Source organism: Pelodiscus sinensis, chromosome 31, assembly GCF_049634645.1.
Source record: "Pelodiscus sinensis isolate JC-2024 chromosome 31, ASM4963464v1, whole genome shotgun sequence".
In the NCBI taxonomy this organism is placed as follows: domain Eukaryota; kingdom Metazoa; phylum Chordata; order Testudines; family Trionychidae; genus Pelodiscus; species Pelodiscus sinensis.
The window spans coordinates 2,735,927-2,860,870 of record NC_134741.1 but is presented as its reverse complement, the minus strand read 5'-3'; the positions used below and the strand labels follow the sequence as shown (position 1 = coordinate 2,860,870).

Below are 124,944 nucleotides of genomic sequence, written 5' to 3'. Positions count from 1 at the left end.
ATCTGGACGTGGAGAAACAAAATTGGAACATTTTGTTAAAAAATGGAAAATTTATTGAGCTAGCAAACAAGAATCAAACTGTAAGGAATGTGGACGAATCACCCATAACAATTGTGGACATATTAAATGATTTGGATGGAACAATTAATAAGGGTATAGAAAGTTCAATAGGATGGGGAGCAAGTGTTTGGAACTTTTTATCCATGTTGATATCAGGAAAATGGTTTTGGATTGTTTGTGCAATAATAATATTAATAATTGTGATAAGAATAATATATATGTGTGGAATATTCTCCCAAAAACAAACTATAAAATATATGAAAATAAAACAAATAGAAAATGAGCAAATAACAGATGCACAAGCACAGAGGGAAATAGAGTTATTGTAATTAAAGTGTCTCATTTGACACGGGGGGATGTGAAAGGAAGGTATTGAGGCCTACCCAGAATATGTCAAATGAGCACCAGTTTAATTGTTAAGTGGAAAGGAAAGGCAGCACTCTCAGATACAGGAGATAAAAATAAAAACAAAATTTGATTGGTTGATCAACAATAACCCCGCTTTTAGGGAAGTAAGTAACTCAGACAGCAGTATGCAACAAAGTGCTGATTACCCCAAATGGAGCAGACGAAAGTTTTTTGTAAGGGCAGAATGAGACAACAAAAATCTAACGTCAGCAATTGTCAGGCGAGTGGAGGAGTACCAAAATACCGAAACAGGGTATATAAGGTGGGCTGAAACAGACCACGAGCAGATGGGTTGCGAATCCGAAAAGCCAGGTCTGATCAACCAGGGCTCCCTCCCCGGCGCTGAATCTCGCTGCCGTACATAAGCTCCGAAAGGGGAACAAATAAGCTCCGAAAGGGGAACGAATACCGGTCGTAAGTTGCAACGAAAAATCCAAAGAAAGGAAAAACATAAAGAAAAGAATATCTCCTGAATCTAAGCAATGCTTCTATCTTTCTTAATGTGAGTATTATATAACTGTTAACTCCATAGATTTTTTAAAGGTAACTCAGGAGGGTATATCAGTAGGAGAAGTTATTATTTCTTGTTATTTTTAACTGTACTGTTTTTCTACTTTTTCTTTGTATATTATATTGTCTTAAAAGAATCAAAAATAATGAATTGATTTAAATGGAAAATTGATTATAAAGTAAATAGAAAAAATAAATAATCTTTGTTTGACCCTAAAAAGAAGTATTCCTCTCTCTGTGGTTTCAAATCCTTTAAAGAACCAAACCCGGTTACCGAAACAGTGGTGGCGTGGATAGTGGTGGTGCAGTCTGTGTATAGATCCCGGAGGATGTGGAGGAAGGCGTCCGGGGCCCCAAAGTCTGTCAGGGTGTCTGCTATGTGTTGGTGGGGGACGGAGTCGAAGGCGTTTGCAAGGTCCAACCAGGCGATGGCGCATTGTCCCCCGGATTTCCTTGTCTCTCTGAGGGCTGCCTGGAGCACGAAGTTATGCTCGTAGCAGCTCTCGCAGGTCATGAAGCCTTTTTGGGTGGAGCTGATGGCGCCACCGTGAACAGCCCAGTCAGTGATCCTGGCTGCCAGGCAGCTGGCGTAAAGTTTGTATAAAGTGTTGCCCAGCGAGATGGGTCTCCAGTTTTCTGGATCGATACGGTCGCCCTTCTTGTACAGCAAGACGGTCATCGAACTTTTCCAGGTGTCAGGAATGCGCCGTAACCTCTTGCAGGCGGTGAAGAGGGCGGCTAGCACCAAGCAACCAGGGTCACGTCTCTTTAGCTGGAGGTACCAGATGCCATCTCTCCCGGGGGCGGTGTTGGTGGTCCTGGACAATCGTACCTGGTCCTCCTCCGGGGTAAAGTCCCTGTCCAGGTCGTCAGTGGCTTCTAGTCTCGGTAACTGAGGGATACAGTCCGGGCGGGGCCCCTCTCGGGGACGTTCCTTTGCGAACACAGAGGTGAAGTAGGAGTGAAGTGCGTCTGGGGGGATCGTGCAGTGAGACGGGGCACCTTCCAGGATCTCCCTCACGGCCTTTGGGCGGTTGGTGTGGTAGAGCGTTTGGAGGCGGGTTGCGGCGACCGGGTCATCTCGGCGGCCAGCGTCCCCTCGTCTCCCCACCCTGGAGCTGGCGGTCATTTCAGGTGACGGGGGTCAGCGTGGGGGTCGTGATTTGCCGCGGCGATCTGGCCCGTCGCTTGCTGCCAGGTCGGCTGTCAGGCGCTCCATCACGGTCACCAGGCCATCGAAGGAGTCAATCGATGTCAGCTCTCTTAACCACAGCTGCTGCCAAGCCGTGGCGGTGCGTTCGTGGCGGGAGCCCCGTCCGTGCTGGGAACTCATCTCTCCTGCAGGAGGGACAGGCATGGAGGCCGCTGGAGCACGGGGTCTCTGTGCAGAGGAGACGGCAGCGGGGCGGGATGCTGATGGCCGGGCAGGTGCGCCAGAGGAGTCAGCTCCGGATCGGAGAGAGTCAGCATCCCCGGGGGCGCTAGTGGAGGTGCATGGTTGTCGTCTGGGACCGGCAGGCTGGCAGTGATCTCGGGGCACGGGAGGCCCGGTGCGGTCCCTGGCCGGTTCGGGGTTCTCTGTGGCGGCCACCGGGGTCCTTGGGAGGGAGGGATCAGCGGAGGCAGGTGCCGGACGCCGCTCGGTGGACCGGAGAGGAGGGCTGGTGCTGCTGACAGGTGACCGGGGTGAGCTGATCTGTGGAGGAGCACCGATCCGGTGACCACCGGTGGCATTCCTGACGGTGGACAGGAACTGGTCTAGTCGTACGGACAAGTTCCTGACAATCAGAGGCGGTGAGGTCCGAGGACCGGCAGGGTCGGGGGTGCGGGGCCCCGGAGATGGGCTGTTGCTTGGCCTGACGGCACGGGGTGCCGGGCTGGATCCCTGTTCAGGGCTGGCAGACGCAGGGCCGGCCCTTAGTGACAGACTGTCAGGCGCAGGGCTGGTTCGTGGTGAGGGGGTGGGCTCTGTGGCGGGGGTGCTCCTGACCGGAGCGAGGTTCTCGTGGTACGGCATTGGTTGTTTTCTGCTATACGGCGTAGTGGGCACCAGCCAGATCGGGGTCGAGGGGACGACCCGGGCATGGGGGCCTTTGCAGGTGGTGCTTTGGTGTCGTTTACACCGTTTCTGTGACTCAAAGAGGCCGTGGCATCGGTCACAGTGGAAGGCGATCTGTTTCCGGTGCACCGACTTTACGTGCTTGCTGAGGGCCCCCAGAGTCCTCACTCCTCGGAAGGGGAAGCAGTCCGGGCACAGGAGGGTGTGGTCGGGAATGGGAAAGTCCAAGTAGATCAGATCGGTCGGGCAGCTGGCAGGGTCTGGTCCTGGCGTGGGGGACCGTCTGGTAGCAGGGCGGAGGAAGAAGCCCAGGTCAGGGTCTGGCATTGGAGAGACCGTGGAGAGACAAGCAGGGACCAGGTCTGGCACGAGGTCTTGCGCTGGGGCGGCAGCAGGACAGCAAGGAGCGTCGGGGTCCGGTGCGGGGATCACCAGCGGGGAGGTAGTAGGGCGCGAGGCAGGGTCTGGCTTCAGCAGGAGTTCTGGGGCCATGGGGGTGTCAAGATGGTGAGCAAAGTCCGGAGTCAACGGTGGGTTCGGCGCCGCAGGGGCAGGAGGGCAGCAGTCAGAGGCTGGGGATAGCATGGCATCCAGCGTCAGGGGGGCACCACGGAGCTGGGTCTCGTCCGCCAGCGGGGGGTCCGGTGTCCAGGAGGCAGCAGGACAGCGGGCCTGGTCCGGGGACATCGGGGGGTGCAGTTTCGGGGAGGCAGCAGGGAGATAGGGAGCGCCCAGGTCCAGCAACAGGCCCAGTTCTGAAGCAGAATCAGTACTCCAGGCAGAATCCGGGGCAAGCAGGGGGTCCCGTAACGGGGGGACACTGGAGCGCGGGATTCCCCCCATCAGTGAGATGTCTGGTGTTGCGGAGGCAGCAGGGCGGCATGCAGAGGCCGGGTCTGGAGTCGGGGGGGCATCGTTGCAGCAAGCAGCGACTTGGACCCTGGTCAGGGGGCCAGGAGGGTGGCCGGGGGAGATCTGGCCTGGCATGGAAGGTCCTGTGGCAGGCGTCCCCGATAGGACTTCAGGGTGGGGAGCAGTTCCCAGATCCGGAGAGGCGGTACGGGGAGGAGCAGATCCCAGGTCAGGTGACAGTGAAGCCTCATCAGCCTCCCGGAGAACAGCAGGCGAGCGGCGAGAGCGCAGTGCCGACCCTGAAGCAATTGTAGCGGCAGCAGGCTTCAGCCAGGCGCTGATTTTCCTCTCACGGCTGCTGGCTCTGGTAATCCTTGTGCTGCTGCAGCGGGGAGCACTGGAGACCTTTGGTGGTGCCCTCCTGGAAGCCATCTTGGGGCAGAAGGGAGTGCAGCTCACGGTAGAAGAGCCCAGTGAATGCTGTTACCGCAGAGAGCGGGAGCAAGTTCGGAGCAGGACCCAGGAACCAGGAGCAGGTCCGGAGCAGGACCCAGGAACCAGGAGCAGGTCCGAAGCGGGACCCAGGAGGTGGGGGCAGGTCCAGAGCAGGACCCAGGAACAGGTCCAGAGCAGGAACCAGGAACCAGGAGCAGGTCCGGAGCAGGACTCAGGAGCAGGTCCGGAGCAAGACCCAGGAGGTGGGGGCAGGTCTGGAGCAGGACCCAGGAGCAGGTCCGGAGCAGGAACCAGGAACCAGGAGCAGGTCCAGAGCAAGACCCAGGAACCAGGGACAGGTCCGGAGCAGGAATCAGGAACCAGGAGCAGGTCCGGAGCAGGACCCAGGAACCAGGAGCAGGTCCGAAGCGGGACCCAGGAGGTGGGAGCAGGTCCGGAGCAGGATCCAGAAGCAGGTCCGGAGCAGGAACCAGGAACCAGGAGCAGGTCCAGAGCAAGACCCAGGAACCAGGAACAGGTCCGGAGCAGGACCCAGGAACCGGGAGCAGGTCCGGAGCGGGACCCAGGAGGTGGGGGCAGGTCCGGAGGGACCCAGGAGCAGGTCCGGAGCAGGACCCAGGAGCAGGTCCGGAGCGGGACCCAGGATCCAGGAGCAGGTCCGGAGCGGGACCCAGGAGGTGGGGGCAGGTCCGGAGCCAGGAACCAGGAGCAGGTCCGGGGCAGGACCCAGGCACCAGGAGCAGGTCCGGAGCAGGACCCAGGAGCAGGTCCGGAGCAGGACCCAGGAACCAGGAGCAGGTCCGAAGCAGGACCCAGGAACCAGGAGCAGGTCCGGAGGGGGACCCAAGAGTTGGGGGCAGGTCCTGAGCAGGATCCAGGAGCAGGTCCAGAGCAGGAGCCAGGAACAGGTCCGGAGCAGGAATCAGGAACAGGTCCGGAGCAGGACCCAGGAGCAGGTCCAGCGCAGGTCCCAGGACCCAGGAAGCAGGAGCAGCTGTCCCTTTAAGACAGCAGGGAAGCCCCAGCCAATAGGCAGTCTCAAAAAGACGTGCCTGGGCGGGGCCTGAACAGCTGATTTAGAATCAGCTGTAAGGCGGCCGGCAAAAAAGAAAAAAAAGCCGCTGCAGGGGTTTAAACCCCCGCAAAAAAGCGGAGGCTTGGTGGCTCCTCAGTGGCTTCTGGTCTTCCTCGGCAAAAGGCTGCTGACAGGATCCTGCAGGCAAAAGCCCTTAAAAGGGCTGGATCCATGTCCCCGTAGCAGCAATCAGGTCCCACGGCGGGTTTTCATCAGATCTTCAATCAGCAACCCGGTCCGGTCCCGTCCGATACTACACTTGATCTTAGCCAAAAGCGGGGACAATACTACACTTGATCTTAGCCAAAAGGCAGAGAAAGGAGCGAGCCCAAGCCAGCCCGCATAGCCAGAAGCCTGCCCTGAAGCGGGGACGGACAGACAAACACCTACTATATGCTACACCCATCCCAGCCAAAAGACTGAGAAGAGCAGACAGCCTCTGTGCTATTGAGGAGGGTGAAAGTCTCAGGGAACTGGAGCAAAGGGAAATGATCCTATAATTAGGACCCTCCTTTCAGATGATGTCATGATATTCTCTTGAACTGAGGATATCTCTCCTGGGGAAAGAACTGTGGTTATTAGGAAGAGACAGGTATTAGTGATGAGGATTTGATCATTAGAAACAAGGAAAGCTGGGCCTGTGTGACCAGGGACCTGGCTCTGAAGGCAGCGTCCAGTCACAGGCAGCATAGAAATAAGGGCTGCAACTTCCCCCCACAATAAGCAATATGACCACACAGCTTAAAGGGAACTTAGGTTATAGGGTTTTGCTCCTGTGTGGATTCTCCTATGTCTAACAAGTTCTGAGTTCTGAATGAATCTTTTCCTGCAGTCAGAGAAGTTATAGAGTTGCATTAACAGGAATGGTGTGAGTAGCACATGAGAAGTAATTCTTCTGCTCAACTCTGCACTGATTAGGCTTAATTGAAGTATTGTATTGAATTCTGGGCAGCACATTTCAAGAAAGATGTAGAGAAAAAAGGGTATGTCTACACTACAAAGTTAGTTCGAACTAACGGACGTTAGTTCAAACTAACTTTAATAGGTGCTACACTAGCGCTCCGCTAGTTCGAATTTGAATCGAACTAGCGGAGCGCTTAGTTCGAACTAGGTAAACCTCATTTTACGAGGACTAACGCCTAGTTCGAACTAGCTAGTTCGAACTAAGGGCTGTGTAGCCCTTTAGTTCGAACTAGTGGGAGGCTAGCCCTCCCCAGGTTTCCCTGGTGGCCACTCTGGCCAACACCAGGGAAACTCTATGCCCCCCTCCCGGCCCCGGACCCCTTAAAGGGGCACGGGCTGGCTACGGTGCCCGTGCCAGGTGCAAGCCTGCCAGCACCCAGCTAGCAGACCCTGCACCTGGCACGGCACAGAGCCACCCACCCGATGCCCCCCAGCCCTCCCCCTCTTGCCGGGACCAGGCTGGCGGCTCCCGGGAGCTTGCCCTGGACCGCAAGAGGCGGGCACCTTCCTGGGCTAGTGCGGACATCGTGGACCTCGTCCACGATCTCCGCACTAGGCACAGGAAAGTGGCTGTCTAGGGCAGGAGAGCTGCCAGCCTGGCCACCCAGGACCAGGTGTGCATGAAAATCAAGGGGGTCCACTGAGACCCCCGACACTGAGCCCTGAGCTTACAATGGCCGTCCTGGGTCAGACCAAAGGTCCATCTAGCCCAGTAGCCTGTCTGCCGACAGCGGCCAACCCTAGGAACCCTGGAGGGGATGGACCGAAGACAGTGACCAAGCCATTTGTCTCGTGCCATCCCTCTCCAGCCTTCCACAAACTTTGGGCAGGGACACCACTCCTACCCTCTGGCTAATAGGACTCCATGGACCCAACCTCCATCACTTTATCTCACTTCCCTTTAAACTCTGTTCTAGTTGTAGCCTTCACAGCATCCTGCAGCAAGGAGTTCCACAGGTTAACTATTTGCTTTGTCAAGAAGAACAACTTTCTCTTACTAGTTTGAAGCCTGCTACCCATTCCTTTCCTTTGGTGTCCTCTAGTCCTTCTTTATGGGAACTCAGGAAGAACTTTTCTGAATGCACCCTCTCCACCCAACCCCTGCTTTTAGAGACCTCTATCCTGTCCCCCCTCCGTCTCCTCTTTTCTAAGCTGAACAGTCCCAGTCTCTGTAGCCTTTCTTCATCTGGGACCTGTTCCCAACCCCTGATCATGTTAGTTGCCCTCCCCTCTCCCAGCCTTTCTCTTCCCCTCTCCCACCTCCTTTTCCCAGTCTCCCCCAGTTTTGTTCAATAAAGACAGAGTCAATGTTGGAAGAAACGTTATCTTTATTTTGTACATCAATAAGAAGGGGGGCTAGGGAAGGGTAAGTGGAAGGAGGTGAGGGAGGAATGGGGTACGAGCCCCCGATGGAGAGGACTGGGCTGGCTCTGCGGGCTTCTGGGGGTGGAAGCTCTCCTGCAGCCCTCCAATTACTCCCTCTCCCCAGATGGCAGCCTGTGGCAAGTGCAGCCGGGCTGATGGCCGAGTGGTGTGATGTGCCCAGTGTGAGCACTCAGGGCACTCCAAGCCAGAACTTCTTTGCAAGCGGGGCACCCCTTAGAACTGTGTGTCCGGGGTGGGGGTCGGGACCCTTTAAGCGCAGCCCTCGGCTAGCCTGAGACAGCATCTCCACGCTCTAAGTCCTCCTCTGATGCCCTGCCGGCACTGCTTCCGGCCATCCTTAAGCCCTGTTCAGAGTCCACTCAATGTGGACTTGCTAGTTCGAACTAGCAAAACGCTAGTTCGAACTAGTTTTTAGTTCTAGATGCGTTAGTTCGAACTAGCTTAGTTCGAATTTACTAATTTGAACTAAGTTAGTTCGAACTAGCGCTGTAGTGTAGACGTACCCTAAGAGTGTCCAGAGAAGTGCATCATCAATTATTACAGTTCTAGAAAACATGGCCAAAAAGGGAAGACTGAAAGAATTGGGTTTGTTTAGCTCAGAAAAGAGGAGACTGAGAAGGGACACAATAGCAGTTTTCAAGTACCTAAAAGGATGTTACAAGGAGGAGGGAAAAAATTGTTTTCCTTGACCTCTGATGATAGAAGCAGCAATGGGCTTAAATTGCAGCAAGGGAGGTTTAGGATGGACATTAGGAAAAACTTCTTAACTGTAAGGGTCACTAAATACTGGAATAAATTGCCTAGGGAGGTTGTGCAATTTCCATCATTGGAGATATCTAAATGCAAGTTAAATAGACATCTGTCAGAAATAAGATGGTGTTTGGACCTCCTGTGAATGCAGGGGACTGGAGTTGATGACCTCTCAAGATCCCTTCCAGTTCTAGTGTTCTGTAACAGAGGTGCGCAATCCGCGGCTCCCAACGGAAAAAAACTGCGGCTCCTGATGGAACCTGAACAGAAACCGGAACTGCTTAGGTCAGCCACTCTCACAGCTGGGCCGCTGTGAGCCGCATGCATGCTCATGGCCCATGCCGTTCCACTCACAGCCGCCAGTGTACTGCTTCATATCCTGCATGTGCAGACTGGGTCGCACACAGCATCCCAGCCTGCACATGTTGGCAGCCAGCTGCTGAGCACAGGCAGCGGCAGGGACTCGGGCTGCAGCAGTGGCAGTGCGAGTGGCGGCTCCGGGACCTGGACATAAGTTTAGTGGGGGAGGGGACATGTCTGGTTCTGGAGAAGGGAAGGGAGATTAGGTTGGGGGTGGCGCATGGCATGCTGACTGCTCAGCGCACCGGCCACTCAGCACACACGCCCCAGCGCCTGGAGGGAGACGCGTGGCTGTAGCAGTGGCGGTTGCTTCGGGACCCGAGAATTAGATAGCGTAAATCCTGATCCTCAGCTTGTTATGGCTTCATTGCAGCCTCCTCTGCACTTTTTAAAATATTCAACCTCCCAGGACACTAAGATGACATATTTCCAGAAAGGCAGCCTAAAGGCTTTACAAGTAAAAACAACACTAAGTCAGATCTTGCATCAAGTTCTGCTAAGCTCTCTGCACCTCTCTGCTCTGGATTTGTCTCCCTCCCATCAAACTAACCTCTCCTGCCAGATGTCCACCAGTCAACTGAAACACACCTTGGTCTCACGCTTCCTCTGTCCCTGCTGATAGGAGGTGCCACACCCGCTGGCCTAGAACTGCAAAGAAATCAGAGCTTGGGGTTTGTTCTATAATTCTAACAATGGAAAATAGTGGGGGCAGTGCATTCCTCCTCCCCATCACATAAGAAGAAAGTCTGAGATATGCCAGGAATAACACTGACAATCAGAAGGAAATTAATACCAGCTCCTCACCAAAGCCTCAGAGTTGCCTCAACAAGAAAAAAAGGGAAGCTGAGCATGGATTGACCTTGCTCTTGGCACCCCACCTCCTGTGCATCCTGCTCCCCCCTGCCTAGTCTGGGCCTGGGAAAGAGAGTCCAGGCTCTAGCAAACACCAGCAGCAGTGCAGGGATGCTCCAAACAGCCCACCCCCACCTCATCCCACTGACCCTGCCACCCTTCCCCCTATTCTCCCAATCTTCCCCACCCACTCCTTATTTCCCCATCTTCCACAGGGTCCAGGAGGCACCTCATTAGTGGAACCCCAGCTGTGCAGCTCCACTCTTGGCCATTCACTTCTTTGTGTACAGCCACACAAGCAGGCACTTTAGAGCAGAGGTTCCCAACTGCTGGTCCATGGACCCGTGGTGGGCCGTGAACTGCTGGCTGCTGGGCCACAACACACTGACCGAGCACATGGGTGGGAGTTGTGCTAGGACTCAGCAGCAGCCAGCAGGAGTCTGGGAGCCCGTTGCTCAATTGGACCCAGCAGCAGGATCAGGAGGAAGCGATCCCTGGCTCTGGATGGGGAGCAAGAAGTGAGACAGCCTCTGCTTGCTGAAACTCTGGGGCCAGACAAAGCTCATGTCCCTGAGCCCTGGGGGGAAGAAGGGGTGGTGGGGCTGCTGGGCCCCACAGCTCAGGCTGCAGCTGGAAAGGGGAATCTCCCGCAGAGCCAATGGTATTTAGAAAGCTGTGCCCGGGTAGCCACTCCCAGGGCACCACCCTCAGCCCAGCCAGCCCCTGCCCAGCCCAGCCCAGCCGCTGCCCCAGGGCAGGCAGCACTTGGGGATAGGTCAGAGACACCCCCCTCTTCCTGTCCCTCCAGGAACAGGGTCCCAGATGCGCAATAAACCTTCCTGTTTCATGCTTGCTGAGAGTCCTACTTGAAAGTAGGAATAAGGGATCTTCCAGAAAAGGGTTTATTTTCCACAAGATCCCGTCTAGACTGGCGCTTTTCTCCGGCAAAACCCAGAGCCAGAAAAAGGCGGCAGCCATGTTCATGCAAATGCCGCGGGGGATATTTAAATCCCCTGTGGCATTTGCAATTCCGGAGTGTCTCATTAGCATCCCTTTTCCGGGTGCCAATGTAGATACAGCTATTCTGTTTTATCTCAGCTTCAGCCCCCCCCTTCCTCTGGGGTAGGTTGGCCTTCCCTGTCCCCTTCAAAAGAAAGTCTTGTGTGGCCATGGGCAGAGGACCCAACAGGGGATTGACCTTGATTGCCTGGCACCTTGTGAGGCTGCTCTGGGAGTGGATTGAGGGAACATTTGGGGGTCGGGAGCAGACCGGCTGGGCTCTGTGTGGGGGTCCTCAGGCCACATGGAGGCAGGGTCTCCCCTCCTCTTTCCCTGCCTGCGGTTGCTCTGGGGCCTTTGAGCCTTGCCACAGAGCTCTCAGTCCCAGCTGCAGTTGCTCCACGTGCCCAAAGGAGGAAAGGTTGGTTGAGGGCCAGTCTGTAACTCTGCCTTGACTATTGAGCCTGGCCCTGCTACTCCTTCCTTGAAGTGCCCTGGGGGCAAGGGGAACAGCCTGGCAGCTGCCGATACAGAGACCAAATGTGTGGGCATCAGGTAAAGCAGCACAATATACAACCTCAGACCCCCTCAATCTCTAGCCAGTCTGTTAAGTTCTAGGGCCCCAACATGCAGCAGCCACCCCACTGAACCAGACAGGTAAAACACCTAACTCTAATGGGCACCAGTCACCCAAGAAGGGGGAAAGACTCTGGGGCATTTTAGGACAGGGAAGCCAAAACCTTTCATTACTAAGGATTTGCAGCAAATGAACATTTCACCAGCAGGTCCCACTGAGATATGAGCTCAGGTAGCAGGATCCAGAGTCCTGAGGGCTGCCCCTTACACCATGGGACCTGCCAGCAGTGCTCTCTCTGGGCCCCTCTGATTGACATGCTGCATTCCTTGCTTCCCTTCAGTTCAGGGGTAGGAAACCTCTTTTGAGTTGGGGGCTTCTGGTTACCTGCCTGCTCCACAGTGCCCTCACTTCTGACCCACAGGACCCAAGAGGCTCTTGTGGGAAATAATCATTGGAGCTAAAATTGTTGGTAGGGTAGAAACCAAGCCCTTGTTCTAAATTAGAGAGTTATTTTGAAATAACAAGCTGAGTGTTCACTCTATCAAGCCTGTCATTTCAAAATAATGGGGTGGTTATTTTGAAATCTGCTCTCCTGCTTTCCTTGGGAAATAACACATTTTGAAATAGTTAATTTGAAATAGCGGCTATGTGGGCACTCCAGTGCCGCTATTTCAAAATTACCACTCCCCAGAGGCAGTCAAAGTAATGATACTCCAGTGCTTCCTGGGGCTGGAAGTTGAGGTAGAACATCCGTTTTAAGGGAGCCGGCCTCTGGCTAATTTTGAGGCTCCCACATGGTGGGAACATTGCTGTGTCATACAAGAGGCTGCTGATACTAAGTGTGGTGAGGGGTGAGGAAGGGGAACAGATTAGATGAACTCTGTTCTGGCCTTAAGTCTCTAGATTGCATGTGGCACCCTGAGCAGCCTCTGATGTTCCCTGCTTGAACCCCAGAACCAGCCCCGAGTGAATGGGGTGAAACAGGGAGCAGCTCAAACATGCCAAGGGGCAGGACATGAGCCCCTGCTAGGCAGCAGTGACAACACAAGGGTGTTTTGCAGCACTACAGATCATTGGTTGTGCGGCAATGGCCTCACAGAGGGTCCATGATGACAGGCTTCAGGGCTCAGAGACTCCCATGGCCTGGAATCTCCTTTGTGAGGTTTCCCCTTGAGGGCAGAAGGGATTGAGGGTCACATATGGGAGTGTCTCTGTGGAGATTTCCCCTTTCTCCAGGGGGCTGGGGCAGGCAGTTTTACAGGAGGGTCTGGCACTGAACTGAAGAGAGCTCTAAGAAAAGCAAGAGGGAGGGTTACTTACACCCCATGAGGATGGGATTGGAACCCATGCATGCAGAACCCAATGGATTAACAGTCCAGCACCTTAGTCACTCAGTCACCTCATCTGAGCTAGAGTGGTTTGTTTCAAACAACCCAAAGCTGGTGCTACTGGGAACCTTTGTGCATGGACACCCAGGGCGGGAAGGTTCTGGCTGTTCACAATGTTCCCTGGGCTACTGTGCAAAGCTCAGTGCTGGTAACAAACCCAAACATCCCCTGGGTGCCCAGAGATGGGCTGCCTACTCATAGTCTGGCTCACAGTGCTCTCTGCAATGGGAATATGCAAGTGGAGCAGTCACACAGCAGTGACACATACCTCTGATGGGGCAGAGGGGAAGCCCAGCATCCAGAGGGTTTCTGAGAGGACCCATTTACTGTCAGTGTCTGTGTCTGTTCTGATTTCACCGTGTTGAGACACTGGCACCTACAGCCACGTGGTTGGGGGGGGGGGGCAGATTGGGAGCCAAGTGGGACAGTTTGGAACCTGGGTATTGAAGATGCTCAACCCTTCAGTTAACACCTCTGGGGGGGCTCCCTCCAGTTCACAGCCTGGGGTTTCTTGGTCCTGCAGACAGTCCCTTAGGGGATATTGTTAGAGGGCTGGTGCCTCCCACCCCCTGGTTCTTTTCACCTCAACTGAGAGTCCCAAGAGCCAAAGGCTGAAAGTTGAGTATCAACCCAGCCACCTCCTGTGGGCCTGTAACTGTTGCTGTCCCTGCTACAAAGTCAGGACCCAGGTGCAGGGAGTCGGGTCATATTCTCCTTCCTGACAATATCAGTCCTGGCTTAGGCCTGGCTACAGAGAGAAGAGGCCAATGCAACTGCCTCCTGCTACGGGACAAGCCCAAGAAAGAAACCAACAGAACACCACTGGCCATCACCTACAGTCCCCAGCTAAAACCTCTCCAACACATCATTAGTGATCTACAACCCATCCTGGACAATGATCCCTCGCTTTCACAGGCCTTGGGAGGTAGGCCGGTCCTTGCCCACAGACAACCCGCCAACCTGAAGCATATTCTCACCAGCAACTACACACCGCACCATAACAACTCGAACTCAGGAACCAATCCTTGCAACAAACCTCGGTGCCAACTCTGCCCACATATGTACACCAGCAACACCATCACAGGACCTAACCAGATCAGCCATACTGTCACTGGTACATTCTCCTGCACATCCACCAACGTAATATATGCCATCATGTGCCAACAATGCCCCACTGCTATATACATCGGCCAAACAGGACAGTCCCTACGTAAAAGAATCAATGGACACAAATCTGATATTAGGAATGGCAACATACAAAAACCTGTAGGGGAACACTTCAATCTTCCTGGACACACAATTGCAGATCTAAAAGTAGCCATCCTGCAGCAAAAAAACTTCAGGACCAGACTTCAAAGAGAAACTGCTGAGCTACAGTTCATCTTTAAGTTTGACACAATCAACTCTGGATTAAACAAAGACTGTGAATGGCTTGCTAACTACAAAAGCAGCTTCTGCTCTCTTGGAATTCACACCTCCAGATCAGCTGCTAGAAGTGGGCCTCATCCTCCTTGATTGGATCCACCTCGTCATCTCCAGCCTGATCCTGGCCTGCGTATTTATTCCTGCCTCTGGAAATTTCCACTACATGCATCTGACGAAGTGGGTCTTTGCCCACGAAAGCTTATGCTCCTACACTTCAGTTAGTCTATAAGGTGCCACAGGACTCCTCGTCGCTTTTGCAGATTCAGACTAACACGGCTACCCCTCTGATACAGTCCCTTATTTGTTCACTCAGACACTTCTCTAATTAGTTACTTTAAATATCTAATGAGTAATTGGCTAATCCAGTGTCCCAAGCCACAGCCTGCCCCCTTCACCCAAACTCCCTCCCAGACCCCTCTCTCTCCCTTCTGCATCCGAATCCCTTACCTCAACCTCCCTTCTTTTCCCAACGACCATCCTAGACCCTGCATTTCCTCCATTAATGTCATGGAAGAGTGCAATGCTCAGCCACTTTCCAAAATCTTGGAGTGACCCCCCCCCATCAAAATGTATTGCCTGCTACTCGTCTAGTCGATACTGGTCAGTGAGAGCAAATAACTGAAAGCCAAGAGGCACAAATGTTTGATAGGGAAGCGGAGTAGTTGCAGAAACAAATGAGCAAGGAACTGGTGGATTCTCCATCTCTTGGGCTGTGTCTACATTGGCAAGATTTTGCGCAAAATTGGCCGCTTTTCGCAAAAACTTTCCACCTGTCTACACTGGCCGCGAGTTCTTGCGCAAGAACACTGACATTCTAATGTAAGAAATCAGTGCTTCTTGCACAAGACCTATGATGCTCCTGCTCAGGGATAAGCCCTGTTGCGCAAGTGTTCTTGTGCAAGAGACCAGTGTAGACACGAATCATGAATTTCTTGTGCAAGAAAGCCCGATGGCTAAAATAGCCATCGGAGCTTTCTTGTGCAAGAGAGCATCTACACTGGCATGGATGCTTTTGCGCAAAAGCACATCTTTTGCGCAAAAGCACATCTCTTACGTAAAAGTACATGCCAGTGTAGACATTCTCTTGCGCAAATACTTTAACACAAAAACTCTTGCGTTAAAAGTATTTGTGCAAAATCTTGCCAATGTAGACGTAGCCTTGGTGTCTTCAAATCAACACTGGGTGACTTTCTAGAAAACACGCTTTAGGGAAACAGAGCTTTGTGGCTGGGTAACTGGGCTAAGTGTAATGGCTTGTGTCAGAGAGGAGGTCAGACTGCATGATTAAGGGTATCTTTTGCTCCCATGAATTTTAAGAGCTCATCCTACAAACACTCAGTACACGGCTGAATTTCCGGAACTGCTTAAAATGGAATACTATTCCGTTTTCAGTTTTTCCGGAAAAGGAGCGTCTACATTGGCAGGCTGCTTTTCCAGAAAAGCCCTTTTTCCGGAAAAGCATCTGTGGCCAATGTAGACGCGCTTTTCCGGAAAAGAGCCCCGACACAAGAGGGCAGTGTAGACAGGCAACATGAATTTCTTGCACGAGAAGCCCCTATGGCTAAAATGGTCATTAGAGCTTTCTCGCAAAAGAGATCATCCACAGTGCCATGGATGCTCTAGCGCAAAAGCACATCTCTTATGCAAAAGCACATGCCAGTGTAGACTCGCTCTTGCAGAAGACTTTTTGCACAAGAACTTTTCCACAAAACAGTTCTTGTGCAAGACGCTAACAGTGTAGACGTAGCAAAGTATCTGTGTGCTGGCCCCACACCTGAGCCTCCTGCTCTTATTTTAGTCATGTCCCCACCTGCCTTCTCCTTGCTGTGTTTGTGCCAGTAACACCTGCGCCGGGGTCCCCAGAGGCTGCAGAAGGAAAATAAATTCCCATGCACAACATCGAAGAAAGACCCGGTGGCCACATTCACCAGCCCTGAGGTGCTGAGACCAGTCGCCAGGCACCTCACTGACCAGCACCTGCACAGTCACAGGAAGCATACCAGTACACACCCAGCCTGAGGTGGGCCCTTGCGCTCCCTGGGCAAGGAAAGGGAAGAGATGTGCCCCTCAGAATGGGCCACACACACACCAGCAAGCAAACAGGGAGCCGCTGGAGCTAGCCAATGGGAGCTCCCACCAGAGCATGTGACCTAAGCCCTGGCTCTCACGGAGCTTGATACCTAATTCCCCGCTGCAGGCAGGTGCTGTGCTTGGCCATGCCGCCCCCTGGGCCAAGGAGCTAGGCCGGGGCCTCACTTGCCTGGAGTGGGCATAGGATGCGGTAGGCCAACCTGGGAGTTTTCAGCTTAGCCCCTGGGATCCTCATCCACGCCTGTCTTTGCCTGGTGAGGGGAAGAAGTTATGAGGGCAAGGGAAGGGAGCTGTGAGAGGATTGGGGGCAGGGCAATGGGGGGAGGGATAAGGGAGGCAGGTGCCTGGTTCGTGACTGGAAACTCCTAGCCTTAGGGAATCCAGGAGGTGCTAGGCGGCACTGCTGGCCAGGCTGTGGAATGTCTGGTGTGTGGCTCTGCAAACTCCCTACCAGTCCCTGCACAGCCCTCGGGAAGCCCCTGAGTCAGCATGTCTGGCTCTTAGCATTAGGGCAGCTGGAGGAGACCATGTGCTGCCCACTCCCTGCCCGCAGGCAGGGCAGGAACCACTCCTGGGAAGTGCAGCAAAGAGGGCAGGCCACTAACCGAGCACCCCAGCAAGGTACTCCTCTTGTCCCTGAGGCAGGGAAGCTCCTCTGGTGTGGGGAAATGGGGGGGCTGGAATGCAGAGGGGTTGGCACAGTTTCCCCCAGGCTTCTCTACCTGCCCCCTGCCCCCACTTCTGTTCCCAGCAGAGGGTAAGAGCCCAGGCAGCAGCTTTGAGGAATTGTGAGGAACTTGCCTGAGAAGGGGTGGGGCTCCTCAGAGCCCATTTCCAGGGCAGATGAAGGGCCCACTGTGTCCCACAGCTGCCCACCTTACTCTTGCAATGACCACTGCGGCTCTCAGCCACCCCTATGTAGAAATATTGCCTCCTCTTGGGCTATTCCCAGATGAGGAGTAACAAGGGGGAAACCTAATCAAGGGCAGTCTATTATTTATCACTCATGGTGAAGCAAGCAGAATTAGGTGGTGCAAATGAGATGCTTCAAGAACGGTTGTAGTTATACCAGCAAAAAGGAGGGTACAACCTCACCCCACCCAAGCTGGGTGCAACCAGTGGATAACATCCCACCTGACTAGCCCCCACCGAGGGGGATACATGTTACACGAGTTGGAGCCCATCGATTCGGCATATTGGGGTAACATGCACGTCAGACTTCTGCCTCAACCAAATTAACCAAAATTACCTGGGGTTTGGCCAGCCGCAGAGGGTGAGTGGTACATGTGTATGAGAGTGTATGTTTTAAATAGGATTAAGAATTTGGCTGCTAAATTGTGTTAAGGATTACATTTAGACTGTTAACTATTCAATGTAAATCGTGCTTTTAACACATCTTTTAATTGCTTGCTACTAATATATATATATATATATATATATTGCTTCTGAATTGCTTGCAATACAACTTGTTAAAGGTATATTGGAGCTACTGTGGATCTTTTGTTCTGTGACGCTGATCAATACCCTGTCATGCAGCCTGATCAATCATACAACAGCTCTCTTTTGTGACAATATCATGGTTATTAAAATCCAGGTTTTCCCACTGTCAAAGGGTTTTTCCCATGTGAATTCTCCCATGTTTAACAAGGCCTCCTCTCTCCCTGAAGTTTTTCCCACACAAGGGCAATCAGGGTTTCACCCCAGTGTGGATTTTCTGATGTCTAAAAAGATTTGAGCTCCTACTGAAGCTTCTCCCGCAGTCAGAGCAGTTGAAAGGTTTTTCTCCAGTGTGGATTCTCATATGACTAATAAGATGTGAGTGCCCACGGAAGCTTTTCCCGCAGTCAGAACAGCTGAAGGGTTTTTCTCCTGTGTGCATTATCCTATGTATATTAAGATGTGATTTCCAACTGAAGCTTTTCCCACAGTCAGAGCAGCTAAAGTATTTCTCCCCTGTGTGCATTCTCCTATGTAGATTAAGATGTGATTTCCAACTGAAGCTTTCCCCACAGTCAGAGCAGATGAAGGATTTCTCCCCTGTGCGGATTCTCCTGTGTCTAACAAGGTCTGATCTCTCTCTGAAGCTTTCCCCACAGTCAGAGTTGAAATATGGCTTTTCTTTGTGAGTTCTCTGATGTTGAAAAAGATGTGAGCTCCTACTAAAGCTTTTCCCACAGTCAAAGCAAGAAAAGGGTTTCTCCCCTGTGTGGATTCTGTTATGTCTTTCAAGGTCTGACCTCTTACTGAAGCTCCTCCCACACTCAGAGCAGCTGAAGGATTTCTCTCTTCTGTGGATTCTCTGATGTTCAATAAGAGTGGCACAGTTATTGTACATGGAGGGTGCCTGTTCATGGAGGATTTTCTGTTGACTGGTTTCTACGTTTTTCACCCCTCTGCTCCTGTGACTGGATTTACCCTGTCCCTTCTCTGGATGGTTTCCCTGCTGCCTTTCTGGGCTATGCCGACTCTTATAGGCCTCTCCTTGCTCACGTATCAGAGAAACATGTCCTTCAGATCTTCCCAATAACACCCTATGTGGAGCCTTTTGCTCCAATGCTTCCTGCTGAAGACTCTCCTCATTGTTATCACTCAGCATCCCATCACCTGCAAGGAGAGAGAGAGAATTTAGACAGGCGTCATTCCCTGTGCTGAGCTGAAAAGAAAACTCTGAATAGGGAACAGAAAAGGAGAACACGCCCAAATAATCCTAGAAAGTTAAATAATCATGAGCCCATCCTCCTCCCCCCTTCCCCAGACTGGAGTTGAAGACAGGCTGAAAGGTCAGTGACACTTGATGAAAATGCACAAATGACAGCTGCACGAGAACACAGAAATTAGTTTCTCAGGTCATTTTAGCAGATTACTCACCGGTGTGGATATGACTGATGATGTCCTCTTTCTCACAGCCCTGGAGATACGGGATCCACAGCTCCTCCCCTTGCTTTGCCCAGGAGATCACATGAGCTTTGGAGACTGCAAATCCTGCTTGGAGAGCAATTAGTCAAGTGCTGATCTTGTTCATTAAGGTCTGTGCCATTACTGCTTCCAGAGCCAGGATCAGAGAGGCTCTTTCCCCCACTGCAGAGACTGGGCTCTGGCTGGTACAAGACCCCAGGACACACTCACCTGCGGTAAAGGTGCATCCCCGCTGCCTTGGGAATGGTCCAGCTCATTCCCCAAGGGAGCTGAGCCCTCTGCTGCATTCTCTAGGATACAACTCAGTCTCCCGCCAGGCCGGTTCCATCCCCACCCCATCCCAGGGCAGGACAGGAATGCTCTTTGGCTCGGATGCTCTACTTGGACCAGAAGGAGGCAGAGGAAGTTGTCTGGGCACAAAATGAACCCTTGGTTTGTTGCTTCAGGCCCTGCCTATGCTCCAGATCCCGACCGCTTATGCCTGGGTGGGCCCTGCCATCTGCCCACAACAGCTGTTGCTCCTGTGGCCAGTCAGGGTGGAGATGGGCTGTGCTGCTGCTCTGCTGCTTGTAGGTTTTGCTGCAGCTCAGCTCCCCCTCTGCAGCCTTGGTTCTACTCTGCCAGAAGCTGCACCCTTAGTGTGGTTTCCCAGCCTCCCTCTTGTGGCCAGTCTAGCTCGCCATTTGGTGCCTCCCCTTCCTCTCGGGCTGCACAGAATCTACCAGAGGCAGGAAAGAACTCTGAGATGGCACCCCCTTCCAGCAGTCCAGCCCACTGGCACAAGGGTAGCCTGCAGGCACTAACAACAGCTGTACTCATCCCCACAATGCTGGTACCTGCTGTTACTACCTGGGCACTTCCATTGAGTACGTATGTAACAGTGTAGTCAATTAACCAATTAATCGATAAGCAAAAGCTTATAGGTTAATGCCAGAGACTACAAACATTCCCCTCGTCCCCACTGCCAGTAAATTTTTAGCAAGCTGGCTAGCAGCCTGGCTCAGACCTAGCTTGCGCCTACCCCTGCTCTAGCTCTGCAGTTAAATTTTATTAGGAGAGGGATGGGAAAGCAGCCTGGCTCAGTTACAAGCTTGCACCAGATCTGGAAGCTCTGATCCCCTGCTAGGGGCTGCTGCCACCTTGTACTGCTGCTTCTGATAGAAGGCAGCTGGTCTGCATGGGAAGCTGGTTTTCAAACTGGCTCCCCTTGCGGACCTGCTCCTGCCCGGCACCCTGTGCTGCTGCCTCTGTAACAGAGGAAGCAAGGTACTCTGGAAGGGGACGCCTTGGGACTGAGATCAGAGTGCACTGGCTGCAAGCCTTGCCTTCTGGGCTCTATAGAATAGTCAACTAACCAATAAGAATTAATTAGGTTACTCAACTATTCAATTAACCGATATTTAACATCGTGACCACTGACACCTCCAACCAATGGGCAAGATGGTGGGAAAGTAAACGGAGACCTTGGCTTTGGGAAGAGCAGCACCACTGTTATATCCCTGAACCTGCTCCACATGGGAGGGAGTGTGGAAGGGCCAGTCTTTCACATAGGAGCCAGCATTATTGGGGTTGATACTCCTGACATTGGGGGTGGGGCTAATGAAGAACCCTGAACCAAACCCAACCCAGCTGCTCCAGAGCTCATCCAGCTTGTATTACTTAAAGGGATAGGAATCCCTACCCAGCCAGCTCACAGCCTTATAGTTCTCCTGCATCACATTCCTGTAGAGGGCTCTCTGGCCCGGGTCCAGCAGGGCCCATTCCTCCTCAGAGAAATACACAGCCACCTCCTCGAAGGTCACGAGCTCCGGCACAGCCATTTCCTGTCCCGGGCACTGTAGGCCATGGGCTGGACTGGAGACAGACATGGGAGTTGTGCAGCCTGTCAGGGGAGAAAGACAATTGGAGACATTTCAAAAGTGGCTTTAATCCTTTTCCACAACCCCATTCTGCCCAGACTCTGTCCCTGGTGACCCATATGCTAGACTTTGCCACTGCGGGCAAATGCTGAGTCTCAATATTCCATAACCACCACACACAAGTTAGATCCCAAATCCACATTCATTTCTCCTAATACCTGGCTTGAGTTTCAACATTACTGTGCCTGTAACAATGGGATTTCATTCTGAACATGCAGTGTTTAAGATACAAGCCACTAACTACGCTTCCTGAACATGGATGGAGGTGTCTAAATTTAGGTTCCGGCAGCTAAAGTGCCTTGGTTTTCCTCCATTTATTAGTAGCACAGACTCACAGAGATGCAGTGAAGTTAATGTGAGTCAAATGTTTATTAGTAAGCATGTGTGGTGAGTGTTGCAGGGTGAGATGCTAAAATTTGTAGACTCACAATATCCAAGGGGAACGTTAGCCCTGAAGTCTAACCCTCTCTGTGGCACAAGCCACTACACTTAGCCCAGCTACCCAGGCACAAAGCTGATTCCCCACATTTTCTAGAAAGTTGCCTAGTGTTGAGTTGAATCCACCACTTCCTTCCTGTGGCCATTGGTTTCTGTGGCTCGTCATTATCCTTCACAAACATTTGTGCCTTTTTTCTGGCCTGAAATTGTCTGGTTTCAGCTTTCAGTTATTGTTTCTCACTGAGCTGCATCCACTTAGACAAGTGGTTCCCAAACTTTTTTATACCACAGACCAGCAAACCCATTCATGAACTTTTGGCTGATTGGCAACATTTGCATATTTATTATGGAAATAATCAATATGCAAATGAAATGTTGCCAGTCCATAATGATCAGAGTTCGCCGCTATCTACAACACTTAAAAAAAAATCAGAGAAAGAATTTCCCTCTCTCTGCTGAGTAGGGTTCAGGAAGGGGCACCCTCAAACCCAGGGGGTATTTGGGGCACCCTATTTAGCACCTGAAATTTTGTCAAGAGCACAGGAGCTGGTGCCCCCTATTGCTACCACGTCACCTCTGCCCTCTCCCCTCCTGCCCCACAAGGTGGGGGAGCTGCCATTCTATCTCTTGCATATCCTTCTGTGCAACCTGTGTCTCTTTCTTCCCCACCCAGGCTGCTCTTGCTTCAATACTTTCCCCTTGCCACATCCCCCCTCTCCCTCCCAGCCACCCCCCGAGTTTCCCTCCAATGCAGTCCTGCTCCCATCTGCCTCATATCTCTCCTGAATCCCCCCCCCCCCATCTCCCTTCAGCATCTCCTGTATGCCTCTCTTGCCCCTACCTCACATATCCCTGTTCCCCTCTTCAGCCCCCTCCCAGGGCTGGCTCCTTCACCCCACACATGCTGGGAGCTGTTTCCCTGGGTTCTGGGCAGGGATCACAACCAGCTCTGCTGGGAGTAGCCTGGGGCCAACCTCCCCCAGCAGCTCTGGGCTCTGGGCACTGTGGCACAGGATGGTGAAAGAACGTGTCCTCTTTTTCGGAAATTGGTCTGAAAAAGCAGATGTGTTCCTTAGACGCAGCATAGCTAGACATTGCCTAAATTTAATTTCTTGCTGACTTCATTTTAAAAGGGGTTAAAAAAGGAACTTTTTGGGGATACAGGTCAGTGCAGGCTCCCCAATACCGGGGGTTCCCTGAGCTTCAGGGGCCAGATTCAGGTAAGTCAGGGGCCATGTCTGGCCCTCAGGCCATCGGCTCCCTGCTCCTGCTTTACAGCGTGAGCAAGTCAGCTTTAAGTAGACAGAAACCAAACAGGGTTTCTATAGACCCTAAAGCAGATCTGAGCATAAGACAGCCTGCGGAGGCATTAGGAAGCCCCTGGTAGGCTCCCTAGCTTGTCCTGCAGGCTAGGCAGAAAAGCAGCTGTGGGGCTCAATTTCTGTTTTAAAACTGGAGGGGGGGAAGTTTTAGGAGCTGTCCCACCCCAATGTGAGCTGCTTGTTGGAGTAACAGGCAGCCAAGAAGAACCATGCCTCTTCCCCTGGGATGTTATTCATCAAGCATATGGCCAGGCAAGAAGGCTGGCTGGGAAACATTTTACACTCTGCAAGCAGGCAGGCTAGTTTGGCAGCCAGCAAGTAAGTCTCTTGGCCACAGCCTGCATCTGGCACCCCAATCTCCTGCTCCAGATCACAATCCCTTCCTACCCTATGTTACATCCCAAACCCCTGCACCCCAGTCCCTTACCCCAAGCTCACTTCTGTACTCAACCTCCATCCCAGAGCCTGCACCTGCTCCATTAATACCATGGAAGAATGCGGCACTCGAACACTTTCCAAAATCTTAGAGTACCCGCCCCCATAAAAAAGTATTGCCTGCCATAGCCTAAGACAGAAAGCACAGCAGAATATTAGTTCAGAAGACTGAGATACTGGTTTCTGCATCCACATCCCATCTAAATACTCCCAAGGAAGGAAAAAAAGGGAAGAAACTCCTGACAACTAAGGATGTCTGGGGAGCTGAGACAGGTATTTGTCAGGATGATACCTGCAACCCTACCTGGGGAACATGGGGCAGAAGTGAGGGCTCTTGCTCACTGCTCATTTTCAGGAGTCCCAGCTTTTTCTTGCACTTGCCAAAATATTTCTGTACCTCAGTTTCCTTGACTCCTCACCTGTCTGAGTGCCTCTCATGATCTCCATTTCTTTGGTGGGCTGGAGATCTAGGACCCACGGTTCTTCCCCTCGTTCTAGCTGGGTGATCAGGTCAGATTTGGGAATGGAGAATCCTGCAAGAGGTAAAATCAGGCAAGGTGAAGGCACATGGAGTCTGGGCAGTGTCACAAGGAACATTCCCTGAGCTCAATCTCATCCTACATGGAACTGGAGTAACTCAAGACATCTTGAAAGCAGCAGATTTTTGGGGCAGAATGGGGTGGGGAATGTGACAAAGTCAGAATTGTATTCACTCTGTTCTGTTGCATGTGATTTCTACTGTCCTGTAGTAACTCTCTGTGTTTGCCTCAGTTTCCCTAGACACTGCACAACTATCTGGAGGTGAATATGTGGGTGACTCACTGAAGGAGAATGCCCAGGCCAGCACATTTATGATAACTGAGGCTCATGATAATCTGAGCCTGGGAGGGGTGTGTGACCAGATGACACCTTTCACCTGGGAAGCTGGACAAAATTTCACACAGGGCTGGCTGCAGCCAGGAATTAACTGTGGAGAGTGGAAGTGAGTGTCGCTGGCTTGGGGCCAGAGATCTGGGCTCTCTTCTACCCAAGATGGATTGTACTGACTGTTCCTGGGCTAAGAATTCTGTTCTATGCTGTATCCCTGTGAACTAATAAACCTTCTGTTCTACCTGCCAGATGAATCATAGAGCTGGAAGAAACCTCAGGAGGTCATCAAGTCCAGCCCCCTGCTCTAGGCAGGACAAATTCCAACTAAATCAACCCAGCCAGGGCTTTGTCAAGCTGAGACTTAAACACCTCTAGGGATGGAGACTCCACTACTTCCCTAGATAACCCATTCCAGTGCTTCACCACTCTCCTATGCTACGTCTACACTGGCATGATTTTGCGCAAATACTTTAACGCAAAAACTCTTGCATTAAAAGTATTTGCTCAAGAGAGCGTCTACACTGGCATGTGCCTTTGAGTAAGAGATGTGCTTTTGTGCAAAAGCATCCATGCCAGTGTAGACGTTCTCATGCGCAAGAAAGCTCTGATGGCCATTTTAGCCATAGGGCTTTCTTGTGCAAGGGGCTTTCTTGTGCAAGAAATTAATATTGACTGTCTACACTGGCCTCTTGCACAAGAACAGTTGTGCAAGAGGGCTTATCCCTGAGCGGGAGCATCACAATATTTGCGCAAGAAGCACTGATTTCCTACATTAGAACGTCAGTGTTCTTGAGCAAGTACTTGCAGCCAGTGTAGACAGGCCACTTTTGTGCAAAATCTTGCCAATGTAGACAAAGCCCTAGTGAAATAGTTTTTCCTAATATCCAACCTGGACCTCTCCCACCACAGCTTGAGACCATTGCACCTTGCTCTGCCATCTGTCACTACTGAGAACAGCCTTTCTCCATCTTCTTTGGAACCTCCCTTCAGGAAGTTGAAGGCTGCTATCAAATCCCCCCTCACTCTTCGCTTCTGCAGAGTAAACAGACCCAACTCCCTCAGCCTCTCCTCATAGGTCATATGCTCCAGCCCCTTAATGATTTTGGTTGCCCTCCACTTGACCCTCTCCAGTGCGTCCACATCCTTTTTGTAGTGGGGGGCCCAAAACTGGACACAATACTAGAGAGCCAAATAAAGGGGAATAATGACATCTCTCGATCTGCTGGCAATGCTCCTCTTAATGCATCTAATATGCCATTAGCCTTCTGGCTACAAAGGCACACTATTGACTCATATCCAGCTTCTCATCCACTGTAACCCTCAGGTCCTTTTCTGCAGAACTATAACTTAGCTGGTTGGCCCTCAGCCTGTAACAATGCTTGGGATTCTTCCATCCCAAGTACAGGACTCTGCACTTGTCCTTCTTGAACCTCATCAGATTTCTTGTGGCCCAATCCTCCAATTTGTCTAAGTCACTCTGGACCCTCTCTCTGCCTTCCAGCGTATCTACCTCTCCCCCTAGCTTAGTGTCATCTGCAAACTTGCTGAGGGTGCAATCCATCCCCTCATCCAGGTCATTAATAAAGATATTGAACAAAACGGGTCCTAGAACCGAACCTTGGGGCACTCCGCTAGAAACCAACCACCATTCCTGATATTGAGCCATTGATCACTACCCACTGGGCCTGGCCTTCTATCCATTTTACCGTCCATTTATCCAATCCACATTCCCTTAGCTTGCTGGCAAGAATATTGTGGGAGACCATATCAAAAGCCTTGCTAAAGTCAAGGTATATCACATCCACTGACTTTCCTATGTCCACCAAGCCAGTTATCTCATTATAGAAGCTAATCAGATTGGTCAGGCACAACTTGCCCTTTGTGAATCCATGCTGACTATTCCTGATCACTTTCCTCTCTTCCAAGTGCCTCAAAATGGATTCCTTAAGGATCCCTTTCATGATTTTTCCAGAAACCGAGGTAAGACTGACCGGCCTATAGTTCCCTGGATTGTCCATCTTCCCTTTTTTGAAGATGGGCACTACACATTTGTCTTTTTCCAGTCATCTGGGATCTCTTCCGATCTCCACGACTTTTCAAAGGTAATGGCCAAAGGCTCCTCAATGACATTTGCCAACTCCCTCAGTACCCTCGGATGCATTAAGTCTGGACCCATGGATTTGTGTACGTTTAGCTTTTCTAAATAGATCCTTGCCTGTTCTTTACCCACCAAGGACTGTCCATCTTCATCCCATTTTGCGTCACTTAGCGCATTAGTCCGGGAGCTGACCTTGTCCGTGAATACAGAGGCAAAGAAAGCTTTGAGTACTTCAGCTTTCCCCACATCATCTGTCACTAGGTTACCTCCTTCATCCAGTAGGGGCCCCACATCCTCTCTGATCACCTTCTTCTTGTTAATATGCCTATAAAAACCTTTCTTCTTATCCTTCACATCCTTTGCCAGTCGCAATTCCACTTGCGCTTTTGCCTTCCTGATAACCCCCCGGCATTCTCGAGCTATACATTTAAACCCCTCCCTGGTCATTTGTCCAAGTTTTCACTTTTTGTAAGCTCCCTTTTTGTGCTTAAGTTCACCAAGGATTTCCCCTGTAAGCCAATCCGATCTCCTATCTGTGAAAGGAAGGTATTGAGGCCTACCCAGAATATGTCAAATGAGCACCAGTTTAATTGTAAGTGGAAAGGAAAGGCAGCACTCTCAGATACAGGAGATAAAAATAAAAACAAAATTTGATTGGTTGACCAACAATAACCCCGCTTTTAGGGAAGTAAGTAACTCAGACAGCAGTATGCAACAAAGTGCTGATTACCCCAAATGGAGCAGACGAAAGTTTTTTGTAAGGGCAGAATGAGACAACAAAAATCTAACGTCAGCAATTGTCAGGCGAGTGGAAGAGTACCAAAATACCGAAACAGGTATATAAGGTGGGCTGAAACAGACCACGAGCGGACGGGTTGCGAATCCGAAAAGCCAGGTCTGATCAACCAGGGCTCCCTCCCCGGCGCTGAATCTCGCTGCCGCATATAAGCTCCGAAAGGGGAACAAATAAGCTCCGAAAGGGGAACGAATACCGGTCGTAAGTTGCAACGAAAAATCCAAAGAAAGGAAAAACATAAAGAAAAGAATATCTCCTGAATCTAAGCAATGCTTCTATCTTTCTTAACGTGAGTATTATATAACTGTTAACTCCATAGATTTTTTGAAGGTAACTCAGGAGGGTACATCAGTAGGAGAAGTTGTTATTTTTTGTTATTTTTAACTGTACTGTTTTTCTACTTTTTCTTTGTATATTATATTATCTTAAAAGAATCAAAAATAATGAATTGATTTAAATGGAAAATTGATTATAAAGTAAATAGAAAAAATAAATAATCTTTGTTTAACCCTAAAAAGAAGTATTCCTCTCTCTGTGGTTTCAAATCCTTTAAAGAACCAAACCCGGTTACCGAAACTATCATGTTTGCTTCTCTTGCTACGTATCGGGATGGTTTCTTTCTGTGCCTTCAATAAGGCTTCTTTAAAATACTGAGTGTCATGTCTGGCTGTATATGGGAATGCAGGGCCTAGTGACTCCCCACCTCTTGGTGACAGAGTGCTGTCATGCCACAAGTTGTAATGATCTGAGGGCTCTGAGGGGCTCTCTCACTCGCAAACCCGCCCCCTCCCCCCCGGGGTTAGACTCCTGCCTAGTTCCTTCCCCTCAGATGGAGCCAGTCCCAAGAAGGCAAGTGAATGGAGAAATAATGTAGGCAGGATAGTACCATGATTCTGAAAGCTAGGGAGATGGAGATGAATTAGCATGTCTCCTAAGTGTCTGACTCCCCTGTTCCTCAGAAGGAAGCACGGTGATTCAAATGTCTTTTACATGGGGACTGTAGAGCTTACTCCCCTCTAATTGAACTGATCAGATGCAGAAATGCTGGCCCCCAGGCTTTGCTGGCTGCAGGCACAGGAATCCTTACCCAGCGAGGCCACCATCTCATAGTTCTCCTGCATGACGTCCCTGTAGAAGGCTCTTTGAGCAGCATCCAGCAGTGCCCCCTGCCCCGCAGTGAAATACACAGCCACCTCCTCAAAGGTCACCGGCATCTGAAACAACAGAGACCCCCCTCTCAGCGCCTGCCACTCCAGCTCTAGCCCCACAAGTCACAGTGGAGGAAGTCCAAGGAGAAGAATCTCCCCTCGAACCTGCCCAGAGAGGCCAGAAGGCTCCAAAGGAGAAAGAGGGGAGAATTCCTTGTGCCTCCCAGCAGGGTCTTTCCAGTCGCCCACCTGCCTGCCACAGGCTACTAGGGAAGCAGAACTCTGCACAGGCAACAGGGACAGGAATCCCAGCACCTTCCTAGCTCATGGCAGCAGGAGAAAACAACAATAGGAATGGCCAGGCTGGGTCAGAGAAAAGGCCCATTTAGCCCCGTGTCCTGCCTGCCCACAGTGGCCAATGCAGGCACCCTGGAGGGAATGAACAGAACAATGAATCACCAAGTCTTGTCGACCATTCCCAGCTTTTGGCAAACAGAGGCTCGGGACACCTTCTCTGCCCATCCTGTCTAGTAGCCATTGATGGACCAATGGAGACTCTGGTCAGTTTTCCCAGCCCTGACCATGGGGTTTTTCCTCTTTCAGAAATGGGAGAACGTTCACCACTCTCCTAATGGGCCTGTTCAGACCATCAGACCCTAGGCTGAGCACGTCCCAGCAGGTATATCTCACCCTGCCCATTTCCTGCCTCATCCTCTGTATTTTCTGCACTTCCCATCTACTAACCCCCCTATACACACACAGCTCCCACAAAACTCCCTACCCGAGCTGGCTTCACCACAGTCACTTCCCTGTCCTGCATCTGACAAGATGGGATGATCTGGAGCAAAGTGTGGACGTGATTCTTCAGTCTGTCAGGGTAAGAGGGGCAATTGAGGAGGTTTCCAAAGGGGGTTTGGTTCATTTCACACTCTCCTCCAAGAAGGGTGACTCTGGGACCCCAGCCTCTCCATTCCCAACCTTCTGACCCCCCACCCCATGTAATCCAAACATTGTGTACCCTTGCTCCAGCCGTGCTCAGACCTTGCACCCAAATTCACTATCCCTGGTCACAGTGCAAATCCACCCCTCACTCCCCCACACTCCTGCCCTGTCATAATCCTCTATTTAAGTGTTTCTCAACCAGTGGTACACATACCCACAGGGTAGTCAAGAGAAGTCTGGAGGTACGGCAACACAACTGAAATTTGTAGAAAACTGAATTTTTGTTTTAAGTTTTATATTGCTTTATTATTTTTGTACTTTTTACACCCAAAAATTTAATTGACCACCTGGCTGATTAAACAAACATGTTCCAATGGTAGGAAAAAAATGTGTGTCTGAAAACTGTAGGTACTTTATTTTTAAAAAAGGTTGAGAAAACCTGCCCTATTTTACCCAAACTCTCTTCCAGATCCCACACCCCAAACTCCCCAATCTCTCTCTTGGATGCCTACCAGATCCTCCATTAATAGCATGGAAGAGTGTAGCCCTTGACCATTTACCAAATTCTTGGAACAGACCACATCAAAAATGAAAGATTCTTTTAACAGATTTTTTTTGGAATGTTGCAGATATCTAGAACTCTGATCCTAATGATTTTTTTAAAACCAGTGTTACTAATTAAAATATATGATGGCAAATATCTGACCTTAATACAATATAATTTATCAGGCAGAGTTCTGGCTCTTATGAGTTAGAAGTAGATAATGCAAGGTGTGATGCTTATTTGCAAGAACTTTGACATATATGCATCCATTAGAAAGGAAGATGATACATGCACTGCAAGGTCTCAGGGGGTAGCTGTGTTAGTCTGTAACTAAACTTAAAAAACAAAAATCGTCTTGTAGTGCCTGAGAATAATAAAAATATACAAATAGTATCATGAGCTTTCGTGGGCACAACCCAGTTTTTCATCCAAGGACAGTGTTAAATTTTCTTTTTATTTGATTTCATATTAAAACATCATAAGCATAGCTCCTTGTAAATTATCCCTTTCTTTAATGTATTTTCTTCCATAACTATGGACTATTCAGATACATTTATAGCTGTAGTTTTTGTTTGTAATGGTTAGTAATCCACACACTACCTCAATATTGGCATTGTTCAAAAGAAAGTTCAATCCACCCAAAACTAAATTTAACCTAGCCAAAAATGGAAAATCTTAGGGGGAATCCCACTGCTGGCCAGCCCACTAAAATATTGATGGTCAGAGGGGTGGGGCAAAATGCTATAGCAGTAAACTATAGCAACAACCAATAAGCTTTTGCTTACTGAATAATCAACTGCACTATTACATCCCTACAGGTCACAACCCATCTCTCCCTCCTGCACTCCTCCCCTCCCCTCCTCCTCCTCCGAACCCTGCCCACAACCCATCTCCATACCCACTGCTGGACCCTGCACCCCCTTCTATACCTCCCCTAACTCTCCCTGAGCTCCCTTCTGCATCTGCCCCCCTCCCAGCTCCTGCCCCAGGCTCCCTTTTCCACCTGCCTCCCTCCCAGCCACCACACCCACATCCACACCCACACCCATACCCATACCTTGGGGGAATTGGGTCTTTGGGAGCCGCCGCCGCGTCAGGGACGGGTCTGACCCGCAGTCGGGGTAGGGCGGGGCCCGACATAGAGAAATACCCTCCCCCGCCTCTGGCAGCAACCCCGCCCCCGCATCCCCAGACTGATGCCAGTGTCACGTGATCTCTGACACACACACCCCCGGTGTATGACAAGGAGCCCTCCCCCCCAAGCAGCCCATCCCAGGGCAAAACCTCCCCCCGGAGCCCTCCCAGCGATTGATCTGCCCCGGCCTCAGCTCCCCTCCATATCTCACACGTCAGCCGCCCCCACTCACATTGACCCAGACCCCCCTCGCCTCGGCTCTCCCGCGTCCTCCGGGCCCCGGCGCTTCCCCGAATCAGCCCGCAGCGAGTAATGCCACCAACGGCTCCCTCAGAATTCGCGCCGCGCACTACGCGGCGCATGCGCAGTGACCGCGGCGACGGATAGGCTAGGTCCCTCTGCTCGCGCGCGGAGTCTGACGCTACTTCGGGATCCGTCCAGCAGCCAATTGCAGAAGCGTGGGCGGGGCCTGAGCAGGGACGGAGCGGGACACACTGAAACCCCCCCCCCCCCCCGCAGTCGGACAGAACCTGGGCGGCAGCGCGCGGACCCAGCTGCCCCCAGCGTTCCAAGACCTGTCCGCCTGCGCACAGAGTGAGGGCAGCAGCCTCAGCCGCGGCTACGGCGCATGCTCCGATCTGGGGCGCCTGCGTAGCGTGTCCTAAAGCTCGAACTTTGAGAGCAGCTGCTCGTACCGCTGCAGCCCGGTGCGTGCGGGGTTAGGGACTTAGACCTAGAGGGGTCTGTTCGAGGCCCAAACCGCGCGTGTGCGGGGTAGCGCGGGGCAGGGGGGACCCCGGGCTGGGAGGGGCAAAGGAGACCCAGCTGCAGGGTTTGCAAACTGGCCCGTGGGGCAGATGCGGGTGTTTCCCGGGGCCGGGGTATCTCAGGACCCTTCTAAGGGCTGGGATCTGACGGGCATAAGTTGCTCAGGGACTGGCCAGGGTGGCCTTTCCCTGCCTGGTGAGGGGCACACGCCCGCAAGCGGGGCTGGACGCAGGGAAATGTTTTAGCTTCAGCTACTGCAAACCCGCGTGGGCTTTAGGGCCCAGAGAATTCCAGTTTGGCTTACGCCAGGGACCCCTACCACACGGCGCTGGGTGTGACCAGGCATCTCCAGGTTTGAAGTAAGCTCTGGCGGTACAGCAGAACCAGAGTAACTGACCTGTTGCACAAGCATGGTCTAATCTCCCCCACGTTGGGTTTTCAGTGTGTCCCGCCCCCGCCAGTCACTCTCCGCTCCTGTTCAGGCCCCGCCTACCCTGCTGCAATTGGAGGAACCCGCAGCAGCGTCTGACTTCATGGGTGAGCAGAGGGAGGGTGCGTCAATGCGCATGTGCAGCGCCCACGGACGTGCAAATTCTGAAGGAAATCTTAGTGGCAGGGCCGGATTCAGATCTTTAGAGGCCCTAAGCACTCAAAAGATTATGGTGCCCCCCATATGTAATTCAAAATAAAAACAATACTAGAATGTAAAATCTCATTTTTGGGGTGCCCCTGCTTTGCTGGTGCCCTAAGCATGTGCTTAGTCTGCCTAGTGGGTAATCCAGCCCTGCTTAGTGTCATTATTCACTGCCCTGCTGCTTCTGCCTCTGGGTGGGGCAGGTGACATGTCAGCGGGCAGATAAATTGCTGGGCAAGGGCAGCGGGGGGAGGTTTTGCCTTGCGACCCAGATCACTGTCTGTGCAGAAGAGGTGTCAGATCAGGTGACAGTGACACCCATGGTATGTAGAGTGCTGTCCGTCCCGTCCCCCCATAAAACTGGGGTGGGAGTTGGTGACTTGTTCCCTCTGCTGCTCCCATCGGCATTTCCCTCCCTCTTGCTGCCCCCTCCCTGCCCCTTCATGCCCCCCCCTTTCATCTCCCTTTGCAGAGCAGCCCGGCCCATACGCTGCCTGAAGGAACAGAAGTTTGACCCCTTGTGGATCCAAGCAGGGGGGTTTGTTATGCTCAGTGCTGGGGAGGGTCACTTGGCTTGTCCTGCTCAGTGAGGCGCTGCCCAACAATGGATTCCAGTAGATTACAGAGGGCGTCAGTGGGTGGAAAGAAGCAATGGGATGGGAGTTCCTGAGCCCCTGGATTGGTCCTAGTGTCAAGGCATAATGGGCACAATAAGCCAATAATCTAAAAGGTTACATGAGTGTTCCACCCATGGGTCAGGGTTACATGTTTGCTACTACGCAGGTGTTATTCCTCAAAATCTTCCTCTTGCAGTGTGTAAGTTAAGTCCAGATTTCAGGTCTATGGGAATGGTGGGTGGCACTTTGCGGACAGGTTTGCCCACAGGTATATTCCTAGATGCTCTTAAAGTACAGAGAACAGTAAATAGAACACAACAATGACAACTGTGTGTAGTTCATCAATGCGTCCCCTTGAGCTCAGATTGGCATCTGTGAGGGATGGTTGTCACAACTCATGCTGACTTGTTAGCCTTCTCCCTGAACCCTGGCTGGCATTTGGGGAGGATGTACTGTCATGGTCAGCAACTAGTTGATCGCAATCGACCAGTAGATCGCGAGGCATTCAGGCATCCCCACTCCCAAGAAGCTCCTCTACCTACTTCTAGTGTAGTGCCGGCTTTCCGCGGGGTGGACGGAAGTCCTGTCTGAAGCCCAGAAGTGTGTGTGTGGGCTGCTCCCCTCCCACAGCTCTGTTGCGTGCTGGGGGAGGGGGCATCAGCCCTGGAGGAGGAGTGCGGTGGCTTCTGTGCGCCACTGGTGCCGGAGGGGTGAGTCGAGCATGGGTTTCTCTGTGCCGCGGGAGCGGGGGTTGGCCCTGGGGTTTGGCCGTGCTGCGGGAGGAGAGGGGGTTGGCCGGGCTGCACGGCAGGAGGGGGGTTTGGCCTCAGGGCAGGCGCCCGTGGGAGTTTGGCCCTGCTGCAGGAGGGAGGAGGTTGGCCCCGGGGCAGGCACGCACAGGGTTTCCCTGCGCCATGGGTGGGGCGGGGAGGAGTCGGGCCTGAAGGAGGCACGCTCTGGCATCCTGATTTTGGCAAGATCCCGCCAGTGTAGGCACAGCCTCAGGGTAATGTCTACACAGCAAAGTTATTTCGAAATAACAGCCATTATTTTGAAATACCTTTACCAGCATCTACACAGCGAAACCGCTATTTCGAAATTAAATCAAAATAGCAGAGGGTTTATTTTGAAATTAGTAAACCTCATTCCACGAGGAATAACACCAATTTTGAAATTGCTATTTCGAAATAAGCGTTGTGTAGATGCTTATTTTGAAATAGGGGGCCTCCAGCCCTTCCCAGGGTGCCCTGGTGGCCACTCTGGGCACAACCAAGAAAATTCCTCTCCCTCCCCCAGTTCCCAGAGCCCTTAAAGGGGTAGACTCTGGCCACAGTACCTGTGCCAGCTCCAAGCCTGCCAGCTCAGAGCCAGCAGTTACTGAAAATAAAGGAGCTGTGGCAGGCATATGCCAGGGCCACAGGGGGCAGCTCCCAACCAGGGGCAGACCCAGACCCCTGCCCCTATTTTGATGCTGTGGACCACATCCTGGGGGACAGGACAGTCCGTGCCCCCCATCTGGTCATCGACCCTGGGGCAGAGCTTGCTGCCTTCTGTTGCTCCAGCCCCTGCTGCCTTCCCTGCTACCACTCCTCCTCCCTTCCGCTTCTTCCTCCGCATACCCCCAGGGATGCCAAGGCCCCTGCACCCGTGATGCTGGGAGGCAGTTGGGCCAGCGAGACCCCCAACCCTGAGCTCTGAGCTTCTCCTCCCCTTGCCTCCCCCTGCCAGCCCCCTCCTCCCAGGTTTTCCCCTCCTCTTTCCCACCCTCCCTCCTCCCCTCTTTCACCTTCTTTCCCCAGTCTCACCTCAGTTTCATTCCCCCTCACCCCAGTTTTGTTCAATAAAGAGGCTTTGTTGTAATGAACACATTTTATTGTACAGCAGGAAGGGGGTTAGGGAGGGGTAAGTGGAAGGGCGTGAGGGAGGAATGAGGCAAATGCCCCCAGTGGGGCACACCAGGGAGACTGTTACTGCCTGCAGAACGTGCTGCCAGATTCACAGCAACACATCCAGGAGAAGCACCAGAGTGCCCAGGGGTGTCTCTGGCTTCCATGCTGCAGAGTGCTGTGGTGTCCTGAGTGAGGGCAACTGGAGCACACACAGAAAAAAATGCTTTGCTGTCCCTCAGCAAGGTAGGCAAGCAAGCAGGGAAACCTTAGAGTCGACTGTCCGGGGGAGTCCCTGTCACATTACTGGATTTTGAGGAGAGCAGCTATATCACTGCTGTACCCATGGGAGGGTGATGTTTGCCCCAAATGTTGGTACAAAGTGGACCATGTGAGGTGTCAAACAAAAGCTTACTTTCTACTGATTCTGTATATCCTCTTCATATATCTGTATACTGTCTGTGTGTGGAGTTATGAATAGGTACTCTGTATGGAGACTGGAAGTTTCTCTGTATGGGGTTGAGTAATGGGCCAGGAATGTTTGTCCATGGACATGCTAATGAGCAAAGCTCTGGAACAATAGCCCTCTATAGGCCAAGGACACACCTCAAGAATGGTGACTGATACCTAAGGGCTACCAGCAGGGGACACAGCGCTAGGCCACGGGCCAGGTGACCTGCTGCAGCCAAGAAGAGACCAGGAAGTAGGTATAAATATGCCATGTGGCTGACTCCATCTTGGTCTCCAGATCTGCTCCTGACCCTAGATGTGGCCTCGCAGGGATTCACGAGCCAGGAAGAACTGTAGACACATCCTGGCATAGGATGTGCACCAAGGACTTTTAAGCCAGCAGCTATAACATCTATGCTGCAAGCTTGCATCAAGGAACTGGGGTTATGTCTACACTACCCCGCTAGTTCGAACTAGCGGGGGTAATGTAGTCATCCGCAATTGCAAATGAAGCCCGGGATTTGAATTTCCCGGGCCTCATTTGCATGAAGCCGGCCGGCGCCATTTTTAAATGCCGGCTAGTTCGAACCCCGTGCCACGCGGCTACACGCGGCATGGAGTAGCTAGTTCGGATTAGGCTTCCTAATCCGAACTAGCGAGGAGTACAGATAGTTCGGATTAGAAGCCTAATCCGAACTAGCTACTCCATGCCGCGTGTAGCCGCGCGGCACGGGGTTCGAACTAGCCAGCATTTGAAAATGGCGCCGGCCAGCTTCATGCAAATGAAGCCCGGGAAATTCAAATCCCGGGCTTCATTTGCAATTGCGGATGACTACATTACCCCCGCTAGTTCGAACTAGCGGGGTAGTGTAGACATACCCTGGGAGATTCGATGCATGTAACGTATGATACTTTAGCACAGGGGACTCCAAACTACGGCCCGCGGGCCGGATGCGGCCCGCGAGGCCCTCTCATCCGGCCCGTGGAGACCTTTTTGGCTTGTTGGTGGCCGTTGCGCTTTATTGCTTGTGAACATCCGGGCTCTGCGCGTCCCTCACAGCGAGAGGGGTTGGGACTTGGCGTGGACAATTGCTCCCTATTGGCCAGTGCGTTCTTATCCTATTGGCTAGCTCTCTCATGAGGTCACTAGTGGGCTGGGCTCTCGATTGGTTGAGCGCACGAGCCTAAATCTGCGTTCGATTGGCTCGTGGCCCAGCTTGACCTTGGATTGGTACAGGGCTATGACGTAGTCTCCTTTATGCCACCCAATCAGCGAAGGGGCTAGTAGCTGGTTTATGGGGCTCTTGGCACGAGAGGGGGCTGAAGTGGGTACTTCGCACGCGCGCGCGGGGGGGGGATACCTGAGGAGCTGGTGCCCATTGCAGGAGGCGGTCTGGTTGCTGTGGCACAGCCTCTGGGTGATGCTGTGCCGTGCCTAGCGCGCTGCCCTGGTGCCTGCAGTGCGCCCTGAAGAAACATCCCTCTCCCTTCCACGTCTGGTCTCTCTCATCCACAACCCAGAGCAGCACCGCTCTGCCGGGTATCAGTCTGTGGGAGCGTTGGGCACTGCTTTCCAACTTCCTTTACCAAGTGATAACGTGTCTGCTTTCAAACCAGCTTTTCCCATTAAAATGCATGCCCCTTGTTCCATGGGGCTATGTTACAAATTGTCACCTCATTCCCTGCATGATAGGAGAGCGATCACATCTCTTCAAGTGTGAGCGTCTTAGGCTGAACATACTGCCAGGATTATGTTGCTTACAATTTTCATCACATTGCGCAGGTGGAAATGAGTTCTCAGCAGTTTCCCCGTTCTGGAGCCCCTCCTGCAGGACTAGGACAAGCACCACCCCCAATTTCAAACAGTGGATCTACAGGGCTGATAAATCAATGTGTTATTAAATAATAACTGAATAAAATAATATTAAATAAATAATTAAAAACAACATCCATGTTTTGATTGTTTTTTATTTGGACCTCAAGTGTGTAGTCGGCCCCCGAACTGCTGTTTGATAGTTAATGCGGCCCTCGGGCAGAAAAGTTTGGAGACCCCTGCTTTAGCATATCCTGTTTTTCTTACTCTCATATTTTTCTTTCTTGTAGTAATAAATCTTTAGATTGTAGATTCTAAAGGATTGGCTCAGTGGGATTTGTGGGTAAGGTCTAGAGGGTAAATTGTTCTAGGATCTGTGGCTGGTTTCTTGGAACCGGACAGAACTTGTTTGGGGAAGTTGAGATTGGGTTCTAAGACCCCTCACCTGTGTATGAGGCCTGGGGCCATCCGGGGCACGGATATTGCTGGGGTGTCGGAGGGGTTTTGCTTGTGAGGCTTCAGGCAGGCAGCTGAAGCACTCGATGGGACTGGTTTATGGCCTGTTTGGGAAGGTCTCCAGACTGGGGGCTAGAGAGAGCCCCTAATTTGAGCAATTTGCCCTGAGCAGACGCCCGCAGCTGTGCCCAGACCCAGCCCGGTCTATCACAGTCCCTTTAAGCACAGGTCTGAGATACCTTTTGTGGCTGCTGCCTGAGGCTAACTCCTGACCTGATGCCCTGCCAGACCCTGTTCCGGACGGCCTTAAGTGTGGATGAGCTATTTCAAAATAGCAAAACACTATTTCGAAATGCATTTTGTGTCTAGATGCATTATTTCAAAATAAACTATTTCAAAATAATACTGTAGTGTAGACATACCCTCAGAGTCCTCAAATGAGACTGGAGGATTTCCTGACAAAACAGAAGTGATTTGGTATCTTTGAGTGATGACTGTTTGTAGAGGGTGTTTCCCCAAGAAAACTTCAAAAGGCAATATCTTCTCATGGCCCAATCCCTGCGGCGAGACAGCTGAGCTTTTGGACTTTCACAGAGCTCAGCTCTGAGGAACAGACTCTTTCCTGGACCTGAAGAGAGGGTCTGTGTAAGCTGCAAAGCTTGTCACTCATCCACAGCAGTTGGGACAGTAGCAGATACAGCTTCCCTTACCTTGTCTCTCTAACCTCCCACGACCAGCATGGTTACAATGTTGTTCAGCACAATGAGTCTGTCTAAATGTAGGACATCAGAGACAAAAGGAAATGAAACCCTGTTTATGGAAACTGGGTTTATTTTAGATTCAGATGATTTGGAGTTCTTACATTCACTTTCTCTGTTGAGCTGAACCAGCAGAAAACTGGTGTCACATGATGGTGAATATGCAAAGGTATCTTTCAGGAGGTTTAACAACTGAAGTGATACCAATCCCAGAAGCCACTGGAGGCAGCCAGATAGACTGGCATGATCAAAGGAGCCCAATTCCATTAATTTTCAGCACAGAACTCCAAGGGATTGGACTGGTTGGGCAGCAGTGATCTGAGCCTTAGGGCAAGCCCCCTTAGATATGTTGGATTGTGTTAAGAACTCCTGAGGTTTGCCATTGTGCTGTCCTAAACTACACAGTCCCCAGCAAAGGCCCCAGAAGCAGTGGATTCTAATGGGGCTAATGGTATCAGTTTGACTGGTCCATGCCCATGCTCCCACTAGCACAGGTCAGACTGGCACTGGGTAGCTCCTGCCTGGGGTTAGTTTTGCTCCAGTCCAGTCGGATCCCAGTAGTAGCTTGCACAGACCTGTGCTGTCTGGAGTCCTGTTGTGGGTGGACTCAAGGGCTGTGTCTAGACTGGCAAGTTTTTCCGCAAAATCATCTGCTTTTGCAGAAAAACTTGCCAGCTGTCTACACTGGCCTCTTGAATTTCTGCAAAAGCACTGATGATCTCATGTAAGATCGTCAGTGCTTTTGCAGAAATACTATGCTGCTCCCGTTCAGGCAAAAGTCTTTTTCCGAAAAACTTTTGCGCAAAAGGGCCAGTGTAGACAGCAGAGATTTCTTTTCTGCAAAAAAGCCCCGATCGCAAAAATGGCGATTGGGGCCTTTTTGCGGAAAAGCTTGTCTAGATTGGCAAAAGTGCTTTTGCAGAAAAGTATCCTGCCAATCTGGACACGCTTTTCCGAAAATGCTTTTAACGGAAAACTTTTCCGTTAAAAGCATTTCCGGAAAATCATGCCAGTGTTGACGTAGCCAAAGGTGTTCAGGGTCCAGGGAGTATTTAGCACAGTCCAGGCCAGTGACTCAGTTTAGCCTGTCACGGAGCAGCCCAGGAGTTCAATATCATGGGTTGGATCACAGGGATCTCCTTGAGATTGTCATCTGGAATACTGATCAAGCAACCTGCCCTATGAGACACCCTACATCCCTGTACTGCTGGGCCAGAAGCTCTGGTTTCCCTAAGCCAAGGCACAGAGTTAAGGTAACAGCCCCCCCCCCCAGCACAGTAACACAGATACCTATGCAGCTGAGTTGTAAGGCTGCTGATGGAACCCCAAAAACACAGCCTTAAAGGAGACCCAAACCCCCAAAGAAATCCATCTTACTCTGTATAAAAGTTTTACACAGAGAAAGTTTATTTGTTCACCCTGTTTATAAATTAAAGAGAGCTGCACAGTGGTTGCTTTCCCTCTCCCCCAGTAACAATTATTTACACTGGGATTGATAATAAAATGTTTTTATTAAGTATAGAAAGTAAGATTGAAGTGATTGCAAGTAAAGCAAACAAATCAAAGTAAATTGATATGACAAAACAAACAAAAGATGCCAGCTAAACCTAATCCACTTAGAAACTTCTTACATGCACATTTTTACCCTAACAGTTATTCGAATCATCTCTCCCACAAGCTTGGCAGCCTCCTGGCATGGTTCCAATCTTTCCTCCTGTTCATTATTAGATGTTTCCAGCAGATACCTTGGATGTTAAAAGGGGGTTACCTGGCTTCTGCCACTCTCCTAGGGCTTATCTAGACTAAGCAGAACTTTTGAAAGTGAAAGTAATTGGGACGTGGCTTTTTCAGCAACCCTTCCCCTTTTCGAAAAGCCACTCTTCCTCAAAAAATGAGGTTTACGCAGCTTTTCGAAAAAGAGGGCGGAGGTGCCAAAAAAAGCCGCATCCCGACTACTTTTGAATCTCCTCTTTTGAATCGTCCACGTAGTCTAGACATAGCACTATTGTTTGGTTTTTCCATTTTATATCTCTTTTGCCCAAGGCAGGAATTCCTTGTGTTCAGTTCTCATTTTTCTCATCTTGAGTTGAAAGTACCAGACTCAAAATGAGTTTTAGCATCAAGTGGTTTGGCCACATGTCTTTCTAAGACCAACCAGAGTTTGGGCTTGTGGGAAAAACAAAGCCATTCTCAGGTAACTGATGACTTCATCATCAAATTACTACGGAACAGCACAGGTGTTCAGAACCATAGTGGGAAACCTCCTCTCCCTGCCGGGCCTGGAGATTTTATCAAGGCATCTTTTCCACCTAAAGGCTAAACTTCATCACTGCTCAGTGCTGCAGGGGGCAGCATGACCTAATGGTTAGAACACTGGCCTGGACCTTGAAAAAAACAGGATTTTATACCCAGCTGTGCCACTGACCTACTAAGTGGCTTTAAGGAAGTCACTTTCCCTCTCTAAGCCTCAGTTTCCCCTCCCACTCTTTGTCTCTCTTTTCTAGTTAGACTGTAAATTGCTCAAGTCAGGGATTGTCCCACCCTGGGTTTTATGCAGGAACCGCCCCCCCCCCCCCCCCGCCACCTCCATCTGAGGTCATCTACAGTTTGTAGGGGCTGTTGGGATGCAAATAAAATAAATAATAACTAACACTGTGTTACAATCGGTAATAACAGTCACAGCTTACAAGCTTACAAGTCACCCTTCACTGGGGTGACCATATTTCCCTATGCCAAATATGGGACACATGAGGCTGGGGCTCACCATCTTGTTGGCCACTGCATCAGGTAAGTGGCTCCATTCCCCTAAACCCCTACTCCCTGGCCCTCAGTCCTTGGACCACACCCAGGGCTGTACCATGCTGCCCCAGCCCCCCTTCCACCAGGAGATAATGAGAGACAAAAATTGATCTGGCACTGCCTCCCCCAGGAGGAGATGCCAAGGGAACAGGGAACTGCAACTTGGCCCCAGCTCCCTCCCCACAGAGGCACCAATGGCACTGAAAACTGTGGCTTGGCCCTGCTCCCATGAAGGAGAGACCAGGAAGGCTGGGAACCGTGGCCTGGCCTGCATGCCCTCAGGAGACACCATGGGGCTCAGAAGCCACAGTCCTGTCTTGCCCCCCACAAGAGGAGGAGAGAGATCAAGGAACTGCATCCCACCAGCCCTGTGGGTAGAGGCTGCGGGGCTGAGTAGTCTACCCCCAGTCCTGATTCCCCCATGACTAGAGGATGGGGGGCAGATAGCCACCCCTCCAAAAATCACCGGCTGAGGTGTGGGCTTGGCCTCCAGCTTCATGGGGCAGCTAATGACTCCTCCTGCTCACACTAGAGGATCCACCAGGGCAGCACAATTCCAGCCCCATGGGAAGAGCCATAGCTGGAGCAGTGCCACCCTTGCCATGATGCATGGTGTGATGGACTGGGCTGTGTCTGGGCACAGCTGAGGGCGTCTGCTTAGGGCGAATTGCTCAAATCCAGGGCTCCTTACAGCCCCCAGACTGGTGACCTTTCCAAACAGGCCACAAACCAGTCACACAGAGCGCTTCAGCAATCTGCCTGAAGCCTCCCGAGCAAAACCTCTCCGACACCCCAGCAATATCCGTGCCCCAGATGGCCCCGAGCCTCATACACAGGTGGGGGGTCTTAGAACCCAATCCCACCTACCCCGAACAAGTTCTGTCCGGTTCCAAGAAACAAGCCACAGATCCCTGGTCAATTTACCCTCCAGACCTTACCCACAAATCACGCTGAGCCAATCCTTTAGCATCTAACATCTAAAGGTTTATTACTGCCATAAAGAAAAGCACAAGAGTAAGGTTGTTAAAGGATAGTACATTACATGCATCGAATCTCCCAATTCTCGATGCAGGCTCTAGCAGAGATGTTACAGCTGCTGGCTTAAAAGTCCTTGTTGCACATCCTAGGATCATGATGGGTCCACAGTTCTTCCTGGCTCTTCAATACCTGCATTGCTACCTCTGGGATGAAGTGCTGAGCTCAGAACTAAGATGGAGTTGACCACATGGCCTATTTATCCCTCCTTCCTGGTCTCTTCTTGGCTACAACACGTCACCTGGCCCATGGCCTATCCCTGTGTTCCCTGCTGGTAGCCCTTAGGTATGAGTCACCACTCTTGAGGTGTGTCCTTGGCCTATAGAGGGCTATTGTTCCAGAGCTTTTCTCCTTAGCATGTCCATAGGCTGAACTGCTTTGCCCATAGTTTAACCACATACAGAGAAACATTTGGTATTCACACAAAATACATGCTTATAACGTCACATACCGACATTATATCTGGCTGGTGAGTCTTGCCCACGTGCTCAGGGTTTAGCTGATCACCATATTTGGGGTCGGGAAGGAATTTTCCTCCAGGGTAGATTGGCAGAGGCCCTGGAGGTTTTTCGCCTTCCTCTGCAGCATGGGGTAGAGATCACAGCTGGAGGATTCTCTGCATCTCGGGGTCTTCAAAGTATTTGAAGGCTTCAATATCTTAGATATAGATATAGGTGAGAGGATTATTCTAGGAGGGGTGGGTGAGATTCTGTGGCCTGCACTGTGCAGGGGGTCAGACTAGATGATCATAATGGTCCCTTCTGACCTTAAAGTCTATGAGTCTATGAGTCTATTATACAATCACATGAATAGCATATATGGAATCAGAAGAAAGCAGGCTTCTATTGGACACCTCACATGGCCCCCTTTGTGCCACTTTTGGGGCCAACACCCCCCCATGGGTGCAGCAGTGAGCTGGCTGCTTCCCTCAAAATCCAGTAACGTGACGCATGGCCCCAGCAAGCCCCCAGTAAATCCCCCACCTCCAAGCTGCCTATCCTGAGCCCCATGTCAATTCCTCCACACACCCTTGCCCTGAATCCCAGACCTCCTTCCCCACTGCCCGGAACCCCCACCACCTGCCCTCAGTCCCCCTCACACTACCACCCCCTGCATTGACTCCTACACCTATCAGCCCCCTGTCCTGAGCCCCTCGACACCTTCCAGCTCCCTCTACTGACTGATCCACCTCCTCCACCCCCTAACCGGAGCCCCAACAAGGACTGTGTAAATTCTCTAGCAACTAGAGAATAGGTCACTGTTCTTTAGGGCTATGTCTACACTGTACTCTTAAATCGAAATAAGATACGCAATTTGTGCTATGCAAATTATGTAGCTAATTTTGAGTTTATTTTGAAATAGGGTATTTCAAAATTTTGGTGCTGTCTACACAGCACCAAATTTCAAAATAAAGTGCCATTTTGTGACATCCCTTAAACCCTCGTGGAACGAGGCTTACTGGGATACCAAAATAGCATGCCCATTATTTCAAAAAATATTTTGCAATAATGAGTAGTTTGTGAGGATGTTAGGTAGTTATTTCAGGATACGTCTGGTATCCCAAAATAACTTTTATTTGTAGACATAGCCTCAAAGTGCTGGCTTGTTCTCATCTTGCTTCCTCCACAGAGTGATACTTCTTGTGGACTGTAGTTGTCACATGAAGACATTTTTCATAGGATCCTCATGCTTTTCAGCAACTTGTTATAAAATGCAGCACAGTCTAGGGCAAAATTTACTGGCACAAACAAAACAGATGTGATTTTTGTTCAGGTGACCAAACTGCATTCATTCCTGAAACAACATATTCAGCAGAGACTGTGCTGCCAGGCAAACATAAAATGAATTCAATGGCCTTTGCCAGATCCAATTGTTCTGCTGCCTTGTTGTCCATCTTTTGAAAAATGTTCCACCCCCTTTTAGAAGTGGGGATTTTCTGAGCGTCCCTGTCAGACATATGACAGGATATTATTGGGTTTGCATTTGTCCATTCATCAAAAACTCTGTTCTCATCTCATCTGAGGTGGGAATACTTGTGTGGCAAAAGCAAGATTGTTTTGTACATTATCCCACATCAGCATCCTTCTCAACAAGAACCACTCAAGTTGTCTGACTTAGACAGGTTTCCAGTGTTCAAAGTACTTCTGAGAACTTGAATACAAATTCTTGACTTGTAAAATTTCTGTTCCTTAATTTCTCCACCCTCAACCAAAGACTGCAGCAGGGTCCTTGTGTGTGATGTGACAAATCTTTGGCTATGTCTAGCCTGCCATTTTATTTCCGGCAGAAGATATGCAAATTGCATATCTTCTGCTGATCCTTTTTGCGGAAGAGGTTTTTTCCAGTATTTGGCCCCGTGTAGACAGGGCTATATGTCGGGAAACCCCCCTTTTTTGCAAGACACCTTATTCCTCATAAATCAAGGTTTACAGGGTCTTGTGAAAAAGGGTTTTTTCTGACATCTGGTCCCGTCTACATGGGGACCAAATATCAGAAAAACCTCTTCCACAAAAAGGATCGGCAGAAGATATGCAAATGAAAGTGCAATTTGCGTATCTTCTGCCAAAAAAACCACCTAGACATAACCACCGTCTAGACATAACCACCGTCTCAGCCTCATGCTAAATTATGTTGAAGGGTACGAATGTGCAGTGCAACTTTTATCACTGTTGAATTTTTCTCAATTGCCTCTACTTGTTTTGGAAGCTGTCTGTTTGATCACTAGCCTAAACAAGCCCCAGTTTTGTGCAAGGGTCACTGAAGACTTTCTTGAACAGTATTGGGCATATGTCTGGAGAGAAAAATATGCCTTGTGCCCATCAAAAAAAAAATCAACAAAATTTGTTCTAGCGCTGGCCCAAGAGAAAGTAATTGTGCACTGCCTTGCTGTAGAACTGTGGTCCCCAAACTTTTGGGGCTGCTGGGCGCCCGGGGGCGGGCCGTACACACACCCGGGGGGTCCGTGCACACGTTGCATGCCCAGTGCCGGCGCCACCCATGCACCGCACTCCCAGGGTGGAGCTGCCCATATGCCACGTGCCCGGGACTGGCACCGCTCCTGTGCTGTGTGCCCAGGGGTGGGCCCACCTGGGGCTGGAACAGTCCATACGCTACATGCCCGGGACCACCGCCGCTCCTGTGCCGTGTGCCCAGGAACCAGCAGTGCCCATGCACTGTGTGCCTGGGGCCAGTGCTGCTCCTATGCTGAGTGCCCAGGGTCGGGGACGCCCATACACCATGCTCCCAGGGCTGGCACAGCCCATGCACCGCGTGCCCAGGGGCAGGACTGCCCATGTGCTGCAAGCTCGGGGCTGGCGCTGCCCCTGTGCCATGTGCCCGGGGGCAGGGCCGGCCCTGATCAGTTGGCGGGTGCACAGAAATGGCCCAGTGAGTGCCATGGTGCCCATGGGCACTGCGTTGGGGACCACTGTTCTAGCAATTCAAAATACTCATCATCAACACATTGGCAGAAGTCTTTCAATTCTTCAACATAATGTAAATATGAAACTTTCACTGCAAAGAACTCCATAAAAATTGGAAGACATTCAGCTACTGTTTTCATGAATGATAAACAATGTGGTTCATATGCACCCCAACCAAAATCAAAGATCTCTTCCCCTAGTTTGACTTGCAGGCTTTGCCACATGTTGTTTTTCCCAGCACATTCAGCACCACCCAGATTTCTACTGGTGCTGTCTGCGCACTGCCCAACAAGCTTTTTACTAAGGCTATGTCTAGACTGTCCCTACTAGAAGCCGGATTTGAGTTCAGCTGCTCAGAGAAAACGTTCCACATCAGACACAGTCATAATCTTCCACTGTCACTTTTCTTATAAGGCTGGAGTGTCACTGATTTGTGCAGCTGTTTTTGTGCAGTGACAGCAGCACAGAGCTGAATGACTCAGTCACACCTGTGACAGGCAGCTTATGATGCCGATAACCAGTTATTAAAATCCAAAGTTATTGCCAATTAAATGAAAACAGTAACTCGGTACCTTGTGCTCCTGGACTGCTTCTTCTATGGCAGGGCTGGGGAACCCTTTTTGGGCTGGGGGCCACTGAGCCAGAAAAAAATCAGTTGGGAGCCACACGGAAGTGAAAAGCAAAAAAGAAAAAAGAAAACCTCACTGACGTGGCTCCTGACCGAGAAAGAGAAAGACACTCCCTACTTTTTCTTCACACACCAGGGGGGAGAGGAGCAGGCTAATATATTTTGTATTCTCCAACCCATGGGAAAATGGCAGGGGGGTGGTGTACCAGTTCAGGCTTCCCAGTGCTGGGCGGCAACCCCAAGCCTTCGGGGCTGGATCCAGGCAAGGTGGGGGAAGGTTCCCCGCCCTTGCTCCATGGGATCCACCATGTGAACTCTGTGAATATAAGCTTAGATGGCAAGCCAGGTAGGAAGAAGTTTGATCATTTTCACAGAAAGGTTTCAGAGCCTCCTGGTGTTCCCCACACCCTCTCAGAAAGGTCTTGTGAGTTTGCATGATCACACTGTTGCTCTTAGGAGTAATTAGAATATAGATTGTGTTCTAAAGAAAATATGATGAATGATTAAAAGTTTGTACTAATAGAAGCTTTATGTTAGGAATTCGATTGATCCCTTTTGTATGGACAATTGTGTCTTTTTCCCATATGTGAAATGATTGTGTAGTTCTCGGGATTAGTAGTGAATAAACTATTAATGTTTGGAGAGATAACTTGGAGGCCCAAAAGTTTCAGACTCCAGACTGTGAAAGAGGGGAGGAGGCTGGAAGACTCAGACTATGTCTAATCACAGAGTTTTTGCAGAAAACAGCCATTTTTTCTGCAAAAACTTGCAGAGCAATCACACTGCAAGCACGTTCTTTTGACAGAAAATTGACAGTAAATTGAAAGAATAGAAGAGTTTTTGTGCAATTGGTATTCTTTCTGTGGGGAAGAAGCCTTTTTGTGCAAGAGCTCTTTTGCAAAAAAGCTTGTGTGGACAGGCAGGAGGGGGGTTTTGCACAAGAAATGGCCTCCAGGAAAAAGCACAGGTGGTCTCATCGCAGCTCTATAGTTCCTGTCTCCTGGCCACTCTTAGGCTATGTCTAGACTGCAGGCTTCTTTCGAAAGAGGCTCTTTCGAAAGCATCTTTCGAAAGAGCCTCTTTCGAAAGAGCGCGTCTAGACTGCAATGCGCGGATCGAAAAATACTCATCAGACTGCTGGACGCTCTTTCGAAATTGAAAGCCACCCGGAACTGCTTCTGCCAGGGCATGGGGGCAGCATTTCCTTCCGGGTGCTGCCTGCCTGCCCTTTGCAGAGACTCGTGGTGAGAGGGACACTCCTGAACACCCGTTGCTCTGCTCCTGCAGCTGCCTTTGCTGTCCCTCAAGGAAGTAAGCAAGGCATTGCAGTGCTGGTTTGGAGTGCTCAGCTTCCTGGGACACCCCAGCAGCTTTTTTCTTTTGAGGTTTTTTGCTTTGAGACCCTTTTTTTTGGCATGGAGCCAGAGCTGCCCCTGGGCAGGCGATGGCCCCACACCACCATACTGCAGCTGTTGCTGCATCTGCATGACACTGTCATGAGGCTACTTCCCAAGCTGGACCCAGACCAGAGGTACGAGGGGCTCCTCCGTCAAGCAGCCGCACTGCCCTTGCCTCCAAACTTTTTCGTGGACAGGCGTGTTTGGAGGTTTGACACCAGCTCTGACTGGTGGGACCGGCTCGTGATGGAGATCTGGGATGACCAAGACTGGCTACGCAACTTCAGGATGAGAAAGACCACTTTCCAGGAGCTGTGTACCTGGCTCGCCCCTGCTCTGCAACGGCAAGACACCCACCTGCGGCCCGCCATCCCCCTGGAAAAGAGGATCGCCATTGCCCTCTGGAAGCTGGCAACCCCCGACAGCTACCGCTCCATGGGACACCAATTTGGCGTGGGCAGGTCTACCGTAGGATCCATCCTGATGGAGGTAAGTCATTGTCTGGGGACAGTCACAGTTTGGGGTGGGGGGAAGGGAGACTATCAGGAAGGGCCAAGTGGAGTGGGAGTGGGAGGGAGCTCCTCCACTCACCCTGAATTGTTGGGGGGGGGGTTCTGAGGAGGGGATTCCCGGGGTGTTTGAGAGGGAAGGTGGGCGGTGGGTTCTCCTCCTAAGAGATAAGGCACCCCTTCTAACATTTTGTTGTCTGTCTCGTTCTGCAGGTGGTGAGGGCCATCAATTCGGAGCTGCTCAACAGGCTCATCTGTCTACCAGATCTGGACAGCGTCATGGCCGGCTTTGCTGCCCTCGGCTTCCCGAATTGCGGAGGAGCGCTCGATGGGACACACATTGCAATCCGTGCACCGCCCCATCGAGCAGCCCAATTCATCAACAGAAAGGGCTACTTTTTTATGGTCCTCCAGGCCCTGGTCGACCATCGTGGACAGTTTTCGGACATTTGTGTTGGGTGGTCAGGACGGGCACACGATGCCCGGATCTTCAGAAACTTGTACCTCTACCGGAGGCTTCAGGCAGGAACATTTTTCCCCCATCGCGAGTTTGCGGTTGGGGATGTGCACATGCCGGTGTGCATAGTGGCTGATGCCGCCTATCCCCTGATGCCGTGGCTGATGAAGCCCTACACCGGCCACCTGGATGCGAGCAAGGAGCAGTTTAATGCTCACCTTAACCGGGTTCGCAACCAGGTGGAATGTGCGTTTGGACGTTTAAAAGGCAGATTCCGGTGCTTGCTCACACGCCTCGACATGGGGGAGAGCAACATCCTTGAGGTGGTGGCCACGTGTTGTGTCCTCCATAACCTCGTGGAGAGGAAAGGGGATGCCTTCCTACCAGGGTGGGGTAGAGGTGCTGATGGCCAGGAGAGGCTCTTTGCCCAGCCCCGGACAGCTGCCATCTGCCAGGCTCACCGGTCTGCTGTTGGCATCCGGGAGGCCCTCCGGGAGCAATTCTCCAGTGGAGGCCACTGACTCTACTGAGGGGCTTCTGCCTGGGGACTGGGCCCTGGCCCAATAGAAGCTTCCCTCCACAACCCATCTCCTGACCCTGTTTGGACACATCAGTAACACCAGGGTGTGTTGCAAAATAAAATGTTCTGTTTAATTTTTGTACATATTCTCAAACAATAGTATAAATGTAGCAAACATAACAAATTTTTTTTTCATTTTTGTTGTTGAAAACACTATTTACAATAAAGAAACATTTTGTTGAACCCTTTGTTTGAGCTTTAACTGGAGTGATGGGGGTGCTTGAAACCTGGAGGGGGGAAGGGGACTGGAAACCTGGAGGGGGGAAGGGGACTGGAAACCTGGAGGGGGGAAGGGGATCAGGTTGCATGGGGCTTGCCAGATTTCCCTCTCCTGCCTGGGCCTCGTGTTTGGGGTGCTCCACGGCTACGGGATCGGGTGGTGCACCTGTCGGTTGGCTGGCTGGGGTGCTCTTGGGACGTGGAAGCCTGGGGGAGAGGAGGGCCAGGGGGAGAGAGGGGCTGGGGAACTGGGGGGGGCTGGGGGAGAGGGAGGTCCAAGGGGGGAAAGGGATGCTGTTGTGGAAGGGGGGTTTGGTGGGGTGGGGTCATGGGGTGCTGGAGGAGCAGGAACAGGCACAGGAGCAGGCAAGCCGCAGACCTCCCTGAGAGTGGTGCACAGGGACGTGCGCTGCAGGACCAGCTCGTCCATGAGCTGGTCACGCCAGCGATCCTCTGCCTCCGCCCTCTCTCGCAGGATGGATTTGAGCTCCTGCACAGCCTCCACGTGCTGCCTCAGGATGTCCGCATAGACACGCCTGTGTCTGCGGCTCCCATGTCCCCGAGATGGAGATGGAGGTGGGGCTTGGGTGCTGCGGCTCTCTTCCATGGCTGGTCCGGCTGTGGAGGAAAAGAAGAAGAAACAATCAGTCCTAAAAACTGGACTCTGTAGCACTTAAAATACTAACAGGATGGTTTATTAGGGGATGAGCTTTCCTGGGCCAGACCCACTTCCTCAGATCAGAGTAACACGGCTACATTTCTATCACAATCAGTCATGTGTGCAACAGCTGTCCAAAAGGGCATGCCCTCTCCCTTGAGACAGGGGAATCAGACATTCTGAAGGTTACACTGTGTGTGTGTGACCTGGGCATCAGCCTGAGCATGACAGGTTTCCCTTGTGCATCACCCACTGTGCACCCACCTACCTCCCCCCCCCCGGGTGTGACACAACCTCACTGTACTCACCTGCTGCTTCCTCTCCTGCACCAGATGACGCCTGGGAGGCCTCTGGGGTCTGGGTGACTGGCTCCAGGGTGAGGGTCGCCGTCTCCTCACTGTCCTCCTCCTCTGGGACCATGTCCCCGTCTCCAGACTGCTCTGGGTCCTGCTCGGGAGCGTCCACCACGGGGTCTGCCAATCCAGACTGGATGAACCGCCGGGGTGTGCGTGCTTCTCCACTGCCACCCAGGATCTGGTCCAGCTCGGAGTAGTAGGGGCAGTAGTGGGGGGCTGCCCCAGAACGGGAGCTCTCCTCCCTGGCCTTGACGTACCCCTGGCACAGCTCTTTGACTTTGGACCGCACCTGGTCTTGGGTGCGGGGGTAGTGGCCCTTCTGGGCCAGGGCTTCAGCCAAGCAGCCATAAATATCAGCGTTTCGCCGCCGGCTTTTGAGGGCCTGTAAGGCCTCCTCCTCTCCCCAGAGCTCCAGCAGGCTCTTGTTCTCTGCGCCAGACCAGGATGGTGCCCAGCGTTTGGAGCCCTTGGCTGGGTCCCCAGAAGGCTCAGTGGAAGGGCCAGGACGGTCTTGGGGCTGGGACATGCTGCAGCAAAGTAGCCGTGTGCTCTGGCTCCTTCTCTGCAACAAGTGTCTGTGAGGGTGCCTGTCCCTTTAAGGAATGGCTGCAGCCAGGAACCACAGACGTGCAACCCATGCCCCAGATTGTCCACCAGGGCTTCTTCCTGGAGGCCAATACTTTCGAAAGAAAGGGCTCCCCCCGTCCACACTCACTTACTTTCGACGGATCTCCCTCGAAAAAGGCGTTCTTCCTCGTAAAATTAGGTGTACAGCCGTTCAAAGAAAAGCCGCGTTCTTTCGATTTAATTTCGAAAGAACGCAGCTTGAGTCTGGACGCAGGGGAAGTTCTTTCGAAAAAAGGTTACTTTTTTCGAAAGAATCCCTGAGTCTGGACACAGCCTTAAAGCTGGAGGGGAGAGGCTGCAAAGGGTGCCATTTAGGGAAGGCACAGGGGGCTGAAGCTGTCAGGGAGTGAGAGGAAACCACACACACTCCTCTGCCCCCTGCCCTCAGCAACCAGAAGGGAGAGAAATGAAAGGACTCTGCACTTTCCTCTCGCTCTCAGACAGTGAGCGGGGGAACAACAAGCAGCCTCAACAGGAATGGGGTACTTTAGCCCTGTCCTCCTTAATGGTGCCCTATGGGAGAGGAGGGCACTGCCAGCCAGACCCTTTGCCTCCCTGGTGCTTAGGGCACCAGACTGCCGCAGAGCCCCAGGAGCCTGCTTCCTCTTGAAACGGAGTGCCCAAGCCAGCAGAGTGCACCAGCTCACTTTCACCTCTGTGCCCACCTCTCCCTAATGACAGGCTGGGGCAGTATCAGTGCCTGGGGGTATGTCTACACTACCCTCCTAGTTCGAACTAGGAGGGTAATGTATGCATACCGCACTTGCTAATGAAGCCCGGGATTTGAATTTCCCGGGCTTCATTAGCATAAGCGGGGAGCCGCCATTTTTAAATCCCCGCTGCTTCGAACCCCGTGTAGCGCGGCTACACGGGGCTCGAACTAGGTAGTTCGGACTAGGGTGCCTATTCCGAACTACCGGTACACCTCGTTTCACGAGGAGTAACGGTAGTTCGGAATAGGACCCTAGTCCGAACTACCTAGTTCGAGCCCCGTGTAGCCGCGCTACACGGGGTTCGAAGCAGCGGGGATTTAAAAATGGCGGCTCCCCGCTTATGCTAATGAAGCCCGGGAAATTCAAATCCCGGGCTTCATTAGCAAGTGCGGTATGCATACATTACCCCGCTAGTTCGAACTAGCGGGGTAGTGTAGACATACCCTGGGTTCCCTGCACCTGCCCAGAGGAAGGAGACTGCAAGGCAGAGATTTAGGTGGAGTCAGAGATCAGGGGAGAAAATCTGGGAAAATAGGTTGATTCTGGAACTCAGAGAGACTGAGTCTGAAAACAGAAGGTTGGACTTAACCTGGATCCTGAGTGTGTCCTACCATGTGTGTCTGGGCAACCTCATCCAGGAGCAGCACTTGGTGAAATCTGTGCTTGGGGGATCTCCAGCAAACCACACACATGGCTTCCCCATCCTCTTTGCAGAACAGATCCAGGGCTTTGCCATATCTCTTACAGACATCCTCATCGCCAGGTTGGAAACCCACTTGTTTGAGTTTTTCCATGATATTTGCCAACTGGTAATTATTCCAGAGAGTCCCTTTCCAGATCAGGGCTCTGCAGCTGGTCATAGTCCCCTTCTGCCCACGTCTCACAGTGCTGCGTGAACAAAATACAGGACGATGTAGCACTTTAAAGACTAACAAGATGGTTTATTAGATGATGAGCTTTTGTGGGCCAGACCCACTTCCTCAGATCAAATAGTGGAAGAAAATAGTCACAACCATATATACCAAAGGATACAATTAAAAAAATGAACACATATGAAAAGGACAAATCACATTTCAGAGTGGAAGGAGGATGCGGGGGGGGGGGGGAGGAAGGTGAATGCCTGTGAGTTAATGATATTAGAGGTGGGGAAGGGTAGATGTCTGTGAGTTAATAGTATTAGAGGTGATAATTAGGGAAGCTATCTTTGTAATGGGTAAGATAGCTGGGGTCTTTTTTCAGCCCCCCGCGGAAAGTGTCGAATTTTAGCATTAATGCCAGTTCAGAGGATTCCCTTTCAAGTGCAGATTTGAATGTCTTCTGAAGTAGGATGCCGGTGAGTAGGTCATTGAGACAGTGTCCTTTCTGGTTGAAATGGCAAGAAACTGTTTTTTCTTTGTGATCCTGTCTAATGTCTGTTTTGTGGGCATTGATTCTTTGGCGAAGTGTCTGAGACGTTTGTCCAATGTACATAGCAGATGGACACTTTCGGCACATGATAGCATAGATTATATTTCTGGAGGCTCAGGAATATGTATTCTTGATCTTATAACTTGATCTTATAACTCACTTGGTTAGGCACAATAATGGTGTCAGCAGAGTGAATATGTGGACAAAGCTGGCAACGGGGTTTATTGCAAGGGAAAGTACCAGGGTTGGTATTAGTGTGGTATGTCCTGTGGTCGTTGGTAAGAAGGCTGCGTGATGCAGCCTTGGCAGAAGTTGTGCCCACAGTGTAGGGTCACTGGGTCTGTCAGACATTCCAGGCAGATGGGACATTTGGTTTCCTCTTGGATTTCCCAAATAGGAAACACTGAGGCCATGGCTGCTGGGAGCTCACTAGCCTCCTGTTCTCTCTGTACCAGAAATGGCAATGCTGATAAGGGATCCTATATCAGCTGCCCAGGTGCAGGAAAGAAAGGAAAGGCCGGGAGGAGAAGCTGGAGACAGATAAGAAAGGAGGAAGCAGGAGTTACATAAGCAAGGGATAGGGAGCAGGGAGGTGTAAGGAGCAGGGAGGAAATGAAGGGAAAAGGGGGAAACAGACAACAACACTAAAGCTTAAACACAGGATCTGTCCACACACAAGGCTTGGGTCCAGTTGGATTATATCCCAGCAGCTAGTGCAGCCACTCCCTGGCTACTGCTGCCTCATGGCAACTGGCTGGGTGCTCACTCCAGCTGTTCACAGAGTCAGGGTGTGCACATGTCTGGAGCTGGAACCCTCCCCTCCTCAGGCTGTGTATACAAGCCTGCAATTCAACTAGCACACACTCTAGCAGTGAAACAAGGGATAGGAACTAGTCCCATTGAGTTACTGCAGTGACACTGGGTGTGCAGAGGAGCCTTGACCTAGCTGTGACTTGAACATCTCACCTCCTGCCTGGCAACAGCCGGACTCCAGGGGCTCCCTGCATTAAGGTGTGCTAGAGACAAGGCATGAAATGTCAGCAACATATGAATTAATCAGCAGCAGCCTTTGAGCTGAAGGAGGATTTTATGGTTAACATTCTCAGCTTTATAACTTTTCAATCTTAAAATAAGAGACCAGCCCCTTCAATATAGCAGCTAGCAAGTGGAAGGAAGGATACACACTGTGAAACTTTGTAAAATTCCATAGACAAGAGGGAAAGTAACAACCCTACTCATCCTCCACCCCATTCCAGCTGTCCCAGTTTCTTCCAGTTGTTTTTTCTCCTAGAGCCAATCCTGAGCCCATAACTATGGGGGAGGAGAGGGGGGAAATACAAGCCAGGGTCTATGCTGGGTGTGTTTGATTCTGGAGAGAGAGGTGTCGGTTTGGAGAGCAGGGACATCGGGGGCAGCTCAGCACACAGAGCTGCACATGCTGAAATCCCCAGGGAGCAGCAACCTGCTTCTCTGCACAGGCTCTGTGCCACTGGGCTGCCTGCAAATGTTCCCACCTGCACATTTGCTGCTCTAGAGCGAGATCCTGATGCAGGTTGTACCCTGGCACCTTTGGCCTCAGCTTCCAGCCAGTGTCTGGGGCCTCGCTCGGTTCTGCCATTGGCTGACGATGCTGAGTGTAGGAGTTGGGTGTTTCTCTGGTGCAAACTTTATTATTTATCAGTACGTTCTTGTGCCTTGAGCAGGGTAGAAACAAACAGCAACTGGCAGCTCCCTGACTCCCAGCCCCACATCTGTGTTTCCAGGGACCCCTGGGCCTGAAGCCAGCTGTGTGTGTCTGTGTCCTACCAGGCTCTCACACATGCCTGCTTCTCTTGGCCTCTGCCTCACACACACTTAAGCTGCCAGCCAGTCCCCAGCCCCTGTGTCCCCACCCAGCTCCCGGGAAACCCTCTGAGGCTTGCTCCACACTTATACTTAGATCAACCTAGCAATATCACTCAGGGTGTGTCAAGACTACACAGTTTTTTTGAAAAAAGTTGCCTTTTTCACAAAAATGTTACCTGCGTCTACACTACTGCTGGATTCTTTCGAAAGAACATGGCAGTTTTGTCGACAGCGGTAAACCTCATTTTACAAGGAATAATGCCTTTTTTGACAATGATCTGTTGAAAAAAGGCGTGTGTGGATGCAGGGTTATTGGGTTTTTTTGTTTTGAAAAAACAGACCTCCAGGGAAAAGCCCTGGTGGACAGTCCATCTACAGGAAAAACCTCTATTGTTCCTGTCTGTACCCATGTTTTAAAGGCATGGGCACCCTGGGTAGCCATCATGGCAGGAAGGCAGCCAGAGGAAACCTCTGACCACATGACTCTCCCTGTCTCTCTGAGAATTCATCATGGCACAAGCCCAAGTCCCCCGAAACCCCCGAGGACGTTCCTGGGAGCCATTCCAGCAGCCTTCCAGGGGTAAGAGGCAAGCTCCAGCTTGGTCAGGGCCAGACCCTTTTAGAACTATGGGGAGAGGAGGAATCACTCCAGGCTCTGCATCCCCATCGCTGAAATGCAGACATTTACAGGCACATAGCCCGGGGCTGGCCAAAAAAGGACACCACCCCAGAACCTTGGACCAAGGTTAAAGAACCTGTGGGCCAAGGTTAAAGAACTAAGGCAGGGCTATGCCAGAGCCTGCAAGTGCAGCTCCACCTCAGGGGAAGCGCCATACTACTGCTCATACTTCCAGGAGCTGGACAGAATTCTGGGTGGTGGAGAACCCCTCTCTGCCCCCGTTCTGGTCCAGACCAGTTGCAGACACTGGTGCAGAAATGCCAGGAGGGGGCTGAGAACAACCCAGAGGAGCAGCTGCAGGATGAAGAGGAGGAGGAGGAGGAGGAGGAGGAGGACCCCAACCACAATGTGGTTACCCTGACCCTGGAGCTGGTCCCCAAGACCCAGGAGGCCTCGCAGGCATCCTCTGATGCTGGTGAAGGAATAACGGGTGAGTGCAGTCAGGGTCACACACACCAGAAGGGGGCAGGTGGGAGCACAAGGGATGCGGGGCAATCTGCACATGCCATGCCCTTCCTGGACAGCTTGCACCTCTCTGTGCATGTGCAAGCATATTTATTCCCAGGACACACGTGGGCAGCTGGGGGAGAGCCCCACACATGTCTGACTGCAGGGAGGGCTGCCCTCCCCCATCAGGAACTATGGGAGGCAGGCTGGTCACAAGAGTGCATGCTCGACACCACACAGACCACCGCAAGTGTCACACCTAGCACTTGAGCATGTATGCACAAGTGACACAACAATCAGTCCCGCAGACAGTGCTGCCACAGGCAGGCAGTGGGTGTGTGCCCTGGGAGACTCAAGCTGCTCCAGGCCCCTGGCCTGCGTCTTGTGATCCACTGTGGCTGCACACTACCCTGAGCTGTATGGCCATGGTGGGTGTGGGTGGGTGGGTCTGGGTGGGGACATTGCTCTAGTCACCTTGGGGCCCCTGTGAGGCCAAGCCAGACGTAGGCTTGCATTGAGAACATTCCCATCCCTTGTTCTAAGGACTTACTCACTGATCATAAGCAGGGTCAGTGTGTGCATTCATAAAACTGATCACTTCTCCCTCTTCTCCTCCACAGCCGGATCTGCTGGATCAGAGTGCTGTGCGACACCCATGCCACCACCCACCCGGTCCCATGGAAGCCGCAGGAACTGGTAGGTCTACAATGACCTCATGTGTTGGCATGCAGAGGCCCTCAAAAGGATGGAGAAGTCCATGGAAGAAAGGGCACAGGAAGAGGCTCGGTGGCACAACCAATTGCTGAAGTATTCCCTCCCGCAGTGGACGGCAATGTGAGGCCCTGGCTGTCCCAGGTCCTGTCCCCATTGCCGCTTCTCCCGCTCAACCTGCTCCAGCCCCCACTTCAGCCCCTGCCATCCCTCACCCCGTGCTAGCTCACCACTCTTCCCCCCCCCCCCCCCCGCCATGGTCCCAGGCCCCACTCAACCACAAAGACATTTAGGGCCATGGACCCAAGGCAGCAGAGTTTTGTAGGCCAGGCAACACCCTGAGACCTAAACTGCTCATCTGCCCTCCCTCCTCCAGGTTTACATCCCCCCTCCTCCCCAATTTTAAAAAGACTTTGCTAGTTGCACAAGAAAATTTATTTTTGAAAACATTTTGCACAGTTTTATTTTGTTGCAAAAAGTTATTTATTTGCACAGTTTGTTAATAAACATAACATTTTTTATATTAAACCTGGTGTGTTTGTTCTCACTGTCCAGAGATTGGTGCAGGGATGGGTTGTGGGAGGAAAGGTTTTGGGGTGGGGGGCCCAGGCCAACAGGCCCCATTGGGGCAACCCTGGGGTTGAGCCATTACACTCACCGGCCCTGAGGCCTAGTCCAACACAAACGCAAGCCCTGAGGCCTAGTCCAGGTTCAGGGTGGATGGGGTGATCTGGGCCCTCCCTTTCCACCAGACTCCAACCCAGGGCCCTATTAGTGGTGGGTGGTTCCCACCCCTGGCTCGGCAGGGGGTTCTCCCCGAAATGCACCAAGCCCACTGGGGGGTTCCCTGCCCCGGGTTGCTTCCTATCCCAGCCCTGTGGCTGACAAAGACCCCACCTGCAGGCGCTGGGTTGGCTGCAGCCATGGCATTGGCAGGTCCGGCATCTGGGGCAGCAGCGACGGGGTTGTCCCCCGCGGCAGGGTGAGCTGCCCACTGGGGTCAGCATTGTGGTCAGGCTCAGCCCAGGGATTGTAGTGGCAGCGGCGGCAGACCCAGCAGCTTTTGCTCCGGTGGCAGGTCTGGTTGCAGTTCTGGAGGTTGGGCAGGAGTTCCTCCCTCCCCGGAGGCCAGCCCCAACTGAGCTGTCTCCCTGGCTTTTATATCTGGCCTGCAGTTGGAGCATGCCCAGCACTGCTGCAGGGGCAGGGCCTGCACAGCCCAGCTGGCTACCCCCTTGGCCAGTACAAGGCTGGACCACACCATCACATCGACATTAGGGAATCCTGCCTCAGACTCATTTTGAGGCATCTCTGCAGTGTAGATGTGCTATTTCAAAATAAGCTATTTCAGAATAACTATAAAACCAATATGCTGAGGGGCTGCAAAAGGCCCTTGTGATGCCACTGCCACACACACTCCTACCCTATAAGTCTAATGTCCTACCCCAGCAGCCCCTTTACATGGCTAATCTGCCCCCTTCACTCAGGGTTAGTTCTGGAGATTAAGCAGGCTGCACATGGAAACACCAGAGGCTGCTCAGTGCCACCCACAGTTCGCAGAAATTTGCAGACTTCCTCCTGCAGATCACAGGCCTTGTGTATCATGGAAGTGAGTGTTGGACCAAAGTGCACTCCAGAAAGAAATCTGGTTAGCACTGGAAGACACCCAGGACTGGAGAAAGCATCAGTTCCCTCAGCAGAGTGGAGGAAATTGATGCACTGAAGGAAAGGGATTGAGGTGGGGAAGAGAGTCAGGCTACCGGGAAAGGGGGAAGTGAGGTTGTCTGCTTTGGCCTCCGCTTGGCCCTGGAAACTCATGTTCATCTGATCAGTCACTGTCCCTTCCTATTCTGCCTCAGAGTCTCTTCTTCCTTGGCTAATGCCCCACAGTGCTGGCCCTAGATATGGGCACAAGGGCTGTGGCTCATGTACTGATGGGGGCACATTAGGATAGTCTTGTGATCTTACTTGAGGCCAAACATCTAAGCAGGAGGGGAAACAGCAGCCAGATAAGGGAAAACAGAGGCCCTCACTTGCCTGATGGACACCACGAGCACCAAGAATTTGGGTCATCAGGTGAGTGGATTAATGACAATGGGGAGAAGACACGAGCATCTTCTCCTGCCACTCGGGAAGGGTCCAAGTCCCTTTCAGCTCCCAGGAGAAGGAGGGAGCTGAAAGTGGGGAGGAAAAGAGATGACCAGAGCCCCCTCTCAGCAGACTGGGGCTGTGGCTATGTCTACATCTACACTAGAGGCTTCTTGCACAGGAAGCTTTTTCCAAAAGAGATCTTCCGCAAAAAACTTCTTGCTCAGGCACATGTCCACACTGCAAATGCGCATCAGAAAAGCGATATGCTTTTGTGCAAGAGAGCATCCAGACTGCATGGACACTCTCTTAAAAGGAAACTCTGATTGCTATTTACAGAACGACCACCAGGCACCTGTGCTTTTTTCTACTGGCTCTTTTGACACAAAGAATGCCTGTTCCCTGTCCACACACACCTTTTTGCGCAAGAGCTCTTGTAAAAAAAGGAGTTATTCCTCATAGAAAGAGGACTACCTACACCACAAAATCCCCCCAGGTGTGGACTTTTTTTCCCCCCACAAAAGCCCTGTAGCGTAGACATAGCCTGTGTCTGCTGCTTCCTCCTCCCACCAGGACTCCTGCTTGCTCCTTGCAAGCTGCTCACCCTGTTTCTTGTTCTGGCCTCCCTGCCCAGAGCAGGCAGCTAAAGAAGAGCAGGCCACCATGCTGGAAGCCTGCAGTGCCCAGCAAGGGACTTGAAGCCAGCACCTTGGCATGATCAGCCCCAAACACAAACCAGCTGGGCTAGCCAGCCCACAGCAAAGTGCCTCACAAATGGCCCTTTCAGAGAGCTGCAGGGACACTGTGGGCTCTAGAATGAGATGGGTGGGCAGGAAACCATCCTTGCAGCAGGGGAATTAGCTCAAGTGGCTTTGCGTGAGAGAGGCAGAGGGATCGATGCCCACATTCTCTAGTGGGAGGAGTGTCCTCCCTCCCATCTTCTCACATACAGAGTCAGCCAGGGGACTAAGGGCTTCCAGTGGCTCCTCCCTCCTCCTACTTGCTCCCCCAAGACAGACAGACAGACAGACCTGGCTCCTCTCCCTTTTCCCCCAGCAATTGCACCATGAGACCTGTTGGGATACTGCTCTCTGGGCAGCTGTGATGCTCATCTGGCAGCTGAGACTCTGTGCTCCTGCCTTCCCTTCAGCTCAGGGCCAGGAACCTTTTCTTGGCTGGGCGGCTTCATACCCACCGAGAAATCAATAGGTGCCTGCACACAAGTGAGAAGCAAAAAGAGCCATACCCTCACAGGCTTGGCCCAGTTAGCCTATGCTCTGGCTCAGCTCTTCAGAGCAGATGAAGGGTTTCTCTCCTGTGTGGGTTCTACAATGGGTAATGAGGAGTGACTTCTGATGGAAACTTTCCTCACACTCAGAGCAGGTGAATTCCCTTCCTGTGTTTCACAAAGTTTGAGCCCTCCCTGAAGCTTTTCCCACAGTCAGAGCAGGTGAAGGGTTTCTCCCCTGTGTGGGTTCTCCTATGGATAACAAGTTGTGATCTCTGACGGAAACTTTTCCCACAGTCACAGCAGCTGAAGGGTTTCTCTCCTGGGTGGGCTCTTTTGTATTTAGTAACAGTTGCACAGTCACTGCAAGTGCAGAGTGACTGTTGATGGGGGATTTTCTGTTGAACCGTTTCTATGTTTCTTTTCTCCCCTCTGCTCCTGTGACTAGATTTACCCTGTCCCTTCTCTGGATAGTTTCTCTGCTGCCTTTCTGAGTTACACTGACTCTCACAGGTGTCTCCCTGCTCAGGACTCTGTGAAACATATCCTTCAGATCTTCCCAATAACATCCCACATGGAGCCACTTGCTCGAGTCCTTCCTGCTGAAGGCTTTTCTCATGGTTTTCAGTCAGCATTCCAACTCCTGCTGGGATAGAGAAAGAATCCAGACACAAGTTAGTGTCTATGATAAGCTGAAAGGAAAATCTGAAAGAGGACTAGAAAAGAGGACACACACTCAGAGGGTATATCTACACTACAAAGTTAATTCGAACTAACAGACGTTAGTTCGAATTAACTTTGATAGGCGCTACACATACAAACCGCTACTTCGAACTTAATTTGAACTAGCGGAGTGCTTAATTCGAACTAGGTAAACCTCACTCTACGAGGACTAACGCCTAGTTCGAATTAAGTAGTTCGAATTAAGGGCTGTGTAGCCACTTAATTCGAACTAGTGGGAGGCTAGTCCTCCCCAGCTTGCCCTGGTGGCCACTCTGGGCACAACAAGGAAAACTTGTCTGCCCCCCTCCTGGCCCCGGACACCTTAAAGGTGCACGGTCTGGCTACAGTGCCCGTGCCAGGTGCAAGTCTGCCAGCACCCAGCCAGCAGACCCTGCACCTGGCACGACATAAGCCAGCCCTCCGCCTTCTTCCCCTGGCTTCCCCCTTCCAGCTCCCTCCTCCCAGGTTTCCTCCTCCCACCCTCTCTCTTCCCCTCTCCCACCTCCTTTTCCCAGTCTCCCCCAGTTTTGTTCAATGAAGAGAGTTTCTATTTTTGAACACACTTGTCCTTTATTTTGTACATCAGGAAGGGGGGCTAGGGAGGGGTAAGTAGAAGGAGGTGAGGGAGGAATGGGGTACGAGCCCCCGATGGGGAGGACTGGGGTGGCTCTGCGGGCTCGTCAGGGTGGAAGCTCTCCTGCAGCCCCCCGATTGACTCCCCCCCGGATGGCACAAGGACTGCTGACAGGTGGGGATACCCAGCAGCTGCAGACTGACATTACCTGCTGGGGCAAGTGAGCACTGATGGGGGCAGTGGAAAGTTTAAGCAGTTACTGCACCAAAAAGCATTAACTCATCAGTTAACCAGTTTGAACTCTTTCTACAACCCAGTTGAATCCCAGTGGTATCTAACATGGACCTGCACTGCCTGAAGCCCTGCTGTGGATGGACTCAAGGTACCTGGGGCCCCACACAACATCCAGCCCAATGACCTCTTCTAGTGCTGGCTGCAGGATTGGCATTTAACCCCTCAAGGAGCAGCCGAGGAGTTCAGAATCCCAGTGGGAAACCTCTTCTCCCTGCTGGGCCTGGGGCTTTATCAAGGCATCTTTCCCTCCTGAGGACCACACTTCATCACTGTTCAGTGATACTGAGGGAAAGGGAGCAGTGTAGCCTAGCGGTTAGAACCTTGGACTGGGGTTCGGGCTAAACTCTATTACTGACGTGCTTGGTGACCATGAGCAACTTGCTGCCCCACTTTCCCTGCCCACCATTTGTCTAACTAGACCAGATGTTGCCAAACTTTTTGGCATCATGCTCCCTTTTTGATTTTTGAGAAAGTCTCACGCCCCCCTCCGCCCCCCCCCCAAAAATAGCAGCATAACTTGGGGGGAATTGACGGGGGGGGGGCGGGAGACCTGGGTCGCTGTAGCCAGACAGGAACCCCCTTGTAACATCCATTTTTTGCTTGCCTGGAGCATGCAGGGCACACAGAACAGAAGGCCCAGGCTGCAGTGACCATGAATGGCTGTAAACAGAGATATGCCAATTGCTGACCATGAGGATGCCGAGGAGTGCCCTTGACTTAACCCATATTGATATGAACACACAGCCGTCCGCGGGGGGAGGAATCTCTCGCCCAGTAAAAAAATGCCTAGTACTCACAATTTAGTTATCTCTCTTGCAAGTGTAAATTAACTTGAAACTTGCTTGTAAGAAATGGCGCCACAAAACGGACCAGTACAATTTGGCATCTTAAGATAAGAAAGAGGATACGGGCCCCCAGGGGTATAAAGATGGGTCCAGCAGCACATTTATTCTGAGTGTCAATCTACCATCTATCTGCTGGTCGAGTTAGGTGTTTGACCTCCCGAGGTTCAACGGGGACGCCCACCTCATATTCGTCTTTCCTAGGAATTGAGGGACTGGCCCTGGCCCTGGCCTGACACGCTGGAGTCGAGAGGCACAGAAAGGGGTAAAAATTGTACCTGGATGTGGTCCTTTGTCTTAAGTGTACACATAGACTTAGAGGTATTTAAAGATTAAGCTGTCACTTGGTACCATTATTTCTATTTTCTATCTTTATTTTCTTTGTAACCATTTTTAAGATCTGTATTTGTTAACAGTTAAGAAAGAGAGCAATAGCCATTGTAACCATATGCTTTTATAAGATTTTTTCTTAATAAACCTGTAACTGTTTAAGTTTTAACCTGACTCCTTCAGTTGCTGTAACAGAACCAAGCACAATTTAAAAGAACTTCAGCCAGTCATAAGGGACAGGTATAGAAAGAGCTTGGGCGTTTGGATCGTGCCACTTCCAGGTGACAGATCTGTTGAGGCATCTCTCAGTCTTTCCCAGACTGCCCGCTGTGAAGGGATTTTGTATCCTAGCAGCTAAAATCTGAGGTGTAATAAGCTCTTCCTATAAACAGGGGCGTCTGTTGGCTGCCCTCTGCGAAGGGACCCTGGTCCTAGCAGTAAAGACACAGACGTTAAACCTTTTCTCAGCACACACACACACACACACACACACACACACACACACACTGCCCTGACCGTCAGCTGACAGAATTGGTGTAGTCAGCAGGATTGTGTTATTGGTTCGCATACAGCAGGCATGTCCAAAGTCCGGCCCGTGGGCCAATTGCGGCCCGTGTTCCGGTTTAATACGGCCCCACAGGTAATTTGGCAATATCTATCTTTTATGGCCCCCAACGAATCCATATTTATTGAGATGAATACATTGTAAAATCTCAGTTAATGTCAGTTGGTCTAAATCAGTTATAAATATATTTGGACAACATGTATACTTGGCGTTATGTTCCTGTTCATATTTTTTGAACTTAAAAGTTGACAGACAACCTTTATTACCAATAATATGTAATGTACTTTACAATGTTCCTGACATATTTCAGCTTCCTGGATTTTTTTTTCATCTGGCCTTCAGATATGAAAGGCAGAGTGATTTAACACCTGTTTAGATTTGTCATCCATGTGATGAAATGAAAAGTATGCCGTTTGCAATAAACTTTGCATAAAATAGTTAATTTGCATTTAATTTTAATGGTTCAAAGAATGTCAGGCAAAATGGTTGGCCCTCACGCATGTTCACTTCATCAAATCTGGCCCTCTTTGAAAAAAGTTTGGACACCCCTGGCATACAGCAACATGAAGCCTGTCACGCTGGACATGGATTTTAGCTGTAAGGAGAAAGAGTTTGCCCAAAAGGGATGGGGCAACCCTAAAGGGGATAAAGAGATGTTAGGGAAAGGCGCTTGCATCTGGCTGTTAAAGGGTGTGTGGCCAGCAGCCTGCTCTAGCTACTGGAACTTAAAAAATAGAGCTGATAAGAGTGCAGAGAGAGAGAGATACAAACTCTGGGAACAATGCCAGAACCTAGATACCCGGATGCAAACCCTTAAATAAGGACATGGAGCACCTACAGGAATGGCTCCTCCCAAGGCTAGAGAGGAAAAGGAGAAAGTAATTAATGGAAAAAAATGAGCTTTTGAAGCTGGCTTTAAAACTTTGCTGGCTCAAGCCCCTGATCTCCCGCCTTCCATTGTAACCCAGATAAAACAGTACAGCGTTCCAGCCGAAGCTATGGCTGTGAACTAATTAAATATCTGGAAAAACGGGGAATCTTAATTTGTACCTTCTCCCCGTATAATTTGCTCAGGAAGCGTGCTCGCTAGGAATGAGCCCCCACCCACGAGGAAGCTCTGAGACAGCTAATAACAAGATACACACTTATCAATCTATGGGTCCGATTTACCCTAATGCACCATTTCATTTGTACGTCACTGTGGGAAACACAGGGATGTCCTATGCCTTATGGCAAGAAAGAGAAGCGGTACACTCCGCCGTCCCATACAGTTTGGCTCGAAGTTATGGCAGGGGTCACAGTCAAATTACTTGCCTTATGAAAAAGAGCTTCTGACAGCCTACACAGCACTAAGGGAAACAGAAGAGCTAACCCAAGCTCAAGCCATAACACTTCACACTCCTCTCCCAATCATTAAGTCCACATTGGAGGGAAAGGAGTTGCCACTGGGAATAGCCCAAAAGAAAATGACTGTCCAAAGATGAGCACTCTATTTACACCACAGACTTTGCTGCAGCTAAAGTTTAAAAGTTTAAAATTAGTAATAGCTGACTGCAATACACATTTGGATTTACCTACTGAAAAGGAATCAGGAGGTATGGGAGGCTAATTGGAAAGCCCACCCTTCTTACCAAATTGATACTGAACAAACCTGTGTCATTGGGAAAAGTCATTTACCAGGAATTAGGATGAATCATTGAAAAAAAAGCATGTGGAAGGAATTAAGTGATTGTTATAATATGTGAAGGGAAATCTGCTTTAAAAATGACACCTCGTTTCTTTGCAGTCTCTTTCTTAAGCACTGTGCAAACCATCTAGGCAAAGAAACAATCAAATGTAAACATTTGTCTACAGACACTTTTGTTAAATCTGCAAAAGAAAAATTAGGAATCCTACTGAAACTTAATTGGTTAACTGCATAAAAGAATGAGCTCTAAATATTGTAATTCTATTTTGTGGGTTTCAAATGAACTAGTTTTATTGTGTTTTGAATAATGTCCTCTTGCTTAAAATTGCAAACAGAAAAAGCACAAATTGGTTAGTGCTTGTGTTGGGCATTCAACTTTTAAGGTTAAATTTAACTCTCTAGAAAACAAGTTATTGTTTTAAGAATCCAAACTCTGAAACTTCACTGTGTCTCTGTTCAAGGCTGAGTTGATGATACTTTTGGCTTGCTCTCAGATCCAAGGTTGTAAGTGGGTGCAGACTGCCTGTCTTTCTGAAGAGGTGTGAAACCAACTGTCCCTTATAAGTAAGCCTGTAACATTGTACATATGATTCTTTTCAGGAAAATAAAAGCTTTTTGCTTGCAGGAATAGTAACTGGCCAACCAACACCTTGTACTAAGGAAAAGCATTATAGCCTCACACATTCAGCCTGATCTGTGGTACAAGAGGGAAACTGAGGCATGCCACTGTTGGGAGGGCTAGCAACTCTGAGGTAATTCGAGGGAGTGGAAGGTCACGAGTACCGATAAAGTGCCCTTGTTCTCAGAAAATTGCAGCTCACTCGCCCATGGAAGTGGTAAGAAACTAGCTGTGACCAGTTCCCCTAGCAGATCTTAGGCAGTATTTTAAGTTATAATGGGTCACCCCGATGGGGGTAGAAATGTTTTCTTGTCTTTCAGATCATCAGAAAGTGCTGGTGCCAGCTGAAGTAAAACAACAAACAACAACAACAACAAAACCATGGTTCTGTGTCATGACATAAGTTTGTATTCTGTCCAAGTTTGTCTTGTGTGTCTTAATTGTAATACGTATTGCAAATATTGTTGTGTGTAGGATATTGTTTTAATGAAAGGATAATAGTTTGGTAATTGTTTAGGTTAGGAGAATGTTAACTATCTCCACAGATGAACAAAAAGGGAACTGGAAGGAAGGAAGGAGTACATCACGTGAACAGAAGGACTGGGAGTCGGGTACCAGCCCTCTCCCCCACCGGATTGGTTTTGCTTTAATGGCTACACAAATGAAATATTTAGCTTCTGCAAATTTGCACACCAACCATAAAAGTGGTTTGGCCAGAGTAAGAAACAACACGGGCAAGTGGGACATCAGCATATTTAAGTAAAGATGCCCACAACAATGAGGAAACTAGTAACCTCACAATTGCAATAACAGCTACTTGTCCTGCTACTTAAAAGGCCTCAAGAATTATGGAATTGCATGGTTTATCAATTAAACATCTGTGAACCATGCTTAGTCCTAAAAGAAAAATAGTGACTCTAGTCAACATAACCTCCTTCAAGTCACATACATAGAACAAATACACGCTAATAGCAATGAGGAATACACGGCCTTGGGCCACCCCTCATTCACACATAATTATTTTGTTTATTGTAACAACATGAACACTACAAGGACAAAGAATACACAGTCCTCTGAGTTAAAGTTTGTATGGAATAATGTGGGAAAGAAGCTAAATACTAAAATTAGGCCACTGAAGTTGGACCTCTGACTCCCACTGGGGCTTACCACTTAAAGCCCAGACAAAGGTAACCCCTGAGGCATGGCTGTCATTTGTTAAACAATGGCCATTGCTAACTTGCCCTCATTTAGATATTATTAACCAAGTCCTTAAGGACAAAATAGAGCCTCCCAATTGTGCATCATGCCCTGAACAGACCCATGTCCCAGAACCAGGACAACTGTCACTGGTCCTTACCTTGGTGATGTTCCACACTGGTATAGACCAGCTGTGTGCTAGACTGGCTAATCAAATTGGCAAGTGCCTAATTAGGCAACAACGGGGCTTAGCAGATACCATCACAAATTAGCTTAGGCCTGGAAACTCTGTCAGCAACACTTACGTCATAGCCCAGAAATAGTATAGAATCCAGGCTGGTAGATGCAATAATATCCAGTGCCCATAAAGGCCTAGACACCAGCTAAGCTAATCAAGTGATCCTGGATAGTTTGAAGGATCTGTCCAGCTCTGTGTCCACTTCACTAGACCTAACCAGATATTTGAACCATAAACTAACAGAACTAAATTAAAGGAATTAGAAGGCCAGTATTGAAGAATAGTATAGTTTTGACCACCCAGCCCTAATAGTGGTGAGTCCCCAACTTCCCCATGCCTACCCATGGGAGTGGGGAAGTAAAGAATCCATGAGGACCCAAAGGCCCACAGATAGCAAATAGGAAAACAGATTAAATACTGTAGTGCAAAGATTAAACAATCGGCAGACCCCTACGGGCAGTCATCAGTAAGGCTGTGTCCAGACTCAGGGTTTTTTTCGAAAAAAGTAGCCTTTTTTCGAAAAAACTTCACCTGCGTCTAGACTGCAGCCGCATTCATTTGAAATTAAATCGAAAGAACGCGGCTTTTCTTTCGACGGCGGTAAACCTCATTGCACGAGGAAGAACGCCTTCTTTCGAAAGTGCCTCTTTCGAAAGAAGGCGTTCTTGAATGTAAATAGGGCTTCTTCGAAAGAGAGCATCCAGACTCAGGCTATGTCTAGACTGCAAGCCTCTTTCGAAAGAGGCTCTTTCGAAAGAGAGCGTCTAGACTGCACGCGGAACTTTCAAAAAAGCGGCTTGCTTTTTTGAAAGAAAGCACCAGTGAGTCTGGATACTCTCTTTCGAAGAAGCCCTATTTACATTCAAGAACAACTTCTTTCGAAAGAGGCAGGTTTACCGCCGTCGAAAGAAAAGCCGCGTTCTTTCGATTTAATTTCGAAAGAACGCAGCTGCAGTCTAGACGCAGGTGAAGTTTTTTCGAAAAAAGGCTACTTTTTTCGAAAAAACCCCTGAGTCTGGACACAGCCTCACTGGGTGCTTTCTTTCGAAAAAGCAAGCCGCTTTTTCGAAAGTTCCACGTGCAGTCTAGATGCTCTCTTTCGAAAGAGCCTCTTTCGAAAGAGGCTTGCAGTCTAGACATAGCCTAAGGGATTTTTTCCCTACAGGGAGAACACCTCCTAGCCCCACTGTACCACTCAAAGATTCTAAATATGCACCTGGAGACACTGTGGTAATGAAACACCCCAGTTTAAGAATGCAAACCCACGTACTGCACTCCTACAAGGGAAAAGGAGTCTGGACCACTGCAGACACCGGGCTAACACCAATAACCATTACTGAGGCTTGGATTGTATCCAAGACCGGCAAACCTTATGTTTTATTACAGAAAACTGAGGCAATGGCCCTGAACAGTGCTCCAGTGGGATGGATCCCTCACAACGCTGGTGTGGATCCAGGAAACCACCATGAACTTTTTGTATATATACCGCTTGCTGTTATAGCCCTTGCAATCGCTGTTGCTGGTTAAAGACTGAATTATGGGAAAAACCTAAGCTGAAGCAAGACATGGTACTCCAACTTGCCACGGTCTTCTTCCTCATCCCAACTGCTACTGCTGTACCAGAACACCTTACTTGACTCCTCTACTGGACTAGAAATCGAGTTTGTCCCTCTCAGCCCAAAACAACTGGTGGAACAAGAGCAACATCTTCCAATGGGGACAGGTGTGGTTCGATGACAGCGACCACCGCAATCCTCAAAATAACTTTGGGGGAAGGCAAGGGAAGTGGCAACGGACTGTATGGGATAAGACATGCTGTAACTAATAATGTAAACATCTCATAGCTAAATTGGTTAGTCCAACAACTGAGATTTTCCCTAACTCCTTTTCTACACTCTATTATAACCACTGCTCTAACCACTGTAATTTTTGTAATCATTTTCTGCATAACTCTATGTATTGTGCAATGCCTAGTTAATGCAGCTACCTTTTTTGTGCATATTTGATATACTGCACTAGGAATAGACCTTAGCCAATTCCTAGATCCTGAACCCTCTATTCCGGCCATTGGGCACTTTAAATTCCCCCAAGGTGGGCAAGAGGTGCTGGTATCACCGCTATCTTGTATCCTGGGATGTGGTGTGTCGTATCAGGGGGTGGAATGTAGCCAGACAGGAACCCCCCTTGTAACATCCATTTTTTTGCTTGCCTGGAGCATGCAGGGCACACAGAACCTTTTCTCAGCATACACACACACACTGCCCTGACCATTGGCTGACAGTCGCCCCGCGCCCCCCCAAAATTTCTTCACACCCCCCAGTTTGGGAACCCATGAGGCAGTTCACTCAGGTGCCTGTAGCTCCTGTGATCTAAACCTCTCTGATTGTTAACACCTTCCCTTGTGCAAACACCCCTCCTGTCACCAGTGAGGGCTGGGTTTCAGGACTCAGAGAAACATTTCCCACATCAGATATCTATAAAGACTTGATTTAAGTTGCCACAAAGCCAGAGCATTTACTGTTTTACTGCATCTCTTGTACCATGAAGGCTTTACAGAGCTGTGTCACACCTGTGCTAGGTAACTGTCAGTGTAATTAGCCTGTAATGAAAACCCAGTGACATTTCTCATTACACTGGATAGCAACTCTGTACCTTGTACTCCTGGGCAGCACCGTGTGAGACCAGGATCTGTCACACACCACACAGATGGGAGTTTGAGCCTCTTAAGAGAACAGCTTCAGAGCCTCCTGATGCTCCCCACACACCCTGTCTCATCTTGCTCTCTTTGCTGACTAGAAACTCACCTGCTTGGCTAGTTTTACCATGTTGGCCAGCTGCCGACTGGGCCAGAGTGGTTCCTGCTGCTCAGTGTCTCTGCACTGAGGGCTGAAATGTGCCTCGCACAAACTGTGCCCACACTCCAGAGTGACAGGGGCTGTGAAATCCTGGAGACAGACAGGATGAGTCGCTTTCTCCAGGAGACTTTCCACAGGGCTCTCTTCAGCCATGGCTGCCTCTGGGCTGGGGAACAGAGGTAGTTTCACTTTCCTGAGCTCAGCAATGGAGGGGCAGGTCCAGAAGGCATGTACGTGGTGTACCAGCACTGATGATAAAAAAAAAATCAAAATTAAAAACCAAAAAAGCCTCAAAAGCTTTGCTCACCCACTGCCCAGCCAGGGCCTCCGTTGGGCTCCAGCCAGAACCGCCCCACACTGCATCTCTGTGTCCTTCATGCCAGGGCCCCTCCTTATCCTGTGTTCAAATCCCCGCCCCCCCAGACACTCCGCAGCCCCCTCTCACAGACACTCTGTACGCCCCAGCTTGGCGTGAGCATCAGGAAGTACCAACAGCTCGGCTGTGTCTAGACTGGCCAGTTTTTCCGGAAAATCAGCCACTTTTCCGGAAAAACTTGCCAGCTGTCTATACTGGCCACTTGAATTAACACAAAAGCACTGACGATCTCATGTAAGATCATCAGTGTTCTTGTGGAAATACTATGCTGCTCCCGTTCAGGCAAAAGTCCTGTTGCGCAAAACTTTTGTGCAAAAGGGCCAGTATAGACAGCTCAGATTTGTTTTCCACAAAAAAGCCCTGATCGCGAAAATGCTTTTGCGGAAAAGCATCCGTGCCAATCTAGATGCTCTTTTTCAAAAATGCTTTTAATGGAAAACTTTTCCATTAAAAGCATTTCCGGAAAATCAGGCCAGTCTAGACGTAGCCTCCAAGAGCAAGGCTAAATGTTTGTAACGTGACCACAGAATCGGGGGCCGGCAGCGCTGGACTGTCCCGAAGCGAGGCCATTGCCCAGCCGGAGCCACCCCCCCTTCCAGCATGCGCGCCCAATACCCAATGGCAGACCCACAGGCAACACAGGACGGTGGACACAGCCCCTCCTCCCATACTAGCCACGCCAATTCCCCATCCAGCTCCCTTACGCTGGGCTCCCCAGCTCTGCCGCCCGCTGCGCCAGCCCCCTAGCGAGTAATGGCACCAACAGCTCCCTCAGAACTCCCACCTCAGTGCGTGCAGCACGTGGGAGTAACAGCGGCGAGAAGTCCGCTGAGTCCCTGTGCTCGCGCGCAGAGACAGAAGTTGCTGCAGGCCACAGCGGAGTGGGCAGGACTTGAGCAAAGGCGAGGAGTGACTGGCGGGGACGCACTGATAACCCGGCCGCGGAACCGGAAGACGTGGTCAGACCGCGTATGCGCAGCGCGTCAGTGACTCCACTGGGAGTCCTGTGCCAGGATTTAGCTCAGACTGTCTGGTAGTAGCGCGTGTTGCGGGGCAGCGCGGGAGAGAAGGTGGTTGGGGGTGTGAGCGGCTGGTCCTCCTGGCACCCGCATAGGAAACCGCCTAGTTCCCCTCCCCCCATCCGAGAGCAGCACAAGGGGGGGCACGAGGAGGATCCTTCTTAAAAGCGCCCCTCCCCGCGCACTGTCTGCACAAGGGGCCGGGCAAGCAGGGGGTGGTGGATAGAGGGCGTGACTGGGGAGTGAAACAGCGCCCCCGCAAGCTTGTGGCCGGGCCGGGGAGACCAACCGCGCTGGGCTGCGGCATGGCCAGGCAGCTCCCGCTCTGAGCTATGTCCTGATGCTGCTCCCGGACCGGAGCCACTGACCCGCAGCGCACGCGCGGTACGATCCCTCCCCCCATGCCGCTCCACCCCGGCCGGGTTTTCAATGCGTTCCCTCTCCCCCTCCCCCTCCGCCTGCAGAAAGCGCAGTCGCGTCTGACTCTGCGTACAAACAGGCATGCGAGCTGAGGGAGCCGTTGTTGCTGTTACTCGCCGCGTGACTGCTTCAGTTTCCGGTTAGCGCAGTGCTAGGGTCGGGCAGGAGGAGCCGTGGTGAGGCGAGAAGATGCGGTGCGGGGAGACATGGAGGGGAGGGGGCGGAACAGGTGACGTTTCAGATAGGGGCTGGGCATTGCAGACATATCGCTGGGACGAGGTTTTGCCCTGTGACCCAAATCACGGATGGGGGAGGCTCATTGCATGGGGTGGCAGAGTTCACGTGATACCGACACCGGTGGTACGTGGAGAGCTGCTCCTAGGATAAAACTGACATGGGCGCGGGAGCCAGTGACTTGTTCCCTGGGCTCTGGTGTTTGTAAAAATACAGATAGGGTGTGTATAAATTAACAAGTAGGGGGGAAAGTGCAGCGTGTGGGGAGCACGGACCCTAAACTGCCGCTTGCCGCCACTTGCTCCCCCGCTGGGGCCCAGATGAGCACTGCTCAGCCCAGCTGAGAGGCACAGCACGCCAGGGAGGGAGGAGAAGGAGGGCAGGGCACCATGCAGGGAGGAGGAGGAGGAGGAGGGCGGAGCTGGCTGGAAGGGAAGCAGAGTTGGGGGGATCTGGGGCTGTGGGGCTGGAGGGGAGGATGGGGGGCCTGGAGGAAGGGAAGCAGTGCTGGTGGGGGGGAGGAGGGAGGTGTCCAGGGGGCCGTGGGGCTGGCCAGCAGGAAGAGGGGGTGGGATGTAGAGCTGGGGGAGGGGAATTGGGGGGCCATGGGGCTGGATGGGAGGAGGGGAGCGGGAAGCAGACCTGGTGGGGGGGGGGTGCAGCCACTGGCTGTAGCCGGACCCCAAACAGCCACTTGCTGCCGCTTGCTCGCTTGTGGCACTGGTGCTGCACCGCTCAGCTGAGCCCCAGTGGGACAGCAAGGGGGGCGGGGAGGTGATGTACACAGCCAGGGGGCAGGGCTATGTACATCACTGCCCCCCCCCTTCCTCCTCCCGCTGTGGCGCTGAGTGGTGCGCCCCTCAGCCGGGCCGCCATGGGAGAGGAGATTCTGGAGGAACTGAAAGAGGGGCTGTAACCTGGCGCACTCAAGGTAGATGTGCGCCAGGGTCTCCTTCATGCCACAAAAGAGGCAAGTGTTGGGAATGGGCGTGAACCACACCAAGTACATGCCTGTGCTCACCACACCGTGCAGGATTCTCCAACTGATGTCCCCGGTGAGCAGTGGAACCAAGGTCAAATAGAGGCTGGCCCACTGGGGCTCCCCACCCTCTTGCAAAACTCTTAGGCTACATCTAGACTGGCATGATTTTCGGAAAAGCACATCTAGATTGGCATGGACGCTTTTCTGCAAAAGCACTTTTTGCGGAGAAGAATCCGTGACCAATCTAGATGCGCTTTTGCGCAAAAAAGCCCCGATTGCCATTTTCACGATTGGGGCTTTTTTGCAGAAAACAAATCTCAGCTGTCTACACTGGACCTTTTGCACAAAACTTTTGCCCGAACAGGAGCAGCATAGTATTGCCGCAAAAAGCACTGATTTCTTACAGTAGGAAGTCAGTGCTTTTGCGGAAATTCAAGCAGCCAGTGTAGATAGCTGGCAAGTTTTTCCGGAAAAGCGGCTGATTTTCCAGAAAAACTGGCCAGTCTAGACACAGCCTTATAGAAGGTAGCCATATTGGGAAGTGGGTTAATGCTTTCTTGTTTCCCAATTAGCCTCACCTGAACACAGCCCAGCAGCCAGGGTAGAAAACAGAAGCCTAATTAGGAGTCAGCTTGCAGCTGGGGTTAATTAAGTACCTGCTGCCAATTAAGGCCTCCTGGTTCTTATAAAAGGATTCCTCCCATGCAGCAGGGAGGAGTTTTTGGAAGGTGCACAGAGCAGAGCAAGGAAATGCTGAACACCAAGGACTGGCCTGTGATGAGAATGACTTGGTTAGTGGGGACCCTTGCCCCTAGGGAAATCCCAGGGCAACAAAGGGGGCTCTGTGAGTCTCTGAGGTGCTCAAGTAACTGCCAAGAAGCACAGAACCCCCAGGAAGCTACCAAGGGACTTTGTCACAGTGGCTGTGTCTAGAATGACCAGTTTTTCTGGAAAATCAGTCGCTTTTCCGGAAAAACTTGCCAGCTGTCTACACTGGCTGCTTGAATTTCCACAAAAGCACTGACTTCCTACTGTAAGAAATCAGTGCTTTTTGCGGAAATACTATGCTGCTCCCGTTCGGGCAAAAGGGCCAGTGTAGACAGCTGAGATTTGTTTTGCGCAAAAAAGCCCCGATTGCGAAAATGGCGATCGGGGCTTTTTTGCGCAAAAGCGCGTCTAGATTGGCACGGATGCTTTTCCGCAAAAAGTGCCAAAAACTTTTCCATTAAAAGCATTTCCGGAAAATCATGCCAGTCTACACGTAGCTAACATGTACAGGACAATAGGCTCCTGCAAGAGTTTCTGTAGCGTAGGGGTTATCATATTTGCCTAACACTCCAAAGGCATTTGGTTCAAAACCAGTCAGAAAAACTGTCATCTCTTACTATGGCTCCCTTTAGGGCCCAGGTAAGCACAGCTCCTACAACCTGGCCTGAGCCTGTGATAATCCCATGTGACAGAGGGTGATGACATCAGCTGAGAATGCACCTTGGTGTCAGCCTGGGGAATGGAGATGAGTCAGGCCAGTCCCTTTTCGGTTCCCCTTTCCTCTCCTGTTTCTTCTTAGCAAGGGGATGAAAAAGAAGCTTCCTGGGATGGGATCCCCAGGGGCACAGCCTGGGGCAGCTCTGCCCCCTGGAACCTCTTCCACCTGCACTGTCTCTCCCAGCGCCTCCTAGTGCCCACAAGCAATAGCCCCCCCTTACCTGGGACTACTGTCTCCCCGCTCACATGCAACCTCCTGCACCAGCTAGATTGTATGGACCCTCCCAGAGCCACTTGTGAATCACGGAGAGGCACCAGACAGCTTCCCCGAGCTCCCAGCACCACCCCTCAGCAATGGGACCTCTCAGTGATCCTCCACATTGTTACTGGGCAGTGGGGACAGACCAGCCTCTGCAACCCTGAGCCAGCCCCTCCCAGATGCTTCAGGCAGACGTGCTGTGAGAGAGAAACTGCCCAACAAGTGCACTGGCTTGAGAAGGTGGATGGCCAGAGTATTATGGGATCGGCAGAAGAGTGACCAAAAGAAAGTAGCAGAGAAGCAGTGGTCTCAGTTCTGAGCCCTGTTGCACGGGGCAGCAACTAGACTGCGAGGTTTTTCCTAATCATCATCTCTGCTGCACCTCAGCCCCATTAAAGCTCCTCCCTTCACAACTGGCCTGGTCACCCCAATCCCGCTGCTTCATCCCCCTGATGGACTCATTCCTACTCTTCCCCCAGCCCCATCTTTAAGTGGATACCTGGCAATGTTTTCATGATGATCTAATGATCTTTTAATGATGGGAATGCCTGACCTTTTCTTATTCTTAGTCACCCTGCCTGCCTCTTTCTAGTACAAACTCCCTGTCCCAAAGGCAAAGCTACAAGCAGCTCAAACTCTGTTGCATTTAAGAGCTGCCTCTGGAGTCAGGAATGTAGCTTTCAGCAGAGCTCAAGCATGAAATCCAAGGAGTTCAAACTCAGGAGGGGGGCTAATGCCCCCATAACTCTTCCCTTGCCTTGCCAGTGCCAGGCACAGAAGCTTCTTTATCAGCTCCAGGCTTGTGGTTGCCTTCTTTCCAAAGCTCCTCTCCAATCAGCCTTTTCCTGAACAAGCAGTTCCACAAGTGGCCAGGGGAGTCCCAGAAGGACATAGGAAAATGTGTACAGCAAGGCACCACTGGGAGTTGAACCGATGATCTCCTGTTTACAAGAAACAGTGTTGTCGTCTTTTTTTTTTTTCATGGTCCCAGACAACAGCTTTGACTACCGAAGTGCAGCCATTCCCCATTTCCTTCCAGCCCTGGTGGTGTCTGGCTCTTTGGGCACAGAAAGCTACAGCTCAGTGGGCAGAGGCTCTAACGTACATCTCTCCCAGTCACTGGGACTGTAGAGTGGTTCGTGCTCTGTGTGCAGCTACCTTGGCTCAACGTCCATGTGACACTGGAGTGAAAGCTTTGCTGGCTGGAAGGTTTGGCTGTGTTCTATCTCCTTGTGAGAAGGGCCAATTAGAAAAGCTTTAGCAGCATTTGTGGTGATTGTCTGAGTTAATAAAAATGCTTGGTGCCCTTTGGTTTCCTCTTCTTCAGCAGGGCTATGTCTACAGTACAGGATAAGGTCAAATTAATATCATGATCAGGAGTGCTGACCAGCACCCGGTGACTAAGGGTACCTAACAAAGGTGTTGGCTAAGGAGGGTCAGGCAATCAACCAATAACAATGCAGGCAGGAATTTCAAATTGGAAAAGAGAGGTTTTCTTTGTTTGAGATGAGAGCAGTTTATCCCCGGTACCTAGGGAGATGGGAGACACTTTCCTTCTCCAAGAACAGACTTCTCAAAATGTGTAAGTAGGGAAAAGTTTAGATAGTCCATCAGGGTTTATTGTTTTCTTTGTTTGGGGATTTGGAAATCATGTCTGAGGTGGCTAATTGTTTTTTTTTTTCTTTTGTGACTAAGGATCACAGCCCAGGGACTTTCCTTTAGTGTAGATATATCAAATTGTAGCTATTTTCCACCTAGCCAATTTACTATGCTTGCAACAGTAGTTTTGGTTTGATAATAAAAGAGTTTTCTTTTTATTCTAATTAACCGGTATAGGTTGATTGTTGTGTCCTTAGGACTCAGTGCCTAGTTACAGTAAAACTCCATTGGTCCAGCACTGATCTTCCCCCGGCTTCCCCAATTCAGCCGCTGCTGAAACTGACCAGCGGCTGAATCGGGGAAGCCGGGGGCAGAGCAACTGGAGTGCTGCCAGTAGGTCCCGTAGCGCTGCCCCTCGGTGCTACTGGACCAACCTGGCTGCACCCCAGCTGCTCTGCCCCAGGTGTCCCCAAGTCAGCCGCTGCTGAAACTGACCAGTGGCTGACTCTAGGAAGCCCGGAACAGAGCAGCTCTGACTTGGGGACAGCTGGGGTGCTGCTGGGTTGGTCCAGTAGCGCCGCCCCTTGGTGCTGTGGGACCAACCCGGCAGCACCCCAGCTGCTCTGCCCCAGGCATCCCCAAGAGCAACTGAGGTGCTGCTGGGTTGATCTTGCAGCGCCAAGGGGCGGCGCTACCGGACCAACCCAGCAGCACCTAAAGGTGCTGGATTATTAGAAGTTTACTCTACAAGGGCAGAGTCCATTGTTGTCTGTGGATTCCCCGTTTGTTTTCCCAACTCCAAGCAAGGTGGAGGTTTGGGCAGGGGGAAGAGCTTTACCTTAGGGAGGAGATTTTCCAAGTGATATCTTCCCTGGAAAATGGTTTATTTTTATATTTTCTTGGAATCATTTGGGTGGTGGCAGCAAAGAACCAGGGGGGTGGGTTTGTTGTTCTTTTGGGGGGGTTTTTGGAGGGGGTTGAATTTCAGAGGGACTGAGATGAAATAATTTTGTCTATGGGAATCACAGACAGGTCTTGCAGAGGTTATTCTGCTAGCTGCCCCTCCAACTCTGCATGCATCTTAAGTGTGGCTTTGGGGTCACTTCCCTTCCTGTTACTGTATCAATCCCTCCCCACTCTCAAGGGGTGTGGTGCTTCCTCCACCTGTGCAGGGCTGGCAATGAAGATCAGATGCCTTTCTGGAATTTGTTTGGGTCCAAAACTCTCTGCTGTGCCATGCAGGAGGCTGCCAATACATGTGGGTGGGGAAGGTGTCAGAGGAGATGATCTAACTGTCTCTTCTGACCTTTAAATCTGCAGGTTGCAGGCTAAGCACATTTGGGCTGCATCTAGACTGGCATGATTTTCCGCAAATGCTTTTAATGGAAAAGTTTTTCCATTAGAAGCATTTGCGGAAAGGAGCGTCTAGATTGGCACGGACGCTTTTCCGCAAAAGCACTTTTTGCGGAAAAGTGTCCGTGCCAATCTAGACGTAGTTCTGTGCAAGAAAGCCCCGATCGCCATTTTTGCCATCGGGGCTTTTTTGCGCAAAATGGTTCTCAGTTGTCTACACTGGCCCTCTTGTGCAAAAACATTTCTAGAAAAGGGCTTTTGCCTGAATGGGAACGTCAAAGCATTTGCACAAGAAGCACTGATTTCGGACAGTAGAATGTCAGTGCTTTTGCGCAAAATCAAGTGGCCAGTGTAGACAGCTGGCAAGTTTTTGCACAAAAGCAACAACTTTCCAGTCTAGACGCAGCCCTGCAGTTTTGTGGGAGGAGTATCAGGGAGAGGGCAAAGGGCCAGGGCTCTCACATTAGGTCACCCAGGAAGCAGCCAATGCCTCACCGCCAGGGAGCTGGCTGGGAATCATGTGGAGCAAGCTGCTGCCCCTCACCTGTGTAGAAGACATTTCCCCAACTAAGCAACTCTGCCCCCCTGGGGCCTGTCTCCATGGCTCCTGCCCTCTGCAGCAGTAGCAAATGTCCCACAGAAACCAGTTGATGGGAGACTTGTTTAGTCCTTTGCCAATTGACACCATTGAAAGGCCAGGCCTGGGCACACGTAGGGCAGCCAGTGTCTCCTGAATTGTGATGGGAAAATCCCTCCACCCCCTACTGCCTGACATTCCCTCCTCCCTCATGGCAAAGCAACTGGGGGAGGGGAGCTGGGAGTTTGCTCCTCACACTGGGAGGCTGTCACATGACTGGTGCCTCCTTCCCCAAGCAGAACCCAGAGGGCATAAAAGTTCTCTTTGAGAACAGTGGTGAGGAGCCTGCTGTCGCATATGGTTCATTAGGGCAATCTGAGTGCAGCTGCCAGGCCTTGTGCTGGTGTTGTCCGACGGCAGGCATCTCACCTGCAGCTCCCAGTGGCCATGGTTCCCTGTTCCCGGCCAGGGGAGCTGTGGGAAGTGGCAGCCAGCATGGCCCTGTGGCCCCTTTGTTTCCTGTAGTTACATTGATCTATGGCTGTAAAGCTTTGTGACTGACAGCATCACTGTCATTCATTGCTCCCCATTGGCTGACAGTCCCCCTCCCCCACACTAATTCCTTACAACTGTGAACATCCGAACAGAGAATATTTTTAAATTAAACCTTCAAAACCACCACTTGAGGGAACTGTTTAAATCCATCGATGTTTACAAAATGCTTCTCAACAAACATCTCTCCAGCCTGTGAGTCTCCAGGAGAAATTTCAACCAAGCCGTGCCCCAGCTCACTGGTCAGAGCTCCCCTGAGAGGTGAGACCCTCACTCAGAGCTGTGTCCCCACCCAAGAGAGGAAGGGGAAATGAGCCCCAAGCTACTGCCCCCGGGCGAGCAGGAGCAGAAGTGGGCTGAATATTCTCAGGGACACCACAGCAACATCCCTTCTCCCCCTCAGAAGGGGTTTCCTGCATGGAATAGCCCAAGCCCCGGCCTCCAGGAGAGGGGCCATCCCCATCCTAGATGGGGATTCCCAGCAGCAGCCATGGGAAGGTGGAAGCCAGTAAATGCAGAAAAAAGGACACCAGGAGTGGGAGAAATTAACAATCTGCTTTATTTGCAAAGAAGGAACAAAGATAGACTCCTGTCCCCACCCCACTCAGCCTGGCACTTTGCATCCCAGCCCAGCACTCCTCCAGGCACCCACCAGAGAGCAGCATTCGCACATGGGGGCTCAAAAGTGGAGAGAGTTCCTGAGGCACCAACACAAAAGGAAACACTCTGGGGCTGTCTCTACACTGGCCACTTATTCTGGAAAATCAGCCGCTTTTCCGGAATAACTTGCCAGCTGTCTACACTGGCCCCTTGAATTTCTGGAAAAGCACTGACGATCTACTGTAAAATCATCAGCGCTTTTCCGGAAAAACTATGCTGCTCCCATTTGGGCAAAAGTCCTTTTCCGGAAAACTGTTCCGGAAAAGGGCCAGTGTAGACAGCACAGATTTCTTTTCTGCAAAAAAGCCTCGATTGTGAAAATGACGATTCCGGAAAAGTATCCTGCCAATGTAGATGCGCTTTTTCCGGAAATACTTATAACAGAAAACTGTTCCGTTTTAAGCATTTCCGGAAAAGGGTGCCAGTGTAGACGTAGCCTGGGTGTCGGCACGGAGAACAGCCCTGTGGCCAGGCTGCAGCTGGCCCAGCTCAGGTGGATCCAGCCTGCAGGAGTTGGGGTGGGAGATTAGAAACCTGCAGTTAGGGTCATCCCCGGAGGGGTGCAGTATCAGGGCAATGTCCTACCCCATGTCACTCATCTTCCCCTGCTCCAATCCCTCCCTACCCCCACTGCTGAGAGATACTGACCATTGTCATTGCTCCAACCACACACAGAGCTTGTGGCAAATGATACAACATGATTACAATGAAAATTCTGGCAAATGATCATTTGTGTTGTGTTCTCCATACATCTAACTAACTGGAGATCAAAGTGTCCGACCCAACTGCCTTCACACAGAGAGAAAACCCACAACACAGGATGGGCTGTTAAATATTTTCACATTCATAGAGTGAAACATCAGGGAATCTCTTAAGCCTCAAAATCAGGGAAATAAACACATTTGCTCATTTTCGTCTAAAGTGGCTAAACTTGCTTTACTTCTTGCCTTACTACTTGACTGTGTTAGTTACAAAAATTCTATATGTCATTGTGCTCAAACAAATTCCCCAACTTCCTATAAATGAACAAGCTGGAGTAGCCCAGAAAAGCCCAGCAGCAATTATACCCAGAGACGGAACCTGGGCCAGAGATGGAACCAGTCCCACTGTGCTGGGAGGTTCACTGGGATTTCCCTGCCCATGCCTGTGATGCTTTCTCCTGCATCCCTCAGGAACCTGACTTAGGACTACAGAAATCACTCTGGGATCCCTGTGCTTGGAGAGCCCAGGCTGCTGTGGGCAGTGACCCTTGGGGAGGAGTAGCAGTAGAATGGGGAGAGGATAAAACTCTCCATTGCTGGGACAGAGATTCCTGCGTCTAGGGGGGAGAGTGATAGGGAAAGGAGAGAAGCCTCAGACTCACTGGTCCCATTCTAATGGCACTGGAAGGAAAACACCATGTTTCACTGTCCCACTGCTTTGGCATCTAGTGCAGGGGGCAGCAATGTCTGGAACACATGCCGTAAGTGGAACAAGATGATTTTCAGTGGCATGTGCAATGAACAGGCTCTCCCTCACTCCTCCACACCTATACCTGGGAGCCTGTGCTGGCGATCAAGCATCATACACCCTGCAAAATTGGAGCCAGTGCCAACTTCCTGTGTGGGGGCAGGGAGGAGTGAAGGGGAGCCCATTCATTAAGTGTGCCCTGCAGACATGGCATTGAGCTTTGGGGTGGGGGGAAGAGTCTAGGTACATTTGTGGTGCTGCTGACATAGGATGTGTAATGTGGTGTTATGTGTGCATTGTCTCTGCAGAAGAGGAAAGGACATAAGTCAGCCAAGCTGCCCCTCATGGCAATTTGGCCCCACCCCTTTCTCTACCTGGGACATCAACTTCACAGTGTATTCTTGGGTCTGTCACAGCCCCCAGCCTGAGACCCAATTGCAGCCAGTGGGGGGGGGGGGAGCAGAGAAGATGGGGTGCATGTGTGTGGGCACTGAAGGGCAAAGTCTGGCAGCTCAGGCTGGCCTAGGAAGCCTCAAAGCTCCACGCTGGATCCAGATTGCAGGAAAATGTGCATCTGCTGCTCTGCCACTCCTCACAGGAAAAGCTGGAGTGAGGTCCAGGGCAGGAAACCAAGCAGGGCCCATGGTGAAGAGAAACCCTCTCCCACCCCCCAGCCTCCTGGGAGAGCGGTGCGGCCCTGGGCAGGTGGGTTAAATCTTGGCAACTCACTTTGGAAAGGTTGCTGATCCATGATCTATTGAGCTCTGGCCCATCAGGCAGGAAATGGACATATAATAAATGCTTTTCAGCATGGCCTGGAGCAGTGGTGGGCAAGAAGTGTTTAATGGGGCAGATCTGGCCCACTGCAGCCTCACTGGCACTCTTACTAAAGAGCAGCTGTAGCTGCTTTAAACAGCCAGCTGTACGTAGCCATACAGCCTGGGCAAGAAGGAAAAAGCTTTTTGTGCTGTCTCTGCCCCCTAGTAAAATCCTCCAGCTCCCATTGGCCAGTTTCTGGCCAATAGGAGATGAGAATTTTGCTAAGGGCAGGCGCATCAAATGAAACCTCCTCCCTCCCTGTGTCTGGGAATCAGCCAATCTAGCCACACAGGGAACTAGCAATCACTCTGCTTAAGGTGAGAGGATCCCAGCATCCCTGAAAGACTTGGGGAGGGGAGGATTTAGCAGCCTTTATGCATACACCCTTTTCAGGGAAGAGTGAGGGAGCCTAGCCAAGTGGTGGTGGCAGATGGGGAATTGGGATGGGTGTCAAGAGGTAAACTGGGGGCTGCCTTAAGTGTCCTTCTTATAATGTCCATGGCAGGTGTGGGAGAAAAATCAAATAACTCCAATTGTGTCTAAAGGAGGGACTGTGCAGGATATCAAAACTCTCTAAAGAAAACTGCTGTAAGGGTTAAAAGTTTTCCAGACCTCTCTCCCTGTAACAGAGAGAAATCAAATTAGCTCTAATCAAGACCCTTACAATGCCTCCCATCTCAAATTCATGGATACTCCTAGTCTGTCACAATTTGTCATGTAAACCCTTATCTTTGTCACAGTTTGCCTTGTAGACTCCTCCACTCAAGTTCTCATGTGGCTTTGTTCTGTAAAATTTACTTCTAGCACTCCTGGGGTGAACAGAAGTCTCAGAGTGCTTCTGCTGAGACTTTGATATGTTAAAGAAAAACAATCCACACCTGAGCTGTCTGAACTTACTGTATAAAGATTCCCTGAATCTGTCTGTCAGGGCTGCTGCTTCACTCTTGGAAGTGACAGCCTGCATGCATGCATCATAAAGTTTTCTCTTCTAAGTTTCTTTCCTGCCTCACTGATTTGACCTCCGGCCTCGAACCCTTCTGGGGGCTCTGTACCCCAGGGGAGCGAGATTTCCCCCTCAATTTGGTGTCAGAAGTGGGATGGCTTGGAACTCCAGTTGGAAAGGCTGACGACGGGGAATGGGAACGGACTACAGCGCGCATCTGGAGGGTAAGGGATCCATTTAAAATCCCCCAGTCCGCCTCCCTGTTCTCGTCACCAGCTGGACCGGCTGGCGGTAAGAGTCATCTTTTACTTAAAATTTTTGGTTAAGAGGCTTGAGGGAAATTTAAAACGAAAACACTGGGTATAGCCAAATAGGGGTTGGATTTTGTTGTTGTTGTTGTTGTTGTTGCTGACTGATTGGTGGCGAGTCCAAGCGCATGGTTTTGAGTGAGTGAAGTCCGGAGGGGGACTGCAGCCGCACCAGTGCTGTCAGTGTCACTGCACAGCTGCTGAAAGCAAGGGCGGTTTCCCCCGGCACATAAGGAGTATGAGTGAAGCTGACAGTTTGTGTGGACTCCCACACTATCCTTGGAGAGGGTAGTGCTGCTGGACGCCTGTACTATCCTTGGGGAGGGTAGTACTGTTGGGCTCCTGCGCTGTCCTTGGACAAGACAGTGCTAACATGGATAAGATTGCTCCCTCAAGTCTGTCTCCTACTGAGGGAAAAGGTTTCTCACAGCCTGGGACTCCCTTGTCTCAGATGATCAGTCAGCTAGGTATTGCCTGCAGGTTTGAAACTAAGGAGACTTAAGGAATTATTGAGCATTTGGAATGGCTATACTCAGGGGAATTCCCAGAATACATGACAATTAGAACTTTGACTTACAAAAGCTTGCTTATCTTAGAGTTTTCCTCGAGGAAAAACATCCTAACCAGATGGAATATTGGTGCCTCTGGGAGGATGTGGCAGTAAAAAAAAAATATAATCAGAGCATTATGGCTAGCAAAAAAAGATTCTATTGAAAAGCTGCAGCAAGAATTGGCTACTCTAAAGAGACAGCTTGATTCCTCAGATGTGCCATCTGCACCCCCACCCCGCTTTGGACCCTTGTCAGCTGAACATTCTTTCCTGTTATCTCCCTGTTCTCTTGTAAACCTTATGGGACGTGACTTGTTGTGTAAATTGGGTGCAAACCTTCTCTGTAGAGAGGAAGGGATATTTGTTGACCTTCCCCCCTATCAGGCTCCAAATTTGATGGCATTACTACTCTCAGAGGAATCTGATGAGACCTCAGGACATACACCCCTCCTGGACCTCTCAGAAGTCCCAGAGACATTGTGGGCAGCCCAATGTGAATGAAGTGGGGTTGCTAGCCTCTGCAACACCAGTGCAAATAACATACAGAACAACAAGCCTTTCCCAAGGGTAGCCCTGTATCTATTGGCTAGGGAGGCACAAGAGGGCATTAAGCCTGTAATCTCTCCCTCCTTAAACAAGGGATACTTGTTTATACAACTTCACCATGTAATACACCTGTACTACCTGTGAAAAAGCAAATCTATAGATTTGTAGAAGACCTAAGAGTCATTAATAAGTTTGTAATCCCTAGATTTCCAGTAGTACCTAACCTGGTTTTCTGTTCTGCCTTCTTTTCTATTCCAGTGCATAAGAATTCCCAATTTCTCTTTGCCTTTTCCTTTCAGGGTCATCAATTAACCTGGACATGTTTTTGTAAAGTTATTGTAAAAGCCCTACTCTGTTTTCTCAGTTTTTAAAAAGCTGACCTTAATTCTCTCTCTCTTCCCTGCAGTTCTGTGTTAGTTCAGTATGTTGATGATGTGCTAATTGCTAGTGAAACTGAGGAAAGATGTAAAACTGATACCTCCTATGTGTTAAAGTGTCTTGTTAATAAGGGTCACAAGGCTTCCAAAGCCAAATTGCAATTTGTAAAACAAAGAGTTCAGTACTTGGAACATTTACTTTTAGGAGATGGCCGTCAGTTAACACCTGAGCGAATCTCAAGTTTTTTTCATTCCTCACCCTTTCACCAAAGTCAGGTATACAAATTTCTGGGTACTGCAGGATATTGCAGACAATGGATTCCTAACTTTTCTGGACTCACCAGGCCCCTTACTATTCTACTCTTAATCTTAGCTCCTGACCCAGTGACCTGGTCCCCAGAATGTGAATCTGCTTTCCTTTCCCTTAAAACTCTTCTGCACAGTGGGCTTACCTAAATATAGCAAGCCTTTTACTCTGTTTTGTCATAAACAGGATGGAATTGCAGCTGGAGCTCTCTGTCAACCCCTTGGACCCACACCTCGTCCAGTAGCTTATTTCTCTGCAACACTGGACTCAGTAGCCCGTGGGTTCCCACTTTGTCTGAGGGCAGTTGCAGCTGCTGCTGAATTACTTTAAAAAGGCCCAACCTGTCACATTAGGCCACAGCATTATCTTACAGGTCCCTCATGCTGTCTCTGCTCTCTTACAGCGACACCGCACCCAGCACCTATCTGTTCAGAGACAAACCCTGTATGAGAATGTTATCCTCTCTTCCCCAAATGTGGTAATTCAAAGATGTAATGTACTTAACCCAGCTACTTTTTCTCCTTTACCCTCTACTGGTAAAGCACATACCCATAACTGTGAAGAATTGCTTGAGCACTGTGTAAAGCCCCCAAGATTTGTCTGATCAACAGCTGGAAAATGCAAATCTTGTATTGTATACTGATGGCTCATATAAAAGAAATTCAGTTGGTAAACTAAAGGCTGGATATGCAGTGGTCTCAGATAATAATGTTTTAGAGGCCTTGTCTCTTTCAGGAACCAAAATCAGCTCAGTCTGCTGAGCTCATCGCTTTAATTCGTGCTTGCCTTTTAGCTTCCGGACAGTCTGCTGCCATTTATACTGACTCAAAGTATGCTTTCTCTGTCTGTCATACCACAGAACAAATTTGGAAACAACGAGGTTTCCTTACCCCTTCTGGCTCTGCTATCTCTCATGGTCCCCTTATCTCCCAACTCCTTGATGCTATTCAGCTACCCACATCCCTTTCTATTACCCATTGCCCGGCCCACACAGGTGCCACTGATCCTGTTTCTCTGGGTAATGGGAATGCTGATGCAGCGGCCAGACGTGCAGCAGCACATGGACCTCTGGCTCCCTTTCAGATTCTGGTCTCTCTTTCCCTCCCTGTTTCTTTGCAGGACCTGATAGAACTACAGCAAGCTGCTCAACCTGCAGAGAAAAACCTTTGGGAGAAAGCAGGCTGCTCCTTATCCCCAGCTGGGATAATGGGTGCACCTGATGGCTGCCCAGTTGCCCCAAAAAATCTCTCACACGGCAGCTTGCTCAGGTATCTCATCAAATGACACACATGAGCAAAAGGGGGGTGGCCTCACAAATCCCAAAACAATGGTACGCCCCAGGCATGCACCTAGAAGCTGTCTCAAGAATATCTAATTCATATCTAATTCATGTGTGATTTGTAAGCAGTTTAATGTTGCAGGAGGCCCACAGGCTAGCAGCCACACAGAAAGAAGACACCTAGACATAAAATGACGGTTAGGAGAGCTTGCACCTGCAGGTAAAGGAAGCCCTCCCAGCACCTACTGATGTGCCGTGCCACAACATCCAACCAGGCGACTACGTGTTCGTGAAGGAACATCGCAGAAAGAATTCCCTGACAGCCCGATGGAAAGGACCGTTCCAATTGCTGCTCATCACCCACACAGCAGTAAAGGTGAAGGAGCGCCGCTCGTGGATCCACGCAAGTCATGTACGCCGAACTGCAGATCCAACAGAGCTGATTGACCCCGTCACCCAGGACCCCTCCCTGGAGGAATCACCTGAGGACGAGGTTCAGCGGACCGAGGCGGCAGACTCTCAAACCAGACTGTTACCAAACCGGCCTCCACCAGGAGCTTCGAGGTACAACCTGAGAGGTAGGACTGTGCCAGCAAAGACCTACAGGTGAGCCTGGCGCCCCGTAGCTCTCACAAAGGGGAATCCATTCCAGTATTGAGTGAACTAAGAGACTACGAAATCTCGAAGAGTGCCTGCAGAGGCAAGCCAAACAATACTAACTGATTAAGCTTAGTTAAAGAGACTGCTTTGCTAGTTGCTAGCTAATTACTATATTATTATTATCCTTTCTACTTTAGAGACTTAAGATACTATAATAAGATGGGGATTGTTTTCCTTCTTTTAGTAGTCAGAATAGCCTTAGTATATAACTTTCCCCACCCTTATTGGGAAGCCCTGCAAAAGGTTGTGTCCCTCACCAATACAAGTGATACAAGTGACTGTTGGATATGTGAACAGCTTATAATAGGCTCTGAAGGCCTTTTACCATTACAGTTTATCCCAACTCCTGCCTCCCTGTGGACCAGACCCCTAAAATTCAGATTTACTGGTAGTCAGTACTCTACAGGAAAGCGGGAGTGGGTAAATGCCCAGAATAATAACACTGTGCCAGAAGTACATAGTCATGGGGGGGAACAGGCAGATTTGGCATAAAAACCTGATTGCCTCAGGGATTCCCCTTACTCAAGCATTACATCCATCAGGAACTATGTTTCCATTGTGTTTTGAAAGCAAAATTGGCACTGGTAAAGATCTGGGGTTGAATGGGCAGTGGGTCATTTACCCAGCAGATAAAGAAAACCTCCCTCTAAGATAAAAATTCATCCCAGCAAAAGAAAAATACCTAAGAATGTCTAGAATAACTTTGAGTAATACTCCAATAGGAGTATTAAAGGGGGGAATTGTGGGAGAAAAATCAAATAACTCCAATTGTGTCTAAAGGAGGGACTGTGCAGGATATCAAAACTCTCTAAAGAAAACTGCTGTAAGGGTTAAAAGTTTTCCAGACCTCTCTCCCTGTAACAGAGAGAAATCAAATTAGCTCTAATCAAGACCCTTACAATGCCTCCCATCTCAAATTCATGGATACTCCTAGTCTGTCACAATTTGTCATGTAAACCCTTATCTTTGTCACAGTTTGCCTTGTAGACTCCTCCACTCAAGTTCTCATGTGGCTTTGTTCTGTAAAATTTACTTCTAGCACTCCTGGGGTGAACAGAAGTCTCAGAGTGCTTCTGCTGAGACTTTGATATGTTAAAGAAAAACAATCCACACCTGAGCTGTCTGAACTTACTGTATAAAGATTCCCTGAATCTGTCTGTCAGGGCTGCTGCTTCACTCTTGGAAGTGACAGCCTGCATGCATGCATCATAAAGTTTTCTCTTCTAAGTTTCTTTCCTGCCTCACTGATTTGACCTCCGGCCTCGAACCCTTCTGGGGGCTCTGTACCCCAGGGGAGCGAGATTTCCCCCTCACAGGGGGATCCCAGCTGGGGCAGGAAGGGAGAAGAAGAACTTGAGGCAGTCACAGGGAACATCTGAAAAAGTTTGTATCTGTTTCTTCTCCCACCTATGGCCCAGCAGCCAGGGCTGCAGCTGGCAGGAGAGGTGATGAGGATCACACACGTACACCTGGGCTGTGTCTAGACTGGCCAGTTTTTCCAGAAAATCAGCCACTTTTCTGGAAAAACTTGCCAGCTGTCTACACTGGCCGCTTGAATTTCCGCAAGAACACTGACGATCTCATGTAAGATTATCAGTGTTCTTGCGGAAATACTATGCTGCTTCCGTTCGGGCAAAAGCCCTCTTGTGCAAATCATTTGCACAAGAGGGCCAGTGTAGACAGCACAGTACTGTTTTGCACAGAAAAGCCCCGATGGCTAAAATGGCGATCAGGGCTTTTTTGCTCAAAAGCGCGTCTAGATTGGCACTGATGCTTTTCCGCAAAAAGTGCTTTTGCAGAAAAGCGTCTATGCCAATCTAGATGCTCTTTTCCGAAAACGCTTTTAACAGAAAACTTTTCCGTTAAAAGCATTTCCGAAAAATCATGCCAGTCTAGACGTAGCCCTGGGGTTTACTCAGACCAGGCAGAGCCAGAGGGCCAGCTGTCTCCTCACCCCACAGCTGGACAGCTGAAAACCTGGGACCCAAATCTCACTCATCTGTTTGTGGAATAAGGCAGGGCACTTAGAGACTTTCCCTTGGCCATAAAGCAGTCTCTAATGCCCAGTGCTAATGCAATCTAAGAGGTTTCTTCCCTGGGGGATTTGCTGATGCAGGAGTTGTGTGGATTCTCTGATGCCTAGTAAGGTGTGAGGTGCGCCCAAAGCTTTTCCCACAGTCAAAGCACTTATATGGTCTCTCACCTGTGTGGGTTCTCTCATGTACAGTCAGGTCTGATCGTTGAGTGAAACCTTTCCCACACTCATGGCATTTATATGGTCTCTCTCCTGTGTGGGTTCTCTCATGTCTAATGAGGGCTGATCGTTCAGTGAAACCTTTCCCACATTCCTGGCATTTATATGGTCTCTCTACAGTATGGTTTCCTCCATTGTCAGTAAGATCACTGAAACCTTTCCCACACTCATGGCATTTAAATGGGCTCTCCCCTGTGTGCGCACTCTGATGCATAATAAGGTATGAAGTCTGACTGAAGCTTTTCCCACAGTCAAAGCACTTCCCTGGTCTCTTTCCTGTGTGGGTTCTCTCATGGACAGTAAGGGTTGATTGCATTATGAAACCTTTCCCACATTCATGGCATTTATATGGTCTCTCTCCTGTGTGGATTCTCTCATGGACAGTAAGGGCTGATCGTACAGTGAAACCTTTCCCACATTCATGGCATTTATATGGTCTCTCTCCTGTGTGGGTTCTCTCATGGACAGTAAGGGCTGATCGCATAGTGAAACCTTTCCCACATTCATGACATGTATATGGTCTTGCTCCTGTGTGGATTCTCTCATGGACAGTAAGGGCTGATCGCATTGTGAAACCTTTCCCACATTCATGGCATTCATATGGTCTCTCTCCTGTGTGGGTTCTCTTATGGACAGTAAGGGCTGATCGTACAGTGAAATCTTTCCCACATTCTTGGCATTTATATGGTCTCTCTCCTGTGTGGGTCCTCTCATGGACAGTAAGGGCTGATCGCATAGTGAAATCTTTCCCACATTCATGGCATTTATATGGTCTTGCTCCTGTGTGGATTCTCTCATGTATAGTAAGGGCTGATTGATCAGTGTAATCTTTCCCACACTCATGGCATTTATATGGTCTCTCTCCAGAGTGGGTTCTCTCATGGACAGTAAGGGCTGATTGATCAATGTAATCTTTCCCACATTGATGACATTTATATGGTCTCTCTCCTGTGTGTACTCTCTGATGCATAATAAGGTAAGAACTCTGACTGAAGTTTTTCCCGCAGTCAAAGCACTTGTATGGCCTCTCGCCAGTGTGGGTTCTCTCATGTCTAATGAGTGCCGATCGCATAGTGAAACCTTTCCCACATTTATGGCATTGGTATGGTCTCTCTCCTGTGTGGGTTCTTTCATGGAGAGTAAGTGATGATCGCATAGTGAAACCTTTCCCACATTCATGGCATTTATATGGCCTCTCTCCTGTGTGGGCTCTCTCATGTGTAACGAGGACTGATTGCCTAGTGAAACCTTTTCCACATTCATGGCATTTATATGGTCTCTCTCCAGTGTGGGTTCTCTCATGTCTAAGAAGGGCTGATGGCTCAGTGAAAGCCTTCCCACACTCATGGCATGTATATGGTCTCTCTCCTGTGTGGGTTCTCTCATGGACAGTAAGAGCTGATCGTACTATGAAACCTTTCCCACATTCATGGCATTTATATGGTCTCTCTCCTGTGTGGGTTCTCTCATGGACAGTAAGGGCTGATCGCATATTGAAATCTTTCCCACATTCATGGCATTTATAAGGTCTTTCCCCTGTGTGCACTCCTTGATGGATAATAAGGTGTGAACTCTGACTGAAGCTTTTCCCACACTGATGGCACTTATATGGTCTCTCTCCTGTGTGGGTTCCCACATGTCTAAGAAGGGCTGATCGCTCAGTAAAACCTTTCCCACACTTGTGGCATTTATATGGCCTCTCTCCTGTGTGGATTCTCTGATGTAAAATAAGGTTTGACCTCTGAGAGTTTTCCCCACATTCCAAGCATCTATATGGCCTCTCTCCAGTGTGGGTTTGTTGTTGTCTATTAAGATTTGATATCAAAGTGAAGCTTTTCCCACACTCAAAGCATTTATGGGATTTCTCTCCCATAGGGATAATGTCATGTTCAATACGGGATGACAGTTCAGTCAAAGCTTTTCCACTCTCAAGGTACTTGCAGAATCTCTCTCCTGAGTGCCCTATCTGGGGCAGATTAAGGCCTGACTTCTCACTGAATTTTTCCCCACAGTCTGAGTATTCACAGGATTTCTTTCCATTGCAATTTGACTGCTGGGCTGGAGTTTCCTTGAGATCTCTGGATCCTCCCCCACATTCAATGGATTGCTCCACTTTCCTGCTTGGATTGTTCTTCAGCTGCTTCTCTGACCTGTGTCGACTTTGCCAGGCTTCCCCTTGTTGTACACTCTGGGAAAAATCCCCTTCAGCTTCTTCCACAAATGTTCCTTGAGATTCTACCAGTTCAGAACCTTCCTGCTGTTGATTCTCCTCATTGTTCTCCCTCACTGTACTAGCACCTGCTGGGAGAGAGAGAATCCAGGTAGGAGTCACTATCTGTTGCAGGGCAGAAAGAACCAACAGGGGAATCCCAAAGACAGAAAGCACTGCACAATTTCTTGGATCTGGACTTCCAACACTCCGGTCATCTGAAGAAGTGGGTTGTGCCCACGATACCAACATGTTTTGTTAGTCTCTAAGGTGCTACTGGACTATTTGTTGTTTTTTAAGCACAATAGTAGTTCGGTAGACTGAGACATCGGATTCTGTCTCCACAACTCTCAGAAACTCCCAGGGAAGGAAAAGTAGGGAAGGAACTCCTGACTGACAACAGGATGGCTGTAGAGTTATGGCAGATATTTGCCAGGGTGATACCTGCAGCCCTACCTGGGATACATGGGGCGGAAGTAAGAACTTTTGTTTACTGCTCATTTTGGGGAGTCTCAGCTTTTCCTGCACTTACTGGAAGGTTTCTGTGTCAGTTTCCCTGACTCCTCACCTGTGTAGATGCATCTCTGGATCTCCATTTCTTTGGAGTGCTGGAGATATTGGACCCACAGCTCTTCCCCTTGTTCCAGCCAAGCGATTAGGTCAGGTTTCGGAATGAAGAATCCTGTACAAAAGTGAAATCAGTCAAGGTTAAGGCACAAAGAGTCTGGGCAGAGCATGTGTCACAAGGAACATTCCCTGAGCTCAGTATGATCCTACATAGGATTGGGGTAACTCAGACATCTTGTTCTCCCTCACTGTCCTAGCACCTACTGGGAGGGAGAGAATCCAGGCAGGAGTCACTCTCTGGTGCTGGGCAGAAAGAACCAACAGGGGAATACCAAAGACAGAAAGGGGACAGAATGGGGTGGGGGAATGTGATGAAGTTGAGATTGTATTCACTCTGTTTGCTTTCTTGTGTTGCATGTGATTTCTACTGCCCTGTAATAACCCCATGTGTGTGCCTCAGTTCCCTGGGCACTGCACCACTATCTAGATGACAATGGGAATTACTCACTGAGGGAGGATAAACAGGCCAGCATGTTCACAATGGCCCAGGCTTATTGTAATCTGAGCCTGGGAGGGGTGTGAGTCCAGGTGACACCATATGCAAAGGAAGCTTGTCAAAGGCTTGAGGTGGGGCTGGTTGCAGCCAGGGATGAACTGTGGAGGGTGAAAGTGAGTCTTGCTGGCTTGGGGGCAGATCCCTTGGCTCTGGGCCCCCTTCTCCCCAAAATGGATTGTACTTACTCCTCCAAGTTCCTGTGCTAACAATAGTGATAGAAATGTAGCCGTGTTTGTCTGGTGTAGCTGAATCAAAAAACAGGACTATGTAGCACTTTAAAGACTAATAAGATGGTTTATTAGGTGATGAGCTTTCGTGGGCCAGACCCACTTCCTCTCACGGGTCTGGCCCACAAAAGCTCATCACCTAATAAACCATCTTGTTAGTCTTTAAAGTGCTACATCGTCCTGTTTTTTGACTGTGCTAACAAGTCTGTTCTAGGAATGCTAAGACGTGGGTATATAACTAATCATGCAATCAATAGAATTGTTATCAACTACATGATTAGTTTATAAGGGATGAAGTGTGCTCAGATTCAGGTTGTGCCAGTCTGGGAGGTACCCCTGCAGCAGCTCTGCAGTTTAAATACAGGCTGGCTGTGTCTACACTGCACCCCTTTTCCGGAAAAGGGATGCAGATGAGACAAGTCGGAATTGCAAATGAAGCAGGGGATTTAAATATCCCCCACTTCATTTGTATAAACATGGCTGCCGCTTTTTTCCAGCTCGGGGCTTTGCTGGAAAAAAGCGCCAGTCTAGACGGGGATCTTTCGGAAAATAAAGCCTTTTCCGAAAGGTCCCTTATTCCTGATTTTAAAGATCCCCGTCTAGACTGGCGCTTTTTTCCGGCAAAGCCCCGAGCCGGAAAAAAGCGGCAGCCATGTTTATACAAATGAAGGGGGGATATTTAAATCCCCCGCTTCATTTGCAATTCTGACTTGTCTCATCTGCATCCCTTTTCCGGAAAAGGGGTCCAGTGTAGAGAGAGCCTAAGAGCTGGGCTTGCTCAGTCTCAACTCTCACCAGGTCTAGCAGCCAGTGTCCACAGGGGGTCCCAGCAGGAAGTTAAGATCCTCTGTGGACAGGAATTGCTGCTGGAGCAGTCCCTGCCCACGCTGAGCCTGGGCCTACTTCCTGGCAGCTTCCAATGGCCCCTTCACCCACACTGCTACCTGATAGCACCAGCTCCTGCTCCCCCGGTCTCCACTGCCTTTGAAATTTGAGTCTAGGCTTATCGGATAATCAACTACACACATTCCTAATCTGTTCCATGCTGTATCCCTGTGAAGTAATTAACTTGCTGTTCTACCTGCTGACTGACGCACAACTGGCTGTGGTGGGTGGTGCAGGGCTCAATGGCTCCCCACATCTCAGTGACAAAGAGTGTTGTCATACCCGCTCTAGTACACACACAGCTCTGGGGTTAAACTCTGGGCTATTTCAAAGGTAGGTGAACGGTGTGTGTAGGAGAAATAACGTAGGCGGGACAGTACCCTGCTTCTGGCCACTGAAAACTGGGAAGATGGGGATGAATTAGTATGTTCTTTAAGTGTCTGACACCCCTGTTCACCAGAAGGAAGCGTGGTGATGAACATTGTTGGGATATGTAAGAATTAATAGGTGTCTGGGAAGGCAATATAATCATGTAGGAATCTAGCTAGAGAAGGCATTGTGCTTTGAATATTTTTTTTTCCCCTTCATCCTTGCAGCCTGGAAAAATAAAGAGTCTGGCCAATGCAGGTATTGTCCTTTCTGATATATAAACATGCTCTTTCCCCTCATTCTTGCAGCTGAAGGATAAACTTAACTGTTATCAATATGACCCCTGCTGTTAAAGTCTGGTCTTTGTAAAGAGGTACATGCTTGAACACAGGTATACAAAAGGAGGGGACAAGTGAAACTGATTTGAACCCTGTTGTAAGGCCTGCAAAATGACAGTGAGGGGACAAATGATGACTGGAGGGAATTTGGTGCAAAGGGGCATGACCTGTATATGCATGCAATTGTAAGTGGTCAGTAAAAGGGGGGTAATTACCATGTAAGAAAGTACAAAAGACCTTGCCTTTTGTTTGGGCATTTGCAGAAACTTTGCAGAAACTTTTTTTCTCCTGAGTATCCTGGAGGTTTTTGCCCTGGAATGCATTCCTGAATAAAGCTGGTTGCTTAAGAAGGGTGTCTGGAATTGATTTGGTAGGGGTTTTGGGCCCCCATCCGAACCCTCGGATTAAATTCTCCGTCATTTATGGTGTCAGGAGCGGGATGGATCGGGACACCAGGCGATTGTGACGAGCCGGACTGGAGAGACTGAACAGAAAGGCGCCATACAAATCGGTAAGAGATCCGTGTTAAAAATCTCACTGTTCTGTTCCTCTCTCCTTGTCCTGAACGGCTGCTTTCACTGGCGGTAAGCGTCCACCCTATGTTAGAACATCCTTCCCAAGCAACTGTAAGTCTTTCTCTTTTCTTTTTCTTTATTTTTTTGGTTTTGAATAGGTTTTTGTTTAAAAGGGGACTGTGGGAAGACACAGAAACAGGGTCAGCTCAGGCTTGAAGCTGAGAGGAAGGCAGGTTAGTGCCGGATTGGAACTGTCTTATAGGTAATAGGACAGGGATTATGGGGAATAAAGGATCTAAGATAGATCCAAAAACCCCATTGGGTAAAATGCTGCAGATTTATAGCCAGCCAGGGAAATTGCCAGCAGGTCTTAAGCTCAGGAGGCTGGCAAAGCTCACACACGCGTGGAATGAATATACTTATGTAGAATCAGAATTGCAATTCCCAGTTCAAGGTACCTTTCAATTAGAGAAATTAAATTATTTAAAGGGTGTCTTAGAGTCCAGTCACCCCTCCCAGATGAATTATTGCCACCTCTGGGATGATCAAGCCTCTAAATTAAGAGATAAATCTATAATGGCTAGCCTAAAGGACTCAAATGAAAAACTGAAAAAACAATTGGCAGAAATAAAGGAGAAATCTGACTCCTCTAAAGTTTGTCCACCTCCGTACGTTCCTACACCAAGCGTGCCCAGCGGAATTTACCCATCCATCTCGAAACCACCAGCTCCGCTGCCAGACCCACCTGAAGATCTATTGGACCTGTGGGTCCCCAATTTCCCGGCTCCCCTTCCCACCGACCTGCCCCAGCATCACCAAATATTGCTTACCGATCATTCAGCTGCATCAGCCCAATTTAAATCCCCCGCACATACTCACACCTCTGCAGGGGCAGTGGGGAATGTCAACCTGGCCAATAAAACTTCAGACTGTGAGCATACTCAGAGTCCAGTAATTCTGAAGTAGTCAGAAGTCTCCTCAAAAATGCTGCAGCGGACATTGGCAAAAGACTTAAAGGACCTGGGGTTTGTTATAACTAAAATAGATCCCAAAAATAACTCAGTGACTATAAGTAATGAAGTAAATAAGGATGTGATTATTGAAGTTGGACCTAAAAGTTTTCCTGGACTGTTTAAAGAGAATATTAATCTTTTCCCACTAAGACAATTTCCTAATCCAGCAGGGGGCGCCCCAGCACTTATCCATGTCCCCTGGACACCTAATGACATCATGAATTTTAAGTTTACTCTCCCAAAAATAAGAGAGGATCCTGTGGGCTTGCAAAGGGAGTTGCGCCAGATTTTTGAAGTTTATCAGCCTACCCACAGAGACGTTGACATGCTACTCTCGGGAATAATAGAACCCCATGAGAAGCAAGCTCTTTACACCCAAGCAAGGCGAGGCCCTGGGGATACTTCTGTCCACCTGGGTGAGCAATGGCCCCAAGATTTGCCAGGAATTCCTGCTACTGCTGCAGAACGTACCGGGCTAGCAAATGACCGTACAGGTCTCCTGAATGCAATTACCGAAATGGTTCCAGTGCAAACTGATTGGTCTAAAGTATATAACTGCAAACAGAAGCCAGATGAAAGCCCTGTTGATTTTCAGGCAAGGCTCTTTGCAGCCATGAGAAAGTATAGCACCTTTAACCCAAATGATGCCAATATGCGCACTATGGTAGTAACCACCTTTGTGCAGAATTTAAGACCAGAAATTGGAGACAAGATTATTAATAATATGATTGGATGGAAAATGGAAACTACTGAGAAAATTTTGGAAGCTGCAACTCAGTTCTTTGACAACTTGCAAATAGAAAAACAAAAGAATAAGGAACTTAAAAATACCCTAATGGCACTACAAATACAAGATTTACAAGGCCACGGGCAACCAAAAGGTCAGAGGGAAGGCCTAAACAGACCCCGGCGTGGCCCCCAACCTAATGATGTGTGTAATTACTGTGGTGGGTTTGGCCATTGGAAAAATGAATGCCGTAAAAGACGACAAACTAGATTTAACCAGGGCCCCAACAGACAGTCCGGACCATCGTCACAAGGACAGAGGTGGCCCAATACTAACCCCTTTCCAGCAGGTGCACCCAACAGAGACTACCCTCCGGAGGACCGACAAAGGAGTAATCCGTTCTGACTATGCCCAGAGGTTACTGATAATACATTGCAATGCTCTCTGTTACCTTCTGTCTCTCTTTCTGCTACACCTGATGCCTTAGTTTCATTTTCCGTTAATGGAAACAAACATGAATTTCTAATTGATCCTGGTGCCTCTCTTTCCACAATAAGAGAGGATGAAGCTCCCAGTCTGGCCAGAACTGGAGAAATAGTAAATGCTGTGGGGGTGGGGGGAGTAAGTATACCCCATGCAATGAGTGAACCGTGTTCCTTAACCATTGGGCCTTTGACAGAGGAACATGCCTTTCTGTTATCTCCCAGTACGCCTGTAAACTTGATGGGTAGAGATCTGCTGTGTAAATTGAATGCTACAATTTATTGTTCCCCTGAAGGGGTCTTTGTTGATATACCCCATAATCAGGCACCAAATTTCCTCATGATGTTAACAACAGACGGACAAGGTATAAACCCAGACTCCAAACTGGAGAGTGTGGAGCTGGACCAGGTACCAACGTCTTTGTGGGCTTCTCACTCCAATGAAGTTGGGAAACTGTTAACAGCAGAGCCTGTACGGATCAGGTATAAACACGGCCGGCCTTACCCTCGAGTGTCTCAGTACCCCTTGTCCCAGGAAGCAGAGGAGGGCATAGCGCCTGTAATCTCCTCCCTGTTGGAACAAGGAGTGCTCATAAGAACACAGTCTGTGTGTAATACCCCAATACTTCCAGTCAAAAAGGAGGGGAAATTTGATGATCAAGGAAGACAGATCTATAGATTTGTGCAGGACCTAAGAGCTGTAAATCAGTTTGTTATCCCCAGATTTCCTGTGGTTCCTAATCCAGCAACAATATTGTCCTCTATCCCTGCAGGTGTTAAATGTTTCTCTGTCATAGATTTATGTTCAGCCTTCTTCTCCATTCCCACTGATAAGGATTCACAGTTTTTGTTTGCTTTTTCCTATAAAGGGGAGCAGCTGACCTGGACCAGACTTCCTCAAGGGTATACTGAAAGTCCCACCCTTTTCTCACAACTGTTAAAAAGGGACCTTGATTCAATTTCTTTGCCAAAAGAGTCTACCCTTGTTCAGTATGTTGATGATTTACTGATAGCCTCACCAAATCATGAAGCATGTAAAACAGATACTGTTCATTTGCTGTGTGAATTAGCAAAGAGGGGTCACAAAGCCTCCAAGGCAAAGCTCCAGTTCTGTAAAGCAGAGGTTAAATATTTGGGTCACCTCATATCCCAAGAAGGGCGAAAGCTTACTGATAAACGCATAACCTCTGTTCTTTCTCTCCCTCGCCCAGTAACTAAGAAACAGGTTCGGTCTCTCTTAGGTGCTGCTAGCTATTGCAGACAATGGATTCCTAATTTCTCTGGTCTTGTAAAACCCCTTGTATCTCTGACATGTGACAAGGTGAAGGATCCCGTCCCGTGGACAGAGGAGGAAGAAAAATCCTTTCAAAAAGTGAAAGCTGCTTTGGTCTCTCCACCCTCTCTTGGGCTCTCTGATTATGATAAACCCTTTACTCTTTTTTGCCACGAACAGGATCAGGTCGTTTCGGGAGTATTATGTCAGCCATTTGGAAATCGCCTTCGTCCTGTAGCTTATTTTAGTGCTCAGCTTGACCCAGTAGCAAAGGGTTTCCCCCCGTGTCTTAGAGCTGTAGCCGCACCTGCTGTACTATTAGAAAAAAGTCAATGCCTGTGGGAGGGTTTCGGGGTGCGATCACCCCCTGCCGGTCCGAGAGGGGGGTCTGAGGACCCCTTTGGTCCTCCTTTCGTTCTGCGTTGTCCCTGGACCACCGATGTGGGGTCCGGGCCCCTGGGGTGCGATCACCCCCTCCCAGCCGGAAGGGGGGGTCAGCGAACCCCGGGCCGTGAGTACCCGCCGAGTTTGGTCCCTGTCAGTTAGTGTGGCTGTCGGGTGCTGGACGCTCCCCATGTGGAGGGAGGGGGACCTGGTCCCGCCCTCTCTCCGGGTCTCAGCCCGGGGCCCTAAGCGCCGGGGCCACTAGCGCCCCGGCACGGTGGACGGGGGGGGGTGAGGATTCTCCCCCCTTTGTCACATCCACCCACGGTCGCCAGAAGCGCCCTGCCCCGGGCTCCTTCCTCCCTCCCGTTGGATCTGCCGGCCGATCCCCGTCGCCCGGGTGCCTACCTCGACTCGGCGGTCCGCGACATCCGATGTTCCGTCGGAGTCTCGGGGGTGAGTTCTCCGGCCCTGGCGTGCTCCTGTCCGTCCCGGTCCCTCCTGGCTCGGCGCGGCGGGGTCCGCCCGCCGTCTGGTGAGGGGCTGAGCACTCGCCAGGGGCAGTGGCTGTCCCGGAGGCCCCGGGACCAGCGCCGGGCTGGCAGCCGGGCTGTGTGGCGCTCACGCTCCGTCCTGCGGCGGGGGTTGCTCCTCCGCTGCCGCGAGGAGCCTGCGCCCTGCTTCTCCGGCGGCGGGCACTTTTAAACTGGCCCGCCGCGCCGGCCGCCACTCGGGGCCCCGCCCCTTCTGGGCACGTCCCCGCTGTCGGCCCTCGCCAGTGGCCGTGCGCTCTGGCCCCGCCTTCCCTGAGTGCGCCGGCGGGGGGTGAGCCGCCCATCAGCTGCCGGCACAGGCGCGGGGGAAGCGCCCCCACCTGCCGCCCCCGGCGGCTGGAGTTGCGGGGTTGCTGGGGGGTCTGGGGCTGGCCGGCAGAACCCCACCGGCGGGGACTCCGCTCGCCCCGCCCCCGGGAGAGTGACGGCCGGCGGGGGCTCCGCTCCCCCTGCCCCTGGTCAGGGGCCGGCCCATCACAGCCTGGTATTGGGTCACCACCTGACACTTGCTGTACCCCATGCAGTGCAAGCTTTGTTGAATAAGACTAAGACCCAGCATTTGTCAATGCAAAGACTGACTAACTATGAGAAAGCCCTTTTAGGAGCCCAGAATGTCTCTATAGTACGCTGTTCTACTTTAAATCCTGCCACCCTTTTTCCTAACCCTACTGATGGAGAGCCCCATGAGATGGAACCCCATGATTGTTTAGCATTGGTGGACCTCACTTGTACCCCACGATCTGATCTAAGGGACATTCCTTTGTCCAATCCTGATTTAGTGTATTACACTGATGGGTCATGTAAAAGGGATGAAAGGGGAAACCTTATAAGCGGGTATGCTGTTGTTTCTGATCATGCAATAATTGAAGCTCATTCTCTTCCAGGAATAAAAAGTGCACAAGCTGCTGAACTAATTGCTCTCACTCGTGCCTGTATTTTAGCTACTGATCAATCTGTTAACATTTATACTGATTCAATGTATACTTTTAATATCTGTCATTCTGTAGGTCAGATTTGGAAACATCAAGAATTCTTAACATCCTCGGGAAGTGCTATTTCTAATGGATCCCTTGTTAATGACCTCTTGCTTGCTATTCAATTACCTTTTGCTATTTCTATTATGCATTGCAGTGCTCATACTGATAAAACTGATACTGCATCAGTAGGAAACAGACGGGCAAATTTTGCAGCCAAGAATGCAGCTGCCTGTGGACCTCCTGCTCCATTTCAAATCCTGGTTGCTGTTTCTGTTCCCCTGACTCTAAATGATTTATCCCTGTTGCAATCTTGGGCACCTGAGAAGGAACGACACAATTGGTACAAAGCTAGGTGTCGTATTCAAGATAATAACATTTGGCTTTCACCAGACGGACGACCTGTGGCTCCTTCTACGTTGGTGTCCCACTTTGCTACCATTACCCATGGATTAGGACATATGAACAAAAGGGGGGTAGCAGACCAGATTCTGAAGCATTGGTATGCACCCGGGATTCACCAAGCTGCTGCTAAAATCAACAGCAATTGCGCTACTTGCCAAAAGTTCTCTACCCAGGGTGGAGAAAAGACTACTCTGAGTGCTCATACTTGGGCCTATGGACCCTTCCAATATTTGCAGATTGATTTTATAGAGTTAACCCTTTCCTGTGGGTTCAAGTATTGTCTGGTTATTGTATGTGTGTTCAGTGGTTGGGTGGAAGCTTTCCCTTGCCGCCGAGCGGACGCCACTACTGTGGTGAAGAAATTAGCTACTGAGGTGGTTCCCAGATTTGGAATCCCTTTAAAAATTGACTCGGATAAGGGAACCCATTTCACGGCCAAAATCCTGCAAGATCTGTGTAGAGCCCACCACATAGAACAACGATTCCATACTCCATATCATCCCCAAAGTTCAGGGCATGTTGAAAGGAAAAACCTCAATATCAAACGGAAGTTAAGCAAGATTATCTCTGATACTGGACTCAAGTGGCCACAGGCATTGCCCCTTGCCCTCATGCATATCCGAAATACCCCAAACCGCAAACATGGTCTCACCCCTCATGAAATCCTATTTGGGAGGCCAATTTTACTTGGATTTGAGCCTCCTGGAAAAATTAATCCTTCCCACTTGTCTGAATGTTATGATGAACTACTTCAATACTGTATACATCTGTCTAAAATTGCTTTTAGTCTCTCCTCTCAGGTTGCAGAAGCCTTACCTGTCCCAACTGATGTGCCTTGCCATGATGTGCAACCAAGAAACTGGGTCCTGATAAAAGAATTCCGGAGGAAAGACTGCCTATCTCCAAGGTGGAATGGTCCCTTCCAAGTCCTGCTGACTACCAACACGGCTGTGAAGGTAGCCGAGCGAGATTCTTGGATACACGCAAGCCACGTGCGCCGCACCGTTGACCCTCAGAAGTTGTGTCAATTTGCCTCTCCCGACATATTGTCTCCTACTAAACCTGTCAGCCCAGAGCCAGAAGAGAACAACTTTCTACCGCTTTCTGAGAAAGAAATTGAATCACTTCTCCTGAACGAGGCATATACATCATCGGAAATCAAAGACCTGGACCTCATTCACTACGCTCTAACTACAGGCCAGATCCCTTCTGGTCCTACTAGTCACGTTGACATTCCACAACAATCTGCACCCGACCTTGCCATTGACCCTACCAGCATTTTGTCAGAGGACGGTGGGTTTTCTACTTATAACCTCCGTCCGCGCAAGTGCTGAAAGGATTACAATCCCTGCACAATGGCTAAACTCTTGTTCCTCCTTTATATAGGCCTTATTTGGCTCCAAGGGGGGAATGGTATTGGTACTAACACCTTTCTGCAGCTGGCAGAAGGTATGGCACGAGCCGCAAACAAAACTAACTGTTGGGTGTGTGCCTGGGCACCACAAAGTGCGCATAGTGGATACCCAATAGGTGCCCTTCCATTAAACAAAACCGGACTAGTAAGTGATGCATTACTGGAACAAAATGACCAAACTGTGTGGTTCAATCAGACTGGGTGCATCCAATTATCATTCAGTGGTACAAGCCCCCTATGTAGGAATCTTACAGGTACCACCTTTGTCTGGAAATCAAGCTGCACACACATTATAACAAAGGTGAATGGGACACATGTATGGCATAATGGTTCCACTATGTCTACCACAAACCTTTGGTGCACCCTATTCAAACCAGAAATAACAACCATATGGGGAGGGACCACTAGTACAGACCTTTGCAAGGAAGGTAACACCACCTTTGGGAACCGAGCCATGATGATATATCAGTCTGACTCGTGGAACATGTATAATTATTGGTGGATATGCGGTAAATTTGCCTATAAAAGGCTTCCGCAGAATGCCTCAGGGTTTTGTTACCTCGGTCTTGTGATACCAGCTATGAGAATTGTTGACACTTTGCCACCAGGGCATATCAGGAATAAGCGGGATGGGTCTTGGGAGAAAGCATGGAACTGGATAGAACAAACTGCCCTTGCAGAAGCTGAAACTACCATTCCATGGGTAGGGCAGGCAAAAACAAATCATGATTTAAAAACAATGTCCCTGCTTATGGAAAAATTCATGAATACCACAGAAAGGGTATTAGGTGTGGTACAGGAAAATTTAAATGAATTAAGAATCTTTACCCAGCAAAACAGACTGGCTCTTGACTATCTACTAGCAGCTCAAGGAGGGGTATGTGGATTAATAGGCCCAGAGTGTTGTGTTAAAGTTTCTGATGTGAGTTCAAACCTAACCACAAGGATAAAGGAAATCCAAACATTGTCTGTCCAGACAAAAACATTTAGAGAGCAGTTGCAAAACTGGAATCCTTTGAATTGGTTGGGAATAGAGTTAAGCGAACTCATGAAGAAAGTGGTGGGAGGAATATTGATGTTCCTTGTCTTAATATGCTCTATATACATAATGATACAGCTAGCCTTATGCTGTATTAAAAGGTGCTTACAAAAGATAGAAAATGTAGCAGAAAGCAAAGTACAACAGATGCTTCTGCTAAATGTACAGAACCCTCCCAAGAAAGACTACAAAGACACTTGCACGTTTGAGGATGAATGGGAAAGGATGCTTCAGATTAATTGTGATCCACAAGTGGATCAAAGGGGGGAATGAAGGATAAACTTAACTGTTGTCAATATGACCCCTGCTGTTAAAGTCTGGTCTTTGTAAAGAGGTATGTGCTTGAACACAGGTATACAAAAGGAGGGGACAGGTGAAACTGGTTTGAACCTGTTGTAAGGCCTGCAAAATGACAGTGAGGGGACAAATGATGATTGGAGGGAATTTGGTGCAAAGGGGCATGACCTGTATATGCATGCAATTGTACGTGGTCAGTAAAAGGGGGGTAATTACCATGTAAGAAAGTACAAAAGACCTTGCCTTTTGTTTGGGCATTTGCAGAAACTTTGCAGAAACTTTTTTTCTCCTGAGTATCCTGGAGGTTTTTGCCCTGGAATGCATTCCTGAATAAAGCTGGTTGCTTAAGAAGGGTGTCTGGAATTGATTTGGTAGGGGTTTTGGGCCCCCATCCGAACCCTCGGATTAAATTCTCCGTCACAGCCTAGAAAGATAGTTGCACTGAACCGTGTCCTCTGTTTTGTCTCTTGCTTATTTTCACTTGCTCTGTAAGAATATTTTGAGGGACACATCCTTTGTAATCTCTGGAACCTGCTGGTTCAGGAAAGTGCAGAATGCAGGAAAGTGCTGTTCTAACTGAAAATCATATAAACAGTAAACAGGAGTGGGTATCATAATATTTATCACCTGCCTATTAATAATCATTGTATAGGAGTTAACATTACTAAATAGGGATTTAGGGCAGGGAGGAGAACCTCAGGCCTAGGAGCCAGATGTAGCACCTGGTTTGCTTGGATCCTGCCCCTGAATCTCAGCCCCCCCAGCATTGGGGAGCCTGCGCTGATGCTCCAGTTCCCCTGCTGGATCTACCACAGGGCTGGAGCACACAAAATTTACCAGGCTGAGCACCCTAGGCTCTGCTGTGTGAGGGGAATGTAGGGCATGTAAAGGGAAAGCCCTTCTCGGCTGGGGCCCACATCAGAGAGGAATTTTTCCCCTTTTGCTTCTCACTGATGTGCAGCCCCCATCTGATTTTTCTGTGGGTCAGTGGCCCCCAACCCAAAAAAGGTTCCCCACCCCTCATTTACTAAAATGGATAATGGCATGTAACTGGTGCCAAATCATTGCTTACTCACAATGCTGTGTTGGAGGATCTGAGGATATAGAGTATCTGCTATAAAAAGGTCTGTTTACTCCGTCCACTCCTGAGTCACTTGTTTCTTCTCTAACATCTGGCATCATGAACAGGATTCCAGAGGAGAGTTGTGCCTGATCATTATATATTGATGCACTGCTTAGGTAAGTCTAACGGGCTCTTTACTGCAACAACTTTTAGGGATTTTATTATCAAGTTGATGGGTAAATGGGGGGCACCTTATGAGTGTCCCTCCATGGATCATCAGGATTGGCTGGCCATTCAGGAATGGGTAGAATCCTCTCTTGCATTCAAAGCTTCCCAGAAAAGGAGGTGGCTATGCTGGTGCAGGCTCTGTGCGAGGGGCTATCAGACAATCTGGCCCTGAAGGGTCACGTAGATGCCTTAAATCAAGATCCCTTCTCTTCAGAGAGGTACACAAGCATAGGACATTTGACATTTTTTTTAAAAAAGACCAGAAGATGTGGGGCTAGTTAGTTGAAAGGATCCTTTCCTTGCTAAATTGGTAGTGAAAGAAGCCTGTGTCCACAGAAGGGGACCATTCAGCAAAAGAAAAAAGATCAGGCCCAGATATGCTGGCACACAACAGATGAACTGTAAAAACAGGTGCTGGGACAGGTAAGGAAAAGAGTACAGGAATAGGGAATTCAGATTCCTGTGAATGGTGGGAACTTGGTACCGTGATAGTGGGAGCTATTGGAAGTGTCATTCTGGGAGATAAAGCAAGTGATTTAAGGAAAAAGAATGAGTGAGAAGTTAACTCTGCAGAGTCTGGGGAGGAATTGAGCATCTGAATGTTGTGTAAATGCTATTAGGGTAAACTGTTATAGGAAAAGAATTAAAAGAATTCTTGGAAGCCACTCTGATGGGAAAATGGGCCCTTTCCCAAATAAATGTCTGCAAATAATCCAGACAAGGAGACAATCTGATGCGTGTATGTGTGTGTGCGCCTGTGTATGTATATTTGTGTATATACAAAATTGTAGTGTAAATTGTAGTAAGTTGAGGGTCAGTAACATAAAATCAGCAGGCCTGAATAACGTCCTGTAACATAAAAAAAGCAGGCTTGAAATCTAGTGAGCAAGACTTTGGCTTAGTGAAACTGCAAGCAGGAAAGGGGCTTGGCTAAAGAGAAATAGTATAAGCCAAGTCAAGCATAAAGAACACCAAAAAGTACCAGGCACAGGTACCAATCACAGGCTGCAAGCACATACCAAAGGGGCTGTAACAGAATGCCTTGCTGAGAAACATCTTGATACCAATCACCTCCCCATAAATAAAGTACATACCAGCCTAGGTTCAGGACCTGGCTGACTTAAGAGTTAACCAACCAAACAATGGAGGTACTAATTGTTCTTATCAGCCTCTTGTAACTTGAACAATCTATTCACTAGCTTCAGAGAGGTAGCCAAGTTAGGGTATGGCTACGCTGGGGAGGGGGAGGAGGTGTCGAAGAAGGTATGCAAATTCCACATAAAATGAGGTTTACAGGGGCTTTTGAAAGAGGGTTTTTTCCCGACATTTGGCCCCATGTAGATAGGCCAAATGTCAGAAAATCCTCATTTGGGAGGAAAAAAAAACCAGAAGAAGATATGCAAATGCGAGCACAATTTGCATATCTTCTTCAGAAAAAAACCCCTTAGTCTGTAACAGGAAAAATTAAAAAAACAACAAATAGACTAGTAGCACCTTAAAGACTAATAAAACACGTAGGCTACGTCTACATTGCCCAGTTTTGCGCAAGAACATATGCAAATGAGGCATGGCAATTAATATTGCTGCACCTCATTTGCATACTTAATGAGCTGCCATATTTGTGCAAGGGGTTTTTGTGCAAGAAGGAGCATTCTACACTGCTCCTCCTTGCGCAAAAACCCCCTCTTGTGCAAGAGCCATTCTGCCTGAAAATACACACCTGGGATTATTGGACAGGGGGCACTGTTACAGGGATCTGCCCTTAGTTCCACCAATCACCTGTTAGGGGACATCATTTTAACTCTGGGACACAGCACTGAGTCTCTCATGACTAATCTAGCAGGTAGTGTGAAGACTATGGTCAAATGTAACAAACTCTTACTGCCCACCTTGTAACCCTCCTGCAGGATAGCTGCTAGGGCCTATGGTATTGGAAAGAACCGATATAGCCAACCAATTAAAGGACTGCTGGGCTTTTAGGGCCACTTGGCACATAACCCTGGGGAAATGCACACTAGCCCAATGTATCCTCACCACCAAGGAAGTTGCTAAGGTGGAACTGGACCCCAGCCACCCTCTTACAGTCTGGGTTTGGGGGCAGGTGCACATGGAAATGGTCCCAAGAGCCAGTATGGCAAGTTAAGGTTGGGGGAAATTATACTTGGTTTTAGAAGGGTCAGAGATATACTGTCCACACCTTGGGTTAACCTGAGAATACCTGGAGGGAAGGGCCTCAAGAAACACCATCCCTGCAATGTGCAGAGCTAGTCTCTCAGCACTGGGTGTAACTGGGAAATAGAATTTGTTTGGAGGGAACAGCAATGCTCAATGGGCAGGTTTTGGGGGCGGGGGGGATGACAATGCTTGGGAAGGATGGGACCTGGTTTGGCCATTTTTCCTTGCAGCTAGGGAACTCCATCTACTAAATTCATATTCCAGTTGTACAGCAGCTTAACTTGATCAGAGATCTGATGGTGCCCACTGATTGGACTAAGGCAGTATCTGAACCTACCTGGATAAATTGGAACACTTTGATACACCTGTTAAAGCAGCTCCAGGCTGAGCAATGCCAAACGTGGATCCTGAAAGCCTGGGCCATCCAAGGAACGAATGCATTCCAACTGGCAACTGACCTGCCTGCAGATTGTGCTTGGACTAATATAGACTATGCCCTTAGGACAGGTCTCATGGACACTCATTCGCTTCTCAGTCAGATTATCCACGCTATTGGGATTTTGTTCTGCTGACTGTACCATTGATTAGTGGTGTAGTAATCAGAGGGCCTGACAATGGAGGCCTGAGCAACAGTCAGTGTTTTGCTACCATAAAGCAGAGCTAAGCTGTGAGCAAAAGACAGGTCCTGTTCACAGACACTTGGCAAGGGCAGGGCTGCTGGTATTACAGAAACACAAATACCTAGGAGGTACTAGGCACAGGACAGGTACGTAAACATTCCAGGAGGATGGTAACAGAACATCTCGCTGCAGAAACAGCTCGGTACCAGTACGCTCCCCATCGATAACAGGGATATACTGACCCAGGTTCAGTACAGGGTCGGGATGACAGCATGATGAAGAGTAATGTTTTGCTCAAATCATCAGAAACAAGGTAATGGGAGGTATCTAGGTACGTCAGGGAGTGTCAACCAAATACATTTAAGAGTGGCACCTTGATATGTAAGACATGATGTATAACTTGTGTCTGTGTATAAAAGCGTATCTCAGAGGGGCTGTCTTGCCCAGTCTAGGGGATAGTGGAAACTCCTGGCCGCTGAGTTAAGACTGTTGCCAGGGCTTGCGTATGTACTAGTGTAAACTGTTGACGTCTGGTCTAGACGCCCACGGTGCTAGAGACCATAAGTTGTTTGACAATAAACCTGGTTCCAATGCCTTTTCACCTTGTCTGATTTGTGGTCATTGGGGGCTCTTAGAAGTCTGCGGTTTAGGCTACCTGCACAGCATTTGGAAAGAGCACACACACCATACGAAGTTGAACAGTTATCAACATTGAAGGGAGCAGAATGGATGCCAGAGCACCACACTGGTGGCAGCGTCTGACAACTGGCAGGCTGTAAGTTATTTGCTGCCCTGGCCACTCCCCAGAAGCCATACTTGCAGGTCAGCTACCCACTCCACATGTGACCTACTTTTCCTACCACTCCATAGCATGATCAGTGCATCAAGGCATTGGGTAATTAGAGCCAGGGCCTCTGGCCTGAATGCCCTGCGGGTCAGTGTGGGGGAAGGAGGGGCACCTGGACCGTCTTTGAAAGAGAGTGGGGGAGTGTTGGGATATTTCAGAGTTCATAGGAGTCTGGGAAGGCCTGTGAGGTTGGCAAGGGTCTGGCCAGGTGTGCAAATTTTCCTAGTTAAATTATAGGTCTGTTTTCCTCTTGCATGAGACCTGCTTTCTCCCTCCTTGCTGCTTGTAGAAAAGATAAGTGAGGCCAGTTTTCTCCTTCTCCACTGATGATGAGATAGATGGGGCAGTGTTATACTAAACTGCAACTTGATAAATCCACCCATTGTTAATGGCTTCTCATTGTAGCCCTGCCTGTTCTCACTTGCTGTAAAACTTATTATCAGGGCCTAGTGTTCTTTTCCCCTCTCTGTAAGCTGCCAATTAAGACCAGTAAACAACAAACAGGGGTGGGTATAATTGTATTCATCACCTGCTTATAATGTTCATTGTATGGAAGTTAACCTTACTAAAGACAGGTTTATGGAAAGTAGTTATAGTCATGTAAATTTACATATCAAAACGGATAAAGGAATGCAACTGCCGCCAAATCTTTGCCACTCAGAATGCTGTAAACGTGCATGGACAATAAAATGGCCTGTTTGCTTGGAAGAAGGAGCACAGGAAATTCAACAGGTATAGGATCCCAGGACACACTCAGCTGCAGTAAAGATGCATCCCCCGCTGCCTCAGGAATGGCCCAGCTGATTCCCCAGGGGAGCAGAGCCCTCTGCTGCATTCTCTAAGGTACAACTAAGACTTTCTTCATGGCCTGTTCCATTCCAGGGCAGGACAGGAACACACTGCTCAGAAGGGGAGCTCCAGTGAGGGCTGGCAGGTCTGACACCAAGGCCCCCAGGCAGGGCTCAGATTGCAGCTGCCATGTGGCAGGTCACTAGGACTTGAAAGAAAGGACCCAGCAGAGCTCTAGCTCTCCTAGGGTTCTGTCCACAAAGCTCCTGGCTTGGATCACCCTGCTCTTTGGCTCAAGGTCTCCTTGAATCAGAAGGTGGCAGAGGAAGCTGCCTGAGCATCTAAGTGGATCCTTGGCTGGCTGCCTCAGAACCTGTCAGGGGGTACCCTGCAGCTACTAGCAGCAGCCACACCAGTCCCACAACTCTGGTATCTGCCATTCCTGCCTGGCCCTTCCACTGACACCTCCGGCCAAGGCACAACATGGGCAAGATAGTGGGAAAGCACATGGAGACCTTGGCTGTAGGAAGAGCAGCACCACTGTTATGTCCATGAACCCGCTGTCCCTGGAAGGGGGCATGGAGGGGACAGTCTCTCACACAGGAGCCAGGATTACTGGGGCTGATACTCCTGACATTGGGGGGCAGGGGCAATGAGGGACCCTAAACTGAACCAAACCCAACCCAGCTGCTCCAGCACCCACCCAGCTTCTTATATTCAAGGGGACAGGAATCCTTACCCAGACAGCTCACAGCCTCATCATTCTCCTGCATCACATCTTGGCAGAGGACTCTCTGAGCTGGGTCCCAGTGAGCCCATTCCTCCTCAGAGAAAAACACGGCCACCTCCTTGAAGCTCACCGGTTCCGCTACAGACACTTCCTTTCCCTGGTTCTTCAGGCCGTGGGCTGAGCTGGAGCAAGATATGGATGTTCTGTAGCCTGTCAAGGGGAGAAGGGCAAATGGAGACCTTTCAGAAGGGGCTTTAATCCTTTCCACACCCTCATTCTGCCCAGACTCTGTCCCTGGAGACACATATTTTGGGCAAATGCTTTAGTCTAGGTAGTCCATAAACAATGCATAAAAGTTAAGATCCAAAATCCACATTCATTTCTCTTAATACCTGGCTTCAGTTTCAACATTACTGTGCTTGTAACAATGGTATTCAGTTCTGAGTGTCCAGTGATTTTGCTAAAAAAGCTGCAGATTCACCTGTCTGAATACAGGTTTAGGTGCAAAAGCTCTGATGCCAACCCAGGAAATCTGTCACCTTGATATCAGGGGATCTGAAAGAATAAAGTTCTGCAGGAAATGCAAGTACAAAAATGTAGACTGGAAAACTGCAGCACAGACAGGAATGCTACCCTAGGACTATGGGATGTGGAAACTGCCAGCACAGAACATCATCAGGGACTTCTGGCTTTTCGCGCAATGCTTCGTGCACACGGATCACATGGTCAGTGGTGAACATCCCTCCCCCACCGCGTAAAGCTCTCTCACATGGGTGAGGTGTCTGATAGACCTGCTCCTCCCTGGCTGGTGCTCACCTCTCTGCTTGCCTGACTGAGCCCCCAGGACACACTCCCCTCTACTAGGATCTGGAATCACATCTCCCTGAGGCAGCACATGGGCAGGGCTATGCTCCGCAGGGAGATATGGAGGAGCAGGAGGCTACGGGCCATGAAGGAGCAGAGCAGGAAGAGAGCAGAAAAAGGGAGAGAATGGAAAGGACCGATGGGGGCAGCAGAGGGAACAGGTCACTGGCTGCCACCTGGCAACTGCTAACATGGACCAGCCATTGCTGCTAGTAGTGCAATCAGTGCCAGATGGAAACGGGATGGGGGGGAGGGGGGAGCTGCTGGTTTACACTGACATACAACAGAGGCTGCACAGATGAACCAGCTGCAGCCACTGGACCCCCCACTTCCTGCTGGTGGGCAGGTGGCTGGTAAGCAGGGACCTTGCAGCAGCAAGACTCACCAGCACTGACAGATGGAGACAGAAAATATAGGACAATTTGCCTGTTTTTAAGAAAAAGTCAGGACACCTGCAGCAGGGCTTAAGTCCAGCCCTGTCCCTTTAACTCAGGTGCTACTCACCCTGACTAGGGTGCTGGACAGGAGGCAAAACAGAAGTTCACGCAGGCAGCCCCCAGCCACTGAATCTAATCCCCTTTGGCAGTGCCTTCTCCAGGCACCGGCCACCAACACAGCCCTGTGACACCCCATCCTGGCAGTGGGGAAAAAACCCTCTGTCCCTTCCCTGCTATTTTTGCAAACACTGTAGATGTCCCCTCCCGCACTGCAGTATCTTTTATCCTGATAGGGCTGAATCTGATTCTTAACCCCTCTCCTGGTTGTGCAGCCAGCCCCCCCCCCCCCACCATGTGCAGTCAGTTTGGCCCCCACACCTCCCATTTGATCCATCAATTTCCCTCCATAAACAAAGGAATGTGTAGAGTAGAAGCCAGTCAGCTGTAAGCAGACACAGAAGAGGGTCAGGGAATCTTTTAGACCAGGGGTGGGAACTCCAGGCACAGGGGCCAAATGCAACTCCTGACTTGCCTAGATCCAGCCCCCAAAGCTCAGGGCCCTCCCAGCTTTGGGGAGCCAGCACTGGCACCCCAGCCCCCACCCCGCTGAACAACCACAAGGCTGGAACACTCAAAATCTATTAGGTTGGGCCCCACTAGAATTGGGGTGTGAGGAGAAGGTGTGGAGTGTCTTTCTCCTTTTCAGTTGGAGGCCAGGTCAGTGAGGGTTTGGTTTTTTGTTTGTTTTTTTTTGCTTCTCACTTATGTGCAGCTCCTGATTGTTTTTTGTATGGGTCAGTTGCCCCCGACCCCAAAAAGGTTCCTCGCCCCTGTTTTAGACCCTAAAGCCAGGCCCGGCCATGGCAAGCTAGGGGCCATGTCCGTCCCCAGGCCATAGATTCCCAGCTCCTGCTTTATAGCATGAGCCAGGCAGCTTTAAGCAGACACTGAAGCGGATCAGAGATTCTTTAGACGCTAAAGCCAGACCTTGACATAGCGCGCTTTACAAGCGGCTGCATCTAAAACATTTCCCTGCATCCAGCCCCGTTAGCAAGCGAGTGCCCCTTACTCGGCAGGGAAGCGCCGCCCTGGCCAGTCAGATCCCAGACGTGGGAAGGGGCCTGAGACCGACCGCATGCCGGTCCCGGGAATGGGAAACACCCGCATCTGCCCCAGGGGCCGGTATGCAAACACCGCAGATGGGTCTGCCCCACTTCAACCCCCGGCCCGCCGGAGGTTTGTATCGAGCTGCTCCCTTGGAAAGCTGCGCTGCGGAGGAGCAGGAGCTTAGGGCGCCGGGCGCGGCGCAGCCCGACAGGGAGCGATCACTGGCTGGGCTCCAGCCCCGCCGGCAGCCGCTGCTCCCCTGCCCTGCCCCGCCCCGCTCCGCTCGGCTCGATGGGTGCGGCCCCTGCACAGATTCCCCCCCAATTTCCCGGGCGCGCCCCGCACCTGCAGCCTGCGGCCCGGCTCCGGGAGGCGGAAGCGGCTGGGGCTGGGGCGTGGCCAGGCAGCTCCTGGTCTGAGCTGAGCCCTGGCGCTGGCTCGGGACCGGAGTCACTGACCCGCTGCGCACGCGCAGTCTAACGTCCCCATTCCGGATAAATCCGGCTGGGTTTTCAGTACGTCCGCTCCTCTCTGCCAGACACTCCCGACCCCTGCTCAGGCTCCGCCCGCCTCTGCTGCGATTTGCCCCTGGGCGGAGCCCGCAGCAGCGTCTGACTCTCCGCGGGGGGCAGAGGGAGGCAGCACCATCTGCGCTATTGCCTCTGGGAAGCGCCGGGCGGGAGGGATCGGAGGAGCCGAGGTGCAAAGGCGCCGGGGGTGGGGGAACAGCAGGGGTCCAGCTCCATGTGTCAGGCCGATTCCTGCAACCGCTCGTTTTTCTTCGGGAGTCTTGACAAATTTTAACTGATACATGTTGTGTGGCGTGCGGGTACAGAGGGGAAAGAGGAGCAGAGGCCTGGAGGTGATGTTGCTTGTCCAAGAGTGCAGAGAAAGACTTTGGAATAGGGTTTACACAAAATACAGGACTGTGTAGCACTTTAAAGACTAACAAGATGGTTTATTAGATGATGAGCTTTTGTGGGCCAGACCCACTTCCTCAGATCAAATAGTGGAAGAAAATAGTCACAACCATATATACCAAAGGATACAATTAAAAAAATGAACACATATGAAAAGGACAAATCACATTACAGAACAGAGGGCGGATGGGGGGGGGGGGGAAGGAAGGTAAATGCTTGTGAGTTAATGATATTAGAGGTGGGGAAGGGGAGATGTCTGTGAGTTAATGGTATTAGAGATGATAATTGGGGAAGCTATCTTTGTAATGGGTAAGGTAGTTGGGGTCTTTGTTCAGCCCCCTGCGAAGAGTGTCGAATTTTAGCATGAATAACAGTTCAGAGGATTCCCTTTCAAGTGCAGATTTGAATGTCTTCTGAAGTAGGATTAGGTGATGCGTGATGCGTGTGATTAGGTCATTGAGACAGTGTCCTTTCTGGTTGAAATGGCAAGAAACTGTTTTTTCTTTGTGATCCTGTCTAATGTCTGTTTTGTGGGCATTGATTCTTTGGCGAAGTGTCTGAGACGTTTGTCCAATGTACATAGCAGACGGACACTTTCGGCACATGATAGCATAGATTATATTTCTGGATGCGCAGGAATATGTATTCTTGATCTTATAACTCACTTGGTTAGGCCCAATAATGGTATCAGCAGAGTGAATATGTGGACAAAGCTGGCAACGGGGTTTGTTGCAAGGGAAAGTACCAGGGTTGGTATTAGTGTGGTATGTCCTTTGGTTGTTGGTAAGAATCATCTTGAGGTTAGGTGGTTGTCTATAGGAGACTATGGGGTTTAAGAATCCTTAATTCTCAGGGTTTATTCTCATATTACTCGGTCACACCCCGTCTGGATGCTGGAATATTTTCTTATTAAATTCTTGCCAATTGGTAGCATTTTGACTTCTTGACAGACCTTTTCAACAGGTGGTTTGGACCGGGTTATTAGCAAGAAAATTTATTGTTTCTCTTGCATCTATTCTACTGTAAATATTTACAAAACACACTAAAAAAAGCCCAACAAACATTAAAAACAAAGCAGCGAGTGAAATTTATTTGTAAACGTTGTGTTCATCTGTTAGCTTTACTAGTTACTATCAGAAGCCCAAAATTTTTGGGGGGATGCGAGGTGGACAAATCTTGGGGGTCCCAAAATCCATGAGAATCTGAGTTTTGAGAGTTGATTGTGCATTGAGATATGTAGTAAAATAAAACAAAACTTTACTTATTTTTAAAGAAGATACTTTATAGCCACTTCTATCATCTGCTCGTACACCAGTGTGTTATAGCATGTCCAACTGTGTAATTTTGTCTGCTGTATGTCTTTGAAAATAATTTAAAACTCGTGTTTTGGTAACGGTTTCAAATTGTCTAATCTGAGTGCATATAGAAATTAAGTTAAAAGTGCTGAAAAACAGCTTTTGTGTCTACACCAAAATCTATACTCTGTTGTGTGAGAATGTATCTTCAAGAATGTATTTTAAACCCTTTTCGGTAGCTGCCAGTGTACAGTGCTGGATAATATTGCTCATGTTTCCAAATTAAATCGGTCTGGGGAAATATTTCTTTTTAGTGATATAATAACTGGTAGTGGATTTTAACTGGATTTTATTATGGAATATTGTTTTGTCATTTTCCAGTTACACAATTTTGCTGCATGTCAGAAATAAAAGGGAACTCTTCAGCTCCCTTCCAATGCCTTTACTTGCCTTCTATAGTTACACTTTCTTTTTGGTACTTTACATACATATTAAAGTTAAAACAATTGCTTAGATGGAGAAAATAATTCATATTAATTTAAAAATGGAAAATAACCTGTTTTATATGGTACATATTTCTGGAAGTTAATGTGAAAACAACAGAATGCAAATATGTACATGTGTAAATAGACAAAAACAACAGTGCTATTAAAAAAGCAGATGATGTGTCTTGTGACAGAGGGGATGAAATAATGTCTGACTGAAAATTGAGAAGTGTCTTCAGCAAGGCTACGTCTACACTGGCATGATTTTCCGGAAATGCTTTTAACGGAAAAGTTTTCCATTAAAAGCATTTTCGGAAAAGTGCATCTAGATTGGCAGGATGCTTTTCTGGAAAAGCACTTTTTGTGGAAAAGCATCTGTGGCCAATCTAGACGTGCTTTTCTGAAAAAAAAAAAAAAGCCCCGATCGCCATTTTCACAAGCTTAGCTGTTAAATGTTACTGCTGTGTTACAGATACCGCAGCCACTACAAAAGCCAAGAAGAAAATACAATGAAAAGTCACTTAAAGGTACCATGAAACCCTTTTGGTTCTCTGAGCTCTTATTGAATGCATGCAAAAATAGACACCTAGCGAGTATATTCTTACTCCTGCGATCCTTACTCCGGCGAAGCCAGCGTTTCTCTCAGTCCCAATGGGAAGCAGTCGGTACGAGACAAATGCATCCCTAAAGTCTTGGGGGTCCAAGACTGCCTGACCAGCAGGTATATGGGTGGATCTCCAATTAGAGTGGGGCACACGACCACACTTTATACCCCTGTGGTCACATAGACGCTTCTCTTGTCATTAAAATGCCAATTAAGTTGGAACGTCTTTGTGACGCCCATTCCCACAGGGGGTCCAAAGCTTCATTTGCACGTGTGAGGTGGAGGTAACTAAATCATTAGGGCCAGACGTCCTTTTTCTGATGGGGCGGTAGATTCCTCTTCTGGAATGGTGTGTGTAGGCGTATCAGTACCGGTACCAGCCAAAGGTAGCCCAAGACCCCCGACCACCTGCTGGCCCAATTGTTGCTGTGATCTGGTTCCTGTCTAGCAGCCAGGGCCATTGTTATTCCAGCACCTCTGGAGGCCCTGGAGCCTTTGAAGACAGTTTTGCTCTCAAGGATTCTCTCTCCCAAGTGTGTCAGAGGGAGGAGGGGGGGTTATGTCTGGCTACACCATGGCTCCAGCACATGGTGCAGCCGCCTTCCATGTGGCCCTACCCCAGGAGTAGCCGGGCAACAACCATGGGTAGGGAAGTGGGGATTGGGCAAGTCTGTGCAAGGGCAAAACTGACCACACGAGTGCATTACACAGCTGGCTACAGGGCCAGGAAAGGGGCCAAGGGGCAACATTGGGGCAGGAGAGAGGCTATGTGAGCCACTAGCAAAGGGGAAACCCCAGGATAGGGACTGGCAGAGGGGTTGGAAGTGATAGGGGTGGGGACAGGGAGTCCTCTACAGTGCTAGTAAAAATGGAGTGTAGGGGCAGTTATGGTGTGTTTCCCATTTCCAAGTTGGGACATCTCAGGGCCTGCTTCCCAGGGCTGTGATCTGAATGGCACAATCTTATCCAGGGCTTAGACAAGACAGTTCTTCCTTGCAACTTAAGTGCGGTTGCATATACTTGCAAATATATATGCAAATAGCTCCTTTCATACTGATGGGCATGAATACAAAGATTAAGGCAAGACTACATGTGATGGATTTACCGGGTGCGAGCGCCCCCTCCCAACAGAGCAGGGGGGTTGAGCGGACCCACTGTCTGAGTCTGATGTGTTTCTGTCCCGGGACTGGCTCCCCGGGGAGGGGTACATGAGTGTGATCACCCGGTGCCGAGTTGGTGCCGGGGTTCAGCAGACTCACTGCCCCGCCCTCGTTACAGTCCAGGGGTCCCATAGGGTAGGGGGGATTTCCGGGGGCCAGTTCCAAGGAAACGTCCTCCCCGGAAGGGGGGGTGTAATATCAAGCGTTCGGTTCGCGTTCAAGGTCACCTGGCTCCCCAGAAGTTACGGCGTGACGTAGTTAATGGGTAGGTTGAGGCAGCGGGGACAAAAAGGGGGGAGGAGTGGGGGACCCGGGCCTACCCTCTCCACCGGGTCCCAGCCCAGGGCCCTAAGTGGGGGACAACTAACATGTTCCCTCTACGACAGGTGGGGACGATCCCTGAAACTCACCTGCCCATGGGCACCAGAAGCGCTTTTCTTTCCCTCCAGCAAGGTGGGATGCTCGTCTTTTTGGGGGAAGTTTGGCAGTTCCTCCCTGAGCCGTCTCCTACTGTCTCACCCGGCTGCTTTTCAAGCAGCCCGGGCAGGGACACTGGGGGCGCCAGACCCGCCCCTCCGGCATCCGCACGCCCCGTCACATAATGGCCAGAGCCCGGAGCTCTGCCCCCACTCTGCGCGTCCCTGTGCTGCCGGCACACTCCTCGGGCTCCCAGCCCGCCTGCCCTGGTCATGTCTGGCCCCACCCCCCTTGCTGCAGGGCCATGCGTGTTCCCCTGTGCCAAGTCTCAGCCCAGCCGGGGCTACTCCAGCCGTTCATGCCTCCCACCTGCCCTCCCCTAGCCAGGTGGGGTGTGTGGTCCCCCGACCCTGGTCACATACCTCTCCCCTTTTGGGTAACTCCTTTGGGGTTGGCTCCGACTCCCCTATTCACGAAAAGAAGTCCGCATTTTGATGGGAAGCCCCAGGCCGGTGCACCACTTCAAAGCAATATGGTTGGAGCGCCAGATACGACCGCATAATGCGAGCGTTCGTCTCTTTCATCGAATTTAACCACACTAAGGGAGCATGATCAGTTATCAGTTTGAATTTATTACCCCGTAAGTAATATTTCAGCGCGTCTATCGCCCACTTCACCACTAGAGCTTCTTTCTCTATGGTGGCGTAGCTTCGCTCATGAGGTAGGAGCTTCCGGCTGAGGTACAGGATGGGGTGTTCCTCTCCCTGGTGATGTTGTGTCAGTACCATGCCTAGTCCCACCTCAGAGGCATCTGTATATAGGAGAAAAGGTCTATTGAAATTAAGCTGAGCCAATATCGGGGAGGCCGAAAGTTTCCCTTTTAGCGCCTGCAAAGCTTGTTCAGCCAGCGGGGTCCACCTCACCTTCGTTGGCTCAGTGTTCTTTACCATCTTGGTTAGGGGTGTCGCCAGCGTGGCAAATTGCGGCACGAATCTCCTGTAATAGCCTGTGAGTCCCAGGAACTTCCGTACCTGCCTCTTTGTAGTCAGCATTGGGTAATCCCGTAGTGCCTGTATTTTGCTATAAATTGGACTCAGTTTTCCCCGCCCGACCGTATACCCTAGGTAGGAAACCTCCCTCTGCGCAACGTGGTATTTTTTTGGGTTGGCCGTAAGGCCAGCCTTACCTAGGGAGGTGAGTACCTTCTCTACATGTCCCAAGTGGTCCTCCCAGGTCTGGCGGTAAATAACGATGTTGTCTATATACACAGTCGAATATTCATGGTGGGGTGTCAGTAATTGATCCATTATCCACTGGAAGGTGGGGGCAGCCCCGTGTAGGCCAAAGGGCATGGTGATGAAGTGGAACAGGCCGAAGGGGGTCGAAAAGGTGTTTTTCTCCCTGGTCTCGAGGTCCAATAGTATCTGTCAGAATCCCTTTGAGAGGTCTACAGTGGATATATAGACGGCCTGCCCTAGCCCGTTCCAGGAGCTCATCCACCCAAGGTACTGGGTACGCATCGAAGCAGGCTATTGAGTTGACCTTCTGAAAATCAATGCAAAATCGGGTCGACCCATCGGACTTCGGTACTAGGACGATCGGACTCCACCACTCACTGTTTGACTCTTCTATCACCCCCCAGTGCCGCAACAGCTGGATCTCCTTCGCCATGGTGTCCCACATTTCCCGGAGCAGCGGCCGTAGTGGCTCCCGCACGGTTTTGCTGTCTGCCGTGATAATTCAGTGCACTCCTAGGGTCGTGCACCAGGGCTGGGTCGTAAGGGTCTGCTGGTGTCATTGAAGGACATCTTGCAGCTGTTCTTGTTGCTGGGCCATTAGGTCGGTGTTTATGCAAACCGCCAGCCTTGTGTTCTCGTCCCTGCCCCATGGTCCGAGGTCGTTTCCCTCTGTCGGGGGTGCGATCATTAGGGTCTCCCAGGGAATCCACTTCTTCAACAGGTTAGTGTGGAAAACCTGGGTGCCCCGGCAATGGCCTGTCATCCTCACCTCATAATCCACCTCGCCTATCCTTTTAACCACCTCGAAGGGGCCTTGCCATTGTGCCAACAGTTTGGACTCTTTTGTCGGCAACAGGAGCATCACCCGGTCTCCCGGTTGAAATTCTCATTGAAACGTGTTGGGGTATGTCTAGACTACAGGGTTTTGTCGACAGAAGTTTTGTCGACAGATACTGTTGACAAAGCTTCTGTCGACAAAGAGCGTCTAGACTACATCCAGTTCTGTCGACAAAGCAAGCCGCATTGTTGACATAACAGTGTGGATGCAAAGGACAGTGTAGATGCAATAATGCCTTCTATCGACAGAATTCTGTCAACAAAAGGCGTTATTCCTCGTAGAATGAGGTTTACATACGTCAACAAAACTGCTGAGTTTTGTCGACATTATGTCGACATAACTCAAAGACAGTGTGGACGCAGGTATAGTTTTGTCGACCAAAGCCCACTTTTGTCGACAAAACCCTGTAGTCTAGACACATCCTTGGTGTTATAATACCGTGCTTGCCTCCTCTGGCTATCTTCCAGATTTAAACATGCGTATTCCCCATCAGGTTCACTGCTTCTTTAAGCATCGTAGGCTGGTTCCTTCGTACCCATCGCTGACCTTCCCGTGGGAGGATATGTATGAATTGTTCCATCACAACCATCTCCGTTACCTGTGCGCCTGTCTTGTGTTCGGGCTCCAGCCACCGGGAAGCCCACTCGGAGGTGCTGTGCTCCCTCTCGTGGCCGGTCCCCAGCATTAAATGACTCTGCTGGCAAGTCTTGGGGGAGTGCCCCAGCTGGTCTAGTATCGCCTCCCTTACTTTATGGTAGTTAAGGGCGTCACTGACCGATAGGCTACGATAGGCCAGCTGGGCGGGCCCGCTCAAATACGGTGCCAACAGAGTGGCCCATTGCTCCAGGGCCCAGCATGCTGCTGTAGCCACCCGCTCGAATGTCGTGAGGAATGCCTCCAGGTCGTCTTGCGGCCCCAACTTGGTGAGGTGTAAGGGTAGTCCGGGCTCCTCCCCGTGTCCTGACCGGTGCCTCCAGCTTCTTTTCCACTGTCTAGCACCATTGGTCTTGCTGGGCTGCTAATTCATGCACCAACATCCACTGGTGTTCCTGGAACTGCGTGGCTAACTGCTGGATCAGTTGGGCCTGTTGTTCCTGCTGGGTCTGTTGCTGTTGCCGTTGGGTTTCTCCGAACCATTCCAGTAACTGCCTTGGCTCCATGGGGTCGTCAGGGCCGCTATTGTCTGACGCTCGGAATACTCACCAGCTGCTTGGCCGTTTAAGCTCGGGGGGGGGGGGGGGGCTGTCACAACAACATGACTACCCACGTTCTCCACCACTGTGATTGATTTACCGGGTGTGAGCACCCCCTCCCGACGTCTGACTCTGACGTGTTTCTGTCCTGGGGCCTGCTCCCTGGGGAGGGGTACATGAGTGTGATTGCCCGGTGCCGAGTTGGTGCCGGGGTTCGGCGGACTCACTGCCCCGCCCTCGTTAGGGTCCAGGGGTCCCATAGGATAGGGGGGATTTCCAGGGGCCAGTTCCTAGGAAAGGTCCTCCCCGAAAGGGGGAAGGGTGGAATATCAAGCGTTCAGTTTGTCTTGAAGGTCACCCGGCTCCCCAGGAGTTATGGCGTGATGTAGTTACTGGGTAGGTTGAGGTGGCGGGGACAAAAAGGGGGGTGTGTGGGGGACCCAGGCCTGCCCTCTCCACCAGGTCCCAGCCTGGGGCCCTAAATGGGGAACAACTAACGCATTCCCTCCACGACAGGTGGGGACGATCAGGTGGCGCCATGAGCGCTCTGCCCCGGGCTTCTTCCACTCCTAACTCCCTGCCGCCTTGCTGGGGTGTCCGTTCTGGCCACTTACCACGCCTGAGCTATTGGCCCCATCTGCCTAGTGTCCTGGGGGCTCCAGCATCGCTTTTCTTTCCCTCCAGCGAGGCAGGATGCTCATTCTTTTGGGGGAAGTTTGGCGGTTCCTCCCTGAGCCACTTCCCGCTGTCTCACCCAGCCGCTTTTCAAGCAGCCCAGGCAGGGACATTGGGGGCGCCAGCCCTGCCCCTCCGGTGTCCGCACGCCCCGTCGCATAACGGCCGGGGCCCAGAGCTCCGCCCCCGCTCTGCGCGTCCCCGTGCAGCCGGCACGCTCCTCGGGCTCCCAGCCCGCCCGCCCCAGCTGTGTCTGGCCCCGCCTCCTTTGCCACAGGGCTGTGCCAGGTCTCAGCCTGGCTTGGGCTACTCCAGCTGTTCGTGCCACCTGCATGTCTTTCCCTAGCCAGGGAACCGCTGGGTCCATCACACTACTCAACACACAGGCCCATTTAAGTCAGTTCTGCTGATGTTAATAGAATGCAATATTTACCCAATTTCCACCCATATGACAGCACTTTTAATAAGCAATGACAGTTCATGAATTTAACTACTAAAATGCATATCAACAGAAGACCATTATATTGACCTGCCACTGTGGAACGTGTTCCCAGTGGAGGCCATATTCAAAGAGTCCCAACCTCAGGCTGCATGTTGAGCCCCTACGCTGAGGCCACAAACAAATAGGTCATGGGCTGTGTATTGAGTAGACCTGGTCTAGTGGATACAGCTCAGTGTGAATCAATAACTGGAAACTAAAGCCAGACAGATTCAGACTAGTAAGGAGGCATAGATGTTTGATAGGCAAAGAATCATAGAATACTAGAACTGAAAGAGACCTTAAGAGATCATCAAGGCCCGTCCCCTGTGCTCATGGCAGGACCAAGCACTGTCTAGATCATCCCTAAGGGTATGTCTACACTACAAAGTTAATTCGAACTAACGGACATTAGTTCGAATTAACTTTGATAGGCGCTACACTAGCGCTCCGCTAGTTCGAACTTAATTCGAACTAGCGGAGCGCTTAGTTCGAACTAGGTAAACCTCATTTTACGAGGACTAAGCCTAGTTCGAACTTACTAGTTCGAATTAAGGGGTGTGTAGCCCCTTAATTTGAACTAGTGGGAGGCTAGCCCTCCCCAGCTTTCCCTGGTGGCCACCAGGGAAACTCTATTGCCCCCCTCCCAGCCCCAGACCCCTTAAAGGGGCATGGGCTGGCTACGATGTCCGTGCCAGGTGCAAGCCTGCCAGCACCCAGCCAGTAGACCCTGCACCTGGCACAGCTCGAGCCAGCCACCCGATGGCCCCCAGCCCTCCCCCTCTTCCCGGGACCAGGCTGGCGGCTCCTGGGAGCTTGCCCAGGACCGCAAGAGGTGGGCACCCGCCTGGTCCAGTGCAGACATCGTGGACCTTGTCCACGACCTCCGCACTAGGCACAGGAAAGCGGCCGTCTAGGGCAGGAGAGCTGCCAGCCTGGCCACCCAGGAGCAGGTTTGCATGAAAATCAAGGTGGTCCACTGAGACCCCCGACCCTGAGCCCTGAGCTTAGAATGGCCATACTGGGTCAGACCAAAGGTCCATCTAGCCCAGTAGCCTGTCTGCCGACAGCGGCCAACCCTAGGGACCCTGGAGGGGATAGACCAAAGACAGTGACCAAGCCATTTGTCTCGTGCCATCCCTCTCCAGCCTTCCACAAACTTCAGGCAGGGACACCACTCCTACCCCCTGGCTAATACCACTCCATGGACCCAACCTCCATGAATTTATCTCACTTCTCTTTAAACTCTGTTCTAATTCTAGCCTTCACAGCCTCCTGCAGCAAGGATTTCCACAGGTTGACTATTAGCTTTGTGAAGAACTTTTTTAATTAACTTTCTGTTATTAGTTTGAAGCCTGCTACCCATTCCTTTCCTTTGGTGTCCTCTACTCCTTCTATTATGGAAACTAATGAAGAACTGTTCTGTATGCACCCTCTCCACCCCACTCATGCTTTTATAGACCTCTATCATATCCCTCCTCCATCTCCTCTTTTCTAAGCTGCAAAGTCCCAGTCTGTTTAGCCTCTCTTCATATGGGACATGTTCCAAACCCCTCATCATTGTAGTTGCCCTCCCCTCTCCCACCCTCTCTTCCCCTCTCCCACCTTCTTTTTCCAGTCTCCCCCAGTTTTGTTCAATAAAGAGAGATTCTATTTTTGAACACAATTGTCCTTTATTTTGTACATCAGGAAGGGGGGCTAGGGAGGGGTAAGTGGAAGGAGGTGAGGGAGGAATGGGGTACGAGCTCCCGATGGGGCTCTGCGGGCTTCTGGGGGGTGGAAGCTCTCCTGTAGCCCCCCCAGTTAGTTCGAATTAGCACTGTAGTGTAGACATACCCTTAGTTCGAATTAGCTTAGTTCGAATTAACTAATTCGAACTAAGTTAGTTCGAATTAACATAGTGTAGACATACCCCTAGAGGGGTCACGTGACATCTTTTACTTGTCCATCTTGTCCAGGTAGAAGTATTATCCCCAGGTGTGGGACCTCCTTTCAGGAAGGTGAAGGCTGCTATCAAATCCCCCCTCACTTTTCTCTTCTGCAGATTAAAAAAACCCAAATCCCTCAGTCTCTCCTCATAGGTTATGCGATCCAGCCCCCTAATCATTTTGGTCATCCTCTGCTGGACCCTCTCCAATGCATCCACATCCTTTCTATAGTGGGGGGCCCAGAACTGGACACAATATTCCAGATGTGGCCTCACTAGAGCCAAATAATGCTCCATTTTTCTTCTTGGCTACAAGGGCACACTGTTGACTCATATCCAGCTTCTCATCCACTGTAATCCCCAGGTCCTTTTCTGCAGAACTGATACTTAGCCATTCGGTCCCCAGCCTGTAACAATCTGTAGCCAGACATGAACCCCATCTTGTCCCCCCCCCCCCCCGAGAGCAAGAAAAAGGCAGTCAGCCTTTGATGCCCTGGGAACACAGGTGTGCCGCCTGTCCCTGACTCTACCATAAACAGAAACCAGACAGTAAATGGGCTAGCTGACAACCCAGGGCCTCCCGCCGTCCTGATGGCTAGTATCAGTAATTGACATGCCTGCACTGTCCCAGGAGAGGAATCTTCGCCCATCACATACTAGAGGTGCCCATTGTCTGCATTTTCCCAGGTGTGAATTATGCTTTGCACCCTTTGGGGGAAACTTGGCATTCAAAGCCATTTTTCCTAATTGGCCACTTGAGACCAGGAAGAAGCCTACATGACCCAAGGGGTATAAAGAGGGGTTTAGTAGCCCACCCCATTTGAGCTCCAATCATCTACACCTGCTGGCAGGTATTGATTGTCTCCCGAGGTCTGTGGGACACCCAACCTCACCCTACTTCTTTCCGAGGGATTGAGAGAAAGACGCTGGCCACACCAAGTCTGGAACGCAGGGGTGAGAATATATACCTGCTATGTGTCTATTTTGCATGCATTTAGTAAGAGCTCAGAGAACCAAAAGGGTTTCATGGTACCTGTAAGTGACTTATTAGTGTAATTTCTGTCCTGTCCTTTGTAGTAACTGTGTTATCTGTAACACAGTAGTAGAATTTAACAACTAAGTTTACCCTGTAACAATAAAATAGTAACTGTTTAAGCTTTAACCTGACTCCTTCAGTTGCTGTAACAGAACCAAGCACAATTTAAAAGAACTTCAGCCGGTCATAAGGGACAGGTATAGGAAGAGCTTGGGCGTTTTGGATTGTGTCACTCCCAGGTGACAGATCAGTTGGGGCATCTCTCAGTCTTTCCCAGACTGCCCGCTGTGAAGGGATTTCTGTATCCTAGCAGCTAAAATCTGAGGTGTAATAAGCTTTTCCTATAAACTCGGGGCATCTGAGAGCCTGTTTGCTGCCCTCTGCAATGGGACCCCGGTCCTAGCAGTAAAGTCACAGACGTTAAACTATTTTTCGGGGCGCCCTCCAGCATCCTAGGCTGTCCACTGCAACGAGACTTTGCGTCTCAGCAGTTGAAGACTTGGGTGTAACACACACGCACACACTGCCCTGACCGTCGGCTGACACAATCCTTGGGATTCTTCCATCCCGACGGCAGGACTCTACACTTGTCCTTGTTGAACCTCATCAAATTTCTTTTCACCCAATCCTCTAATCCAGTGGATCCCAAACTTTTCAGCATCACACCCCCTTTTTGATTTTTGAGAAACTCTTCCCC

General features: G+C 50.2%; 2 protein-coding genes across 2 annotated transcripts; one reads left to right on the top strand and one right to left on the bottom strand.

The window, feature by feature from the left end:
- Positions 1 to 16,565: 16,565 nt before the first annotated feature.
- Positions 16,566 to 99,328, bottom strand: LOC142821469 (uncharacterized). Its single transcript, XM_075912468.1, has 11 exons — positions 98,847 to 99,328; positions 97,287 to 97,352; positions 91,671 to 91,784; positions 88,710 to 91,194; positions 31,007 to 31,099; positions 28,935 to 29,022; positions 28,093 to 28,219; positions 23,661 to 23,774; positions 20,809 to 21,009; positions 19,080 to 19,196; positions 16,566 to 18,815 (listed from the first exon to the last, which is right to left on the bottom strand). Exons 1-11 carry the CDS (start codon positions 99,274 to 99,276, stop codon positions 17,899 to 17,901), a joined length of 4,752 nt encoding a protein of 1,583 aa, XP_075768583.1. The 5' UTR covers positions 99,277 to 99,328; the 3' UTR covers positions 16,566 to 17,898.
- Positions 99,329 to 99,557: 229 nt separating this feature from the next.
- Positions 99,558 to 101,705, top strand: LOC142821606 (uncharacterized). The gene has a single exon (XM_075913104.1). It carries the CDS (start codon positions 99,558 to 99,560, stop codon positions 101,703 to 101,705), a length of 2,148 nt encoding a protein of 715 aa, XP_075769219.1.
- Positions 101,706 to 124,944: the final 23,239 nt, after the last annotated feature.

Excerpts from the sequence above, each read along its gene's own strand:
- LOC142821606 (XM_075913104.1), top strand. The coding sequence starts at position 99,558 with ATGCAAAGACTGACTAACTATGAGAAAGCCCTTTTAGGAGCCCAGAAT.
- LOC142821469 (XM_075912468.1), bottom strand. The coding sequence starts at position 99,276 with ATGGGCGGCTCACCCCCCGCCGGCGCACTCAGGGAAGGCGGGGCCAGA. Across the intron at positions 97,353-98,846 it reads TCGCGGACCGCCGAGTCGAG|GGAGGAGATTACAGGCGCTA; the intron begins GTAGGCACCCGG and ends TTGTTCCAACAG. Across the intron at positions 91,785-97,286 it reads GGGTACTGAGACACTCGAGG|GATTCTTCATTCCGAAACCT; the intron begins GTAAGGCCGGCC and ends ACTTTTGTACAG.